Below are 144,179 nucleotides of genomic sequence, written 5' to 3' on the forward strand. Positions count from 1 at the left end.
ACTCTGCCCAGTAAAATTGTTTTACATTCATCGTATGAGATATTGACTAACAGACTAGGCCTATAGATATTTAAAGTAACCGTTTCCCTTTCCACGTAAATAAAATAGTTCTCAAAGGCTACAGTTTAATTGACTCCACCCTTTACTTGTTGATGTGGTCATTATATCCCATAATGACGAGTTAAAGCACTGTCCAAGAGAGATTATATTTTAACTGGTGATTGGGGGTGGACGGCTGTTGTTATGGTAACAGATTAAGGTCAGAGATGTACTAAACCACTGTTGGAATTACGATACTGCTGTCCAGATCAGATGCTGCTGGGACGGAAAATGACATAAACACCCAGTAAAACTTTTTCACTTAGACCTTGTTTTTTCCCCCCATTTGATGAAGGAATCGTGAAATCGCACTGAATGACCGTTCATTTTAGTTATTAAAAATTGATTATTTGGATTCTAATTGCTGGTGGCCTTTACTTTATAACTTCACATGCACTGTAAGTGCTAGACCTCCAGCAGTCACGCGCACTGCAGTTTCGGCGTGGTGTCCGAGTGGCTCCGGAAGATGCTGCAGTCCTGATGGAATATTTAAACGGCAACATTCTGCGTTTATTTTCAATCTAATAACAGATACCAGTTTGTTGACGAGGAATGAGCTACACGGATTCTATGAGGTCTTGCGTCGCAGCGGTGTGAATTGCAGATTTTGTTCAATGATGCAGCGACATTTCCTCCGCGCAGCTGCCTATGGAGAGGGTTAAACCCAGCAGTGCTGGATTTATATGGCTTTGTGATTCTTCCAAGTGTTTTTGACTTGTAAATCTCTCTGATTGTGTAATATTAATATGGAGGGTGACATTCCAGACATATTAGAGCAGTTCATGAGCAGCTCTCTTGTCACTTGGGTAAGTTGCAGTTTGTTACGTGCAGAACATAGCAAACAGTGTCATATTATCTTCATAACAGTTATTTCTGTGAGTCATAACAGTTATTTCTGTGGAAGATCAACTGTATCATTATGACAACTGACAAACGCTCATTTTAAATGTATCTAAAAAGGCTATTAGTCTATTTAATGGAAGGTTCCATTGTGACAACTTAACTACCTCATGTCGGCTAACCTACTGTAACATTTCCCTCCTCTATGGGGGCATGTTGTCATAAAAAGTTGATACTAATGGTGGGCATTTTAATGTATAGCCAAGACTTTTAGGTTTGTGTCTCTACCACTGAACTTTCCGTTATAGATCATAAACATAGGCTACTCTGAGAAATATTCACTGGAGTGAAGTGTATGACTAGCCCTGGTTTTCACTGATTATATTTTTGTAGTTTGCTTAACTGGCCTGCAGTGTGACTAATGTGTTTAAGAGCACAAATATATCATGTCATTTCTCAATTTGAGGTCTCAAAATGCCACAAATCTGCATGTATAATTATAATTGTCATTTATAGAGAATGTCCCTCTTCAGGACACTGCTGTCACTTCATGACATGTCACTTTAACACCCGTTTATTGTCTGTCACAAAGGTTAAGACATTTGGTCAACTAGGTGGCAAGGAGGGGAACATGCTCTCTCAATACACTGAATTAGTGGACGGGATATTCTTGAACAAGATCATGAATCAAATGTAAGTATGTGTATGTCATAAATCTGTACACAGATATATTATCTGAGCACTTAACTCAGTATAGTAAGCATTTCATTTGAATATAGTTGAGGTTTCAACTTCAACTCAACTTCTCTTAAAAAAAAGAAAGAAATGGGACATACCGTTCAAAAGTTGGGATCATTAAATTATTTTTTGAGAGAAATTCATACTTATATGAATTTAATTAAAAAGTGACATTAAAGTGATATTTTATTGTTACAAAACATTTCTGTTTCAAATAAATGCTGTTTCCAGCTTCCACAAATATTTAGTTTTTCAACAAATGCAGTTTCCACACAAATATGTGGCAGCTCAACTGTTTTCAAAATCTTTAATAATAATAATAATAATAATAATAATAAATGTTTCTTGAGCTGCAAATCAGCATATTAGAATGAATTTTGAAGGATCATGTGACACTGAAGTCTTGAGTAATGATGCTGAAAATTCTGCTTTGCCACTACAGAAATAATTTACAAATCTAAAATGATTTAAATAGAAAACATTTATTTTTTATCAAATTGAAAACATATTGTAAATGTTAATAATATATGATAATATTAGGGTACAACGGGACTAAAGGCACACCTTAAGAAATGTGCTTTTCACTATAATCAGATAGTGTATATTGTAGAAAATATATATATGTTTTTATTGAACATTGAAGGAGCAACAGATTTTGTGTGAAAATAAATCATAAAAGTGGTTCATTTGTTTTAAAATCTTATAAATGAGGGGGCAAGGTGGGCCTTTTAACCCAAACACACGGGGTAAAAGGCTCACCAGCTTGGGGCAAAAGGCACACATTATTTGTGCAAATACTTTAGCTAAAATAATATGTTTTTAATAATGTCTAAGTTCAAATTTGTGCAAAAACAATTTTAGCAAAGTTTGTACTACTTTTGGTTTATTTTGTTAAATAAAATATATACTGTATATATATATATATTTATAAATACACTACTGTCAATAAAATATTCATTTTAAAAATACAGAAACAAAATTTATCAAAAAAGTAAAGATTCTGAAAGCATTGAATGAATTCCCAAAATAAATTAATATAGTTTTACAGTAGTAATAAATAAATATGACATTTTATTATTTGATGTGTCATTATACATTTGATGATTATCTCTAAGGTGGACACCCAACTTGATATATGATATTTACCATCTGAATATAACCATGTTATGTCAACAAATGGAAAAGGCAAGACAAGTTTATTTATAGCACATTTCATACACTATGGCAATTCAAAGCGCTTTACATAGAAAGAAATACAAATAATCACAAAATAAAAGCAAGGATAAAACAGTTATTCAAAATGCTTTACAGAAAGGAATTAAAATAATCACACTATGGCAATTCAAAGAGCTTTGCTTAGAAAATAAACAAAATAAAAGCAAGGGAAATTAAAACAGTTATAAAAGGAATTAAAAGAGAATTAGAGTAAAATGAATTAAAGTAGTAAAAAGATGATACATAGAATAAACTTATCATCTGGCAAAACACCGGTGTATCTCATTTTGCATATAGTTTTACTCTGGCACTGGAAAAATCAGCCAGCTGTATATTATCATGTTTATTATGGTGCCTTTCGCCCCGACAGCAGGGGAGGCTTTTACTTTTAATTCCAAACTTTTACATATTCTTCCGTTATTGAAAAAGCTGTTGCTTTGATTACCTTGAACAAAACTGAAAATCATTATCAAGACCTTTGTTTCAAAATATAGTCAACAGTTTTACTGATTCTCCTTTGCTACATAAATCCACAACATTTTTGAAAACATTTAAATATTAGATCAAATTAGTACAGAATCAGCTTTGTGTTGCCGCCCACGATCAGCCAAATTTCCACGTGTGTCATTAAAAGCAGTTGTTACGAAAAGGGCTGAGCAGAATTTTTGTCATCTAGTGGTTTAAAAGAGATTCAAGTGAAATGCGCTTTTTACCCCGGTGCGCCTTTAGCCCCATTTTACCCTACTGTTTTTACTGGGTTTTTGTATTTTATTTGTGATCAAATAAATGCAGCCTTGGTGAGCATTAGAGATTTCTTTCAGAAACATAAAAAATTCTTGCTGACCCCCAAAAGTTTGACATCAAAGGAAACTTGGCACACATTCAATTAGCTATTGAGTCTAATTTATTCATCCAAAGCAATTAAACACTTAGTTAAGTGCTATGCTTAAGGGCAGACTGTTGAAAGGGTTCTCTCAGTGACTTTTCAGTTCACAGGTTGTTTGCACATATGATCAAATTCGTGCTCCAATTCCAGACGCAAAGTTTCCACCATCCTTTGGTGTTGTTTGCGTCTAATATCAGGCATTTATTGCAGACGGCATGTGTTTCAGCTTTTAAATGACTCATTCCATGCAGGAGCCCTAAACACTGTATGCTTTGTCATGGCAATGAAGGAACACTTTGTAGTCAGTCGTTCAGACTGTTCAGCTGGACAGAATTTGGATGGGTGCATATGGGTGAGTTGTTTTAGGCCCAAATTCTATTTCCATCTCTGAGACAAAAATCCATAGCTGGTTTTAAATGTTTAAAACCCATCCATGCCATTGCAGGATAATGTGTGTATATTTGAATTGGGATAGTTAATGCGGAAACCGTCTCGGTTACGTATGTAACCCTCGTTCCCTGAGTAGGGAACGGAGACGTTACGTCGGATGACGACGAATGGGGTTTCGCTTAGAACACCTATCAACTTCGAGTATTACAAAACGAGCCAATGGCAAAGAAATGCCATGGGTCTGCGGAATTTGCATGACGTAACTCCGCCCCACCTCGTGGGTATAAAAGGAGGACGCCAGCAACAGGCAGATATGTTTCTTCGCTGAGGAGCCAAGACTGAGCTCAGGCGATCCCCGCGGTACAGCGGAAAGTGGCAGGCAGACGTAACGTCTCCTAACACTCCGAGTTACGTCGGATGACGACGAATGGGGTTACCAGTCTAATCACGCCACCTTCTCAGCTGTCTTCCAGTGCCCTGCGTAAATCTGAGATCCCTGTCGTGAGACTGGCACGGACGAAGGACTCCTATTTAGCACAGGAATACCAAGGTACACTGGGGAGCATATCCCAAAGTTTAGGGGAAATATGCAATTACTGCCAACCCAGAGGGGGGGGGCTTAGAGAATACACATATGACCCGAAGGAGACATATGGAGAACACTGGGGTGTCCAGCCGCAGGTGGAATATTTCAACCCCAGGGGTGGCAAGGTGGCTTGCCAAGGGAAAGACACACGCTCAGAGAGGCTTACAGTGGAAATACACATGTGGGGGTCGCTCAGAGGAGGGACCATGCACACGGGAGGCACCTAGCCGACGCACAGGCAATAGACACTGGCGCCAACGTCAGGAGTGCTGGAGGAACTCAGGGCTTTTCGGGGAAGCTCACCTGAGGAGAATATCGCACGTATCCAGTCCGTGGAGTGGAATGGCGAGCAAGCGAAGACACCTGAGCGGGTCCAGTACTAGCTGGTTGAAGCGAGTACATGAGAGGACACTGGCTCCACTCGGAGATTGTAGAATCTGGCGAATGTGTTAGGTGTCGCCCAGCCTGCAGCTCTGCAGATGTCTGTTAGCGAGGCGCCATGCGCTAGAGCCCAAGAGGATGCCACACTCCGGGTGGAGTGGGCGGTCACACCAAGGGGGCACGGTCGACCTTGCTGCTGGTATGCCAAGGCAATGGCGTCCACTATCCAGTGAGACAACCTTTGCTTGGAGAGAGCCTTTCCCTTCAGCTTCCCACCATAACAGACAAAGAGCTGGTCTGAGGTCCTGAAACACTGCGTCCTGTCTACATAGGCGCGGAGGGCGCGTACTGGACAGAGCAGTGCCAAGGCTGGGTCTGCCTCCTCCGGGGGCAGCGCTTGCAGGTTCACCACCTGGTCCCGGAAGGGAGTGGTAGGAACCTTGGGCACATATCCAGGCCGGGGTCTCAGGAACACGTGAGAGTAAGCCGGCCCAAATTCCAGGCACGCTTCGTCAACGGAGAATGCATGCAAGTCCCCCACCCTCTTGATGGAGGCCAATGCAACCAGGAGCGCTGTCTTCATAGACAGGAACTTAAGCTCCACTGATTGCAAAGGCTCAAAGGGAGCACTCCGCAGGGCAGTTAGAACCACTGAGAGGTCCCAAGAGGGAACGAGAGGAGGACGAGGAGGATTCAGTCTCCTCACTCCTCTCAGGAACCTGATGATCAGGTTGTGCCTTCCAACAGACTTACCTTCGACTGGGTCATGGTGTGCGGCAATAGCGGCAACATAGACTTTCAGGGTGGAGGGAGACAGCCTTCGCTCCAGCCTATCTTGAAGGAAGGAAAGCACGACACTAATCGAACATCTCCGGGGGTCTTCTTGAAGAGAAGAGCACCAGTTGACGAAGAGGTTCCACTTCAACGCGTAGACGTGTCTCGTGGACGACGCTCTAGCGGAAGTGATGGTAGCCGCCACCGTAGGTGGAAGGGTACTCAAACCTGCTTCGTCCCGTCCAGGAGCCACACGTGGAGGTTCCAAGATCGGGACGAGGGTGCCATAGGGTGCCCCGTCCCTGAGAAAGGAGGTCCTTCCTCAGGGGAATCGGCCAGGGACGTGCTGTCGTGAGGAGTACTAGTTCGGAGAACCCGGTCCGGGCGGGCCAGTATGGCGCGACCACAATGACCTGCTCCTCGTCCTCCCTGACCTTGCGCAGGGTCTGCGCAAGAAGGCTCACTGGGGGAAACGCATATTTGCGGCCCCGCGGCTAGCTGTGCGCCAGTGCATCCGTGCCGAGCGTGCCCTCGGTCAGGGAATAGCCCAGGGCGCAATGGGTCGAGTCGTGAGAGGCAAACAGATCTATCTGTGCGTCCCCGAACTGGTCCCAAATCAGCTGAACCGACTGGGGATGGAGTCGCCAATCTCCCGGGAGGGGCTGAAGCCGTGAGAGCTCGTCGGCTGCACAGTTCAGGGCTCCAGGGATGTAAATGGCATGAAGCGACCTCAGATGCTTCTGACTCCATATGAGGAGGTGGCGGGCGAGTTGCGACATACGGCGGGAGCGTAGACCACCTTGATGGTTGATGTACGCTACAGTGGCGGTATTGTCTGAACGGACTAGTACGTGTTGGTTCTTGAGCACGGCCCGGAAGCGGCGCAGAGCAAGACGTACGGCCAGCAACTCGAGGCAATTGGTGTGCCAGAGGCGACGGGGTCCTGTCCAGGAGCCCGCGGCAGCACGTCCATTGCACATGGCACCCCAGCCCGTGGAGGAGGCATCTGTCGTTACAACAACATGCCGCGAAGCTCGTTCCAGGGGCACTCCGGCCCGTAGAAAACTGAGGTTCGACCACGGGGTGAAGGTCTGACGGCAGGTCGGAGTAACTGTTACTCGGAGGGTGCCGTGTTGCCATGCCCACCTCGGGACTCGGTCGCGAAGCCAAAGCTGAAGCGGTCTCATATGAAGCAATCCGAGCGGCGTTGCCGCGGCTGCAGAAGCCATATGCCCAGGAGCCTCTGAAAAAGTTTCAGTGGAACCGCACTCTTGCCCTCGAACTGTTCTATCTTTCAGGCAAGTCAGCAGTGACTGCGCGCGCGCTAGCTCGTAAGCTGCGCGGACATGGCGACCGAGTCGATATCCATACCGAGAAAAGAGATCCTCTGCACGGGGCAAAGTTTGCTCTTCTCCCAGTTGACCCGAAGGCCCAGACGAGCTAGGTGCCGAAGCACTAGGTCCCTGTGTTCGCAACCTGAACTCGAGAGTGAGCTATGATCAGCCAGTCGTCGATATAACTCAGGATGCGAACCCCGTGTTCCCGAAGGGGAACAAGGGCAGCCTCGACGACCTTCGTGAAGATGCGAGGAGACAGGGCTAGCCCGAAAGGGAAAACCGCGTACTGGATGCCTGCCCCTGAAAGAAAACCGAAGGAACGGTCTGTGTCAAGGAGAATAGAGACATGAAGTAGGCGTCCTTCAGGTCGATCGCTGCAAACCAATCCTAGGCCGTATGCATTCGAAAACGCGTTTGAGCATCTTGAACGGCATCCTGTGAAGGGAGCGGTTCAGCATGCGCAAGTCCAGGATTGGCCGTAACCCACCGGTTTTATTAGGGACAATGAAGTAGGGGCTGAGAAGCCGGCTGACCTCATCTCGGCTGGAGGGACAGTCTCGATTGCGCCCTTCGCCAGCAGGGTGGCAATCTCTGCTCTCCTGATGGGGGCATAGCCACCAACAAAAGTGGAGCGGACTCCCCAAGTGGGGAGGAGACCGTGCGAACTGAATCGCATAGCCGAGCCTGATGGTCCGCGCGACCCAGCGGGACAGACGGGGAAGCTCTAACCAGGCTCCCAGGAACTGAACCAGCGGGATCATGCGACCACAGGCGTCCCCCCGGAGGGGCAGCGAAGCGGAGTAACTGGCCCAGACGTGGACGGCATAGCGGCCCGATGTGGGGGCACAGTTAGCAACCGCGCCCTGGCAGAGGGGCCAGGGGAGGACCAGGCTGGTCGTCCCGCGGGGGCCTGCTCTGCCAGGGGTCTGGCGACAGAGGGGGACAGGGGCGAAGCGGTCCGTGGACGGCACGCCATGTCAACCACCTCTGGGACAGAGGGGGACGAGGAGAGCACGGCTTGTGGGCGGCGCTCTGTGACGTCCGAGAACTCTGTGCTCAGAGACGGGAGAATCAGCTCTTTGGAGAATAAGGATTCTTCCCCGGCCCTCCCCGGGGAAAGGAGTGGTCCTGCTACCAACTCCTGGAAAGAACTGAGTCCCATCTCTGAGGAGCCCAACTCAAGAGCGCCGCTTAACCCGGCGTGTAGCGGGGTGCGGGGCTGGAGAGGACTGTGGCGTCCGGCCGCGGCCCCCAGAGCCGGCCCGTGAACGGGCGGGGTGGGAGCCGCGGGAGGGCGCCCTCGGCGGTGGGCAGACCGAGGGATCTGAGCGGACGGCGGGGCCGTCGGGACAGAATCAACCTCAGTCTGCTCCATCGCCGAGGTGCCCGTCTCACGAGCGCCGCTTAACCCGGCGTGTAGCGGGGGGCGGGGCTGGAGAGGGCTGTGGCGTCCGCCCGCGGCCCCCAGAGCCGGCCCGTGAACGGGCGGGGTGGGAGCCGCGGGAGGGCGCCTTCGGCGGTGGGCAGACGAGGGATCTGAGCGGACGGCGGGGCCGTCGGGACAGAATCAACCTCACTCTGCTCATGGGCGGCTGAGAGCTGTTGGGCAAGCCCTCAACCGCACCGCCGAAGAGGCCGACCTGGGATATGGGAATGTCGGACAGACGGGTCCGCGCGACATCCAGCACATCAGACAGGTTCAGCCACAGACTGGTGAGCATCACCTGACCCAGGGAGCGTACGGCCACTTTCGTCGCTCAGAGAGCAAGGTCAGTGGCGGCGCGCAGCTCAGTGAAGAGCCCTGGGTCAGTCCCGCCCTCGTGCAGGTCCATGAGCATCTGGGTCAGGTGGACCAGCAGAATGACCATGGCATGCAGTGAGGCGGCTGCCAGTCCCGTGGCGCTATAGGATCTCGCCACAAGCGTAGACGAAAACCTACAGGCCACGGGCGGGTGCTTAGGATTGCGCCGAGAAGAAGCACTCTGAGGACACATAGCATCGCAACAGAGCGTTCAGCCGGGGGAACCCCAGTGTACCCAAGGGCAGCGGCCCCATCGAGGGGAGGAAAGGCGGATGAGATCAGCGAGCGGTCCTGAGAAGACAAGGGGGTCTTCTAGGACTTCGAGATCTCATCATGCACGTCCGGGAAGAGAGGTATTGGGGTTTGCCACGGACGAGGGTCGGCGGCCTTACCCAAAACCAATCGTCCCAGGAAAGCATGGCCGTCATCTCCGGATCAGACTCAGGCACAGCCGTATGCACACCGGAAGGTGGCAGCTGTGACGAGCCCTCACTTCCAGAAGACTCAAGCCCACCTAGTGATGCTGCAACAGACATGGCATCTTCCTCTGTAGCTTCAACTGAAACACGCGGGCCACCAGAGGGTAGACTCGCGGGAATCAGCAGTTCACTAGTGGGCACCGTCATTGAAGAGGGGGGCTGGGGTCACGGACACATAGTCGGCGCCTTGTTCCAGACCGTAACCCTCAGGTCACCCTGGCCACCCGCCGAGATCGGGGGGTGGATGAGGGGACTCTCACTCTTGCGAGTTCACCGAGTCTCGACCTATTTATGACGCGATGATCACGTTCCCTTGCGAGAACATGAGTCACCCACGAGCGCTGTTCAAGCATGATCAAACACACTAGACAGCGCTCGTGCCCATCAGAGTCCGATACCAGTCCGCTGCAACCAGAAATGCACGGGCGAGCCGTCTTTAAAAAGACGTGCCGCGTGCGAGCTCTTTTATGAGAGGAGAGAAAAAACTCCGCGATGTTGAAGCGCACAGGGAGACACACACACACTGGCAGATTACTGCACAGATCAGCAGGCACTGTGAGCTCGCTGCAGATCGCCGTCACACCAACACCGGAGAGAGAAGCTCGTCTCGTAGAGCGAAGTCAGAGATGACTGTGGAGTGAAGAAATGCTCTTGGCTCCGAAGCGAAAACATATCTGCCTGTTGCTGGCGTCCTCCTTTTATACCCACGAGGTGGGGCGGAGTTACGTCATGCAAATTCCGCAGACCCATGGCATTTCTTTGCCATTGGCTCGTTTTGTAATACTCGAAGTTGATAGGTGTTCTAAGCGAAACCCCATTCGTCGTCATCCGACGTAACTCGGAGTGACAACGAAAGGGAACTTGTATTCTCATGATGCTGAGGTAGTAAACAGTACAGCATAAAGCTGAAAACTGTAATCCCTCGGATTCAGGGAGGATGATGGATTAGAGTTTGACTGTTGACTTTTTTTTTTTTTTTGAGGGTGGCACGGATCACATCCCATACAGAAGTGTATCATGGGACAGCAGTGTTTCAGGTCACTGTGTCAGTACTCAAACTTAGAGCTGTTAAAGTCTCAGTCAAGACTTGACCTGAACTGAATTCTGCTGCTCTTTGGCTCTGTCTGTGTCTGCTTTAGTGCTGGCTAGTTGCTGAATGAAGTCATGTGGAAACAAAAAAACAGAATGAATGAACAGATTGTGTGTCGTGGCTATTATTGCTCCTAGTCCAGGTTAATATACTAATCAGGTCTTCAGAAACAAGATGTTTTGGATGCTTCTTGCTTGAGCTGATTTTATCTTACAGAAATACATTTTTCTTTTTTTTCTTTTTTTGTTGTTGCAGAAATCCCAAAGGGACTGTTCAAGTTTTCAACAAAGTGTACAATGATGTCGGCCAGAGAGCTCAAAACTTGTCTGTCCTCATTTACCACATCAAATCATACTACCAGGTAAGTCATGCAGAAATGCAGAAACAGAGTGTGTTTTCAGAAGTAAAAATCACATTCCTTTTCTCTATGGATAAATTAAATTGTACTGATATTGCATTAACCGCTTAAAACAGATGAATTAAATGTAAAAAATGTAAAATTAAAATGATAAAGTTTATTCTAAACAAATTTAAGAGAAAAATAAAATAAAATAAAAATTTGTTATTGCTGAATTCCCAATGAAGAACTACACTAATGTCCTTAATCCCTGAAGAGAAATCAGATAAGTTGCCATTATAATGAAAAAAGAGGTAAGGTTTGTATTTGTTTGAATATTTTGCAATAAACAACAACCGTTGTAAAAGTATACTTACAATCAATGACTTACAGCCAATAAAAGAGATAAATGCACAGTTAGATAATACACAGTTAGATAGTGTACCTTTTCCCCTGGATTTTAAGATACTTTTTTTGCTTTGACATCAAATGTTGTAATGTTGTGATTCATTTCTGAGCTGGTTTGATTGGTTCAAGGCTATATTGAATTATTGGATTCCTTTGGAGAAAATGAATAAGAGAATTACTACCAAAACCAGGACCAATAAAAAGTGGGCTGTGCAGTTGCTCTCTATGGCCCTGTTTACATTTGGTATTAAGATGCGTTGTGGTTGACCGGATCCCAAGTAGAGGAGGGAGACATTCCTGTTTACACCTGGGGCCTCATTTATAAAACTGTGCGTAGAATCCTTACTAAAAGTGTACGTGCGCCCGAAAGCCAAAAATGGCGTACGCAAACAAAAATTGAGACTTAAAAAAACATGCGTAGGGCCTACGCCAGAATCTGCGCTGAATTCACTTTATAGATCCCAATCATCGTAACATTGTGCGCACATGCGTCTCCACCCCGAAATAGCCATATATGGAGCTTACAACGCCTAGTTTTACTATGCATATCCTCATCTGCATATCATTTGCATATGATTATTCATCCACGTGATAACATGTTTAACAGTTTCAGACATTACGAAAATATGAAATACGGATGTCATTAGTAAAAATTATTTAATAGCCTATCCTTGCCTTGTTTTTCAATAAATCAAATAGTGGAAAATACATTTCAGAAAAAGTTTTTCTCAATCTTTTCCACTGGCCTAATAGTATTTTTAATTGATTTATATTTTTAATGGAAAAAGACAGTTTTGTGCAAATAATGCACAACAAGGTCTATTTTCTCAGACAATCTGCTATTATCATGATAAGCAATTAATCTCTGTAGTTAAAACATTAAAACACAGCATGCCAGAGGAAAAGTGTTCAAAAGCATTGCATCCACAACAAATATTTATATTTATTGCATATAAAAATGTTGTAACTTCTCAGTAAATATTTCATGTAGCCTAGTTTAAAGGAGAACTCCGGCGCAAAATGAACCTGGGGTGTAATAACACATTGGTACCGAGTCGACTGTTCTCTGGGATTTGTTTTCATGATAATCGAGTGTAAAGAGTTTTATCTCTAAAAACTGTTTAGCTTATAACGCTAGTATATGTGGCATATAATAAGTAAAAAGAGATCGCTAGTTAATACCACTAACAAGGCTCAAAATAGCCCCACACTAACACGGTAGCTTAATGAGGGTCTCTACATACAAACCGAAGCACTGAGAACTTTGTAAGTGACAGTTTAATAATAATATACTTTATAAAGACAGTACCATCGCGGAGTTGTACACTTACAAAGTTCTCAGTGCTTCGGTTTGTATGGGTAACATTTAACGCAACAACCAATGACACCCCGTAGTCTGGGGTGTTTTTTTGTCTGCCTGACTATGTTACGGAAGCTATCTTATCCTCCGTTTATCTTCATGAATCAGGTAATGATTATTTGTCTTGCCTCAAGCTATAATGCAAATCGATTTGTAAAATTTGCAGATTTATTTATGGTAGCTTGATATTATAATATTGACGATATATGGTTATTATCTACCACTCAAACATTACATTGAAGTATCATATAGATTCAGTAAAACGGTAACCAATAGACTAGGCTACTATATTGACACTGGCTTGTAAACATGATCATCGCGATCATTTGTCGTTAGAAAAAAAATAAAACCCATGAAATTAATTTCATTTGACATGCTGAAATATATGCCACTGTACCTGGGATGAAGACATTTCACACGCGACGCAAGCAGAAAACCTGCATGTGACCTCCTCCTACAGTGTTCAGGGCTATCATGGTTGTCAACAAATGCACGATGACAGAGTTTACGACAGTAGTAGAGGACAATACTGTTTCCCAACTGTAGGGGGACCCCGAGAGCAAAAGTTACCTGGTGTTACTTTAATCTAAATGTTTATATCAGAAGTAAAACATAGTTTAAATCATTCTTTTATTTATTTAAACTGTATTGTGAACATGCACTGTAGGCCTATTTATGATTATGACGTATAATGAATGTACGGTTTTAGAAAGGATGCATCAGTTTCACTAAACGGCCCAACACGCTCGCTGGCGCGGACATTTAAGAAGGGATGGATGTTTGCTTCATGTGATAGGCTCGGTGAGTGAAATTATGATTGTGTTATCTTTCTGTATATGTATAATTTTCTTTAGATTTTCTGTCTAAAAGTGGCCAAAAAGATATTTAAGTCCAGCTCACCATTGGTGTCGCCAAACTGCTCCATCTCCAAAAAGTTCGTACGCATGGGTCAGAGTTTTGCGTGCAGGTGTGCAAATTTTCCCGTAAAGTTTGTTTTTATAAATCACAACTTATGCGTCGGAAATGGCGTACGCATCTTTCAGGGCCTGTTTTGTGCGCACGCAACGGTTATAAATGCGTACGAATGTTTTGGAGATGGAGCAGTTTGGCGACACCGATGGTGAGCTGGAGTTAAATGCCTTTTTGGTCACTTTTAGACAGAAAATCTGATGAAAATTATACATATACAGAAAGATAATACAAACATAATTTCACTCACCAAGCCTGAAGCAAACATCCAACCCTTCTTAAATGTCCGAATGTCCTTAAATGCCAGCGAGCGTGTTGGGCCGTTTAGTGAAACTGATGCAGCCTTTCTAAAACCGTACATTCATTATACGTCCTAATCATAAATAGGCCTACAGTGCATGTTCACAATACAGTTTAAATAAATAAAAGAATGATTCTAACTATGTTTTACTTCTGATATAAACATTTAGATTAAATATGCCAATCTCATTAATGGTGTTAAACACTTAAACTACATGAAATCATTACTGAGAAGTTACAACATTTGTATATTCAATAAATATTTGTTGTGAATGCAATGCTTTTGAACACTTTTCCTCTGGCATGCTATGTTTTAATGTTTTAACTACAGAGATTAATTGATTATCATGATAATAGCAGATTGTCTGAGAAAATAATTTTGGGCAAATAATGCACAACAAGGTCTGTCTTTTTCCATTAAAAATATGAATCAATTAAAAATACTATTTGGCCAGTGGAAAAGATTGAGAAAACCTTTATCTGAAATGTATTTTACACTATTTGATTTATTTATTCAAAAACAAGGCAAGGATAGGCTATTAAATATTTTTTTATTAATGACATCCGTATTTCATATTTTCGTAATGTCTGGTACCGTTAAACATGTTATCACGTGGATGAATAATCATATGCAAATGATATGCAGATGAGGATATGCATAGTAAGTAAGGCGGTGTAAGCTCCATATATGGTTGTTTCGGGGAGGAGACGCATGTGCGCACAATCTTCCGCTAACTGGGATTTATTAAGTGAATTCTGTGCAGATTCTGGTGTACGCACGGTTTTAAAAGTCTGAATATTTTTTTGCGTACGACATTTTTGGCTTTCGGGCGCACGTACACTTTTAGTAAGGATCCTGCGCAGAGTTTTATAAATGAGGCCCCAGATGTTTTAATCCATCTCTTTTGTCCACCTTCACACTTCTGTCCTGATTTCTTCAAGGGGGAGGTCTGTGGGTGGGTAAATGTAAGGGTTTTTTCAGATGTTTTGATCTAATCATTAAATTCTAATGGATGATTTACATTTGAACTCGAAAGGAGATGACAGAAAAAACATACGCAAAGCAGCAGCTTTAGTTTCTGCTCCGACTGTGCGTTAGATATCAGGAATGTCGGGAGAACATTGTCGGCTGAAGACCCAGGTTTGGTTTGAAGTAGAAAAACGTACCAAGCACAAAGTTTAAATCCCGTCTGGCTAGCACGCTTCCCATAATGTTTACGCGTTAGGTCAGGAGGCGGAGAGAAACTGGTCTTTTGTGGCTTTTCGAACGCATTCATCCACATGAGCGTTTACACTATAAAGCAATCCAGTCGAATGTGTTTTTGATTACCTCTATTTAACGTCGTCCACTTGTGATCCGATCGACCAAAACGCATCTTAATACCAGGTGTAAACAGGGCCTATGCCCAATTTCTGCCATGTCTTCTGTAAGCGGGGAAAAAGGTTAATATATTACCTGAGTTATTATTTCACATATGTTTTTGCTGCATGCATAAGTTCATTGTGAAGTTCCTCTTTATACTGGATTCTGCTTATTCCCAAATGGAGGCCCATTTGTTGAAGGGCAGGATTTAAAATCATACCCTAAATTTCCTGCTACCCCCTTCCGCTCACAGAGAGCCCAACCTGAATCCTACACATATATCCGTGTGGAAATAGTCTCGCCACCAGACCTACAAGCTCCTCTCAAAAAGACTGGCCTAGATATCAGCATGCCAAGCCAACATCTGTGTAATCAGTAGCTAGGAAACAGCAATGGCCTGGAGCAAAGCTGGAAAATGACCCATTTTACATCCCATGAGACCTGTCTCTCATGGTGCCGGCTAAAGCGGTCAAAGTAATGAAAATGACCTTGAATACAGACGAGGCAAATGACTGAATTATTTCCTGTTGCTTAATTGTCACTGGTTTTCAATTAGTCAGTGAAATTATGGCTTTGTAAAACCATAGTCTTAAGTTGACACATTTTCAGTGCTCAAGAAATGCAAATCTAATCTATATAAATGCGCATAGTGCATTTAAAATAGTGTGACGTAGCAGAGCTGTTCATACTCAGCAGCATTCATAAAAAGCAAAGCACTCTGGAATCGTTGGGATTGACTTCATTGACTTCCCTTGAGTTTCATTAACCTGAGGGAATTCAGAGCGTTTAATCATTGATCTAGCTTATTCAGCGAAACTTAAAACGATCTTTCTGTAGAAGAATCTGCATTAACGAATTCCCATATGGAAAAGGGACTAGCAAAATAAGCCCACCCATACCTTTGTTGATTTGTGTTGTCGATTTAACTTGGAAATTGAAAAGCCCTGGACGGTCTGGGGCATCTGCTGGCCACAAAGAGACATTATTAAAGGGATAGTTCACCCAAAAATTCTGTCATTAATTACTCACCCTCACATCGTTCAAAACCCGAAAGACTTTTGTTCATCTTCGGAACACAAATAAAGATCTTTTTGATGAAATCTGAGAGATTTCTGTCCTTCCATTGAAGAGACTTGATCATCTTATACAGACTTAGATTTAATGTAGGCTTTTATTCACATTTAAAGATTGATCGGCGAACATAAACAGAAGCTCAACCGAACCTGCTTGACACACAAGAACAAACCTCATTGGTTCTTGCTGAACTCAAACGTGCTGCGCAGTGCCATACAGAGAAAGAGTTGCGACACGCTTTGATGTCGCCGCTATGGCTGTCACGTGGTTCATGTAAGCCCCAATAGGTCCAAAACATACGCTGGCTGTCATGTTCTTCTATGGGACAGACAGCAGCGATTACATTATTGAACGGTAAATATAAAATAAAACACACACCCAAGTACTTTTTCAGCTGTTACTGCATTTAGTTAATGTCAGTTTTGCATTTTGAAGAGGCAGGGTGACAACGAAATACTGTATATTACTTAGATAAGTTTTAGGGTTTTTTTGGAGGGAAAAGCTTAGTGTTCATGTTCGCATGGGTCGTAGCACTGGCTTTAGCGGCTCATCTGATGATGGAAGTCTCATGATATTTATTTTAGCACAACTGGGCTGTATTAGGCTATTGATCTGTGAACTTGCTTATAAATTCCGATTTAGCCATTAGCCTTCGTGATCACGCAAAGAGGTCTGCAGTGGCGGTCCGTTCAGAATTCCAACCAACATAAAATATAAATAATTACGCTGTGCATGTACAAATGAATGGTTTAGGAGGGAAATGGACAACGACTATAAAGCAACGACTATATTTGCAGCAATGTTCGGTAAATATTAACTTCATAAAATGAAACCGGAGAGATAGTTAATGAGTGAATTAACTATGTTCCTAAATACGTAGCTAAATAACTGTTAACGGGATTCATTTCAGTATGGCTAATGTACCCCTTCATCCTACCCTAATCATAGACTAAACCATTCATCAGAAAACACACACAAATACATGTATACGATGTACTGTGTCTATATTTCAATCACACATTACTAACCCTAACCCATTCACATAATATATTAATTGTATAGGTATATATATGAATGCATGTGTATTTATGTAGGCCTATATGTATTACACAAACACACATTTTGACAAATATGTATATATATATACACATAACCCTAACCCATTTAAATAAATAAATTGTGTGTGTGTGTATATAATATTATTAATTATATTATATATTATATACATCAGGTATATAATATAATATATAATACATAACGTAAGTTAGCTAACGTTAGTGTCAAGTAAGCTATAGCTGCAATTAACCTATTATCTTCCAATAAACATGAACTAAAACTGGCTACATAAAATATAACTGCTGACTAGATTCACGAGAGGTCGGCAAATTTGTGTAAAAGTAAAAAAATACAGTAATTTCATTAATTTACCAGCGAGCGTACTTCGGAAACACTGAAAATGAATGGGGTTCAATGCTGGAACTATCAGTGTTTGGAACTATTGGCTGCTCCACGACACGCGTTACTTCCGCATTCCAAAGTTCCTATGGCGGTCTATGGGAGTGTCGCAACTCTTTCTCTCTATGCCACTGGTGCTGCGTAACACAAGAATGAACCTCATTGGTTCTCGCACGTCAAGCGAACATGCTTGAGCTTCCGTGGCGTTTACCACAACTGATGTGTGAGTTGATGAATGTTAACGTGAATAAAAGCCTAAATTCAGTGTGTTTACACTATAAAGCGATCGTGTCTCTTCAGAAAATCTTTAACTAAACCACTCTATTCAAATGGATTAGTTTTATGATCTCTCGTAAAGATCTGAGAGAAGTAAGCTCTCAGATTTTATCAAAAAGATCTTCATTTGTGTTCTGAAGATGAACAAAAGTCTTACTTTGAACGAAATGAGGGTAATTAATGACAGAACTTGTATTTTTTCTTGAACTAGCCCTTTAAATAAAGGTGTTTCATAATTATTAATACACATTGTCATGCTGATTTAAGCTGAAGTGCTCTGTAATTAATGGTCCCCCTGGTTTTGTGGTTTTTTAAGAAGATCTAATAAGTCTTTTAGTGAGTACTGTGTAATCTAACCTCTTGAATTATCTCTGCATTGGTCCTTTAATGTGTTTTCTTAGACATGAATAATATTGCAGAGTAGAGTGACCACAACATTCAAGTTCATCTGAAGCACCACATCAAAGTTTAATAATTGTCTTGATTTAAACCATCCCCCATGTGTCTGCACACAAGTTTCCTGAACTCTTTGAGACGTCTCTGAACAATTACCCCGGTCCCCAGTCCTGCCTGTAATTTACTGCTTAAAACGGTTGAATGCAATGAAACCGATAGCAGCTGGGTCTGTTTTTGCTCTTTAATAAAACTGAAAGCTGCTTCTTTTTGAATAAGATTCTGTTTATCTCACCTCTTCCATCTCCTGTTTCTAATTTTGCATCCGATTTACTGTAGGAGACCCTGCATCAGCTGATTATGATGTCTCCTCCCAATGTGCTGCTTCTGGGCAGGAATCCGCACTGTGGTACGTCAGCTATTGAACAACAGATTCTGAGAAAGTGCTGAATAGTTCCAGAGGCTCGGATCTAATGACGCACACACGAACAATACATCAGGAACTCTTACAGAAATCATAAAGCTACTGTGTGTGATTTTAATTTTACTTTCCCCTCTCAGCACCGCCTTCATGTCCCCCTGTTCACTCTTATTGTTTCAGAAGTTGTTAATATCTTGATGATATCTTTATTCAGAATAAAAGTAATGGGAAGCATTCGTTTTGATTGATAGTATTTCCCTCATTTAAGTACACGACAATTCAAAAGTTTGGGGTCAGTACGAAATGTATAGTTTTGTCCAGGATGGATGCATTAAATTGATCAAAAGTGGAAGTAAAAACATTTAAAATGCTACAAAAGATTCCTATTTCAAATAAATGCTTTTCTTTTGAACTTACTATTCATCGAAGACACCTGGAAAAAATGTATCACTGTTTCCACAAAAATGTTAAGCAGTTTTCAACATTGATAATTATAATAAGAAATGCATCTTGAGCAGCAAATCTGCATATTATAATGATTTCTGAAGGATCATGTGACACTGAAGTCTGGAGTAATGATGCAAAACAATTCAGAAATAAATTACACCTTAAAATATATTAAAATAGAAAACAGATCAAAAATACTGTAAAAACAAATGATTACAATTTAAAATAACTAATGAATGCAGCTTTGGTGATTATAAGAGATTCTTTCCAAAACATTTGGAATGGTAGTGTACACCTTAGAGTGTACAAGATTAAGGTTCATTTGCATTCTATTTTAAAGCATTTAATTGTTTTGAATGAAACCTTTTTTCCAGAGGAAGGTCTAGAAGAGATCAGGAAGTTGCTGTTGCTGTTGCTTGGCTGTGCTGTGCAGGTAATATGTAACTGCGTACACTAAATAGATTATATTAAACCAAGCACTGGACTATGACTGGACTTTCATTGTACAAACTGGCTATCAAATTGACTTGTCATTTTAATCAAAATGAAGTACTAGTTAAGCAGTATGGAGACCTAAAACTGTCTGTTGCTGTTTTGCAGTGTGAAAGAAAAGAGGAGTATATCGAGAAGATACAATGCCTTGATTTTGACACAAAAGCAGCACTCGCAGCTCATATCCAAGAGGTACTGGTAGATACTACAAGACACACTATTACTTGGCAAATATGGCACATATGGATGATTATCTGTATAGTCGTGTAGTAATTATATTCGCTTTGACTTCTCAGGGATAACTAATTTAAATAATCTCTGCTTGAAAGAAGCCACCTACAGACAAGTGTGTCTTAATATCTTAACAAGATAATATATCAGAACACATTTTGTTTTCATATTGTGAATGAAATGCAACTTCTATTATCTATTGTGCACCTTCTTGCCAGGATGTGTTTTGAATTTAGCAGTAGATAAATGCTACAAAATATTATGAGGCTCTACAAAATGCCTGGGCCTTTTTTTTTTTTACACTCCAGGTGACTCATTGTCAGGAGAATGTGTTTGATCTGCATTGGTTGGAGATGGAGGATGTGTGTCCGGAGGAATGGGAAAATCTCTGCAGAAGTATGAACATTAATCTCAAAATGTTAGTGGACCAGCGAGACCGGCAATTTGAGGTATCTTCAAAAGTCATTTAGAAATGAGCAAATTCATTCTCCTCCCCACCTTTCTGGGAGATAATTATTCAGTTTCAAGATCGTGCTTGGCTGCAGTACGGAGGAAAATAACTTGTAACCGGTTGCTTAAAACAATAACCAGCCAATGTATGTGACCTTAAATGCCTGTTGGGTGAAGCCAGAGCAGTTTAGTTTGTTAACTAGTTCATTCTCTCATCTAACCCTTCTAATTTTTTTCTGTGTCTGCTGGTAGGTCATCGTGGAGCTGATGCAGGGGAAAGAGACGATGAAGTCTGTAGTGTTTGGTGATGACTCCTCCCTCACAGAGTCCGCTAGCGGCCAGCTCCCTTTATCCCAGCAGCATCTGGCACTAGAGCTGACGGACGCTAAAACCAAGATCAAACGCCTCAGACAGGAGCTGTGAGCATATGCACATTGCACACACACACACACACACACACACACACACACAAACTGACCTACACATGCACAGACATGATGAATGATCAAACATGATGATTGAAACAAACCCAGAGTAACTTGTATGGTTATGGGGGTATGTGATCATTCATAGCTGTGACTTCTGGTTTCAATGGGAAATAATTGAACACATAAAAGAACTACTGCACACATCAAGTCATTAGCTTGGGTCTTAATGATAGACAATATATTGGTAGCCATATCGGCATTGGTCAACATCTTTTATTATTTTTATTTATTTAGTTTTTTTTTTTCAAACCTTTGTATTTTATTTTATTTAAAATGTATTGTAACATTTTCAATTACTATTGAAAGCTTATAATATTAGTTTTCTCTGTCCACAATAATATCACTGGTATATATTATATAATTAATATGTAATTATTATGTATATGCATCATTTGCACTATCCCAAAGTTCCAATAAAAGGTCATCTTTTATTGATTCACTTATGTGATAGTAAAGGTCCCCTGATTAATTTATAGTAGCTGGTTCTGTGGTTATTGTAAGATGTCTGTAGGAAGCTTGCCTCAGATTATAAATACCCTGGCACAGTGCATGGTCCGTCCTTATTCTGCTGACCCACTTTTATCCTCTTAGTGTAATGCTACAGACAGTCAACCCCCCTCATTTCCAACCATCCGTCCTTCTATCCATCAATTTTTTCCATCCATCCACAAACTCACTGTACAATACTGCTCGTACTGCTGCATTCTTAAGCTTCTATTTTGGAGTATATCCCAGAGCAGCACTTGAGTGTTATTGTACAGCACAGCTTTCTCAGAGTTTTAAAGTGAATATGTGATGATGTTTCATTCACCATACAAAGGAAATGAACTTCATTTTAGCAAAATTGGTCAATTTCATGTGTTGATGCAACGTGTTTTGTAGTGATGCACTAAAATGAAAATTTTGGACACACTGGGTTATGGAATAATGATCTGTTTTAATTATATAATATTTCTTAGGTGATTATACTACATTTTTATTGTGACATTACAAATATTATATGATGTTTAGCTGACTCACCACTCAGTGTTTTTCAGCATCCCCCACCAGCCCAACTTCTCAAACTCAACTATTCGTATCCCAGCAGGGAATGGACTGCAGTATTGACTTCTGATACAAATTTGACAGAACGGAGTTCTGTTATAAAACTTAACCTGTATGAGTGTTGAATCTTTAAATCTCTCAAACATCTGTTTCCTGTGTCCAAACAGAGAGGAGAAAAGTGAACAGCTCTTGGACTCCAGGCAGGACCTGGACAGTGTGGAGGCGGAGATTAAAAGACTCCAGCAAGAGGTACTGAAAATAAAATGATCTCAAGACTCCTATTAAGAACTTTCGCTAACACTTTTTTTTAGGGTTCAATTTTCGCTATTAACTAGTTGCTTATTAGCATGCATATTACTAGGATATTGGCTGTTTATTAGTACTTATAAAGCACATATTAATGCTTTATTCTGCATGACCTTATTCTACATCCTTTAATCCTACCCATCACCTAAACTTAAAGACAACCTTACTATTAATAAGAGTTAATTAGCAGTTTATTGAGGCTAAAGCTATATATGTATTTATTTATTATTTATTCCTTATTACATATGATCATTGTTTTATGTCATAGACATGACAACTTCTGAATAACACAATCTTTTCCTAGTAGTAGATAGAAGTAATAGTAGTAGTAGTAGTTTATTGTCCTTCCAACACATGGTACATGACAGGAATGAAATTACGTACTCAGGTCCCAGCAAAAGCGCAACATAGCAATAAATAACAGCATTAATATTAAATAATAATAATATGTTATCAGCAATATAAAACATATATAACACTTCTAATCCATCAGAAACACAAGTAGTAGAATAAATAAATAATACCGTTCACACTTACACACCATATATTAAAATGCGCCTAAAATTATGACTAAAATTAATTCATCATTTTAACAGTGTACAAATAGCATTTATCATTAACATTATCACAAAATGGAGTGCACATATTTTAAATGCAACATTATGATGTAGAGTTCATGGTGGTTCTAGCCCTAATGCTGCTGCACAACCTCTTTCCTGAAGGGAGAGTGGCAAACAGACCATTCTCTGGGTGGGAAAGGTCCCATAATGCAAGTTGCCCTCCTTCTGCATCTGGTGATGTAAATGTCACCTACAGTTGCCATATATAATTGATAATTCTCTGGGCAGACTTAACTACCCGCTCTAGTACACCAAACTCTTTTATTTCAAAATGTAAGGAAATGTCCAATTTAGTTGTGCTATACTCGTTTAAATATTGCTACAGTCTTTATTTTAATGTCAGTTTTTTCTTCCTTGCTACCTGTATCCTGTCTACTCTTGGCGGTCTGTGGCAGAACATGCAGCTGTTAACAGATGCACGAGCAGCAAGGATGTACCGTGACGAGCTGGATGCGATGAAAGAGAGAGCCATCAGAACAGACAAACTGGAGAGTGAAGTGGCTCGCTACAGAGATAAACTTCACAACATGAACTTTTACAAAACCAAACTGGAGGTGTGTATAGAAGAATGTTTATGTGTGCGTACACTACCGTTCAGATGTTTTTAAAAGATGACTCTAATGCCCACCAAGGCTGCATTGTGCAATATTATTACAATTTAAAATAATTTAAAACATTTTATAATGTCATTTATTCCTGGCAAAGCTGAATTTTCAGCAGCCATTGCTCAAGTCCTCAGTTTCATTGATTCAGAAATCATTCTAACATGCTGAGTTGGTGTTCAAAAAACATAAATGTAATGAATTTCCAGAATTCTTTGTTGAATGTTAAGTTTAAAAGAACAGCATTTATTTAAAATCTTACTGAAAAAAAATCTGACTCCAGATTTTTGAACAGTAGTGTTATATGCATGAGAAATCTCACCTTATCTTTCTTTTTGGCATTGACAGGAGCTTAAGGAGGATAATCAGGTGTTGATTGAAAGTAAGGCCATGCTGGAGGAACAGCTAAAGAGCGTCAAAGCACGATCTGAAAAACTGCACCATCTGGAGAAACACAACCTCCTACTAGAGGCAAAACTTCATGACATTGAAGGGGTGAGGAAAAGGAAATGATACCCATTAAAAGGATCTGCTGCAATATTACTATCAACCCTTTTCTCTTTTTCCACTCCAGGTTGTTTTCTTATCTGCTTGACTTGGCTGTCCTATCTGTTTTAGGAAAGAACTGTGGACAGGAGACGAATAGAGGAGCTGCTGGAAAGGAACATCATATTGGAGCTCTCTCAGAAAAGAAGTATGGAGGAATCACAACGCTTGGGCTGGGAGCTAGAACTCGCCAAGGATCCTCAACAGAATTCAGGAACAGGTATATGTATATATTAGCACTGCAATTTAACATATTTTAGGCATATTAAAAATGTGATGCTCGTCGACCATTGTGCTATTGAATAAGTCACCATAAGTTACTTAAAACTTTGCTTTGAAATAAACATCTTGAAAGAAACATAGAAGCATATATGGTAGATTGCAAAAAAAGAAAATTCAACTACCATCTCATTGATAATTTGACAGGTAATAAATGAACTTAAACTTGAATGAACCTAAAGTGTGTATATGATTTTAGAGCTGAAGTCTTTGGGCCAGGAGGTAACTGAAAATACATCTAGCAGATTGCTGAAACTGGAGAAAGAGAACCAGAGGTTGTTGAAGTCCCTGGAAGAACTTCAAGGAACCAGTCACCCATTGAATGAGTTTATTTCTAAATCTAAACATATTGAGGAAAATTGGAGGATCAGCAATCAGTCCCTTGACACAGAAAATCTGCATGCATCCATGGAAAATAATAACAGCAATCTTCATTGTCTTGAAGTAGAGATCCATGAATTTGAGATGAAGAACCAGAGTCTTCAAGTCAATGTAAATCAAAACCAAGGTCAAGTAGATACAGAAAACAAAGGTCTAGTGCGTGAGAATGGACATTTGGAGCAAGACAGGAGTTGTCTGGAAAAGGAGAATCGGAGATTGCTGCAGCAAGTGAAGATCCAGGAGGCCTCTTTGGATAGTAGCAGTTTGAAGTTGGCGGTTCTAGAGAAGGAGAACCGTACTCTGATTAAAAAGACTACCTATCTCAGTGAGGCCTGTGTCAAGAACGAAGAACTAGAGATGGAAAACCAGGAGCTGATTCAGCAGGCTGGAGTGGACAAGAGGATGCTGGTGACATTAAGAGAGGTTATCACTGCAATGGATGCTTTGTAGATTATTAGGCTTTCTCAATGTTTTCTTATTTTTCTTAATTTGACTTTTTTTCTACTCTAAAGGAGCTGTTGGACCAGAGGCTGAAATTGCAACAGAAAGAATCTGATCTTGAGAAATTGACTTATGAGCTAGAGAGGATAAAGTTAAACCAGGAGACACTAATGGGAGATCACGAGGCTGTAGACCAGGGGTAACCAGACATTCACTTATATATTCAATCAAGCCCAAGGTAATACTTTTAAATGTCAGATTCCTTTTTAGACATGTCTAATGTCTTTTTCTCCCTCACTCTCTCTTCCACGCTCAGTCAGTGTAAGCAGTTGGAGTCAGAGCTGGAGTCTTCTCTAATGAAATCCCTGAAGATTAAAAAAGAGAGAATGGCCGCCCTGGAGGCCCGTCTGCAGGAATCGGCCAAGATAAACCAGCAACTACGGCAGGATCTCAAAACTGTGAGTCATTGCCAGGTTCAAAGTTTACTTGCTAGCCATTTTGCTAACATGCTTGATTGGGCAACCCAGCTAATAGGCAACGTTCTGGCAAGGTTCTCTCAAAGTTATGAGCAAACGTTCTTCCATTAATGTTAATAAAACATTTGTTATTTGTTAACAATGTTTTCTGGTCTTTAATAATGTTCACAAAACTTTAGCACAAAAACATTATCTATACATGGTTAATGAAACATTTTAATGGTTACTTCTTCAGGGAATATTTGACAGTAAAATCCCCATTATGTTTGCAAAATGGAATGTCCCCTTATTGTTCGCAACCAAGAAAAAAAATGTTTTAAAACATTTCAAACTGGACATTTTAGAGAACGTTTAGAGAACATTCAGAAATAATGTTTTCATAACTTAATGGGAACATTAGCAAAGCGTTCTTTGAACATATTTGTGCTTTTGTTGTTAGCTGGGAAAATCCAAAACTGTTTACTAAACTTATTTTTCACTTATTTTAAAACCAATAAAAATAAATATTTTAAAACCAGTTTGAATCTGACCAAAATTGTCTCTCAAATCAGGCAAAAAAATGTATTTTTTAAAAAGTTGGTCCAGATAATGTACATGACTAGGACATGTGCATAATAAAAAAGACTAGGACATGTTTGCGCCAATATGGTCATTGGCTCTTTTCATTTTTATGCAAAACGTTACATTGCATTCAACGAATATATTAGCATAGCAGTTAGCGATCATGCTCTGACATGCTGCAAAGTTATGATTCCAAACTTAAAACTGCTGTGTTAAGCTCATTCATTTTATATGATTGGTCTGTCTCTAAAGTTGAGGTCACATTTACCATTGTTCAGTAAATTCTTCGTGGGAGAAATACAGTAATTTCAATAGGAATCCATGTGATAAGTAACTCCATGTCAAGGTGAAAAAATTCCAGATACACATTAAATATTTCACATCTGATTCAAGTTGGTCACATGGATTGGCTGCGTTGACCAACAGAAAGCTGCTTGATTTGAAAGTGGCTTCTGTGTGTTCTTTTCATCCTACATCACTACACTATTGACAATAGGCGATGGAACTTTTATGCTCTCGAAATTTTGCCAATTTTGCTAATGTGACCGGAACTTAACAAGACTTTCTGTCTCCTTAGAATGAGAACAGTATGATTTGTGATTGATGAACTGTTGCAGGTCAAACAGAACTATGAGGCATTGCTTCAGAGGGAGGAGGAGGAAAAGGCAGGACAATGCTCTCCAACAGAGAGGCCATGGCACAGAGAGAGTCAGGAGGCCACGTGGGCATTGCTCAAGGTTAAAGATCGACTCATTGAGGTGGAGAGAAATGTGAGTCTCATGATGGAGGCAGTGTCCAGACCTACAGTCAACCTGTTTAAATACTTGAAATTATGTTTAATGCCTGCTAAGCATCTTTATAACTTTACAGCGCATTCAAGATATACACTTCTTTTAGGATGAACACACACAACATTGCTGTTGTAAGTATCAATCTATACTGGGTGAGCTACAGAAACTTGACATATCTTCCCTTGGTTTGTCTTGTACAGAATGCAACATTACAGGCTGAGAAACAGGCATTGCAAACACAACTGCAGACCTTGCAGGCACAGTCAGATGGGTTGCAGGCACAAATAATTGCATTGCAACAGCAGACGGCTTCCTTGCAGGAGAACAACACAGCACTGCAGACACACAATGCACAGCTGCAGGTAAGTCACAGTAAATTAGGAATGCTGCCTTATATGCAATATAGGTATTATAAAACTTTCTATTCATCAAATAAAGAAAAAAATGGATCACTGTTTCCACAAAAATATGAAGCAGAACAATTGTTTTCAGCATAAATATGAAATGGAATAAGTATAATGATAAGAAATGTTTCTTAAGCACCAAATCAGCATATCAGAATGATTTCTAAAGGATCCTGTGACACTGAAGACTGTAATTATGCTGAAAATACAACTTTGCATCACAGGAATAAATTACATTATAAAATATAATAAAATACAGTTATTTTAAATTATAATAATATTACTGTTTTTATTGTATTTTTGATCACATAAATGCAGCCTTAGTGAGCATAAGAGACTTCTTTCAAAAACATTTAAAAATCTGACCAACCCTAACCAGTAGTATGCTATAATAAAATATTAAAGGTTTAAGTGGAGACCATTTTACATCTAATCAGTCATTGGCCTATCTTGGTCCTCCTCAATCTCTCCTAGGTAGAGAAGTCAACTTTATCTTCCCACAATTCCTCTCTGATGGCTCATAATGAACGGCTTCAGCGGGAACGGCTGAGTTCTGAGGCTGAAAGGGAAGGTGCGGTACGAGATAGAGAAGATCTGCGCACCGTTAATGAACTTCTTCTCCGGGACCATGAGAGATTGAGCGTCCTGCACGAGAGACAGGCAGCAGAGTTGGAGGTGCTGTCCCACAGGTACTCAACAATGGAGAACAGTCACCGAACCCTGGAGATAGAGCACAGATCACTGGAGGACAGGTTAGTACACATACCATAAGATGTCTTAACAGTCCCAGGTTATAATACTTATTCAAAGTTCTGTATAACGATAACTTGAATGTGCAAGGCTTCTTTCTAGTGTGAACTGCTTCCAGGTACTTTAGACATACAAATGCAATCCATTATTCTGCTTGATATTATCGCAACCATGTCACCCTGTAGGCCAAGACTTGTTTGCCCACTGAAGCAATAGTTTTACCGTTTACTGCACTTTGTTGTTCTTCTAGTTATTTACCCGGCTAACAGGAAACATTCTCAGAACTTTGGCTAACGGTCTGGCAAGATTCTCTCAAAGTTATGAACAAACATTATTTTAGTAACGTTAATAGAACGTTCATTTAAAGTGATCTGGTCTTTAATAACATTCTCAAAAAGTTAGCACAAAAACATTGTTTATACATCGTTCATGGAATGTTTTTTTCTTTTCTGAAACGTTTTAGATGGACTTTCGTCATTTTTTTAAATGACACTATTTGTTTAAGAATGTTTTGAGAACATTTAAAAGTAACGTTCCCATAACGTTTGTAAAATAATTAAATTAAATGTTCCCTTAACTTTCGCAATAACCAAGAAAAATGTAATTTAAAACCTGACATTTTGAACGTTCAAAGAAGATTCAGGAATAACGTTTCCATAACTTAATGGGAACTTTAGCAAAACGTTCTATGAACATTTTTTTTAACTGGATACCTATAGCTGCTAATGAATCGGAAGTCTCTCCTACTTCTGTGTTACAAAATAAGGTGGATAATGAGACACAAAAGCATTAAATACATTTGTTATTGCCTCTGTAAACTTTTTTACATGACGAACCTTCTTGTGCTATATACATGTATGTATCTATGTGTGTACATGTTTAAATGAGAAAGTGCCAGTCTATGACACGTTTACATCTACAGGTATAACACGCTACTTCAACAGCGCGCTCAGCTAGAGGGGTTAGAGAGAGCTCTCAGAGAAGAACAGCAGAAGATGCAGAATGAAATATCCACGAACAGGAACACAACAGCAGAGTGCCAAAGACTTCGAGACGAGAAAGACTGGTAAGTGATGTGTTTTTGTTTCCTTGGTGTACACCAAGTTCTGAAAACAGCTGTCACATTAAATGTAAAGGGGCTTACTTGTGTCTTAATGGCAAACATTATCACTGCATCTGAAATCGAATACTTCCCTACTATATAATATTCAAAAAACAGTACGCCAACATAATGTGTGTAGTAGTATGTTTGAAAACATAGTATTCGAAAAACAGTTGGCAAAAAGTCCCCGGATGACCTACTACTTCCAGTGAGATTCTAAAGTGTGCATTCGATGGACACTTTACTATTCTATGAGGCTACAGGAGAGGATTTATGAATGGAAGTGAAGCAACGCAACTGATGCTGGAAGGTCACATGATAATGCCAATATGGCGAGTGTAGTATGTAGAATATATAGAACGTACGTAAGTTCAAATTCAAATGTACATTATGTGAATGTGATCTGTAACCAGGAACATTGTAGCACATGAGAACCAAGGGGTGCGTCTCAATCAGCTCCCTAGTTCTGCTGTTGTTCATAAATACCAGTAGTGATGTTGTACATCAAGGACGTTGTGATGTCATTGGAAATAGAGCCATCATTTCCCCCAATGTTTAGGGAGACATTGTCCTTACCAGTGCCCAAATTCATGTATGCATAGGTCGCTAGGGAGCAGATTGAGACGCACCCCAAACGGGAGCTAAACACAGGAAACAAGAACATACAAACTAAACATCCTAAGAACAGGAAGCATATGAAAACATGCCGAATACAATGGTGACATGGCTTGAAAATTTTGGAAAACTCCTCCAGTCCTGGTCGTGTAGAGATAAATAAAGATGTCTTCTATTATTATTTACACCAAACACTGTGCTTTGCCCTCTGCCCAGGATGAACCAGACCTACCAGAAGCTGATGGCTGAGAATGAGGGACTTCAGGTCGAGCACAAGAGCATGAAGAGCCAGTTGAACTCCAGCAAACTGGAGCAGACACAGCTGGAGTCAGAGCTGTCCAAACTCAAAGAGCAGAACCAGCAGCTGGAGATCGCCACTATAAAACTGACCAACCAGTGTGAGGTATATATCAGCCATTAGGAATCGCCATTCAAACAGAGCAGAATGTTTTTAGACAATTTTACTTCCATCTTTTACATGCCTGCAGAACATATTGTCCAGGCTGGTTTATGCTGGTTAGTGCTGGTAGCAACTAGACAAAGTCTTGCCATCATCCTAACTTTTTTGCTTCTTAAACAAAGCTACTGATTAAATAATTGAAGTCCTTGATGAATCACCTCCTTTTGCGCATCTGTTCAGTTGCTGACCCAACTGAAGGGGAACTTGGAGGAAGAGAACCGCCACTTGCTGGACCAGATCCAGAGCCTGATGCTGCAGAACCGGACCCTGCTAGATCAGACTATGGAGAACAAGGACCTGTTCCATGTGGAACAGAGACAATATATGTGAGAAACATTTATTTGTTAGAAGTGTTCATGAATGCAGCGCAGAAATCAGTTAAAGGCAGTTTATTCATATTCTGGCAAATCTGCAAAGGAATTATCATCAAATGACCAAGGTTATTTATGCTTAGGATAACCCCCCCAAAAACACGGTTTAATGGGAAGACAAAACAATTCCCATATCTTTTGTTGTTGACATTAAAGTCTGAGCGTAAAGGTCTGTGGCATTGTGGCAGATGTTAATGGCATGTAGGCGCTATAATAACTGCACTGTTGTTTTGACAGAGACAAACTGAATGAACTCAGAAGGCAGAAGGAAAAGCTCGAGGAGAAAATCATGGATCAGTACAAGTTCTATGACCCATCGCCTCCTCGCAGGTACCGTCTCATTATGTGATGTTAAGAGAGGCTTTTTGTGTGTGTATATACATATATATATATATATATATATATATATATATATATTTATATCAAGATTATGTTTTTATTTATCATGTTTTCTGTCTTTCCTCAAACGGTTACTCAATAAAGACGGGGCAACTGGATAACGCTGAAGATGAGGAAGCTGATGAAGACGAGGGCTCGTGATCAGGAGCACGTTTGTTCTCCAGCTCCCCAGCTCCGCTCCGAGTCATGCGAGGGTCTGGATGACCTGCGCTGCCATGACAACGGTTCCTTCGTGGGTTCCCAGGGCTCTGAGGAATCCGCTCCCAACTCCCTTAATGGTGACACCCTGTCCCCCAAGAGGAGCAGCAGTGAGTATCACCTCAGTTACACGAAACTGTCAGAGTCCAATCATTCCAGCCAGGAACATCCAGAAACAAGCCATTTAATCAAGTGCAAACCCTTCGTCCCAACATCCCAAGGTCAGGAGAGTGAGAACAGGATAGCATGGAGCAGCCAAGCAAAGGGTAGTAACTCACCCCACAAATCACTTCTGTGGTTTAGAAAACTCCCCAACTTCTAAACGCAAAAGCCTTGGCGCCACAGAACACTTCGAAAGGAGTTACTCTAATTAAACATTTATGCAGTTATTTGATGTATGGTTCCTGATTCATTTCACGTCTTTGGTCCTCCATTCTTTTCCACACTGTTCAACACAAATATTTAGTTAACACTTTACAATAAGGTCTTATATATATATATATATATATATATATATATATATACACACACACACAGTATATAGAAGTGTAACAATATATCATGTCACAATATATCGCAATCCAAAAATGCAACAAGTATGGTGGATAGTGACCAAAATTAAAATTGTGTGGAAAAGTTTACAGAGTTTTAGTGTCAGTACTACATTAAACTACTGTATATAATGTATATAATAATGCAATGGGGGAATGTTTGTGGGTCCTGATAATGACAAATATCTTATGTTACCAGTAAAAAGTGGCCTACATTATTTTAAAAATATCTAGCAGTGACAGTGCAAGCATATTCGTCTGAAATAATTCTGTATTTTCATATTCAGAAACATGAATATTTTTATTCAGGTGTCACCATTGCCCTGTGCATTGGTTTTCCAGCACCATGTGCTATTTATTGACACCCACAATGTAATAAAAAATTAACCATTTTAATCAACAGTACATTTTTTGTTAACCTTTTTTCATATGACTTGGAGTATCACAATTTTATCATGAGTTCAGTATCGTGATATGTATCGAATCGTGACATGAGGGTATTGTTACACCCCTAATATATATATATATATATATACACACACACACACATATATATATCTCAGATTTAAGATTTAACAAAATGTCTTAACATTCCAAGATAAAAAATTGTGATTTTTCATGTTCTTTCTTACAAAAGAATTTCCTTCTTTCTTATGAAAACAGTCACAAACATTTGTATTGTCATGTTTTTCCTCCCTCATTTTCTGTCTTCATGTTTTCCATTGTGATGACCAAGTCTGCACCCTGAAAAAGTTTCATGTTAAGCGTAACAAACCAAAGGATAAAGACAAAGTCAAGTCTCTCTTCCGCCGAGCTCTGTGTAAGACCTCACATCCTGTCTTTCCTGTAATGCCTGTGCCTTCCCCGCTGTCATTGCTTTTTTTTTTTTAACATGATGATTAAATGATCTTTGCATCAGCTGTAATAGCTTACCTATGAGCAAAGCCTTTTACAAGTAAATGAAAGCCTTGTATTCTTCAGAGAAAGAGAAAAGTATAATACAAGATAAATGATTTAACTCCCTTTTAAGACAAATGCTGCCTCGATGTCATCTCATGCCATCTTCATTTTCATCTCTTCTCATATTTCATCTCAGCAATGAATGACCTGCTGCAAACAGAGGGATGTTTGGATGGGGACTCCGGGCAGCAGGAAGATCAGCTAGAAGAGCAAATAATGCAGCACACCATTGCCTTTTCAAAAAAACACTCCACATCATCATCATCATTTCAACCCGACTCTTCCATAGACAATCATACAACAATCCATAATCAGGATTGTAAGTCAGAACTGTACATATCACATTGATATTTGCGGTTCATCAGGCAGTAATGGTGTTTGTGACGAGCCTCACTAATACTATTGCTCATACTTTGTGATCTAAACAAACTCAACCATACCCCTAAAAGTATTTTGGTGCATGACTAATGCCACAAGTGATCAGACTTGCGTGTGAGAGTCAAGGGACAGAAAGATCATAAGACATAAGACCACAAAGCAACATGCTAAAACCACTCAAACACTAGCAACTGCATATGAACACATTGGCAACCCAGACCACCATAGCAACTACATAGCAACATGCTAAAAAAAAAAAAACACTGCAAGCAATACTATGGCAATCACCAAAACAACCAAGGAACATTATAAAAACAACTCACCTTAGCCACCATACAGCAACATTTTGCCAACCAGTAACACCTTAGCACCATTTCACTGCGTTGGCACTTCAATCCTTTGCAAAACAAAACTCTTAAAAGTCATTATTCAACCTGGATAGTTGTGTCTTAAGAGTAACTGGAAGACTGTGCATGATTTTAGAGTATCTGAGGCCCAGTTTCCATCTGGTATTAAGATGCGTTTTGGCCAATCGGATCACAAGTAGACAAGGGAGACATTCCTGTTTACACCTGGTGTTTTAATCCGTCTCTTTTCTCCACCTTCAAACACTTCTGTCCTGATTTTTTCGAGAGGGGGATCTGTGGGTGGGTAAATGTATGTGTTTTTTTTTTAGATCTTTCGATCTAATAGATGAAATAAGCTAGTGCAGTTTACATATGAACCGAAAGGAGACAACAGGAAAACATGAGTAAAGCAGCAGCTTTCGTTTCTGCGTGTCAGAAATGCTGAGAGAACATTATGCTTGGTATAATTTTCATCTTCAAACCAATATTTGGTCTCCAGCCAAAGTTTAAATCCCGTCCGTCTAGCGCGCTTCCCATAATGTTTACGCATTAGGTCAGGAGACGGAGAGTAGACGGTGAGACATGAGCATTTATACAAAAGCAATCCGGTCGAATGTGTTTTTGACTCCCTCTGGAAGTGGTCGAAAGTGGACAAGCTCAAAACGTTTTAGACCCACCTGGACCACTTGTGATCCAATCGACTAAAACGCTTCTTAATACCTGGTGTAATCAAAGCCTTAACTGTGTGTTTACACATTTGTCTCTTCAGGTAAAGATTTTCAAGGAGACACAATTCCACCAAGTCTTGCAAATGGCACAGAAAGCCAAGATCATGGTAAGAATGTATTGGTAGACCAATAATGACTCTCGAGTTTTATGATCCTGTTGAGCTATAACTTCCTCTAATTGACATGTTCAGCAGGCCTGAATGGCAAATCGAGTCGTGCCCCGAGTGCGAGCAGTGGTGAGTTTAGCGTGAGCCTGGAGAACGAGGCCTGGTCCAGTGATAGCAGCACCCTTCCAGATGCAATCCCGCCCAACCGGCAACGATTCAGCGACTCGCCTTCACCAGCTCGGCCCAACCACGAGGAGCTCAGGCAGGGTTACTGCTCCTCTGGGAGTGCGGTACGGAGGTCCAGCAGTGGGAGATCTGCTGGAGATCGTTCAGCACAAAAGCTGGACAAAGCAAACATTGGACTGTACAAAACTCAGAGCGTGCAAAGTACAGAGTCTGATACTAAAACTGCTCTCGAGACACAAGGGAAGTCCTCCTCCGTATCAGGGTGTTTGAACTGCTTTGCCACTCCGATGCGAAGCCCCAAATCAGGCCAGGCTCTGTCCACTTTACCCCGCGCCAGCTGTGTCATCTCCACATCAGAGGGCAACAGTCGCCGTGCCAGTGTCCTTAGCACTATGTCTGTGGGATCGGTGTCAAGTAAGAACGCTGCTGATCCTCATGTGATTCAACCTGACCACAGTGATGAGGTTTTAAAAGGAAGCCTTGTCTTGGAAGAGGAAGACCTCAAACCGGAGCACCTTTTCTATTCAGAATTCACCATAGATTCAGTCTTTACAAACACAATTTTCAGTGAGTCAAGCACCAGCCCAGCTAACACAAATATGGTCTAAGAACGTTTTGCCTGAACGTTTTTGAAAACGTCATTTCTCAATGTAAAAAAAAAAAAAAAAAAACGTTTTGTTAACGTTAAGGAAACATTCCATTTTATCAATTTGAAAACATTATGGGCAGAGACAGCCTTTGCAATTCGGAGGCCTGTTTCAAAGAAACAGTCATGGCCCCCACCCCCAGATTAGCAAAAACATTGTTTGCAATGTGACCTCAATTACTGTATATCTGTTATATTTACAATGTTAACTCATATTTCTCTCTTAATAGTCTGTTTATGAAGCTATTCTGTCTCTTCACCGAAAACAAAACAGCATTCAATCTTCTTCCCTCAGTCCCTCAGCTAAAATGAAATGATTCTAAAACCTCCAGTAGGTGGCGGCAAACCATTGTCTTAACTAGTTATGCTTTGAATCATTCAGTCAAACGATTCGTTCAAAACAGCTGATTCATTCAGTAACAAAACATTACTCTTGCTTGTGCTTATAAATATTAAAAACAAGAACTTATATGGAGACTTTTTTTGCACCATATCTTTGTGTACATTTATAACACTATACTTTGTATTATATTACCTTTGCATCAAACTGCGAAAAACTTGTTAACGCTGCTGTGACGGTGTTTCTAATACAGTGGCTTTGGAAGTGATGGTAAAAATGACATCCTCTCTTCTGATCGCCGTTATCAATCTCCCTCTATTTTTTTCCTTTTTTTGAAAGTTGTGACAACATAATAGAGTTTTTCTTTTACTATTTGTGCAAATGGGAACACAAACAAATATGTGTAATGTAGTCTCTCATTCACCGCTATAGAAGTTTACCCAACTATGACGACTTCTGACCGCTTCTGAGAAGCCCGGAAATGTGACAATCCAAACAATCCTTTTCTTTGAACAATCCTTAACTACGGCTCTTAGTTTGTCTTGGTTTGGTTGACACTTAGGCCTATTTATTTTTTTCCTTCCTTATTTTGCCTCTCTTTCTTTCTTTCTTTCTTTTTAAAATGTATTTTGTATTGTTTGCATTTCATGTGTTAAATTATTCTATGTTCACTTTACAAATTGCATGAAAGTAAAATAAATAAACGTGTCCCTCTGTGCATGTATAGCATCAAAACTGCTGTGACTCATTTGTTCTGACTACTGTATATTACAGTCATTTTTCCTATCCTGCAGAATATTGTGTCTGTGTTTTGTTGTTTGTTTTTTTAGCATAAATGCACCTAGTATTTGTTAAAACCAGTAAATATCTCAAGAGTACCTGTGTATCTTGCTTTTTATCTAATTTTATCATGTTGTCCTTATAAATTATGAAAACTGCAGTTTTGTTTGCTCATATTATGGTGCTTTGTGCTCAAGTTTCCTGCATTTGTAAGTGATTTGAAACATAAATAAAAAGATTGTATGATTAAATTGTTGATTAAATAAAAAACAACTTTACTGTAAGACAACATGTGGTTTTAGGCCTGTATATTGGACACATTTTGTATCTGAAGTACAAATAGAAATCTGCTGAGCAGAAACAAACAAACAACACAATAGACAATATATGAAAATATAAAAAATATGTATTTATAAAAAGATATGTTAAAAATATACTGTGTTGGGTATTACACATGTTTTATTACAAATGAGCATTTTATGCATGTTTACAATTAATATTTCTCGCTTGACTGTGATTGGTTCATCCGGAGCAGCGCTGAGAAAAGTAACAAGTAGGCCTACTTGCTTATTCGAGATTCAAACTGATTCAAGTAACATTTTTGACATGGTTAAAGGTTTTGCATTGCCAAAACATTAAATTAGATACACATTTACACTCATTTTCAAATAATTAAAAAAGTTCAATAAAATAAAAAGTAGCCTATACAATGGTTTCTGAATCAGAATGAGATTGAAAGCTATATGCCAATACACAAGATAATTGTCTTGGTGAAGCGTCCAGTACACAGAAAAAGCTTTTATCAATAAATAAATAAATAAATATAAAACGCATTTAAATAGGCTACAAGAAAAATAAGATGTAGCCCACATATATTAACACAATAGACAAGAAATGCAAATATAAAAAACATGTATATGTAAAAAGATGTTAAAAATATACTGTGTTGGGTATTACACCTTTTTTATTACTAATGTTTCTGAGCATTTTATGCATGCTTACAGTTAAAATAATTTTACGCTTATTCTATTTCTATATGACTGTGTTTTTGGAGCTCCATGGACTCTGTAGATTTTGGCGCCACCGCGAGTTTGTGTGTGTGAACTGCAGTCTGCGCAAACATTGTGGGATACACTGTCATGGCGGCGCCCATACAGCAGAAATGACATCTGACTTGAGATATTATTTGCTTAAAATGATTTTATCTTCTCGTCTCTGCTTTCAATTCTGTTTACTGAATGAATTCAGCGGTGAGTGTATTTTCTTTTGTTTAGTAAGTTTTTTTAAGTAAGCTTCTCACATACAGGAACATAATCTGGTAATCTGCCTTGAGCTACTGTAATATAATGTCAGCATTATATATGGAAAGACACAACAAGTACCTTGGTATTACCATGTTTTCATGATGAAGATGGTGATTATGATGACATTTTTCATGTTAATACGATTTTATTTGAACATAATCATGTACCATTGTAATACATGGTGTTTTTTAACATGGCTCGAGTACCATGGAAATACAATGACAAATAAATATAGTAATCATTCAGTACTATTGCATTTATCAAACTTTCATGGTATAGCATCTATGAACCATGGTATCAAAGTAAAAGTGAGTAATCAACTTTAGTACTATATTCATTTGTTTTTATCATAACATTTGCATAACATAGTTATTTAACTAATACTGCTATTCATGATACCTCTCAACATTTTACCTCTCAGTGTTTTGTCTTCTAAGATATAGTACAATTGTTAATTGTAGTCATTGTACTGACCTTGTCCTGGATCAATGCTATATTTTCATATTCATTGTTCGAATATGAACTGCGAAGCTTTTTTTTAATTCTTATTAGAAAATCTGCAATGAAGCGGATTGCAGGCTTGATTGGCAGGACTGCGTTGTCCTGTTGGCATCATGGGAGTCCACGTCTTCCCCTTGCCGGGGTCCCTGGACCCCCGTCGTCCACCTGTCTTCAGGTCCGACACCTGGCTGCAAAACAGGTCCGCCTCAATGTTGAATGCTTATCAGAAGGGTCACAGCAGTCCCATGCAGATCACAAGATTAATTTCAGATTCCAGATTACAGCACAAAGCAGATTGTTTGGATGCCTTGTGAGCAAAACATGTTGGGTTTGTTTTACTGTAGAATAAGGGCCAATTCAAAGGTGAGAAGTTCAAATCGAAACCAGTGAAGCCAGAGAAACAACAGAAGCAGGAGGTGGAGATCAAACAGAGGATGACTGTGGCTGAACTCGCCAAGGCCATGAATAAAGACATTGGTGAGTGTTGATCTAAATCAGATGAGCTTATGATGGAGTTTCTGTCTCTTCAAGCTATATATATATACATCATGACAACATGTTTTTAAAGAAGAAGTCTCTTATGCTCACTAAGCCTGTGTTTGTTTGATTAAAAATACACAAAAAACAGTGATCTTGTGAAATATCATTACTATTCTTAAAAACTGCTTTCTTTTTTAATACTCTGGAGGTCAAAAGTTTGGAATAATCACCAAGGATGCATTTATTTAAATAATTTAAAAAAAATACAGTAATAACAGTGATATTGTGAAATATCATTACCATTTAAAATAACTGTTTTCTATTTGAATATATTTTAAAATGTAGCCTAATTTATTCCTGTGATGGCTGAATTCTCAGCATCATTACCCTTCAGTGTCACATGATTCTTCAGAAATATAATTTCTAATTCGCTGATTTCTTGCTCAAGAATTTTTTTTTATTATCAATGTTGAAATCAGTTGTGCTGCTTAATACTTTTGTTGAAAGAGTGATGCGTTTCTTCAGATGAATAGAAAGTTCAAAAGAACAGCATTTGATATAAGATAAAAAAATTGTAACATTGTAAAAATGTCTTTACTGAAACTGTTGATCAATTTAGTGCAATTTACTTTCTTTTTCTGAATGTCCCCAAATGGTGATCACGGATGTTATATCTGTATTGTTCCCCCTCTTTAGATCACGTCTATGAAGCCCTGCTCAACACAGAAGTCGATCTGGACGAGTTGGAGCCCGAAACACTGCTGGAGGAGAAATGGATAAAAGAGGCAGTAAAGAGATCGGGAATGAAACACAAATGGGCCAAACTGGTTGAAACCAAAGTCAGAGAAAACAAAGATATCCAGAAAACGTAAGGACGCTTTTAATAATACAGCTGTCTGACTTTTGCATAATCTTCTACATGTATGATTTTGAGAAATTTCTAAAAACCTGTTTGAATTGTCAGGCCTCCCCCAGATCCTGCTCAGTTAGTCCCTCGAGCTCCAGTGGTGACCATCATGGGTCATGTAGACCATGGAAAGACCACCCTCCTGGACAGCCTGAGGAAGAGTCAGATCGCTGCTCAGGAGGCGGGAGGAATCACGCAACACATCGGAGCCTTCCGGGGTACTGAACTCCTCAACATATCACTGCCATTTAGGATTTTCTGATTATTCTCAGAGACCCAGTGTTGCACAATTGCAATGTTTGTATGAAGCAATTAAATAATACCTTGTTTTCACTAAATATGGGTGGAAAATAAGTTGACACTCTGAATTTTGTCACAACAGTTTTATCTATTTACAAAGTAAGTTTTTAGTGATGGGAAAAGGCTTAAAGGGATGGTTCACCCAAAAATTCTGTCAGTAATTACTCACCTTCATGTCGTTCCAAACCTGTAAGACTTTTTTCATCTTCAGAACACAAATGAAAATCTTTTTGAAGAAATCTGAGAGATTACTGTCCCTTTATTGACAGCTACGCAACTACCACTTTGACGCTTCGAAAAACTGATAAAGAGATCGTAAAACTAATCCATATGAATTTTGGTTTTGTCCAAATTTTCTGAAGAGACTTGATCACTTTATATGATACACAGATTGAATTTAGGCTAAAAAAAAATAAGAATGGTAAATTTTGGATTCATGGTGACTAAGGATGTAAAAAAAATAATGAATCATGAATATTAATGCTTGGGTCTCTGTGGGTTAAACTTAAAGACAAAATGCAGATTTCCTTTGAAAACAAGCAATTCTTTCCCAAGATTACAGTATGTACTTTCTTTCAGACAAATTCCATGTTTGGCGTCCTCTGTACCACCAAGTAAAGGACTTTTGCTAAAATGAGTCTTTGTCCTATTCAGTTCAGCTGCCCTCGGGTGAAAAGATCACTTTTCTGGACACACCTGGTCACGCAGCGTTTTCGGCCATGCGTGCGCGTGGAGCCATGGTTACTGATATCGTCATCCTGGTGGTGGCAGCCGATGACGGTGTGATGAAACAGACAATTGAGTCCATACAGCATGCAAAAAAAGCCAAAGGTATTCGCAATTTAAAAATTATTATTAGGCCCTCTCTTTATTTTTGTATTAATTCATTTATATTTATAGTCATTCATTTATTAATTTTGGACTATCTATACATTATTTTATATATATATATAAAATACATTTTGAGATCCAGCTGGAGTTGTTTTGTTTATTGTGTGTATGAAGATTCAATGTGTGTTTTTATCTGCAGTGCCGATCGTTGTCGCTGTGAATAAATGTGATAAACCTCAGGCTGACCCCCACCGTGTGAAAGAGGAGCTTGTAGGACATGATGTAGTCTGTGAGGAGTTTGGTGGGGAAATACAGGCCATCCATGTGTCTGCATTAAAGGTACAGTGGTCCTACCTTATATTTGAACTTCTCTTATGCCACCCTTAAAGTCACCATGAATTTAAAAGTTTTTTGGCTTTTAGTATGAACATGTTAGCCTTACTGTTATCTATATGCTAGTGGGCTCCAAAACAATCACAAAATACACATTTATATAGATATAAGCATTCAAAACTTACAGTCTCTCACTTCCGCCAATATGGATCAATGATTTTGATGACATCACTCTGCACTTCAGCTTCTCATCAGATTTTCTGTCCAATCAAATGCTCTCTAGAACCTGAAGCTCCGCCCCTACATTATAAATAGATGCTAAAGCTGCGGCAGTCATTTGTTCACACATGTAATATTTTCTACATAACACATAGTGCACTAAATAGGGGATAGGGAACGATTCAGACTTTGTAAATATGATTACCATTGGAGAGAATGAAGTTTGGTTTCACGTTAGTGTCACGTGATCCGCCACAGCGCGCACACAGTCTGCTCCGGTCCAGAGACACGACAGCACAGAGAAGGAGCTATTTGATATGTCCCGCCCTCTCTTCTGTTTCAGAAATTATGTCAACACATTGAATAATGCTGGTGTGTTTCAAGGCACTTCAGTGAGCCTTTAAAAATATTTAATGTCCAGAATAAAATGTCACATGATAGCAAAATATCAAACCTAGCAGCAACTTAAGCAAATGCTGTACAAGCTTTTCTCAGAAATCATTTCACCTTTTTGAGCCATTTTTGCTTTGACGGTTAACCAACTGTCAAGGTGATTGATTGTAAATGTATGAAGTTAGTTGACAACCAGTGTCCAAACATTTGTCTTCATTTTGAACAGTATACATTTTTTATCACGTATCTTGAACGAAAATTGGGCTGTATTATATATATATATTTTTTTTTTAATAAATGCCACTTTGATATATTTTAGCGTACAATGCAATAACATTTATACTTTTTTGCCGTGGCTTAGGTGTCTAAATATTTTTGGGGTGTCCGGGGGTTTGTCAGGGTTTATTTTGCTCACTCTCCAATCCATATGTAGTTGTGTGTCGGTGGTACCTCATCACATGATATTGGAATTATTATATGTGAACATGGCAGCATTTAGAGTGTAATTTCTCTTCAGGGGGACAATTTATTAGAGCTGGCCGAAGCCACGGTGGCACTGGCAGAGGTCCTGGAGCTGAAGGGTGACCCCACAGGCCTGGTAGAAGGGACGGTGATCGAGAGCCGCACAGACAGAGGCAAAGGGTGAGTGTAAACAAAACCTGTCCTTACAGTGTACTTTTTATTATATCATATCACTGCCATCAAGGCATCAGTCACATCAGCTGTTGTGTTTCACAGGCCTGTAACCACGGCCATCATCCAGCGCGGCACTCTGAGGAAGGGCTGTACGCTGGTGGCAGGAAAGTGCTGGGCTAAAGTGCGCTTCATGTTTGATGAGCACGATCAGGATGTGTGTGAGGCCGGGCCCAGCATCGCTGTGGAGATCGTGGGTTGGAAAGATCTTCCCTCTGCTGGTGAGGAGATCCTGGAGGTGGAGTCAGAGGTATCCTTAAGCTTGTGTTTTTAAAGAGCCATATTCTACACTTTTGTAGCATTTTTTATCTTAAATGTTATATACTACCGGGCAAAAGTTTGGAATGATTACGATTTTTTTAATCATGTATCGGAAAAAAGTCTCTTATGCTTACCATGTTTACATTTACACAGTAAAAACAGTATTATTGTAAAATATTATTACAATTTAAAAGTACGGTTTTCTATTTGAATATGTTTTCGTCATTACTCGAGTCAGTGTCACATGATCCTTTAAAAATCATTCTAATATGCTGATTTGTTGCTCAAGAACAGAAATCCTATTATTATCAGTTGAAAACAGTTAATTTTGAGGATTATTTGATGAATAGAAAGTTCAAAAGAACAGCATTTATTTGAAATAGAAATCTTTGTGTATCATTATAAATGCCTTTACTGTCACTTTTAATCATTTTAATGCATTATTTCTGAATAAAAGTATTTATTTCCTTTTTTATTTTAATTACCCTAAACTTCTGAATGGTAGTGTATCATAGTTTCTACAAAAAAAGCAGCCCGACTGTTTTCAACATTGATAATATTGCTTCTTGAGCAGCAAATCAGCATATTAGAATGATTTCTGAAGGATCATGTGACACTGAAGACTGGAGTAATGATGCAAAAAAATTAAGCTTTGCCATCACAGGTATAAATTACATTTTAAAATATATTACAATAGAAAACAGTTCATTTAAATTGTAATAATATTTCATAATATTATAGTTTTACTATATTTTTTATCAAATAAATGCAGCCATGGTGACCTTAAGAGTTGACATTTAAAAAATCTTAATGATTGCAAACTTTGGCTGGTATTGCAAATGATATATGTTATGACTGGCTAACCTCCACACTGGCATAGTTCACATAGTTTGTTCTCTTAGCAAAGGGCCCGTGAGGTGGTGGAGTGGCGCAGCTACATGGAAGAGCAGGACAAGCTGAAAGAAGACCAGCAGATCATCGAAGCCAAGCAGAAGCAGCATGACGACAGCTACAAGAGAGAGCGGGAGAGCATGGCCCATCTCTCCTGGAGACAGAGGAGGGCAGCCATGTACCGGGCCAACAAACACAAACTCATCCACCGGGCCAGTGAGAAAACTGACATGGAGGAACTCATGCTGCCCGTCATCATCAAAGGTGAGATGAATGATGATCCTTCATTTCATTAGGGCTGTTGACAATAAGAGCAAGTGAAAATATCTATATCTTTTTTTAATTCTAAATAACCTTTATCGTGCACAGTTCATATATTGCCTAAATTATTTTCATGAAAAATGTAATCTATTTCTCAGTCTCTGAAATGCAACAAAGTTTAATAGGTGGGAAACAGTAATGAAAGCGGCCACAAATCTTCCATAGTGTGACGTACATCCGGGATTCAATCCATTGTTTGGATAGAGGCAGATCTGAATGTAAACTTGAGGTTGATTGTAAGAAAGTAGCAGGGTTCAAGCGGACTAAATGATTGGAGAAGACCGTCATATGTTGTTTTACTAAAAGATGACATTTTGATTAAAAATTATGCTAACACTGATTAGACATCGATTCTACAAACTATAAGTAACTTCGCAACCACATGCCAACTTATTCTACTAACCCTAACCTAACAGTCTACTAATACTCTAATGAGAGCTTACATGTAGTTGCAAAGTTACTTATAGTTAGTAGAATGTCTAATGTGGACCATTAAAATAAAGTGCTACCTTCTATTTCACTGTGACTTACCAGTAATATTATATCATGATGGACAAAATAAAGTTCCTCCCTGTATTATTTTATTCAGAATGCTGAGAGTATATTGTGACCGGCTGCACTCGTCTGATTATTTAGGTGATGTTGACGGCTCAGTGGAGGCTATTTTGAACATCCTGGAAAGTTATGATGCTGATGACCAGTGTCAGTTGGATGTGGTACATTTTGGTGTGGGCGACATCTCAGAAAAAGACATCACCTTGGCAGAGACGTTCTCAGGTAGGCAAGTTGGCGGTGTGGATTAACTCGTTAATTTTGACATCCCTATTTCATTTTTATATATATATAGCCACTCAAAATGTCTATAAATAGAGCAATATGAAAATGGGCAGCTTTTACCAGATATCTAGTGGGATCTTCAAATATTGCCTTTTGCACCGGTGGGCCTAGAAGTTTAAAAGGTTGAGAGCCACTCATTTAGAGCCCTTGAATTGACTGCTACTGTTGTCATTATTTGTTTGCCTTGTTAAAGTGTCAGACTTGGTCATTTTCCTGTATTCTCTCTTTATCTCCATCATTGGTCAGGCATCATATATGGGTTCAATGTTGATGCGAATAAATCGATTCAGCAGATGGCTGCTAAGAAGGACATTCCCTTACGATTACACAGAGTCATCTACAAACTCATAGACGAACTCAAAGACGACTTGAGCAGCAAACTGTCCCCAACCACAGAAGAAAATATCGTTGGTGAGTTTAACTTTAATAACACACATGTTGATTTTAACATTGAACTTTAGTCTATTAAAATCATGTGCTGACAATCATTTACATAATTTGATGTACCTGGTCAAATATTACCGGCCTTTTAAATTGCTTGTCAATCTCTCATTATGATGTTATTATCACCAAATACTGGATTTAATAACTTGTTTTCTTTCAATTGAGACATGTTTTGTATAAAATGATTCATATGCCTCATTGCTCTGAGCTTATGCACCTCAGTGTTTGTGTAAAAAAATCACTCAAGCTTATTCACATCAAAAAACCAAAACGGAGGCACATAAGCTCAGATCAATGAGGCCTACAATCAATCGGCTCCAAAAAGAAATCCAAAACATGTCTTTGTTAAACCATTATAAGCCATGAATCAAGCCAACCAGCCACAAGGTGAATCATATCATTACAAACTTTGATTTGAAGATGAAAATTGGACAAAAATACAAAGGTACAAGACTGTGTGCTTAATGGCTTTAGTGAGGGAAAGAACTACAATCCCATGAAGCATTACGAAGACCATAATCAAATTAATAAAACGCTGGAGAAATGTATAAAAATATTTAAGTGTTTTGAGAGCGTAGGGAAACGGACTCGTCATGTGCAGTGCTTCATGGGAGTGGGCAGAGCTAAAGGGCTCTTTTGTCACGCTTTGCTTGTCTCAACTCTTTGATTGGTGGAAATTTCTGCATCATGGTTAACGTAGTTTTTCACCAAGAATTACACTGTTTAACAGTCATTTTAAATGATGCGCGTTAACAGCTTCATCAGAAGCAAATACCATGGATTAACAACCTCGAAGCTCACGGCAGGTCTGTCTTTAAACGATTAGAGGTTATAGTTAAAAATCAATTTCCTTATTGAGAAATTAAATGGAGTTTTTTTACTTCAGGCACCCGACTGTTGATCTCTTATACCCTGTGTCAGTAAGTCAGTCAAATCAGTAAGTTTTAGTCCAATGAAATAACATCAATATCAACTAGCATTTTTGGGAAAAAGAAAATCTTATCTCGGGTCAAAATGTCCGGAACGGTTTAAGGTTCATTCTTTAGCTCATGAAATGACTAAGCCAACATTTGTGGGTGTACTTCACCAGTCATTTTTCCCTGATGCCCAGGCTCAGATATAATCTATAGATTTTCTTGCATTGATTTTGATCTGTAAAATGAGATTTAAATACCAAAAAATGTGTTAAATAAAGATGAACAAGTGCTTCAGACACATTGGTAACTGAATGCATGATCAATTAGTCAAAATACTTCTGTGATGTGAATGTCAAAGTTCTGCTGATAAGTCATCGAGTAGAACAAACTAGTGTTTTGTATATGAAAAAAGGGGTTATTTTCCCTTGAATGTTTCTTTCCCCCAGGCGAGGCCTCAGTTCTGGCCACGTTTGATGTGACGGTCGGGAAAAAGAAGATCCCAGTGGCTGGCTGTAGAGTTCAGAAGGGCTTTCTGGACAAAAAGATGAAATTTAGACTTATTCGCGGGAGAGATATTCTCTGGGAAGGTAAACCAATGCATCAGTACTGATAAATGCCATGATTATGACATGTTTGACATGTTAAATGCATGCTGTTTGAATTGATTTCTCTCTGCATTTGTTCCCTCCTTCAGGATCCCTGACAACAATGAAACATCTGAAGGATGATGTTCAGACAGTGAAGACAGGCATGGAATGTGGCCTTTCTTTAGATAATGAGGAACTACAATACAAACCCGGGGATGAAATAGTTTGTTACACCGAATCTGAGTTGAAACAGAAAATATCTTGGGATCCAGGATTTTAAGGGACTGCAATTGACACATCAGTATACTGTACTATATACATGTAGTATACATGCGTATGCAAAAACTGTAACTAAATTTGCTATAGCAATCCTACACCATCACCAACAGATAATAAAAAAACAGTGAAATTTGACTGACTTAATTTTGACTCCATATAAGGACTGAACTAAGTGTACATAATGTTTTATAATGTAAATAAAAAATAAGGAAGAGTCATGTTTTCAAAAATTGTTCTTTGGAATGATTATCATGGTGGCTTTTCTTTACAAAGTAAATATTTCAACCTTTATCCCACAATAGAGCTTTCATAATAAAAAGAAACACTTTAACCCACTTAAAGGAGCAAATCAAGATGTGTGTGTGTATATATATATATATATATATATATATATATATATATATATATATGCATACAATACTGGTCAAAGTATTTAAAGATTTTTTTTAATATTTTTGTGATGCAAAACTGATTTTTCAGTATCCTTACTCCAGTATTCCACATAAGACTAACAAATATTCAAAACATTTGACCAGTTGTGTACACAAGTCTCATTTATTGTAGGCAAGGACGAATATTAGGTCACATTTCCTATTAGGTGAATAAGTGTCTTTAACTATGTACTTTCATCAAAAAATAAGTACAATATTTATTGTGATCATATTCTATTGCAAAACACCTTTGCTGCTATTAAGGTGGGCGTCAGGTATGGTTAAGGACAGGTTTGGTGGCATGGGTAAATTTAAGGGAGGGGTCAAGTGTAATTATAAATGTGATTACAGAAATTAGTAACAGCTGTAATTACATACAGGTATTTTTTAAATATACAAGTACAAAGTAAAATCAATTACACAATACGTGCAGAGTATCAAACTTAAATTTTTGTACATAGACTCCTAATATAAAGTGGGATTGAATATTACAAATGCAAAAAGACAACCTCTAAATTATAGTTTGTTACTAAAGTAGTCTGCATGTCCTGTTACCAAGAATCAAAGTTATATTTATTCATGTCAGTGTAATAGGTTAAAAAAAATCAAGTAGTGGTATAAATCAGGAGACGAGAGATTCATTTTTAAATGTGGCAGGCCACAACTTTATTTACAAAGTACAAACTCCAGAACAGAATCTCCTGTGTAACACAGGGCATATTGTCAGGACCGTACTTCACTTGTCCTCTGGTTTGTTGAAGCAGTAAGTCAGGCAGCACTTGCCGCAGTAATGACGGTCAAAGTGGCTGGCCATGAACACCCCGGCTCCACACTCGTCCGCGGGACACTCGCGGCGCAGACGGTGGATCTTGCCGTTCTCATCAACCTGAGGGTCAAGATAGACAACTTAAGAGTTCATACTGACAACCCCCGAAGCAGAACACAATACATGCTGACAGGTCACCTACCTTGTAATATTTAAGCACAGCGAGCTTGACCTTCTTTCTCTTGTGCTTGTTCTTCTTGGGAGTGGTGTAGGACTTCTTCTTCCTCTTCTTAGCACCACCACGCAGTCTCAGCACGAGATGCAGAGTGGACTCCTGGATGAACGAGCGCAATGTTCACTTGGATGCTTTACAGTCCATTACATTATTTGAAAACCTGTGCTGTGCAGTGTGATGAAGATTAAGAACCTATAAATCTGAAAGATCGTTCAGCTTGGATCTTTATTCACTGACCTTCTGAATGTTATAGTCAGACAGGGTGCGTCCATCCTCCAGCTGTTTACCAGCAAAGATCAATCTCTGCTGATCAGGAGGGATTCCTGCATTCAAGACATTTAGCAGTCAGTCTTTGGTCTTCACTTTTAGTTTGTAGTTCACAGCATTGCACACACAACTTACCTTCCTTGTCTTGAATCTTTGCCTTGACATTTTCAATGGTATCAGAGGGCTCAACCTATAAAACATTGAGGCCAATCGAGATTACATAACAGTAAACTGCACTAATGCCTGCTGCGATTTCAGCTATCCTATTCATTACAAATCACACCGTACAACGTGGATCTAATAAACGTGGCTACAAAATGCATGTAGACTGTACGACGACACCTATTGAATCGTAGGCTACGGCACAAGTTTCTATAAAAGAAAACGTCATAAGCATGTATTACTGGTAAACAAATAGAGCAAGATGAATCGCACTTTGGCAATTGTGGTTTATGTCCGCTGAAAAAAAGGAGGTAGTAAAAGAATATAAACGTGGTAATGGCTAGGGAAAAGAGGCCAACTTGGCATGCCAATTTTGTAAACGGAGCTTGAAGTGAGTAGTTTTAGCACAGCGTAGATCAATACGCCATTTCATGTTGCATGTTTATTGGCTAGTAGTAGCAAACATACGGAGTAGCTAACACACTGAGATGATCATGCTAAATTTATGACACTGTCAGAAAATTATCACAGGATATCTTTGGTCGCAAAACCATGACTATGACCATCTTTGAACCTCTCACAAAAATCGCCACGATTGGTCATCTTTCTATGGGACAACCCAAAATCGCACAATGTGTACTGGGCATTAATGCAACAGATATTCAATTAAAATGTAAAAGGAGATCACAAACTGATTTTGTCTGACATTTTTAGTTGTTTTTTTTTCTTTGGTTGAAAGTTAACATCTTTAAATTTAAACTGATACCTATTTTACTTGACGTAAAAAATAAAAGACTAATGCATACACTGCATCTGGCACCTATCATACATTGGTAATGCTTTACAATATGGTATCATTTGTTAATATTAGTTAAATCACTAACAAACATTAACAATTTATAATATATTCTTAGGGCATGATTACGTTAGTTTAAAATCTCCATGTTCGTTCACAGTGCATTAATGTTAACAGATACAACTTTTAACCTTAATTTATTAGTAAATGGTCACACAAACATTAAAATAAATGCTGCCTTAGTGTTGCACAACCTTCCAATAAAGCGTAACCCATACTTTAATGTTAGCTATAAATTATTGGTAACTGTAAATCAGGGGCAATTGTAGTAAAAAAAAATGCTCAACTGATTTGAAATATTCCTTATATTATTATTATTTCTTTAAAACATGAAGTTGTAGACACATTTTCCATTTGTTCCGAGTCTTCTCTAATGTGCCACATGACATAGCATTAGCATTATTTAGGGCTTCCGTAAAACAATAAAAAAATGCATTTGCTTACGTTATTACATTACATATCATATACTATATTATTTAAAGTTCCTAAAATGCAAAATAATTTGGCCTCGCTTAGTCAAACGCTGAAATTAAATCAAATAATAAAGTGTCGAGCTGTCTCGTGCGGCTCATCTGCGCCTCACCTCGAGGGTGATGGTTTTCCCCGTGAGGGTTTTCACGAAAATCTGCATCTTGATGTGCAATCCACCTGTGTATAAAACATATGAATGTTTCTGGATAAAGTTAAATCATATATATAAACAAATATCATATTTATTTCGTTATTATTCGTTCGTGACAGTAACTCACCACCAGCTCTTAGATGGCGGAAACCGAAAAGGGTCCTTCAAACGGTACAATGTGCTCTTCAGCGCTGTAAGGCTGTCCGACGAACTGCCTGAAGGAAATTTTAGGTAGAAAAAAAGTGAGACAGAGACATTATAGATATTTAACCCTTCTGACGATGTTACATTTTAATGTTGTATAGACGCCGTTAATTTACCAAGTGTAAGATATAAATTTATGTGAACAATAACATTTTGAGTTTTCATTATCATAATATAAGTTTGTTTTTTCAGAACAGTTTTGTCTCATAGATTAATAAAAAAAACTCACGATTTTTTTATGAATTGTGTTTTTATTATTATTATTATTAAAAACGAAAACTTTGCTATTAACTGCTTATGTTCTGTTTTAGAATTCATATTTTGTGAATGTGTGATGGGAGAAATACATGTACACCACCAGGGGCGCTTGAACAAAAGTGTTGGCACTGCAAGTTGCTCACCAGAAATGAAAATAGATTCAGTTCATTTCAGTCATGTGATAACTTGATGCATTCGGAATTTCGGGATTTAACTTGCTCAATGCTCGGTCAGTTCTTATGTGAATATTGTGTAATCTTGGTTTTGTAACCACAGGCAACAGCCTTTGCATAACAGGGCTCTTGCTTCATCTCTCATTGCCAAAAATCGAATATTTTTCTCTGCAGAAGCAGATTAAGGAAATTAAGCTCTTTGTTTTAGTGCATCCAGATCTGGATGAGTGTGACGTGTTTTTGAACAGCATGTTCTCATATAGACGTCAGCACACCTTTTGTACCACATAAATATTCCTTTTACACACAAACATGCAATGGTTTTTAACTTAGATGTGAAACAACTGACCCAGCAGGCATGGGTGATTACTGTTGACACTTTAGGTGCTGCATGATGTTATAGAGTTGCACCATGAAGAAGGCAGCCTGTAAACTATGTGTGCCACAACACGAAGTGTTCCAAAAACAGGTCTGTCTCCATCTGTGATGAATGCTTAAGGGGAGGGAGCATACAGAACACAGTTGCAGAGCCAGATCTTGAAGACTTGACATGAGAGAGCAGAGGCCATGCATTCATGAGATCAGATATCTCTGCTTGTGGGAATATAGTCAAAAGATAATGGCAGATAAAAGTTACAATGAGCTGGGATGCATTGCATACTTTCATAAAATGTACACAAATGGCATTGAAGCTGATGATACTTATGGGGTGACAAAATAACTCTGCGAAATAATTTAATTAAATACTCATTTGAGTATTTAACCACTTTAAAGGAATTGATTAATATACATTTATTCAACCTCATGTTGTTTAGAAACCCACGTGCTGTCATTTTTCACATATAACGCAGAATTTTTTAGGAAAAACCTTCAGGGCAGTCACGACAAACCTTCAATGACACCAATTAATATTAGAAAACATTTTATTCATTTTGGGCGTTTATTTTACATGGTAACATGTTTTGTTGGCCTGAAAACGCAAACTTTTGAAAACTGGTGCAAGTTCCAAGTGCAAGTTTTTGAAAATTATTTCGTTATTGTCTGTGTAAACTACAAAAACACGAATTTGTGAGAACATTTACTTCATGAGCATGCTTATCACGTGTTCAGTGTATAGTGTTTCTTTACAAAGTTTCTTTACTAACGCCATCTACTGGCCTGCCATACAAAATAAAGCGTTTTTAGTCATTTTTGTGGATCAGTGTGAACCATAGACTGTACAAAAAAAGTATGAACAAGGATTGTTTTGACAATGTTGACGCCTGTACCTGAAACTTTTCAAAAACGCAAAGGAAAACCTTTTCCGGTTTTAGTATATCATTGTCATGTATACATGCATGTAGGTCTTGAGAAACGTCTACCACAGCTCTTAAATTATCTTTATTCTTCTCTCTGTATTCTGCAGAATACTTAAAATATAGCACATATAGTCTGATTTTAAGGCTCTTCATTATATGCTGTTGACCATGAATCATTGTCTATAAAAAGAGCAGCATGAACATTCTACATTACATTTATGTTCCCCTGAATAATTAGCATATAGGTTTGGAATGAAATTAGTGCAGTGTTATATAGTACAGACCAATGAAGTATTTATCAAGAATTTGAATTATTTTGAATATATTTTCATTTTATTTTTAGTGGATCAGTGTGAATGGGAAGGAGGACATTGATTTCATCTTTATTTCAGTTACCAATATGATTGCAATAGTTTTAGCTAGCAAAAGTACACTGCATGAGACGAATTAATAACAGAATATTCATTCCGTGCGAACATTCATTTTATTTAATCACATTTTTACTTAATCACTTTTTCCCCCTTTTAAAACTTTATTCTTTATAACTTTATAAAAGTTTATTCTCTTTATTTCTATGATATGATGGTTGAACATTTAGTACTGTCTGCAGAAACATCTCAGCAATTATAATGAGTCTGATTTCTGCCAACAAACCAGTTACTGGAGATACCCCCTAAGCCATGATTGGGTCAATGTTATGATTGGGTTGTTTGTACTGTACTCTTAATTATGTTGAAATAGCTGAAGAAGTTCAGATCAGCAGAGTGATAAGAGATTGTTTTCATTGCCAAGTGAAGCCACACCCCTGAGAGTTTAATGCGGTGAAGATCACAGCTCATTGACCTGCAAAACTCAGTAATAAATACCAGCCACATTCTTCTTCCAAATTTGGAATGGCAAACCCACAAAACACCCTGAACAGAAGAAGACTAATTTTACTCCCAAAGAAATCTGAAATATCTTGACACAGAGAGAGAGAGAGAGAGAGAGAGAGAGAGAGAGAGAGAGAGAGAGAGAGAGAGAGAGAGAGAGAGAGAGAGAGAGAGCAAATATTAAACTGATCAGATTTCTATGAGTGGGACGTCTCCTCCCTATAATATCTCTGAAATAATTTACGTTTCAGTAAGCATGACATTTAATAGATTTACATAATAAAATAGTGCTTTCTTGGAAATTTGTTTAATTCAAATTTTCATTAGTTAATCACCAATGTATCGGCTGCAAAGCCTTGTAAATTGAAACAGTATAGCATGACCTTGAGTGCATAAGTTACTTTGATTGCTTCATTAATTCATAGAACACAAATTACAAACCTTAGATGATCAAAAATCCTGTTGATGATTCAGAATGTTTAACAAAGGAAGTTCTGGGAGACTCCCTTTCCCCGCTATAGTATGACTAAGATGATAGAGCTGTGTATGCTGGGAAATAACACGTGCACTGACTAATCATTATAATGGATTTCAAGATAACTGTTATGAATCAGCAACATGAGTGAGATGATTATATTATATTTATTTTAGGGCTGGGCGGTATATCGAGTTTGTACAATATATCGATATTTTTTATCCCCACGATATGGAATGAGGCAATACCGTTTATATCGATACAATAGTTTGATACGAGCACATCTGAAAAATAGCGGAGGACGCAGTGTGAACTCCTGCAGTGAAAGTACATGGTAGCCTACAATTTGTCCTAAACATGACACAAGCTTATATTAAGCGCTTTAAAATAACTGGTAAGATATAGTTAACAAGTTTAAAGCAGCTTGCCATGTCAGATGCTCTGACAGAAACTGTTGCTGACTGACAGATAAATACTTGCGCTGTTTATGCGTTTGAGACGTGGTGGTTTCCTCAGTGCTTAACTTACATTTCACAGGTATATTCTCCATCTGTAAATGTTAGAAAATCAAACAAATATGTCCATTTCACTGTCAGGAGAGGACGAGCTTCTGCAAGTGAATCTCCGCTAAAATTCAAGCTTCCGTTAATGAGCGCCGCCGCGCGCATGCGCGCCAAACAGACAAGGACAATAGAATAGTAGCGCAATAATTCTGACTAAAATATACATAGGCTATTGCTAAAATATTTGTTGTTGGAGACAATAAATGTGCCATATGTGGAATTTTAAACCTACAAGTATATTTTTATGAAAGTGACCATTATAATGGTAGCCTAATCAAATGCAGGCTAATATAATTAGTTTGTGCTTTTGTTTTAATTTTAATTTTAGCCTTTAGTCATTTTAAAAACAAAAGAATTATATTTGTTTTTAGTTTGTAATGTTACAATGTAATGTGATTTTAACCACCTTTTTGCACATAATATATTGCAATGCCTACATTACATTCATATTTGTTTCCATATCCTTCAATATCAACATGGTTTGGATATCATTGAGCAGGATGTTAAATTTTTTTTTTAAAATAAATACAGATTTTCTTTATGCAAATAGAAAAACGTAGAAAGTACCGAGATATATATCGTATATCGCCATTTAACCAAAAAATACTGAGATATGATTTTTTGGCCAAATCGCCCTACCCTAATTTATTTAATATTTTCTTTTACAGACGTTAATATGGATTATGGCTTGTGTTTGGCAAAATCCGGTCCCACTTTATATTAAGTGGCTTTAAGTACTATGTACTTCAAAAAAATAAGTATAATGTACTTATTGTGTTGATGTTGTATTGTAAAACACTTGTGCTGCTATTGAGATGTCATACTGGTAAGGTTAGGGACAGGTGTGGTGGTATGGGTCGGTTTAAGGGTGGGTTAAGGTGTAAGGGAAGGGTCAACTGTGTAATTACAAATGCAATTACATAAATCAATTACCGCTGTAATTACATGTAGGTATTTTCAAAATAGAAGTACAATGTAAAAACATGTTTGTACACAATAAGTCCATTGTATCAAATTATTACTTTCCATGTAAGTACATAGTAAAAGCCACTTAATATAAAGTGGGACCCAAAATCCTAAGAACTCACCCATAGATGATGTATATCAAACATCTCTACGATTAATCGATCAATAGAGGAGAAGGGCCAGTATGCAGTCAGCACAGCATGACTCACTGCAGCACAAAGACCCCTCAGAACTGGTTTGGCACTTTGCTTCCCCAATGACAATGGAGACTGCAGTATCTGGAGAGGACAAACTATCCCTCAAATCTGCCTTTGTCTCCTTTTCACACCGAGGACAGACAATGACATCTGCCCAGCAGACATGCACTGACTCACCAGAATCTGCAGGAAGACTTAAAAGATCAACTTAATGTGCTTAAACAGCTGATGATCAATTTATAGCTCATAAATTGTGCTGCTTTTGCCCATAAGTAGTAGTACTTTATTGATATAGTTGGGAAATCCCTTTTGCTTAGGGTTAGTGGTTTTAAGTGCACACATTTTTCACGAAAGGAGGGACCCCGAGACTTACGGGATATCATAGAGACACGAAAGTATACATTTTGCAAGTAATTATTGTAATTTTACAAGCTGTCTCAGATCACAGTATCTGGATCCACCTGGATTACTTTGTTGATCGATCCTGTGACTGAGACAAAGTTAACATTTACATTCCAAAGTCATGCTAGTCAAGTACACAATGTTCAGACTTCTCAGAGTTTATTGATCCTTGAGAGATAGAGAGAGAGAGAGAGAGAGAGAGAGAGAGAGAGAGAGAGAGAGAGAGAGAGAGAGAGAGAGAGAGAGAGAGAGAGAGAGAGAGAATATATACAGGTGAAACTCGACAAATTTGAATATCGTGCAAAAGCCAGTTTGATGATTATGGCTTATAGCTTATGAATACCCCAAATTCAAAATCTCAGAACATTAGAATATTAGCCTACATAAAAATCAATAAAAAAAGCATTTTAAATACAGAAATGTCAGCCCTCTGAAAAATACAATCATGCAAATGTATATAGTTAGTTTCACTTTTTCATTTGAATTACTGAAAAACATGAAAGTACGTTTTTGAAAGTCTGCGTTTATTTGATCAAAAATACACAAAAAACAGTGACATTTGTGAAATATTTTTACAATTTAAAATAATGGTTTTCTTGAATATACTTTAAAATATAATTAATTTCTGAGATGCAATGCCAAATTTTCATCAGCCATTACTCCAGTCTTCAGTGTCACATGATCCTTCAAAAATCATTCTAATATGCTGATTAGTTATCAATACTATCAGAGTTGTGTTGCTTAATAATTTTTTTATAACCCGTGATACAATTTTTCAGATTTGTTGATGAATAAAAGGTAAAAAAAAAAAAGTTTTTAAAATATAAATCTTTGGTAACAATATACACTAATGTTCAAACATTTGGGGACAGTATTTTTTTTCTTTCTTTTTTGAAAGTAATGAATAGTTTTATTCAGCAAGGATGTTAAAATATTAAAAAGTGATAGTGAATATTTAAATTGAAAATATTTCTATATTGAATAATTGCTGTTCCTTTTAACTTTTTATTAATAAATGAATTCTGAAAACAGTATCACAGGTTCCAAAAGAATATTAAGCAGCAAAACTGTTTCCAACATTGATTCTAACTATCAAATCAGCATATTAGAATGATATCTGAAGGATCATGTGACACTGAAGACTGAGTAATGGCTGATGAAAATTCAGCTTTGCATAACAGAAATAAATTATATTTTAAAGTATATTAAAATAGAAAACAAAGTATTTTAAATTGTAATTCTATTTCACAATATTGCCGTTTTTTCTGTGGGCCTACTTTTGATCAAATACATTCAGGCTTGATGAGCATAAGAGACTTCTTTCAAGAACATTAAATATAGTAATGTTTCAAAACGTTTGACCTGCACTGTATCAACCTATCGTCTACATAGAAATCAAATATAACCAACCAGTGCATTTGTGAATTGTAAGCTTTTTGAAATGCATCACACGGCCATTTTCCAGTTCCACAAACTTTTCTGTTCAGGAAGAGAAAGTATGGGCGCGGCTATATCCCGCCCACTTTCACTCCTCACCCAATCAAATACCAGAAAACTGCATACACTTCCCCTAATTAAGAGCGTAGAGTAGCACATATGGAGGTGTTTGGGCGTCACCGAACCGCCCCTTTTCACCGTTCAGCCAATAAAAGAGTTAACCGAGTTTACATACACTTCCTCTAACTAAGCGTCTCTCTAGTCAAACAGAAACAGTTGAGCCGTTTTTGCGGTTTAGGCCCGCGTTACGTACTCTCGCTGGTGTGCTGAAGAAGTTTTGAAAATACATCTTCTTTAATCAAAAGGACTCGTTTTCAATCACAATAAGTTACTTTTATATAGCGGTGTAAAGTTACTGTTAACAATGGATGATCAAATAAGCTCCACGACACCTTCATATGGCTTGCAGCATGAAGAAGAACACCGAGCAGGCAAACACGCGAACTCTCTGCTGGATGAAGGGACTGATTTCTCGCTTAGAGAGGCAGCGGCGGATGTTCCTGAGGTGGATGATATTTTAGATCTGGCCGGAGGAGCGAAAGATGCGCTCGAGAGGCACAGGTCCACACTGCCACGTAACGAAGAGCCACTGCTGGACTTTTCAGAACCAGAACCACCATCCACCTCTAAACCAGGACCAGAAGCTGCCAAGCCAGCACTGATCGGTACTTTTGGAGAATCAACAACAAAACCGACAAAATCAGAAGAAAAAGAAGAGAAAACAACAGTCACATCATCTAAATCTTCGTGTTCATGTAAGTACATTATGCATTTGAAACTTATCATTCAGGTTTGATTTTCAATCGGGGATCTAAGTGTTATCACCACCACCGAATATAAAATGTTATCAAAACTTAAGCCAAGTTATCCACCCAACATGTAACACCAGTATTGCCATGACGTCAGATCCGTTTAAATAATTCACGTTACCCTGTATTAAGACTTAAGTGACGTTTTACCTATCTTGTCTATTGCAATAACACAGTTTGGTGTTTTGATCAAATTTAATTCTCCTATTTATATTGCTTGGCGTAGCATTTGAACGGATGCTTAGGGGTACGAACGGATTACAATCTGTTATAAATGCAAAAGTACCATAGAATAAGGCCTTATCTAATGTGATTCTAATTAAAAATAGCTTTTTACCCACTTTACTGCGTGCGTGTACTAAACTGCATTATGATACGATGATCATTGAGAAATTGTCAAATGTTTCAACGTCATCTTGATTGTGTCCTTATACTGCCATCGTGTGGAATATTTGTGCAAGCAATCTCGTGTCAGTCTCTATTTATATTAAAATAAAATGTATTCAAATTAATTTATAGTTCTATGTAAAAATCCGAATAAACTATGATCAAATGTTAAATGTTCACATAGCCTATACCTGTTGTAAACAACAGACTGAGCACAAGTCATTTAGTTCTGAGACCGATTTTATTTAGAAAACGCAATGAAAGTGGCTTCATAAATCATCCATTATACATCGCTGCTTCAATGAAAGCCTGTCATAAACGTTACAGTCTAAAGGGCAGACTGTGTCCGAATAACAATCTCTCACCCACATTTTGTTAGCCAATTTTTTTGGGTACAAATTAATGTCATGACTAAACAAAAACTCTTGATTTCCAATTGGGCCCAAACCAGATTATTGCACACACCAGCTTCATAATTTTATTGCATATGTCATTATTTATGAAAAGCTGCCTTTTCCAATTTCCCCCCCCCCCCCCCCCCCCCCGTCTTCCAACGTCTTTGTGTAATATTTTGTTATTTGCCTTTGTCACCTTTATTATTATTTTTACTACTATTTTTAGGATTTTGTTGTAGTTTTTATTTAACCCTACAGAGCATTTTGCTAAATATAAGCACCATATTAAATATTCATTATATTTTTGCTTAATCTGTTCTTCATTATTTAATGCAAGTTTTGAATAAATCCATCATGGAAACCAGTGTTCATGACAACCACCACTAAACATTTACTTTTTTTTTTAAATGTGTAGTAAAACATAAATGGCATTATAAATGTATAATGCTATTATTGTAATAACTCTCGTACGTGCAATTTAAATTTTTATACAAATCAGTTGTCAATTTCTCAAAGAAAAAAAATTGCTAAATTAGCGTTTACTGTACCTAATACGTACAAATGAATCTATCACATCATGATATGTGTCAATGCCCAGCCTACTCCTAAATCTAAATGTCTCTACTAAAAACACTAATTTCATCATAATAAACGAGGTACTTGGGACAGGTCGAAAATTGCATCCGAAATGCTAACTGCATCTTCATAAAAAAAAATGTGGATGTCATTTTTGTGATGTAGTACATATGTGAACCCAACTGATGGCCATTTAGTCTGATCCAGCTGATGCTGTGCTGAAACCTCATGTTACTAGTACACCGTGTTCAACACCTTTGAATGTGGTCAGCTGACCTCAGCAGTGCTGGCCTTTGCAGAACGTGATCTGCTAGGAGAGCCGTAGTGTCTCTCTACCCTTCAGTCCTGTCCTGCCCCAGCCAGAGACTCGTACCTGCTTCCTCACCCCCGACCACCTCTTCTGCAGACTCTTGACTGGAATGTATGACTGATGCACGCCAATTCAGATAACACGACTTCTATGACCGCCTCTGGGATGGAGATAAAGCACTGGAAAGAACAGGGTATAAATGCTTGTTTTGCCCTAATCGGCCTGAAAATGAACTAAAATTATGATTTTTCTGCTTGCCTTTTCCATAAATGTTATTAGATAAAGCTGTGAGTGAGTTTTGCTTGGTTTTGTGGTCTTGCTTGCAAAGGTTCTTGTGGGAGAGAATGTTCTAGTTGCCTTGAGTAAATGGTCTGGGATGTCTTGATTACAAAGCATATTGCAACGGCAAGCATTTATCCCTCTGCCAGAGAATGCTATTGGCAAACTGCCTGTTTGCTGCACAAAATGTTGAACTGACTGTATATATACTGAATTCAGTGCATTTTAAAAGAAGTTGAAAATTATACGATGCTGAGTTAAGCAAAAATTAGTTTAGTTTTATTTATAATTTTTGTGTGTTTGGCATCATTTGTCATTGCGTTCTAGATGTTCGGGAGGGCCCGCATTGCTATTTAAATTGTTTATGCAAGTTGGCACTGATTGTGCCATGAAATCAAGCTGGGAACATGTAATGAAGACTGACGTCTGATGTAAACTTCTGTGAACCATTGTGAATGTTGGCTTACGGATTTGTTTCCTGGATGGATACATTGTGTCTGACTTCAGGGCCTGTGTAATATGGTGACTGGATAAGATTTGGCCATTTTGAGTTCACATTTGTCGTTCTGTCTTGTCATTGTACATTTGGTTTCAGAAACGCTTTATAGTTTGTTTGAGTAACAATGAGAAACAAATAACTGGTTATACTTATCACTGGTTCTCAACCGTTTAGTCTTAGATATTTCTGACATTTAATGATGAACATGTAATGCACTACTGTTCAAAAGTTTTGGGTCAGTAAGATAAAAAAAACTTATTTTGCAAGAACACATTAAATTGATTAAAGGTGACCGTAAAGACATTTATAATGTTACAAAAGATTTCCATTTCAAATAAATCCTGTTCTAAACTGCCTAATCAAAGAAAAAAGTAACTGATTTCTACTAAATTATTTCACAACGTTTGATAATGTTTCTTGAGCAGCAAATCGATATATTCGAATGATTTCTGAAGAATCATATGACACTGAAGATCAGAGTAATGATGCTGAAAATTCACCACAGGAATAAATTACATTTTAAAATGTATTCAAATAGAAAAGTGTTCATTTAACTTGTTGTTATATGTCAAAATATTAGTTTTACTGTATTTTTGATTAAATAAATGCAGCCAACATTTTAAACACATTTTTTTTACCGACCCCAGACTTTTAAAATGTGGTGTATATGTAATCTATCAACATGTGCTCTCTAGCAATCCATATTAGAGTTGGACAATTCAAAGACATATTAGTAAAAAGTAAATAAGATTTTATTTTTTTAATAGTGAACTTTTATGAAGTAAACTTTGTCAAATATTTTTGTTTCTGCTTTTTATTTTAATTTTTTTTTTTTTTTTTATGGGCCAAAATTGCCTATGATTTGGATTTAAGCGGACTTTTATGTACTGGACTATTGAGGGACTTTTGTTTTAAAAATCATCCCATTCAACCGGAACCTCTATTTGTCATTGAAGTCGCGTGCTTCTCGTGTGTTCTTGGCCCAAGCTGTCTGATCGCAGATGAGAGACATGGATTCCAAACAAGGTTAGTTAGTGAGTTAGACCTTTAAACGGCCTGTAATTTCCTCCCTCCTCCACGTGCTGCTGTTGATTTATGTATTTGTATTGCAAAGTGTGTTTAGGAGCACTGTCGATATTCAGAATGAAATCATGAGGATAAAATGCAGGTTATGTTCCGGGGGTTTAGATAAGGCCGCTCGACTTGTCGTATTTTGACGGATGCAATATAATAGTACACATTAATATTTATGAGCAGATATGCATGCATTGTTGAGCTTCGAAGATGTGACATATTAATACTTTGTGAACTGTTCATTTTCGATAAGCTTATGCAACGGTCTGTAGGCAAGAGTACAAGAGGAAGGGCAGCATGTTTTCCTGAACGAACCAAAGTAACGTTACTTCTCAGTTATTGATTAAATACACTGCCTTTTGTGTGATTATGTTTGTCTTTTGGGAAAGCAGTGAGAAGATGGCGTATGCATGCTGACTTGTCATGAACTCTGATCAGATATGTTGGCACATAGTAGATTAGGTTTAATTATTGAAGGGTCATTGACTGACTGTGAGGTTTCTGTCCTATTTTTATCGTCCCTCTTGCACGAACTGTCTAGGTTTGCTGTAAAGTCCGAATTGAACATGATCACACCATGAAACATGCCATGGTGTCCTTGATGAATGTGTGCCTTATTTTTGATGTTCAGTGTGGTCACAAGTCATTTGTATATTAAAATGATTTGTTCCACATGCTCATCTGTGAAGCCATAATAACCATCCATAGCAGTTTTCCCATTTTTAAAGATCCTCTTTCCTGTTCAACTTCTTAAACACTGGCCATGTTTACAAGTACATTTTCTGATTAAGATTTGCATTCTGGTTAAGGCTTTATTCCAAAATAAAGGTATAATGTTAATTAAAAGGTCATTTTTCATATCAACGTTTTTGACTAAATGTCTTATCTGACAACTAACTGACGCAATTTGGCGTAACATCCCTTCTGAAGATCTACAAATTGTCAATAGGTATTGGATATTTCTGCTATCATTTTGTTTAAAACAAGTATTTAAAGTAATCACCTTTGCATATGGTTGTTATAGAGAAATGTTTTATTGTAAACAACCCTTAACATGAACCAAACCATAATAAAATCCGCTTCTAAAAGCATTTCTTAATCTTTGTTAGTTCATTTCAAGGTTTACCCTTTTATTTAAATCAATAGTTATATCTGTTAAAATTATTGGTAACACTTTACAATAAGGTTTCATTAGATAACTGCATTTGTTAACATGGACTAATGATGAGCAATACTTCTACAGCATTTAATTAATCTTAATGTATTAGTAAATGTTATAAACATTTATTAAAATAAAGTTTTATTTATAAAAATGAATGTGCTGTCAACTAACATGAACAAACATGAATGGTTGTAATTTTTATCAACTAATATTTACAAAGATTAATAAATACTATAACGCATATATTGCTCATGGTCAGTTAATGTTAGTTAAACATTAACCAATGGTAACAAATGAGTCCTTATTGTAAAGTGTAGCCATATAGATCAATGAACCTATTTACTAACATTATAGGTCAGTAAATATTATAATGTATGGCTCATTGTTTTTTTAATGCTTTCACTAATATATATATAAGAAGATGCCTTAATATAAACTAATTTGTTTTTTTTTTGTTCTACATAGTAATTTAACTCCTTAATTCTCATTCACTTGCTTTCGCAATCAAAAAAATTAAGGTCATGAGATGAGAATTTCTTGCTTATGAAAATTGTGTAAACATGCTTATATGGATGTGCTTTTAAAAGTGTTTATTCCTTTCTGTATTAATGAGACAGTTCAACCAAAAAATTAAGATTCTGTCATCTTACCCTCATGTTCCTCCAAACCCATAAGACTTGCGTTCATCTTCAGAATCAGAACAGAAATGAAGATATTTTTGAAGAAATCAGGTTTCTGTCTCTTCATTGACAGCTACACAACTACCACTTTGACAATCCAAAAGTTCATAAAGCCATTGTAAAACTAGTCCATATGAATTGAGCAGTTTAGTCCAAATTGTTTGAAGAGACTCGATCGCTTTATACGATGAACAGATTAAATTTAGGCTTTTGTTCACATGAAGTATCAAAGTGATAGTTGCGTAGCTGTCAATGGACGGACGAAAGCTCTCGGATTACATAAATGTCTTCACTTGTGTTCCGAAGATGAATGAAAGTCTCACGGGTTTGAAACGACATGAGGTGAGTAAATGAATGACATGATGATAATTTTTTGGTGATCTATCCCTTTAATCACAAAAGTTTCATCATGTGTCGGTCGAGGGTTGACGTAACTCTTCTTTGTGCCGGCAGTGGTGGACCTGCTGTACTGGCGAGATCTGCAGAGGACGGGGGTGGTGTTTGGAGCCAGTCTGTTCCTGCTGCTGTCCCTCAGCGTCTGCAGTATTATCAGTGTTCTCTCCTACGTGGCCCTTGCCCTGCTGTCTGTCACCATCTCCTTCAGGATATACAAAGGCATTTTACAGGCTGTTCAGAAGTCAGAGGATGGACACCCCTTCAAGTGAGGAACGCACACAGTTGTTGCATGAATATCGTGACTGCATCAGGCTCACATTTTTCCACTCCATGTTTCGTTCGCTTTGCGTCGCCTGAGTGTAAAACGTTTAGGATAATCCTGCTTCGATCAGTTTATGTAAGGAGGTAGATCTGTGGAGCTTAGCTTCTGGGCGTTGTTGGCTTTGACTCCCTGCCAACATTTTTAATCCCTCTGCTGTGCAAATCTGAGCACTTGAAGATTCTTGAAGTTGTTTTGGAAATTGATCAAAAGTAAATGAAAACCCCAATATTGCAAACTGCTAGGCTTGGCTCAAAAACCTAGTGAGCCGCTTTGAAAGTAGCTGACTATTCAGTGAACAAAAGGCAACATTATAATTGAAATGTAACCTCATAAGTGGTAGTTTGAAATGCTCTATTGGGCATCAACTCCTTGCACCACAAAAAAAGTTACATTATACATTATCCTAACCCTGTCTGTTTTACGCATTATTTTCAACAAACCGTATTTTAGATGCGTCGTCAGATTTAAAACCGAGAATGAAATTTTTTTTATATATAAAGCGTAACAAAACCCTAAAAGTGTTTTTTTTTTTTTAGTTAATGATTGGGGATTTATTAGTGCTGTTCATTGATTCTGTTTTTTAACATTAAATGTTTTGACATTTGGGTATAAAGTGTTTTAATTGTATGATATATGGTGTAAAAACGTCTAATACAATGCTAAATCATAAATCGGATGTATGTACAATAACATTACAATGCCCAGCAATCGATTTAAATAGTACATTGTGTTTAATTTGTCGTTTAATGAGATCTAATATGTTGTGAGTGCGGAGAATTTTCACGTGAATAAATGCATAGATCCGACTGTTCTACGCATGTACTATAATGGTCCAGTGGCAGAACTTTTGCCAAGCGTGTCAGGTTCTGGGTTCTCCCGCACTAAGAAGTATAGTTTATTTTTTTCCTCATACAACCACTGATAAACATAATCGGTTTTGATATCAAGCAGGGACATGTTTGTGTGCATTATTTTGTATTTTTTTGACTTCACTGGAACGAATAGTCTCTCCGTGACGGATTGAAGCGCACATCTTTGTGAAGACTGTGCGCGAGCCACAAGGGGAATCTACGTACCTACGTCGCGGCGGCTATGAGCACTTTGATCACTTCATTTCAAAAAGACATTTTAGCGCTAGATCGCCTCTTATATAACAAACAAACGCTTAATGCTCTGCTAGAGTTAACTGGAGATGTTTTATTTATTTGTATTGGTACAGCCGTGCCACGAGATGTTTCAAAAGTGATGGGGACACAATCGACCCCCCGCTCAGCCCTAGACCTCGGTTCGTCTCCGCTGGGCTCTGCCCACTTTTTCAGCATTTTTCAAATATTGCCATTGGGTGGAGTTATGCTCTGACCATGGGGTTGAGTTACACTTTAAACATTCTTTTACAGAGAACCATACGCACACGTCAACATTTGAAGTGGATCAAAAAAGTGAATCAAAGTTGTTCTATGACAAGAACGTGTTATCAAAATTCATGTATAACCTTGATGAAAGGTTTTGATCCACTTGAAATGTTGACTACTGTATATATTAGGGCTGGGTATTGTTAGGAATTTCACGATTCAATTTCGATTCGATATTGATTTATTGGCTTCGATATCGATTCAATAAGTAAATACACAAGTAATTAAGTGCCTGAGTATTATTTTAAATAATGTGTGCAGTATTACCAATGTTTACGAACAAATTGACCCCAGCATGTTTCCTGTCATGGGTTTAGCAGAACAAACTGTACAATATTGTACATGTTGAATACAAACCAAAACTGTAACAAACAGGTGCTTTATTAACACCTCTAAAGTGCATGTAACTAAGTAGTAGAAAGTATATTTCTTTCTATACATTTATAAAAGAAATGTAAACCGAAGCCCAAAATGTGCATACTCATAAAAAAAAAGGCGCTTTGTGAGGCACACGCGCGCACATTTGCACACACACGCAAGGACTCTCGCTCTCTCCCTCTCTGCTGTGCGCACGCTACGCGGTTTGGAGCTCGCGAGCTCTAGATTCCGGGAGATTTGAACTAATTTGCGGACATCAGGGAGCTGCTATCAATATGCGGGAGACTCTCGGAGACTTGTTGTTCTTATTATCATTTAGGGGGGCTTAGGAACATTTTGGGGTAGCTTCAGCCCCCCTAAAATAGGCCTAATGTTGTCCCTGGTTGGTGGTGCAGGCTTGATCGAAGTGCAGCTGCTGTCCATCATCTTGCTGTTTTGGTAAAGCGTGTCTTGTACAACAATGAACGCTCTCACTAGAGTGTTGCCCACAGCGCCGCCACTGGTCGGTGGGTTGAATCGATTCATAGGATTTGATAGCCTGGCTAACGCCAGACCCAATCTCGTTGAGAATTGGGTCTGGGAACCACATGCGCAATTTCTCGTATTTGAGGCGTGGTTTCAGAATGCCCGTCGCAGTTTATTGGGTGCTAAGAATGTCTATCAAATATGCCTTTACGTAGCTCATAGCCAATCGTTTCGATTATACCAGATGACGTATGTAGAGCGACAGAAATTAGACAAGGAAGAAGTCTACAGACATAATGACAATAAGATATTAATAAATACCACTTACCATTTATATGTTAAATGGACTTCATCTACAACGATGCCTATCAGGTTGGTTCTATAGAACTCCTTGGCTAACATGTCTTGCCACTTTGCGCTCATCCAGGCCTCGGGACTGCCGAACAGAAGTTGGTATCGACCATTTTTAAACGCATTTTCTTTATCATGACTCAGCTGAGTGGCAGAAATTCCAAGCTTAACAGCCTCCTGTACCTGGTCATCCATTAAGGCGATTAATGGCGAAACAACTATGACGACTGGGGTCTCGCGAAGCCCCATTGCCTTAGCCACTAACGGGGCTAGTTGATATATCAGACTTTTTCCAAAGCCTGTTGGTAGCAGGGCAAAAACATCATTCTTGTTTAAGAAATGGTTTAACGCCGAAAGCTGTTCTTTTTTCAAAATGAACTTGCATTCTAAACTACTTAAACATTGTTCTAAGGCTGCATCAAAGAGTAGCTTCGCGTCTTCAGCCATGTTAAATCGATATAAACAAACTGTTTCCGTGTGTCGCATAGATTTCGTCATCGTCTAGCTGCTCCCTCCCCGTTCTGTGATTGGTTCCCTAAATGAGGCGAAAAATCTGGCCATGGTATCCAGACTGCCTTTCAGCGTGAATTGAATCGCGCTGCGTAAGGCAGTATGGGGAAACCCAGGCTAAGGATTTGATGAATCGATATTGAATTGAGAAACAAATAATTGCAATGCATTGATGGATCGATATTTTTACCCAGCCCTAGGATATATTCTCCCATGATTCTGAATAGTTAACTAAAAGTTGATTAATTTTTAAAATTAAAATGTTTTATTGAGTGTTCAATGACTGACTCATAAAGACTTCACTTGTTTCATTACACCTTCTGGATAAATCAGCGTTTTTGAACGTCTCTTGAATAAATGATTCAATAACAAATGCATTTGTCACTTGTCGCCACCTACTGGTGTAATGATGTAATCTTTACTTTAAGTGTCAAGTTTCAAAAGGTGATTTACTCCATTTTGATCGTCGTAGAAATCACACATTGTTTATATCCAAACTATAAACTTTTATCCCAGTACTTCTGTGATTTAATATGAATTATTGTAGGAATTATGGTATGGTTGAAGACTATTTGAGGAGCTGTTTAATACAAATGCATGACAACTGCTCTCTCTGGGTCAGCGGCAGCGTGAACGCAGATTTGAATGTTCCTCCGTGATCATACTTTTCAAAGCCTTAATAAACTGCTGAATTGTTGACATGAAAAAAATAAGATTGCGTGGGGTGTTAAGATCAAGATGGCAAATCTTTTAACGATTAATCATGCAGCTCTACCTGTAAGAAAAGGAAGGATTGTAAAACTAGTTAAATGTCATGGTCTTCCTAACTTGATGACTAACCAAAAAGGGCACTAATCATAAATGTTAATTTGTGTTTTAGCATGAAATTTCAATGTCTTGCTTGCTCACTAGGTTCATAAAACGGAGCTTTAGTCTCTTCTGTCTGTCTTCTGTACAGGATGTATCTGGATAAGGATATCGCGATCCCTACGGAGACGGTCCATAAGTACAGCGACACAGTTCTGGTGCACATCAACACCATTGTTAAAGAGCTGCGACGACTCTTCCTGGTGGAGGATTTGGTGGACTCACTCAAGGTTTGTTCTAGAAGACCGGAGGAAATAAAATCCTGATCGTTCTTTCTCAGCTTATGCTCTTTTATTTGATTTGGCGCTCCATAACTGCTCTCTGGTAGCCTGGTTAAAACCAGACCCTTCTCAGTCTCAGTAATGGCGCTTTTCCACTGCATGGTACGGTTCGGTACGGCTCGGCTCGGTACGGCTCACTTGTGGCGCTTTTCCACTGCATGGTACTGTACGGTTCGCTTCGGCTCGCTTTAAATGGTACCACCTCTGTTGAGGTTCCAAGCGTACCGTACCGATACTAAAATGTGACGTGGAAGCACTGTAGATCACTGATTGGTCAGACAGACAAAATCGTCATTACAAGCGTCATTGTATTTGTGAGAAATCAAACCCGTTAGATTTAAATAGCCAGTAACAGCCACTGCTGTAGCACCTGTTTTAAAACTACTTGTTTGACTTGCTTGAAGAAAAAAAAACGTCCAAAAAAGAAACGGCTGAATCGTGGTCAGTGGACGAGAAGCGCAGACGTTCCTCTTGTTGGTTGCCGAGGAGCGGATAAACTATAACGATCAGTCATAATCCCACCCTCTTTGAAGCGGTACCAACTGCAGTGGAAAAGCAACCGAGCTAAAGCGAACCGAGCCGTGCCGAGCCAGGTCGTACCACGCAGTGGAAAGGCGAAGCGAGCCGAACCGTGCCGAGCCGAACCGTACTGAGCCGTATCATGCAGTGGAAAAGCGCCATAACTGAGTTAGGGTCTGGGGAAGGTTCATTCACAGCTCATTTCCAAAGGGGCGTCACCAACGGACGTAGCTCATGCCTCTATAAGCAATTACATAGACCTTAAGACCAATCAGATCGACCGTCATCTTGTTTAAGCCCGCCTCAACGTTTGTGATTGGTGCCTCGATTTGGAAAGATTGGAAATGGGCTCTTCGCCAGTAACTTGCAGAGCAAATCTAAATTTGCCGGAAGTTCGTCTGGGTTTTCCCAGGCTAGCTCTCTTGGTGAAGACTGGGAAATAAATCTTGTTGTCTTGATGTTTTTCATGAGGTGGGTGAACAATAATGCCCTTGTAAACTGTACAGTTAATGCTGAATTTGATATCAAGATTTAAGCTAGAAATTGGCCTTTAGTGTCAAGGAAAAGGTACAACTTCTGCTTGTTTCTTTTAATTGCATCATCACATTCAAATCCATTTATACTTCTATTCCTTCTATTCTACAAACTTTGTAGTTTGTACACCACCGTTCAAGTCTATTTATACTTCTATTCCGCAAGGACATATGTGACAGTGTAAACTTTTGTTACAAAGATTTCTATTTCTAATAAATGCTGTTCTTTTGAACTTTCTATGTATTAAAGAATCGTATAAAAAAAAAAAGGAAAAACATATTTTCACAAACGGTAAGCAGCACAACTGCTTTCAACATTGATAATAATGAGAAATGTTTCTTGAGCATCAAATCAATCATATTAGAATGATTTATGAAGGATCATGTGACACTGAAGACTGGAGTTATGAAGCTGAAAGATCACAATTGACATTTTTAAAATGTATTCAAATTTGTAAATGGTAATATTTCACAATATTACTGTTTTTAACTGAAATCATAAAGGGGGGAATCAAGAATAGAGTAAGAGACATGGCCTCCCATTTGTTTTTGGTAGAGCGGGTTGGTGGTCAGGTCTGGGGTGTTTGCTCATGTTTTGCAGGAGAGGGTCATGGACGGCTCCACAAAGCAGCCTTTGTTGATCAGGCTGAGGGGATTTGGACTGAGCTCTGATGGGATAGAAATGGTGCCAAAGATCTCTCTCGCTCTCTCGGGGGTGGGGGGGTTAAAGAATCAGCTGTGATCTAGCAATGAGGAATGCCAGTCTTTAGTCATGTGATGCTCTTTTAGAAGGCTGTCACATGACAAGGTTGGCTGCAGGGCTGAATGATCTTGAATGAATAGCTGAACTACACTTTTCAGCTCACTATGTTTTGCTCTGATGCCCGCGTTGCCATGTTGAGGCCATTCTAGTTCTAATGTCTGGACCATTCAAAAAGAACTGCATGTGCTACTAATGCATTTTGTGTATTTAGTTCAGCTATTGTGGCAAATGATGCACAAATGACTTAAACCAAAAATTAATTATAATACTATAGCCCTATTCGGACAGGACTAGTTTAACTTGGAGAGGTGGGGTAAAGTAGTGATTATCAGAGCTTCTCAGTGATTTTATTCCTGTCCAAATGTGCCATCTCAGGACAATGCGAGTAAAGATTATGGCGACTTTTACCTGCAGTAAAAACAAGTCTAGAAAAATTATCTCAGGTAATACTAATCCCGCTGTAAAAATGAACGTAAATATTCTGTCATTTCCTATTTTAAAAGTAGTTTTTTGTGGTTTGTCAAGTATGGAGGTGCTTGAAAAGGCAGTCCTTCCAGAAAAATGCTGAGTTTTTTTGTGACTGTTGCGGGCAAAAATCCTTGATTTTGCGGCCCGTTTTCTTAAAGTGCGATGGAATATATGGGATATTTATGCAATTTTATGCGATCAAATTGCGGGAACTTGCAAAAACTGGTTTGATGAAAAAGAGAGAAAAAATATAACCCCCCCCCCCCCCAAACACCCTGTTCTCACTAGGATACTACCTTAATGTAAAGAGTCATTTCTTATTACTTCCTATGATAAGCAAGCATACTACATCACAGAAAGTGCTGGAATATTTCAGTTCATCTTGTTCTATTTCAGACCTTAATAAAAGCATCAAACTTACAAAACATTGAGTCAAACAAGTTCTGTAGCTTTACAAAAGGAATATGCTACCACTTCTGTAAAAATTAATGAATAAAATATAAAAAAAATATATAAAAAAATAAAGTGTGCTCCTGTTTTACAGCTTTTCGATGTTCACGTCGCGTAATTACGTCACTTCATAACGTTCCCATGGCAACAGGGGGAAATGGCTGCTCTTGTGTGGAGCAAACGCAACATTTTTCAACTTTCTGCTAAGATATATGATTTTTTTTGCAACAAAAATGCTAGGATTATAAAATCATGCAAGCCCCGCATATTTTGCATGGAAATCGTCAATTTATGCGGCGAAAGTGCGGCATATATGAAAAAATGCGGCCCCGCATATATGCAGACTTTGGCTGATTATGCACTAAATCATGTGATCGCATAATCGCGTTTTTCTGGAGGGACTGAAACGGGATTCAGTTGTGTTCCAGGCGGTGGGATGTCAAGTCTCTGGCAACTCAAGTGTTTTGCGCACACCATTCAGATCAAAAAGACCTCCTTTTTGGAGGCACAAAACTACTTTTTGCGTTAGACATAAGTGACTTGCCAACATAACACAATCTGAATTAATTTTACACATCTGAACGGACTAATGTTTTTTAATTGAATAAATAAGTGATTGTAAATTATTAAAATAAAAAAATTAGTGACGCTAGTTTATTTCATAATTAACTCAGAAATAATTTGCTGGCCACAAAGCAGTTTTTATTACCTTTTTTAATAATAGAATTGTTTCTACTCAAATTATAGCCATCATTTAAATGTTTATATTTCACCAAGAAATTGAAGACAAATTTATTCAAACATTTAAAAAAAACGAAGACATTACTAACAGGTTAAGTAAAAATATATTATTTAATAGTGCATATAGTTTTAGCTAAATGCTGCTCTAGCTACCTAGAAAAATATGGACATTGAATGGCTTTCATGAGGTAAATGTTACGTTACTGGACATATTGTTTACAAGCTGTTTATTGACTTCTTTCTGTGGTTGAAACACTGCATTGTTTATGTACATAGCAAAACCAATATTACTCGTAATTACTTTGAGATATTAGTTATGTTTCACAGAACCAAGATGTGCAATTTTTGTAATATTATCTATAGTAACAGGACAGTTCGGAGCGTCATTGTTGGTTGCTTGTACAGTATTGTTCATTTTTTTGTTCAAGAGTGTACATCTTCACTTTATTTTTCGTGAAGCATTATTTTGCTTAGTTTCAATCAAAACTCAGGAGACATCCACTCTTGCTTTCAGTGTTCGTGCATTTTGGGGGCGGAGCCTTGAAGGGAGGGGTGTGTTTGTTTTGGGTTGATTTCAAATATCAAGTGTTTCTCAGAAATCACTTGCTTCACCTCTAAACGTCACTGTTTCGGTCAACCATTTTGGCGTCAAACTGAAAATTGCCTAAATTTCGGTACATCCCTAAACGAAACATTGAAAATATTAATGTTACTACTTCTGTCATCAACCATTTATAGCGCTTATGACCTTAGTCCTGAAAATTCACTGTGTCTATAAGAGCACAACTTGGACTCTGGTATACTAAATCCTGGGATAAGCGCTGCTTAATCTTCCGTCAAAATGTCTGACGTTAAGGAGTCGCCCTGTTCTAAGCAAAGTTTATGGCGTAATGGAAAAGCACCACTAACATTAATGTTAAATCAGCACCTCATGGCTTTTCTTGGCGCTGCATTGGCCCACGTCTCAAACGCAGGGGAGCCCAGTGGATGGAAGCATCCGTGTATGGAGATTTACTGCCCTGTGAAGGGGGTGCTGGTTATGGGCTATGGGTCGAGTTACAGCCAGACCCCACTGCCCTTTCAGAGCTCTGGAGGTCTTCTACAGCATTCAGTCTCTCTGTGGTCAGACGGCTATATTGAGTGACGTGTCCAGTTACGAGCAACCCTTTATGTGCCGGTGGGTTTTGAACAGGTTCTGCCATTTATTGGGTCAGCTTTCTAAAAAAGTGTCTGCATACCCTTCTTTTATTCTATTTTAGTTCAAGTGAAATGCGTTTGTTTATGATGTCAATTTATGAAAATGGTTAGTTATTAAGCATTTTTATTTATCATTTTTACCCTCTTTTTGACTCGTAAATTACCATTTTTATGTTTGGGTGAACAACTTTTCACTTTTAAAAGTCTTCTCACCAATGCTGTGTTTGTGATAAAAAAAATACAGTAAAAATAGTGAAATAATATAAAATTTTTAAACTCTTATTTAAATTTTGAAATTCAATTTATTCCTGTAATGCAAAGCTGAATTTTAAGCATCATTACTCCAGTCTTCAGTGTCACATGATTTGCTGCTTAAGAAAGTTCTTTTCAATTTGGGGATTTTATTTATTTTTTTGTGGAAACTTTTTATTTATTTTTACATTTAAAAAAAAAAATGCACCCAGTTTGAATAAGTATAACGAATGTTTAAAGGTTGAGTCCATATTCACAGAAAAAAAAAACTTGCTATGTAAATGCTGTCCTTAACATGTAAAATGAGTAATCTCATTGTGTTAAGTGTCCTGTTGGCACTAGCCTAGTTTTTATATTTTTGGCTCTGGGAAGAGGTTTGAGTTGATAAGAGTTTAAATGTACTTTGTAGACAATCTGAAACTTCATTTTTAAAAGATGAAGGAAGCTTACTTTTTTTCTAATGTGAGCATGAGTGTGTCAAATGCGTTTGTCACATGTGACTAAAAGTGTTTCCTTTGGCCTGTTGTACTCTGGTTGTATGTTGACACGTGGTTTTCTCTTCTCAGTTTGCAGTTCTCATGTGGATCTTGACCTATGTTGGTGCCTTTTTCAATGGTCTCACCCTTCTTATTTTGGGTATGTCTATTTTGGGAATGTAGTCCTATTTTTATGCATTGTAGTTTTTTGCTGTCACCTGTCAGAATATGGCATTATGTTCAAAATGTGTTCTTTCTTTAGGTCTCATAGGGGCTTTCAGTTGGCCAGTGGTCTATGAAAAGCATCAGGTACGTCTATTTGGCTTGTGAATGCAATGATAACTTCCGGCTGAGGCAGCTGTCGTGGTATATTAAGTGTTTATTGGAGTCTTCAGTGTCAAACGCATAATAAATCTGTTCACCTGAATGTGGCAATTATTCTTCCTTATTCCTAATACAGGCACAAATTGACCATTACTACGGACTGGTGAACAAGCAAATCAAAGATGTTGTGGGAAAGTAAGTCTGTTTACATGGTGAAACATGCAACTGGTGATTTCCTCAATGAATCAGACAAAATAGTGTTTTATGATGATACTATAACTATTTAGTCTACAATTGTATACATAAAAACCAAATTAAGTTATTTTTTTTGCCTATTTTTTAAATTATTTGTATTCTTATGGAAGCTTGTTTCTACCACTAAATAAATAATAATAGCGACCTTTTTATCTCACAATTCTGACTTTTTTTCTCACAATTGGGAGATATAAAGTCAGAATTGTGAGCTATAAAGTCGCAATTGCGAGTTATAAAGTCCAATTCTATGGGGGGAAAAAAAGACTGACTTTTTTCCTCTCAGAATAGTTTATATCTCGCGATTCTGAGAAATAAAGTCAGAATTGTGAGAAGTTGCAATTACCTTTTTTATTTTTCATTCTGTGGCGGAAACAAGCTTCCATATCTTATTAATATAAAAGACACTAAAAATAAACAAGCTGAAATAAAAGTTTTTCTTAACTTTTATCCTTATGTTGTAGTTTTAGCCACACTATAATAACCCTGACCATATAAATCTGTAAGCAAAATCTGAAGCAAATGCTACCGCATTGCTGTCATTTAATTTTTTTTTCATTCTAAAAACTGACACCTGTGGCTTTTTTATGGAATCTTAGTAGTACACAATATATAAAGTAAACCCCTCGAATATCTCAGTGTTTAAATTAATAAATCAAGTCATAAAAAGTCAGTTTAAACGTGTGCTCTTCATGTTCCTCATGGGCTGTAGTCATATTCTTTTGTTTATGTGCCATTAACAGGGTCCAGGCCAAGATTCCCGGAGCGAAGCCAAAGACCGAATGAAGAAAGTTGGATTGTGTTAATTCTGTGACCGAGAAGTGACGTTGGAACAAGAGAAGACGGACAGAATCGTGTTTGGTTTGGAAAAAGGCCTTAGACGATGCAATGTAAACTTTATCCCCCCTCCCCCAGTGTTTGAAATGTTAGCGTAACTGAGAATGAATCCTTTTTAAACCTCCTATGAGTTTCTCACAAGCAGAGTCGTCACCGTCTTTCAGAGTAGAGCTAGTGGTCCATGTTTAAACGCAGCTACGTAACACCATTACAGAATGTAGTCCGAGGAACTCCATGGCAGCGAAGGCAGGAGTCGATGAGGTTTTTTCATTTACCATTCGGTCAGTGAAGCGTTCACCTTGTTCGAATGCCATTTTGATTCATTTCAGTATGAAATGTTTTGGTTATGAAGTTCCTTCAAGGCTTTTAATTTTAGCTATTTTCTTTTTTTTCCTATTTTGTTTGTACTTGGCGTGATAGAACACAGTGGTGTTGTGGTGTAACTGTGTTAAAGTTGATGCAATTAAATCGTGTTGGAGGTGAAGAGGCTTCTAGTCTTCTGTAGCAGAGTTTAAGAGCAGTTTTATTTCACACTTGTCTACAAAGGGATCTGTTACGGCATATTGCACCCAACTATTCATTGTTTTTAGCCGTTAAGTGAAAAAAAAAAGTGAACTAGAACGTATGCTGTCAGCCTATCACCTTCCTGTCATGTCAAAAATCAACATGTTTGCAGAATTTGCCGTCTCCATCGTGGATCGAATACCTGAAATGGCTCACGCTCTTAAAAACTTGCAAACATCAAGCGCTGTTTCTTCATGCAGGTCATTTGTAAAAGATTTCAGTTTTGATGAAAATATGCTGAAGACTGTCTGTGAAATGCATTGTGAAAAATAAACCAATAAAGTATCAAAGCTTGTAGACAAACTATTTGCTTTTGTGCAAAAATGTAAAGGTTTGTTTGAGATTTACAATGTGGTTTGTTACGTGGACTTTGACACCATCCAGTGGTGCTGTAAGGAAGTGTGGACTTTTTTTTTCTTCTCATTTTTCTGACATTAACAAGAATGTGGATAGATTATCAATAATAAAACGACGAAAATGAGGTTTAGTGGAAACGGAAGTAGATTGTGTAGACCTAATGTGCATGAAAAATATCCTATGAACAAAATCATTTATACCCTCATAATAAAGTGCAACAGTCTGTTTCTGCAAGTAAAAATCTCATATTGATCATTTAAGTAAATGTAATGTGCTGGTTTATTTTTGAAATGTTAAATAAGATTTCTGTTTAAATGGTTTAATACTGAAATTTGTGGGGGTTTATGATACAAGTATCACACCACTAAAAATAAAAGGGTTGCGCGGTTAAATTAAGATATTACTCCGTAGCCAAGGATGAAATGTGTTTTTATGCTGCCATAAGTTGTTTTTTTTTTAAATTAGGCATGTTTACAAAGGCTACATTTATCTAATCAAAAATATAGTGACATAGTGAAATATTCAGTGTTATTTGTAAAATTTAAAATGTAAATTTTTCCTGTGATAAAGCTGAACTTCCAGTCTTCAGTGTCACATGATCCTTCAGAAATCATACTAGGTAGTTCTTCAAACAAATATGAAGCAGCACAACTTTTTTTTTAACTGATAATCAAATATTTCTTGAGCAGCAAATCCGCATATTAGATTTGCTGCTCAAGAAATATTTGATTATCAGTAAAAAAAAAAAACTTGTGCTGCTTCATATTTGTTTGAAGTATGACTAAATAAAATAAAACATGGGATTTATTTTAATACCTTACAAAATTTCAACCTATTTGTGGAAACTGCAAGATACAACCAGTTTGAGCAATGATAAACATAAAAGCCTTTTTTTTTTTGGTTTAGTTTTTAGAGTTAGAAAACAGGGATTATTTAGTCATTCAAGCTCAGTCAAACTGCTTCTAACTGATCAGTTTTCCTCTGGCCTTCACGCCTCCATCACCGCGGATGTATTGGAGAGAAAGAGAGTGATGAAGTGTTGTCGGTGTTGTGCAGCGATTCATTTGAATGAAGATTAGGTCATTCTGTTGTGCTGGAAAGATCATTAGGGACAGGTGCGCGTGCAGCCAAACAGATTACCAGACTGCCATTCTGAAATGAACTTTCTATTGATTGCTGGGGTTTTTTAGTAAGGAGGAGAAGAGGAGAGGTAAGCCTTGTTTTCCTCTCGTCTCAGCTGAGCACAGATGCTTCCGTGCTGGCAAGATAATTTGCTGCATGGAGGGCTGCTTTCCTCTCATTGGCACACGCCTCGCGCCTGCTCTTCATTCCATTCGCATCACGATTGCTATTTACTCAGGGATAAATTAGAAAGTTACATCAAATGTAAAATACCAGGGGGGCTAAAGGAGAACATTCATATGGCACTAATAAAAATGGGACATAATCTTGTATTCTGGCTTTTCTGGTGTGTTTTTTTTTTATGACCTGAGGCAAGAGTTAATGGAAATAAAGCAAAAGAAAAACAGGAAACAAAGCAATGTGCTGTCAAAGTTGATTTTGACGTGAATTGTCAAAATGATGGTGAATAATTCTTCCATAGTGCTTTTCTAAATTCCTGACCTTACCAACCCCTTGTATGTGGCCCTGTCAGAGCCGGTTAGTGTCTCTCCAAATATGATCAAACGCATACAGACAGCAGCCAACTCATCCCACATTCCCCCAAAAAACATGCAAACACACTCTCTCTGTAAAAATGGCATGGTTTACAATACACACAGAGTCCCTGAATATTTCACAGTATAGTCACGCCACTAACCGATAATTCTTCTAATAACAGTGTTTGCATAAATGTGTCCAAACCGTATTAATGTGCAGCCGTAAATTCAATGAATTTGTGTCTCAGGCTTCAGAAATTCAGGACTCCCAGATTTTAACACTTCTTTTGGTCTTGGCTCACACTTGTAAAAAGGTTCCTTCATGTAATACGCCCAGAACAGAAACATCACATCACTGCTCTCTGGATGTGTGTGCTTCAGACAAGCGCGGAGAGAGGAGTAGATTAAGGCCGTGCATTTGGAGTGGAAATTGGGTTCTTTTAATTTCCCTGCGACAATGCTGACAGATAATTGAAAATGACGCTAAGGTAATAGACTCACACACACTTTGTCATGTTGAACCTCAGCTCTCAGGAAAAAGGTATGTCATTCTTGACAGTTTAAAAAAAAATATATATATATTTTTGGAAATAGCATAGCCTAGCATACTAACTATTTCTTCAATAGGCCTAGGGTATAATATGTACACTGTGCTCAAGTATGACATTTTTCTGTATGCATGTGTCGGAAACTCAAAAGCGAAGACCAGGAGACTTGGTCGTATCTTCAGTAGGATTCTTTATTGAGAACACGAGCTGTCGGTAGCTGCAGTCATCAAGTCTAACTTAGGCAGTGTACATTGTAGTTTATATAGATTTTAGTGGGCAGTGCTTCGATATGGAGACAAAGGATCTGGGTGACGACCTTAAACAAACTATGCAAATGAAGTATCCAGGTTTAGGAACCCACCCTAGAGTGTTACCAATCCTAATCCAATCAGCATAACTACTCAACGACTGGGGCAGGGGCTCCAAGAGCCATTAAAGAGAAAGGGCGAGGGTCTCAGTAATCTGACTCATTTAATTTACAATATAGAGAACAGGACTGGCAGGAATCTCTTACTGGAAACTTTGCTTAACAGCTGATATCATCATCATGACCTGAAATGATAAATTACATTAGTTTTTCATATTATGTTATGTAAAAGATCAGCAGATCTTAAACAGATTCTTAAATTTGTAATCCCACACATGGAATGTCGAGGTGACTTAGCCTACTCAAGAAATCAAGTCTGGCTGGTTAGCATGTTCCAGTTAGATTCTGCTGTAGGTAGAAAGTATGTTTCTCCATCGATAGCTATTCAAAAGCAGCCCTTATCACATGGCACTTACAGCCCAAGAACAATTTCACCAGTTTTCGCCAACAGAGAGACAACTGTCATCAAGATAAATGCTAATCAGATAGGCTAGCTCTCTCCAGATATATTAGGGTATAGATCCCATTGAACCTACTTCATATTTGCAGTATGCAGTTCATACTTCACAGAATATTGTGAAACGTTATTTTGCTAAGTAAGACATGTTCCTGGATCAACATATTTTGTTGATCCTGGAACAACATTCCTGTCCCGAAATTTAGTCCTTACCCTATCCCTACCCCTAAATCTAACCCTACCCATAACTTTTCCCTAAAATCAGAGGGAAATAATAGGTGAATAACACTGATGTTGAAGCACCTTACCCTGGTTCTAAGCCTAAACTTGACATAAACTGTAAACTTGTCCCTCAAATCTGATTGGTTGATCTGAAAGTTGTTCCAGGATCAACAAAGATGTTGATCCAGGACCATGTGATACTTGGTTAAATCCGGGACGTCCGCCAGTGGGCGGGGCCTATACAGTGCGATAATTACTGTCAATGTCTTGCTCTGGAGGTAGGCATATGCAAATGTATTTGCCCATGTGACGTCACAAATCACTCAATATCCAGACGAGACGTTTTTGGAGCTTGATTAAATAAATGCTTCGTTTATAATGAAGAGGGCACTTTAAGCTATGGAACTTGCAGGATGTTCTTAAATGGTACAATGACCTCTATATGTCAAAAAATCAAGGTAAATTTGATTTCTCATGTCATGACCCCTTTAATACCATTTGCTTTAATAATTTTTTTTTCAAATTTTCGCAAGATATCTTTACAGTGATTGGATATTTTTTATACAACACTGGTTATAGCTTTCTGACCATATACTGTGTTGTATGTGTGCATGCAGTATATACTGTATCTGTCTTTATATCCAGGGCTGTAATCTCATTCCTGCTAACCTTTCACAGATGCTGTCTGGATGTGTGCAGACTCTTATATCCAGCTGTGAATATTACCCTCTTCACCTCTGCCCCGGGTCGTTAACAATTCTGCAATTCCAAACACCTGCACTGACAGACATCAAACCTTACCAAACCAAGCGAGATAAGTATGCAATAAATAAATAAATAATATAATAATATTAAAGATTATTAGAAGATTAATATTAAATATTATAATAAATAAAAGTTATGTTGTTACATTTATTATTTGACCACATGATCGCTTCTGATTTATTTTATTGTTTTATTTTTTCAGGATGTTTTTTTGTCTGCATTTTCCCATCCCCATGATGTTATCCCTGCAACCATGATTTTATATAGTAAACAACTGATAATTGAAAATGGGATATTGTAGAAAAAACAGCAACATTTAATTATCATTTATTATCATTTAATTAAGAAGCAGTTTATAGAACACTATTTTAGAGGCTTTAATAATGTTGAATTAAACAAAACTCAACCTGTTACCAGCAATGCTATTACCTTGCTGAAGTCATATATATATATTTCATTTATACTTCTGCGTTGTTGTCAATTACACATGCAGAGGGAGCATGTGAAACCCGAGGGAGGGGTTCTAGTAGACTAATCACAGCGCTTGCGGTCCGCGTAGAATTGACATGTTGTTACATTTTTGGAGAGGGTACGACGTAGCTACAGCGTGAGTTCGATGCAGAAGTATAAATTGGGTTTAACTCTACCCAAAGCTCATCCTTAAAATCAGAAGGTAAATTAAGTACGCAACTGTCCAGCAGGTGGCACTGTTGGCCGTCTGAATGGCTGTTGGCTTGGCTCCCTCAGGATTGGACCTCAGGTGAAAACACCTCACCACACTGGGCTAAAGAGAGCCTGTCTGCTTCATCGCTGTGGTCCACCCTGTCATTTTAGATCTGTGCAGTGGTGAGAGGACAGACAAAAGAAAAAGAGAAATACAGTCTGGTGCGCTGATGGATTAGAGTATTATTTGTAGTTATTTTACATTTTATAAGAAGGATTTATTTGAGCTCTGACTAACATACAGCCGTCCCTTACAGAGTAACCATTGTTTCCACTAAAACATTATTGCAACAGTGACAACAGTGACATTTTTTTTATTCAAAATCAAAATTCAGAATTTTAAACTGGATACCATGGTACCAGTGATGTCACAGTAATGACATTTTACTTGCTTTTATTTTATCACATATTTCACCAGCCTGTCTGATGTTTGTTTGCATCTCACTAAATAGTCAATCCCCCACAGTGTCCAAGTCATTTTCTAATTTATTAAAAATAGACATGATGTTTTTTCCCCTTCCATTCAGTCTTTTTTTATTTGTTAGCCTCTCCTTTCTTGGGAAATTAAAATGTGGATCAAAGGTTGACTCTGTAATCCAGGGGAGACTTGTAGGAAGTGTCACTTGGCAGGAGTTAATTAGGAGACCACCTCTGGGGTACAGTTACTAATACCACCCTGCAATGTATTAACATGCTGGAAATTCATCTGTACTCTCTTCCTGTCAGATTCCCAACTAGAGAGTAGTCTTTTACTGTCTTTGTGGCATCACGGGGTTTACATTTATTCTTAAATATTTCAAAACATGCGTGTAAATATCCAGAAATTACCTAGTGGAAGGTTTGTTTGATAAAAAGGATATTGAGATGGTTGATGGTCATGTCAAGATATTCTTGGCCCTGTTTAATGGTATTAAGATGCGTTTGGTCAATCGGAACTCAATTAGATGAGGGAGACACATTCCCGTTTACACCCTGGTGTTTCTTTTGTCCAATTTCAAACACTTATGTCCTGATTTCTTTGAGGGGAGGGTCTTTGGGCAGGTAAATGTATGGGCTTTTTCAGATCTTTTGATCTAATGGATGAAATAAGATCACGCAATTTACATATGAATGGACCGAAGACGACGGAAAAACACATAGAGAGCAGCAGCTTTCGTTTCTGCTCTGACAGTCGCAAGACAAGCCGAATGCTGTGAATCTCTGTTAGAAATCAGAAATGGTGAGAGAACATTGTGCTTGGTACATTTTTCATCTTCAAACCAAACTTGGTTCTTCGGCCGACAAAGTTTAAATCCTGCCTGGCTAGTGCGCAAATGGACAAGCTCAAAGCGTTTTAGACCCCGTTTACACCTGTATTTAACATTGTTCACTTGTGATCCGATCGACCAAAATGCTGAATGAGAACAGATTGATGCGAACAGAGATAGAGCAAAGTGGGTTAAAAGCATGAATGGAGACTGACTTGAATGTTATGGAGTTTTAAACTCAATTATACTGTTAAAATATACTGAATAAAATTCTAAACGCAACACTTTTGCTTTTGCCCCCATTTTTGAGCTGAACTCAAAGATCTAAGACTTTTTCTATGTACACAAAAGGCCTATTTCTCTCAAATTTTGTTCATAAATCTGTCTAAATCTGTGTTAGTGAGCACTTCTCCTTTGCCGAAATAATCCATCCACCTCACTGGTCTGGCATATCAAGATGCTGATTAGACAGCATGATTATTGCACAGGTGTACCTTAGGCTGGCCACAATAAAAGGCCACTCTAAAATATGCAGTTTTATCACACAGCACAATGCCATAGATGTCGCAAGTTTTGAGGGAGCGTGCAATTGGCATGCTGACTGCAGGAATGTCCACCAGAGCTGTTGCCCATGAATTGAATGTTAATTTCTCTACCATAAGCTGTCAAAGGCATTTCATCCAACCCGCCTCACAACCACAGACCATGTGTAACCACACCTGCCCAGGACCTCCACATCCAGCATCTTCACCTCCATGATCGTCTGAGACCAGCCACCCGGACAGCTGCTGCAACAATCGGTTTGAATAACCAAATCATTTCTGCACAAACTGTCAGAAACCATCTCAGGGAAGCTCATCTGCATGCTCGTTGTCTTCATCGGGGTCTCGACCTGACTGCAGTTCATTGTCGTAACCGACTTGAGTGGGCAAATTAATCCTGGTTTTCACTGTACAGGGCAGATGGCAGACAGCGTGTATGGCGTTTTGTGGGTGAGCGGTTTGCTGATGTTAAAGTTTTGGATCAAGTGGCCCATGGTGGCGGTGGGGTTATGCTACGGGCAGGCATATGTTATGGACAACGAACACATTTTGAATGCACAGAGATACCGTGATGAGATCCTGGGGCCCATTGTTGTGCCATTCATCCACGACCATCACCTCATGTTGCAGCATGATAATACCTGGTGCAAGGATCTGTACACAATTCCTGGAAGCTGAAAACATCCCAGTTCTTGCATGGCCAGCATTCTCACCAGAAATGTCACCCATTGAGCATGTTTGGGATGCTCTGGATCGGCGTATACAACAATGTGTTCCAGGTCCTGCCAATATACAGCAACTTAGCACAGCCATTGAAGAGGAGTGGACCAACATTTCACAGGCCACAATCAACAACCTGATCAACTCTATGCGAAGGAGATGTGTTGCACTGCGTGAGACAAATGGTGGTCACACCAGATACTGACTGTTTTTCGGACCCAACCCCCCCAATACAATAAAACTGCTCATTTTAGAGTGGCCTTTTATTGTGGCCAGCCTAAGGCACACCTGTGCAATAATCATGCTGTCTAATCAGCATCTTGATATGCCACACCTGTGAGGTGGATGTATTATCTCAGCAAAGGAGAAGTGCTCAGTAACATGTTATTTAGACAGATTTGTGAACAATATTTGAGAGAAATAGGCCCTTTGTGTCCATAGAAAAAGTCTTAGATCTTGAAAAATGGGGGCAAAAACAAAAGTGTTGCGTTTTTAATTTTGTTCAGTGTACAATGAAAGAGATTATTGATTTGTTCAAAATCGGCACTATTTACTTTCTTAATGCACATGCCTGGTTTTATTGTGAATGATTCATCGACGAGACATCAGCATTAATTTGCTCTACCTTTGAAAAGACTTTCCTTTTTGGCTGTCATAGAGCCTTCGCATTCTTCAACCCAACCACTTTTCCTCGTTGAATATGCAATAATTGAAATTGATTCTGAACATTTTATTGGGTTTCATGTTGATCTGATAGATATACAGCACAAAGACCTTGGTTCCCCATTGCAGAAGAAGAGACGTTTTTGATGGTGGTAGGAGGCTTCTACCTCAGAGACATGGTGGAAAAATGGTTTTGGCAGTATCAAATTATTAAAAACTACAAAGCAGATGGTACCTCGCGATTGCCTCAATGTGACCAAGTTTTTTATTTTTATTTTAATTTTTTAAAGAAAATAAGGGATGGCTGAGTAAAAGCAATTTTCATTTGTGTTTAACCGGTTGAACCTGGATCATTCCTTTAAAAGCTCTTCTCTTCTCTTCGAAACAGACATGTATAAGGTAAGACTATACTCTCCATTTTTAAACTTATGTGTAAGGTTGTTTATAGGTCACAGATGCAGTTAAGTCCTCTCAGGGCTGTCCATTAATGTTAGAACTGCCTGCCTGTGTGCATTAATGTGTATGTGTGTGTGTGTGTGTGACTGCGGAAATTTTTGTTGATCCCATATATGAGGTCTGAATGCATTCTGATCACAACCTCTGAGTGGGTCTCATGTACGACACATTTCTCATCTGCTCGGACGTGTCTGCTCTCCTCTACTGCAGTCCAGGGAGTGACCGGCTCTCTCTGGTATATAAGCAACTCTCGTCTGCGTGACCTTTCTGAGTCCGTCCAGTGTGGAGCAAGGAGAGCAGAGCGGATAAATGGAGAGAGACAGAGTCAAGCCAGCACTACACTGACACAGCTAAGAGGACAGGACAGAGGGGACATTGGCACAACAATGGAAAGAGAACGAGACTGAGTGCGCCAAGAACAAGCAAGAGGCAAAGGGAGGGTCTCTCCCTCCCTTGCTGTGTCTAGTCCATCTGAAATACGATACTAATTACATTTATTGCCTCCACAAACTCCATCTGAAATTACAGAGCAGGGAAAGGGGAGGGGGTGACAGAGGAAGATCATGGAAGAAGAGAGCGAAGGAGGAAGAAAGGTCAACGGGACCGGGTCTTAAATAGAAGGCAAGGCTTCCATTTAAAAAGGCATAAAACAAAATCCATACTTCTAAAACCCTGAAATTAAAACGCAGCGACTCCTGTCAAAACAAGGTCAATGCGTTCTTTCGAGAAATAGACTAACTTATTCAAGGTTGTGCCTTTCTTTCTTTCTTTTTCTCCTAAATGCTTATGAACGTTTGTTCCTCTCTTTTGGTTCAGTTTAGAGATGATTCATTTGATTTTCCCAGAAGGAGGAGAAAAGGATAGAATGAATCATGAGACAAGTAAGACATAAAGTCCAAAAAGTTTAAGTTTTTGTTTGGTCAAGCTTTTGTAACTGGATAAAGGCTGGAATGAAACTCAGGATGAATATAGTAATCTATGAGTCTTCTGGCCTTGTTCCAACCCTTTGTCTCATTTAGTCTAGTTTCTTTCAATCCTTTCTCTTCCTTATGCATGTGCTCTTTTCTTCCCCATCTCTTCTGATTTTCCCTTCTTTGCTTTCCCATACCATCTCTTTTTCTTCATCTTCTCAACTTGTCTCATCCTTTTGTCTCCTCTCTTACTTTCTCCACTTCATCTCTTGTCATCTCTTCTCTTCAACATTTTCCATTCCCTTCCTTTTGTATCATCCCTTCCATCATCTCTTCCTCTGCACCGTCTCTCCTCTCCTCTCCTCTCCTCTCCTCTCCTCTCCTCTCCTCTCCTCTCCCTCTGTCTTCTTGTCCTTTTCCTTCACCTCACTTTGTCTGTACCTTCCCCTTCTTCATCTTGTTTTGTCTAGCTCTTCTGTTCCTCATCACTTTTTCCCTCATCTCTTCTGATCCTCCTTTCATAGCATCCCTTCCATCATGTCTTCCTCCGCATCTTTTCATCCTTTCACATCATTTCTCATTTTCCTTTCTCTTCATCATCTTGTCATCCATTCTTTTTGCTTCTCTGCATCTCTTCCTTTGTGTCTTCTCATCTTGTCCCATCCCTGTCTCAGTTTGTCTAGTTTCTTTCAATCTTTTCTCTTCCTCCTCTCAGTTTGCCTTTGTTCTTCCTAAACTCTTCTTTTTCACATCTCGTCTCTTCTAATCTTCCATTCATCTTCCATTCATAGTGTCCTATCTATCCTTTAATTTTCTGCATCTTCCCTTCCTCGCATCTTCTCTTCGACATTTTTCCTCCCTTCCTTTTCTCATCTTGTCTCTTCCTCGTCTCTTTAAAACTCTTATCTCCCTTTTAAATGTGTAACTCGCCTGGAAATTATGCCTTCATTTAATGGTCTTTGAAATATGGGTTCACAGAAGATTAACCGAGCTTGATTTACACAGATACAGCGACCGTGATTATTCATATGACTTTATTTGGTGTGAGGCCTAACCTTTTGGGATCGCTTGTTGAAGGTCGCTTTTGATCAAATTACCGTGGACCCTCACTGAGAGATGTGTGTTTGTGTGTGTGTGTGTGTGTGCGCTTGTGTTAAATAAAAAACACTGTCCCTCATGTGGCCAGCATACCAAGCAGTGTGAGTGTCACGTTAAGATGCATCCTGCATCTCTCCAACCTCCCCTAATGACCTAGCTTCTCTCTCCTCCTCTCCTGTTGCACCAGAAGGATGATTAACTGAGTGTGTGCATGCACCCTCTTAGAGCAAAGTCATGAGAAGCCCTGTTTGATTGAAGGATTTTTGTATAAAATGTGCAAGATGAGGCCTTGAGCCACAGTACCTTGCCCGAAATGTCCCATATGAGCAAAAAAAAAAAAAAAAAAAAAAAAAAAAAAAAACCTTTGCAGAACTTCAAAGAAGAGATCTTGTAACTTTGGTTCGGGTACTTCCGTAAAGGATGCCTGAGGCCTTTCTTGTTGGGTTCCTGTTTGCTTTCATGTGAAGTGATGCATTTATTTAGCCTTGTGGCATTTCAGCGCTACCTATTCTGTCAAGAGAGAAAGGACCCATTAGCATAACATCTGTCTCAGACTTTGAGTTTTTAAGAGACTCTTATGCTCTAAAATTAATACAGGCTCTGCTCTGAAAAGAATAGTAGTGTATGCTTACTGCATATGGCAGAGTATTTACTGTTGTATGTACTATTGTTTACAAATAGTATGTTAAACAGAATGTAGTACGCTACTATAAACATGTTAAATTGTTGTCATTTCTTACATTTATTCGTTTTGTCATGTTATCTCTTTGCGCTGCACATCATTACGGGAATAGTTTATCCAAAAATTGGAATGCTGTCGCCATTCACTCATTTACCCTAAAAGGACATGGGGATGTGTAAAAAATGAGTGCTCGCAAAACTTTTGTTCCCCTAGAAATTTTTCATTTGATAGTATATGAGGTGGGAGCCAAAACTATATTATCCAGCCAAATTCCCCAACACTTCATCTTATGCAAACATGGTCACATTTAGAATAAAAAAGTATATAATGTAGGGAAGGCCGAATTATGAGAAACAGAAATGATTTTGTTTATCTGGGTTTTCAGGCTATGCAAACTGTTAGTTCACTTCACCTCCCGATCTGAGATGTTTGTTCTTTTGTCACGTCACTTCCCCATAGGCTGAAGCTAATGACTCAGACACGAAGACTCAGGAGGTGAACTAATCATTTCTGTTTCTGGTACAGAATCTATGGGATGTTGCGAATACGGCATGTGCGGTCAACACAAAATGAACAAATCACTCTCTGAGACAACTCATTGTTCCCGAGTAATATTAAAGATTTGTTCAAAATGACCCATCACTAGTGCACACTTGCATTGTGGGATACAGTGTGTAGTACTCACATTTTGCGCAGGTATGCATACTGTTCACAGTATACATAATACAATTTTCTTACAAAAATAGTAGGTAAGTAGGTAGTATGCATTTGCTGCATAGCTATTGTGAGTGAAACAGTTTGTCTTTGTTTGAGGGCTTCTCCCTATGACAGGTGTGTGTGTGTGTGTGTGTGTGTGTGTGTGTGTGTTTGAACATCCTGACTCATTCTTTCACAGGTACGGCTCATTACCGTCTGCGTGTGCAGAGTTTGATGCATCAGCTGAAGAAGCGTGCAAAGAGTTATGAGCTCTAACTCCATCTCGTCTCCTCCTCTTGGCTGTCTTTATCACCCATCATTACTGAAACAACCATAGAGAGTGTGTGTCTGTATTTGTGGGCGTATATGTGTTCGTCTCAAGCCACACCTGACAAGTGGGCCATCCAGTCCCCTTGGGTGTGCAGCACTCCTGTCATCGAGCCTGTATGCTTTTTCTTTATCGTCTATGACCTTCAGAAGGTCACAGCTGCCGGACGGGCGCCGTCTCACGCCAAACCCTCCCTCATGCCCTTTGAGTTCACCTGACCATGATGACCTGTCCTGTTCAGTCTTAAAATAATCAATACAAATGAACTGAACAGACCATTCATAAACATAAGCTTGAGTTACAAAACCAGACCTCATCTCTCTCTCTCTCTCTCTCTCTCTCTCTCTCTCTCTCTCTCTCTCTCTCTCTCTCTCTCTCTCTCTCTCTCTCTCTCTCTCTCTCTCTCTCTCTCTCTCTCTCTCTCTCTCTCTCTCTCTCTCTCTCTCTCTCTCTCTCTCTCTTTCTCTCTCTCTCTCAGTGACCTCTGGGATCTTGTCCTCTGGGGTCTGATTTAATCCGCAGCAATCAACAGACCACTCCGGCCTTATCTAATATTTTGTCATGGATGTCAGGTGATGAAGTTTAAAAGTCAACCCTGTTAACATTTAAAGATAACTGATAACTGAAAGGGATATGAATATTTTTCCTTGTTATATTTTGTAAAGGCATAAAGATGTCACAATGCTATTTATTAATCCTTAAAGAGATTTGTCTAAATATTTTTTCCTAATAAGAATAGTATTTGCAAGTTTTCGTCATGATTATTATTACTAAATAAAACATTTAAATATTACTAATATATAAACCAATATTTCACTGTAAAATAAAAAAAACTGACTAAGAAAAAAACATTATTATAAGTGCAACTGTAAAATTACAATACTATTTATGGCTTCATTTCTTCATTTTGGCAGGAAACCACACATAATTTGTTTAATTAAAGCACACCCTTTGCAATTTGATTTCATTGTTTTATTTTGATTTATCATCTAATAAAATATTATACATATAAATATTTATATATAAAAAAAGATAAAAAAAAAAAAAACGCCTTTTCAAAATGTGAAAAGTACTCCTTTCCAGAATAACCAGAATAAAAAATAAATAAATTTGTTTTTTAAACACTGTACGGGCAAGATTAAACTTGAAATCGTAAATACATTACAAGACTTTTTTTTTAAATACATTTTTTTAACAAAAAGACAGATTTTATTTTTCTATCTATTAATACAAATTCTGACCTTTTGCATACTCTGTTGCTGTTTGCATTCTCAGTAGTCATCAAATTTAATTTAGTTTTAGTTGTCTGATTACATTGCAGTTACTACTGCTACATTACATGTCAGTAACTACTTTTTCAGTGTGCAATAATAATAACCCTGACACCATCGACTATATTTTCCTTTCTTTGCATTCTGTTGTCGTGCATTCTGCTGTTTAATGCAATAGTATGCATGCCTGTTTTGCAAATGTCTGCTCCATTGCTTCTCAGCGTATTTCTGGCCTCTGCTAATTTACTCAGTCACTTCCTTTTTCTCTCTCGGCTTTTTTCTTTCAATCATCCTTTCTTCTTTCTCTCCAGCTGCTGAAACCACCTGTCTCATTATAACTGTGACACCCTGTCTTTTATTTTTCACTTATATTAATTTACATCCAATCCCTTGGGCACCACAGGCAGCCAGTTTCTTCAGTCTCTCTCTCTCTCTCTCTCTCTCTCTCTCTCTCTCTCTCTCTCTCTCTCTCTCTCTCTCTCCATGTGATTGCATGTTGAATGTGTGCTATCGTCATTTCGGTCTGGGATGTAATAGGCTGTGTTAAACACTCATAATCGGTCTCACTTACGAGGCGCTGGAGCGGCTCTGAAAAGGGTCGTGCTCCAGCCCAGTCAGGACACACACATATGGAGGCTGTGCCACACACACATTTTGTTGGAATTCACCGAAGTGTACTTTATACACCGTAGGCTGCAGTGGGCCTTGGGTGTTGCTTTAGCAACCTGTCAGTGCTGATTTATTGAGATGGGAACGCACAAGTCACGATTGCATGGGTGCAAAACAGAAATTAGATCAGGAGACCATACAAACCTCTTCAAGAGAGCTGTCGGATACATCATGTTTTCTTTACTTGTTCACCTGATTTGAGCATGATAAAGTCCTAAAAAACGTACAGTATAGGGACAAAATGTCCCCACAAAGATGGCGGTGTCCTAAATCATTGTCCTTGTGGGGACATTTTATGGTCCCAATGAGGAAAACAGATTATAAATCATGCTAAGTGATGTTTTTTTGAAAATGTAAAACTACAGAAAGTTTTCAGTGAAGGGTAGGTGTATGGGCAGGGTTAGTGTAAGGGATAGAATATACAGTTTATACAGTATAAAAATCATTATGTCTATGGAAAGTCTCCATAAAACATGAAAACATGTGCGTATGTTTGACTGATGGTAGATGTGGGAAGCTTATATAAAAAGTTTCTTTTTTTCTTTTTTTTGCAATTGGTGATTATGATCTATAATTCATTCTGAATATATAATTAATAATATAATTCATAATTCATAATAATCTATAATTCCATCCTGAGAAATGATCAGAAGCATTATGACTTCTGCACTTAGGATTTATCTCCAGGAAAAAAAAAATCCAGAAATTAACAAAATGCCTATATATTTCTTCTCACCAAATTCCTCCAAGACCAAATTATCTGAGCTTATACTATCCATATTAATTTCACAGTGCTGTATACATGTAAACAACTATGTCCGTTTTATTTCTTATAATGAATTTTAGGGGCAACATTTGAGATAAAGTTGAGCATCAAAACTTGCCTATAGGCATGCCTTACTCACTTCCATCAGCAGTATACCGTTCATAAACACAAGGTGACACTGTTGCTCTTTAAAACTCCCGCTCCCTGAACTCACACCACCGGACCATGAAGTCTCCTGGTATTATCACTAGTTGTCTATTATCTACTCAGTCTGGATCCCTCCTATTGTACTACTGTAAGATAAAGGCGTCGTGTGTCGGACAGCTATCATTCTCCAGCATCTCTCAGATACGCTCAGAGTTTGACAGCGTGAAGGCTGTTCGCGCGAAGTGAGAGAGTGAGAGGAAAACAGAGGAAGAGGAGGAAATATTAACAGATGGCTCCATAGTCGAGCTGTAATTGACCGGTGGCAACAAACCACCCTGGCTCTTCTTTTCTCAGCAGGTAGCCTCGATCTTGTTCACACTCCAGCCATGTTACTATGCGCTGATACGTTGATGTGGTGTAGTGCCGAGAATGCGTCAGTCTGTGATGACCCCTTCTTTCAATAGCATTTCACTTCATGACAGAGATATAGATTGAAATATGCTGTGATTATATCTATGGACAGCTTGTCAGTTACAAAGAAACATTTGCCTTTGTAGGCTATCAGGTATCTTTGTTGTGTTTCCTTTTTGTGTTTTGTTAGATAAGAGGTTGTCATAAACACTTTGGCTTCATCACAGTTTTTAAAGCAGAGGAGGCACATATCCCATGTTGTGAAAGATATTAGACATGTTAGATTCTATTCACTCATGAAACGTATCTGTACCGTTTCCCATTAAACTTGGCATGAAATGGTAGTCTTTTCTTCCCTGTTGTGACTGTATATCGGAGTGCAACGTCTTCTCAATCAAGAAAAAATGTTGACTGGGGCTTGATTTCGTCCATGGTAATTTGATTGGAGGGTTGAGGTTTGTTATTGGTGGATCTCATGTGATTGACAGGTTGTCCCGCCCTCGCGCCAGTAAAAAAGTCATTAGAGATTTCGCTGCAAGAGGGAGAAGTTATTTTGATTAAAGATTACGAGGTACATGAATTAAAACAATATGATAACTAATACATTTATAATAAATACTGCAATATTCCATTAAAAAAATGAATTATAATTTTTTTAATGGAAACTTCAAGCCAAAAGTATACTTAATTTTTGACGCAAATGTGTAGTGTATGTGTACAGCCGAACTCAGTCTTTTAAAGTAATGACTGTAACTAACATTTTAGTAACCCTTTACAAAACACTGTATCATTTGTTAAAAAAGTTAACACATGTTTTACACAAGTATTAGTGTTAACTTTATCAATTTATCACGCTGTGGCTATCACACAAATGCACGGCGAAGGAGCAACTAGGAAAACGCAAGAGATCGCACAAGTACTAATCATAAAACACAACCAAATAATCATAGACAACACCAAACAATGAACAGCAGGGACTTAACAAAAAGGAACAGGAAAAAGAATGAAAATAAAACCAAAACAGAACAAGACTATTACACCATCAAGCTTAACCATTCATACCTGTAACATTTCAATCAAATTTAATATAAGAAATAATATTTTATTTAAATTGAAACTCAATAATTACAAACTAAAATGACAAAATCACAGGGTTTCAAACTATATTTAGACATTTCCCACATTTAGGTACAGGCTTAAAAAATTGCACGTTTTAAAGGTTTTCAAGACAACATTTCCTGAAGGTTAAGCTTGTAACTGGCCATGTGTTAAAAAAAAAGTAAAGTTTTTTTCTTTCTTTGAGGATTCAGGTCCTAGTTTGTATCCTATTCATTGAAAGTGTCCATAATTCATAAAGCCAAAGCAGGGGCAGTCTATGACACACACACACACACACACACACACACACACACACACACACACACACACACACACACACACACACACACACACACACACACACACACACACACACGTTCGGTGCCAACCAGAGCGAAATCCATCAACACTAGACTTTGCCCTTCTCTTAACATTGCTTCTGGCCAAGAAAAAAGGGCAGGTAAAATATTTGTTTGTAGATTAGGACGTAAATCAATAACCTTTAGGAGTCCGAGCTTGACTGCTGTAATGGAAACTGACAGCATGGGAATTAGAATTTGATAATGACAACCTGATATTTCCTCTGTGTGTGTGTGTGTGTGTGTGTGTGTGTGTGTGTGTGTGTGTGAGTGTGACTGTGAGTGTGTGTGTGTGTGTGTGTTTTCCCATCAGCTTCCCCCAGGCATTTCTTGCTTTCTGTAAATCTCATCACATACTCAAAAAAGATTCTCCAAAAGCCTCTAGGCCGTGAGAGGTGTAAAACTCAAACCACAACAGCAAATAAAGTAAACATTCATCTGTTCATAAAGCCCTTTACATGGCTCTCTATGAAGATGTGCTAAAGACACAGACAGAGCAAGTGTGATGTATGGATCAATGGTTTGAATTGCACAGTTTAGGATCTGCATTCTGCTGCTATACGGCATGGATCTTAACCTTTTTGACTTCAAGGCAACCCAATTGTCTACGACAATACTTGAAGGCCCCCCTTCACTCACAATCTTCTACTCGATTTTTTTTATTTTAGAGCTTGGCATAACTATCAAGATGTATATTTGTTATAAAAATAACCAAATAGTAAGACATCTTGATTTTTAGTTTTAACTTAATTTCATGCTTTTGTCTTATTTTAAATAATTTTAAGTCAAACTTGGAAGTTTGTTAAGGACCCCTAGTGGGCCCTGGCCCCGAATCGAGAACCACCGATGTACAGCTTTTCATTTATTTCGATAATGTTGACGTTGTTTAAAAAGCCATAATTAAATGATTAACCAAAAAAAAGGAAATTATGCCGTTTACCCACCTTTTCATAGCTTAAAACCCATTTGAGAGTCTCTCTTGTGTAGAAGGTAAAAGATGCTAGGCAGAACATTCATGCTGCTCTTTCCCATACAGTGAAAGTGAAGGAGCACGAGGCTGCCAGGGTCCAAAAAAACACTATAAATATATCATAACAACATAATATTGTTGTGTGAGGAACATAGAAAAAGAAATCTGTCAAGTTCAACCATTACAATTGTATCTAATTTATTGTAAGGAGGACTAATATAACTTTTAATTTAAATTAAAGCTCAATCAATAAATTAAAATATACCTTACATTGCACCATATTTTATGTCACGAACAATCATGGAACCAAAGAGAGAACCAAAATATTTTGATTCCATTCACATCAAGCCTGAAATGACTTCTGTTTCCAAGACAAGATTCAGCTTATTTCAAATAAAATTTCTTGAAAAATACTATGTAAAATTATGTATGACTTTTCTCGAATTCCGTAATGTGAGGCATTTCCAGGGTGAAATATTATGTTCAAGCTTTTCCAAAGTGGTGCAAATGACATTTTTATGAAATATTACGTCGAACAGGTTTCATGCAACCTTTTTTGGACCATTAGTGTGATTTGATTTTAGTGTTTAGTAAAGATCTTGATCTCTAGATTCTGAGATTTATGACAGCATCCTTCTCGCTCCTGTCTCGAGCTGAGATGTGATCCCATCATGCCTCTGACATCACCATGGATCATTGCATTCCCAAGTCTCCATGGTTACCATGTGCTAACTAGATGGCCATCATCAAATCGCCAAACTGAGATGTCCATCCACACATTTCCACCTCAATGGAGCACACAATGCTCTCTCTCTCTCTCTCTCTCTCTCTCTCTCTCTCTCTCTCTCTCTCTCTCTCTCTCTCTCTCTCTCTCTCTCTCTCTCTCTCTCTCTCTCTCTCTCTCTCTCTCTCTCTCTCTCTCTCTCTCTCTCCCCTTCTCTTCTTTATTCCCTCTCCGTCTTTCCCCCACAGGCTTCACATGAGGCACATTCTGAAAAATTAAACTACTCCCACACCTTTCTCTGTCCGTCCTTTGTTGATGCCCCCCCTTGCTTTTATACATTTATTTTCTCATCTCTCTGAGGTGCATCTAGATTCCCCCTTGGGCCACATGATACACCAAAGGTCAAAGCTGGTGAGGGCAATAAAGTATCTGAAGATACTTCTCTAGCGACTGTTAGAATGGGCCCATCAGACAGGGGAAGGATTTATGGGCCTTCAGGCCTATGAGAGAGGACAAGCCTGGGACTCAGGTAATTACCCACCCCCGACTGCGCCTGCCAGCCTGGGGCACAGAGATTTAGAGCTATAGCTGGAGTGCAGTGGTTAGGAAAAACATATCTGTAGGGGGAAAATACAGTTTGGCAGGTGTGTGCATTTGTCCATTTTGAATAAAATGCATATGATACAGATCAATAATGTTTGTGACCATAATATATTACTTAATTCCCTGATATCTGTCTTTTTTTCTTAAAAAACAAAACAAAAACAAATATACCAATACAGTATTTGTTCTGCCTAGTTTGTAATTTTTCTAGTTAGACCAAGCTGTAAAATAAGACTAAAACGCACATACACACGCACACACGCACAAATGCAAAATTATAATAATGTAGATTTGAAAATCATGCTTTTCCCCACAATTGTTGAATCACGGAAGCTACACCAGATATTTTGCCAAGCGATTTCTAATTTATTATTTTTATACATGTATCAGACAGAGAGAAACAGGCATAGAAGAATAAGGCTACAGGTGAGGAGGTCTTCATTCCATATTTCTCTGTTCCCTCACCCCATCATACTAGCTGTAATGGTTTCTCTGGGTTTCTCCTCCCTCACCCCGTCATGCCTTTATGTTTATGTGAGTCAGTACAGTAAGGATTGAGCTTATATAGGCTACACCACTCTGGGACTTACAGCTTCCTTGTAAGGTAGAAAAACATGTTGATTATGTTTAAAATGGAACATATACCTAATGCTTACACATGGTACAATCCACTTTCCCTCTGTGAATACATTAGTGGTACATTTGCATCAGTTGAAACACTCCTTTCCTTGTAAAGAACATGCCAATTGTACACATTGGATGTATCATCATCATTGGAAAATCTCTGCTCAGTGAACGTTGCATTGCACACATACCTCTAAGCAAAATATATAACTCATCCCATATCTCTCATCAGCACACATGTACAAACTGACTCTGACTCACAAAATACATTATGAAATTATTATGAAAATGAATAAAGAAAAATAATAAAAAATAACATTAAACAGTAAATTTTTATTATTCAAATAACAACTAGATTAAAAAGTTTGTCGAGACAAACTTTAAGTTGACTTGAGAAAGCCAGACCAGAAAGTTTGTAGAAGTTTAAAGTAGTTTGAAGTTTAAAATAGTTTGAAGTTTAAAGTTTAAAGCAGTTTACTATAATTAATATAGTTAACAATAATAATAATTTGAGGAATGTTGGGGTACAAACACAATTGGACCCCAATGACACAGAATAATAAAATAAAATAAAAAAATAAAAAACAGAAGAAAGAAACTCATACAGTTTTGGAACGACATGAGTAAATGATGACTCCTGATGAGATTCAAGATGGGTTTGAACTTTTCACTCTCCTCAATAAAAATATTCAATACAATTTATTAACTAAAAATAGTTAATAAATCATTGTAAAACAATAAATTGGCCAAATTTGGTATGAAAAACAGTGCAACTGTGCAAAGGACAACAGCTATTATGTAATTTTTTACAGGCCATAGCTTTACTCAGGCTGTCAAAAAGACAAACTTTTTATAAACCTGATAAATCCCGTGATAACATTTTTTATTTTGGTTCAGATTTAATGGAAAAATATGTAACTGTATCGGAGGAATTCTGAACCCCTCTCAAGGTTGTACAGTACGACAATAAAAAATATTTTTGTCTATTTCTCCAGGAAAATTTGCATCCTCATCCTTAACTAAATTTTTCTTTCCATGCCACTACACACACAGTCTTTCCTTTTGGGCACGGTTTTCGCAGCGCTGACCCCCCTCTGTGTGTTTTGTGAGTGTGTGTCATTTCTGTGTTGTGTTTACTCCCCATCTGCCACATCGAAACCCTCCCCCCCACAGAGAGACGCCACCTCGGCCCAAAATACCAGTCGCTTCTCACTGTTCATCAAAACTCTGCCCCACTTCCTCACCACGCTGACCTGCCTCTGAACTGTACACATCTCTGCATGTCTTCTCTCTTCTCTTCTTCTTCTCTTGTGAGTCTCTTTATCCCCCTGTCTGGTCCACCTACGCAGCTCCAAATTCGCCGTGGTCATCCGTTCTCTCTTTGTGTGGTTCATTACCTAACGAATAACTGCCCTCACAACACGATGATCTTCTAAAGCATGCATTAACATTATTCGTAGCCCATAAATACAGGATCACTGCTATCAAAAGCTTTAAAGAGCACACTGTTCACTGTCTATTAAATTAACATTGATGTGGGGAGGTAAGAGGTTCAGAACATTTTGCTGTCCTTTTAAAGCATATCAATTACACAAGTAATAAACTAAAAAATATTGTATTGTAAAAAATATTATTAGCGGTATCTAACTCATAATTAGGCTTAGAAATTTGAAGAAAACTGGCAGATTATCGCAGATCGCAGAACCTGATTTCACCAAGTGCAACCTGTTCCTGGATCCTCATCTTTGTTGATCCTGGAACAAAATTACAATCAACCAATCATATTTGAGGGATAAGTTTAGAGTTTATGTTAAGTTTAGGCTTAAAACCAGGGTTAAGTGCTTTTACATCAGTGTTATTCACCTATCATTTTCCTCTGATTTTAAAGGTGCCTTGTGTAATATCCGCAAAAAAAAATCAATTCATACTCCACATTCCATACCAGATGGGGGAAGTCTACCTCCAGAAAGTGAATCGATCTACTCAAGAGTAACAAACGAGAAACGGCATAGTCTCTATGCTCCGCCCCTACCTTCACAACGACCCTAGAGCCATAGCCGAAGCCGAGCCAACTCCTAATATAGGACGTTTTGAGTCAAGAGGAACGTTGGTTGATGTCAAGTGATTTTTAAATGACATCTTCAAGCTACTCCCCTTCACCAGTGAATGTTCATATTCGTTTTGTTCATATTACATTTTTATTGTTAGTTTGAATTACATTAATTTGACAGACAGCATTCACTGCTATTGACCAAGCTAGCGCCATTCAGAGCTGCCAACTCTCACGAGTTCACCGTCACCGATTCTGTCAATGTTATTACGCAATTCAAACGAAAACATTTAACGTTACACGACAGATCCCTAGCGCACGTGAACCGATCATCTCTACTAGCTAACAGTAAAAACACACGGACACTGTTGAAAGATACAGTATGCTACAACTTACCAAAATGTATTCTTCATACATAATACCGACCAATCATTTTTTTAATCAGCGTGCAGAGGTCAATAACATAGCTGGAGAACAAATATGTCAGATTTACCTCAGGAAAAGCAATTTAGTAAACATAAAATTCCTCGCGTAGTTCTCATTACACCTTTCAATGTAGCCATCGCTAACTTTAGAACTCATATCAAACAGCCTTCGATACATTTCTATGTTATAACTTCCCAAAAAAACTAAACAAACATATAAAACAAACTTCTAGCGAAATACTAACAGCATCTTACCAATCCAAAAGAAATGTTGCAAGTTCGGAGTCAAACCTCATTTCTTTCATTTCCATTAGTTGTCTCCAACGATGGAAAGCAGTGCCAATGTTAACTCTGGTTCTGCTCCTTTTTTTATCCGATTTTATTTGTGATTCCGAGCGCGTTTTTTTCCATGCAGCGGGTGGTTGTGGTAAGGGTCTCTTGCCAAGGGCTTCAGCCATTCTTCCGCTCTCTTCCCTGAACTGAACTGGAGTAGTGGGGTGTACTTTCCACCTGATTGACATCAGGTTCAAATACGCCCAGAAGCCGTGCGACTTATTCGTGTATTGCAGTTTGGCTGGTGTTGCCCGCATACCGCCTCCCATGGCCGAAACTGGTATTATGACATATGTCGGGCCGGGGCTAGTAATTTAGCTTGCTGATTCAGGTTGATATCTCTGCAAAACTATAACTTTTCATTTTTTAATGACATCATCGCCCTTATTTCTTCTCATTCTTTTGATCCGTGTAACTCATTTTTTGTATATTTTTAACTCAATTCTGACACATGGCACCTTTAAGGATAATTTTAGGGTAGGGTTAAGTTTAGGGGTAGGGATATGAGGACAGCATTTTTGGACAGGAATGTTGTTCCAGGAACAACAAAATATGTTGACCCAGGAACGCGTCTAACTCTGCGTTCAGGGCTTCAGAACGTGCTGTTAATTTGTAATCCTTTGAAATAAGTCTCTCATTTTCACCAAGGATGCATTTATTAATTAAAAATCCAGTATTAACAGTACTATTTAGAAATATTATTATTTTCTGTTTTAAATGTAATTTATTCATGATGGCAAAGCTGAACTTTCAGCATCATTTCTCTTGTCTTCAGTGTCACATGATCCTTCAGGAATCATTTGCTGCCCAAGAAACATTTCTTATTATTATCAATGTTGAACACTGTTGTGCTTGATGTTTTTTGTGGAAACCTTTTTTTCCAGTATTACTTGATGAATAGAATGTTCAAAAGGATAGCATTTATTTGAAATAGATTGTTTTTGTATACATTGCTTTTTTTTAACAATGCAAAAGTCTTTAATGTAATTTAATTTAATTCATCCTTGGTGAATAAACATATTATAAAGTATTAAAAAATAAATCAAGAAATCTCACAGACCCCAAACTTTTGAACGGTAGTGTACAATTCTAAGTGTTTGCCAAAATGTGGAAAATAAAAAGAAAAGATTAAATTACACTTAGATTTAAGAGGCCATATCTACTGTATTTATCACAACATAATAGAGATTTGGTTCAGTCTCTAGACAGTAAATGCCCACCTAGTAACCACACCGTGGCACCCCTAGCAGCCATCATTATCTTCAATGGCTGCGTTCAACTCCACTTTTAGACATACACTTGTGGTTTTCCCTAAGCACTTCAAGGAATCCCCAACACCATTTTAAAGTGTGTTCAACTAAGTCAAGTTGAAGAGGAAAGATCATTTGGACAGACCCTCAGCCCCTCGATTTTGACAGAGGGAGTGAGTCTACTTATATGTACACTTCAAGCAGATCCATAGACCACAATGCAACATGATTTTGACATCACAACAGCAATTCGTTCCATTTAAACTCATTGCAAGGGTACCGCGAGTAGTGGGCACTTGTGCAACGTAAGCAACGACGTACATTCGAGTGAAGTTAGCGAGGGGCATACAAAAGTGGAGTAAAACACAGCCAATGTCTTATTTTCCCACACCAGCTCTGTTTTGACCCCCTCCTCAATAGGGCACTATTGATGGAGGCTCTTCGTTGATGGATTGTTTGTCTTTCGTGCTGCCCACTCTGGGATATCTCTGTTCAACCCACTCTCTGTCTCCAACACCAAGCAGATGTCTCAATAGAACTCATGGTTCCAGTCGTGCATAAACTATGCAAGTAGATGCTGAATGTTTGTAAAGAGAATGAAAAATCTTCCCATCTCTCAAATCTTCATCTGTAACTATTGTGGGTGAAGAGCACAGAGGTTCAATAAAGAGTCGCCACAAAAATGGTTCATACAACTGTTTTACAGATCGTCTGATGCATATTGCACTAAAATAACAAGAGCTTTCTCAAAACGGCAAGCTCCAATCTAATTAAGTAGCAAGTAAACACGATATCTGTGAGCACAAATGTCTATTCCGGTTTAATGTGACTTTGTTTAATTTGGTATTTTATTTAAATTGTATACTTTGCGAATATTTTAAGCTGTGTTTATGAATTTATTTGCAAGTTAAATACACTGTAAAGCCTAATAAGTTAATAATGCACAAATGATTTGAGGAAACTTATTCCACCAATGAACAAAACATAATGAAGCTGGTGACGCTGAGAACAGGGGTCTGTGTACCAGTTTTGTATGTGAAAAAAAGAAACTATACCATTAAAAAACTTTTCTATTTTATTAAAAACTTTTTTTTTAATTTTTTGTGAAATAAAATGTTTTTTTTTTCCAGGATGCTTTGATGAATAGGAATCTTTTATAATATAAATATCATTACTGTTACTTTTGATTCATTTAATGCATCTTTGCATCTTTCTATTATTAAATGTTATAATTAACCAATATTAATAAATGCTGTAAAATTATGTTGTTAGTTTATGATACCCAAAGCACTGACTAATGTTAATAAATTGATAAAAAAAGTATTACCAAATGAATGTATATATGTTTTTAATTAATAAACATATATTTTTTGCTTTTAAGCTTGTTGTGGCCCTGAATCCCTAAATAAGTATAAAAAAGTATATTCATTTATTTGATAGAATTGAAACAGTTTACACTTTAATTTGATAGTCCACTTTAGACATTCTACTAACTATATCTAACTTTGCAACTAGAACTAAGAGGACGTTTACACCAGGGGTTCTCAAACTTTTTGGGACCAGGGACCCCTTAGAGCGGAGAAAATTTTCCAAGGACCCCCTCATAACAATAACTGTCTGTGATTAATATTCTTAAAACTATTTGTACTTAAATGCCATTGGAATTAATTGCATTGCAATCTTTTTCACCCTAAAAACTTAAAGGGGAACTCCGGCGCAAAATGAACCTGGGGTGTAATAACACATTGGTACCGAGTCGACTGTTCTCTGGGATTTGTTTTCATGATAATCGAGCGTAAAGAGTTTTATCTCTAAAAACTGTTTAGCTTATAATGCTAGTATATGTGGCATATAATAAGTAAAAAGAGATCGCTAGTTAATACCACTAACAAGGCTCAAAATAGCCCCACGCTAACACGGTAGCTTAATGAGGGTCTGTACATACAAACCGAAGCACTAAGAACTTTGTAAGTGTACAGACAGTTTAATAATAATATACTTTATAAAGACAGTACCACCAAGGACCCCACTTTGAGAACCACTGGTTTACACAACACTGTTTTCAACTAAAAAACTGAAAACTTTTTATGCATTTTGGTCGTTTATTTACATGACAACGGCATTTTGTGGGCCTGAAAATACAAACTTTTCAAAACGGGATTCAAAGTGCAAGTTTCTGAAAACAATACTGTTATCGTCTCTGTGTAAACTACAAAAAAAGTGAATTTGTGAAAATGCTGACATCATACACATGCGTTATGTGTACAGTCTATATGCGCGTAGTGTTTCTTTACAGAGTGACATCGCCAACTACTGGCCTGGCAGAAGAATACAGCGTTTTTGATCGTTTTTGCGGATCCATGTGATCATTTTGACAACATTATCGTCTGTATTCAAAAATGCAAAGGAAACCCTCATTAATTTGCAATTACATGTCAAGTAACTATCATTAGAGTATTAGTAGACTGTTATGTTATGGTTAGGAGAATAAGTTGACATGTAACAAACTTATAGTCAAATTTATGAAATTATATATTATTGTCGAATCAAGTCGAACTTAAAGAAAGTCTAAAGTGCAACTTTGTAACTCTAAGTTTGTTCAACTCGCATTGTGGCTTATGACTATATGGTTTCATCCTTGAAATGGATCATTTATACTTCTATGAAGTGTTTATGTGTCCAAAGACAACCTGTAGAGCAGTCAGAAGAAAAAGATAAACATGTTACTGTAAGTACATTTCACACGTCAATCCCTGTCTACTGACTGCATCACCTCTGAGTGTTCATGCTGCCCTCTCTCTCAATGCAAACTCAAGGTCAGAGCTTTCGGTTTAGCTGATAACAAAATGTTCATACACACCATGATCACGCTCTAGATAAAGAAGTCGTGGCTGGCTGCGTCTCTTCTTTTGTCTGATATGGGTATTCGTCCTCCAAAGGTGCGGGGCCACAGTCAGCAGTCGCTGGGTGAAGGCAGATATTCACTGTGATAAAAAGGGAAGGTGAATCTGTAGTAACTGCAATGATACTGAGCAGAAGCGTGTAGAAGATAATTCAGTCACACGACCCTTGAAATGACAGGCTGATGACTGAGTGGGAAAGGGGAATTGCAGTTTGATGACACCCCCTTAAACCAAAGGAGGAGATTAGAGCAAAAAATGCGAAAAATCAGGACTGCATTCCTTTGGCTGAAGAGGAGAATGAGAACTTACAATGTTGATTATTTTGCTGAAAAAATTCTCTATTTTTTTATTAAAAGTAACCCATGTCTGCATTATAAAGGCTGAATACAATAATGCCATTAAAGGAACAGATCACCCCCCAAATAATTTGTCATCTACTTTTCACCTCTGTGTCCTTCAGAATAAGATCAAAATTATATCTTAAAGGTGCAATGCGTAAAAATTTGAGTATCTATTAACAGAAATGCAATATGACATCCATAACTATGTGTTCAGTGGTGTATAAAGAACTTACTTAATAAACCGTAATGTTTTTATTAACTTAGAATGAGGCATGTATATCTACATAGGCGCGGGAATCCCCTTCTATGAAGGTCGACATATTGTGACGTCATGTTTCTACCGTAGCCGACAGCGAACAAACAGCGTTACAGAGCGCGTTTCCTCACTACCTTGAAAGAGAAGCCGCAGAAAGCTAGAAGCTAGCCATAAACACCGGGAGTAGTGACTTTTCCCTTGTCAGTGGTGTAAAATATGTGGTTGGATTGTTTCATGTAACTTAATTCTTCTCCCTCGCTGTGTTATGGCTTTGCTATGTGGGGATAAATGTGCTGGTTACGTTCGTGAGACAGCTGATTAGTACTCTTGTCATTGACCGTAAAACAGTTACAGGAATCACCAACCCGTCGATCTTGGAAGCATTTTAAGTCGATCGAGTTTCCAAAATCAGAGAAAAAAGCCTATTGTGTGTAGTAAGTGGTGTCTAGGGGATGCGGTGGCACGCGCACTGTTACAATCACGTTATTTTTGCCGCTCGCGCCTTTGGGCTCATGTGGACGCGTCCAGTATAAACAAGGCTTAGCGCTTTAACCAGCTCAGCCACAGTAACAGCTCATATTAGCCAGCTAAACTTTTACTACCCTGTTAGAAAAAATTTATAGTTGCATAGTTTCATGTGGTTCTTCTCCCTCGCTGTATTATGGGTTTGCTATGTGGGGAGAAATGTGCTGGTTACGTTCGTGAGACAATCAACTAATTACTATTATTATATTAAGTATTAAGACCCTTGATCCTCACCTGACTATGGCTTTGTAAACTTTATCCATGATGTGGTTTATAATGGACTGTGGTACAGAAACTTGGTTTACTCTGGCTATTCTCTGCCGTCTCAGACGACAATGTTTGTACCGTTTTAGCCACCGTAGCTTCTTCGAAAGGGAGGGGTGAGCGGTGGGCTGAGCCCTTAGTGTAAACTCGCAACCGAACCGCTAGATGTCGCTAAAAGTCACACACTGCTACTAAGCTTCTGTTTTTCATACTAGGAGAACTATATTGTTGGTGATATTGTGGCATAATTTTTTTTTTTTTTGCCAAAACCCACAAAAGAACATTTTTAATGTTTTTTTAAAGAAGTCTCTTCTCACCATGGCTACATTTATTTTTTTTTTTATCAAAAATACAACTACAATATTGTCAAATATTAGAATTTAGAGCTTTCGTTGCGAGGGGTAGGGGAAAGTTAATGTTTTTCATTAAAGATTTTTTTTATAAATAATAATTAGTTTTGATTGATAAATCATTTATAGTATACACTGCAATATTCCATAAACTTATGAAATTATTTAACCCTTAAGGGGGGAGATTTGTGGCTCCCTGCTGCATTTATTTATGTATTATTCTTATTTAATATAACAGACAAGACTCATCCAGCTCATCGAGATGTACAATAAATCAGTTTACAGTCTGTTCTCAAATATGAAATTCACTGGGGGGGATCCAAAAATGTTAAACACAACACATGAATTTTGGCACCCTTTTTAAAACTACAAAAAACCTTTCTGTTCTTTTTCACCTCAGTGTTTCATTTGTCAAAAGTGTTTTCAATTAACAAGAAAGCAAACCACCACCAACAACAAAAATGTAGAATGAGTCTGTCCATCTGGCTGTAATTAGTATTTAGTTCAAAATGCCATTTTAATGAATATTAATGTTGCTAAATGGTTATAAGCTAATTAAATTTTTCGGATCCTCTCAGAAATGGAGATACAGAGTGTCTGGTGGGCACTGAGGAGCTCTGGAGAATGCCAAAACAGAGGACCACTCAAATGCTGGAATACACCTCGCCAATGCAGAGCTCACAAAGGGAAGTGCAGGAAGTTGTTCGTTTTCTATCTTGCTTTCAAGTGTCTCTCATTTCCTCTCTCTCTAACCAGCATCCAATACAGAAGTTTGTTGCCTAAGGACTGAGTTAAAATTCACGCAGTATCTGTCACAGAGGTGGAGTTGGTTAAAATCTGGACATTATTTCACATCACACACAGCATTATTACAGTTTTACAGCTAGAGCTACTCTTCCATTCGAGCACCATTAATTACTGGCTTACTGCAATTATTTATGAGTCATTAAAATCTGTGCGGAGGTTTTGATTGTTTTGCCTACACTATGAAAATGTTTTGTCAGGGAAAATATGCTCAATGTGGAAGCATCTAAATTAACTGATAAAAATAAAAATAAATAAAAAAAGTTTTTTTTTGTTTTGTTTAGTCATCTGCTGATTCAACCAGTTGGATTTAAAGTATGCTGGTTTCATATAATGGATTTAAAGTCATTATATTATTTAATTGAAGAAATGTTATATACAGATTAAATGCCTAATGTTAAGAACATGGTGAAAAATATAATCATTATACCACAGAATATGATGAAAATATATTCCCCTTAAATATGTCACCATGCCCATTTAAACAAGACTAAATAATACAAAAACACAGTCAACATGTCCTCACTCCAGAAGACATCTGGTTACTTAGCAAGGGATGGTCTGATGAACAGATTAGTAGTAAATCAGACATAAAGACGGCCAGAGAGACAATGATGGGACAGATAAGCAAAGAGAAACCGTATACAGAGAGAACGTGAATTAAATGGTGAGAGCACAGAAATGCTTTCTGTTTGACAGAGAGGCTACAATAACTGAAAGGAGAAAGGAGAAAAAAGAAAGTAAAGAGAGGTAGATTAAGAAGTGACAGAGGGTGTCTTTTTGAGGAGGACAAAGCTTGCAACTGCTTCAAACATTAATCAAGAACGTTACACACAACACAGAATGAAACTGTCAAAACGCTACTGGCTCTGTCAGAATTCCCTGCAGTGAAGAAGATATGCTGAGGATTCATTGCCAGGTTTATTGTTGCAAAGTTATAAATGCAGGCAAACCCAGATGAAACTAGTTAAAGGTGGCCTGTTATGCCCCTTTTCAAAGTCTTGATTTTGGGGTCTAATAGAATTGGTTTTCATGCTTGAATGTTAAAAAAAAACATAATTTTTTCTCATATTTGACATTATTGCAGCACCTCTCTTCCTAGTCTGTCAGTAACGCTCTGGGCTGCGTTTCCCGAAAGCATTGTAAGCCAACTATGGTCGCGAGTTCCGTATTTATCAGCATATTTCAATGAATCAGTGTTTCTCGAAACCATAGTTCCAACGAACATTCACAAGCAGCATCGACAAGTTGTGTGTTTGGAACAACAGCTCTCGACCTGTGGTTAGAAGCAGAGTTTCTTGTTTGCATGAGATGTGGACTTAATAAATCCTTATCTTAAGCAAAATAAGCAAGCTGCCATTCAGTACAATCTACATCTTTCATTTCGATTAGACACAAATGTCATGTACGTCTTTTAGTTTGTCAAGAGCGGTAACACTTTATATAACGACCCGCAAACAACTGCGTAAGTAAACCGAAATTACGGTGTACGTTTCTGTAATTAAAGTCTACGTCCGTGTAGATAAGGAAACAATATGTAAAGTTTTGGGTAATAAAGGGGTAAAACCGCATATACAAGCAAATTATTTATAATGTAAATATTTTAAAATTAACAGGTACCTATTCTGTTAATATATTCCAGGCAAAAATTGTACGTCTGTTGTATATAAAAGTTTTTATCACATTTCTGGCAAAATATGTTCTTGTGCAATGTAGTTACAGGGTAATTTTGACATCTGTGAGTTGTAAATTAAACATATATATATATATATACAGTGTATAATATATAAAAATTTAATTTATTGGCTTTTCTTACAAAATTACTTAACGTTAAGCCAAAAAAATTAGTTTCTGCTATGATTTTAATTTAGAACGTACCATGTAGTACTTAGTACTTACCTTATCACATTTTATTGCAATGAAACTTAAATGTCAGGGCAAATATACTGTGTAATTAAAACGTTTTTTTTGTTTTGTTTTCTTAATCAGAGTACCTTTCTCTGTAATTACTGTGCAAATAGTGTTGTTTCGTATTGTTACATAGTAAGTAGTGTTTGTTATCCGTTTCAACCGTGTATTTACAGGGTAAGTGTAACTCCTGCGGGCTGTAAATTAAAGTGGCGCTTGTTACCCCCTTGTTCTGTGTAGTTACAGGGTGAATACAACATTAAACCAGTATGCTGAAACAGACAAACCTAGCTTCAACATTAGCATTATCAACAAATTTCTAAATTAGTACTTGTAAAAAAACAGTAGCACAATTAAACCAAAAACATTTATTAAAACAATTTTAAAAATAAACAGTCACAATCTTGAAATGACATTAACACTGTACAAACTGTAAACAGAACAGAAATAATCTTGAAATCACACTGTACAAAGTGTATAAATAACAATAAACCTTTATTACCCAAAACTTAACATATTGTTCCCTTATACCTACACGGACGTAGACTATAATTACAGAAACGTACACCGTAATTTCGGTTTACTTACGAAGTTCTTTGCAGGTTGTATATCTGCTTGTTACCCCTTTATTACCCCAAACTTAACATATTGTTCCCTTATACCTACATGGAAGTACACTATAATTACAGAAACGTACACCGTAATTTCGGTTTACTTACGTAGTTGTTTGCGGGTCGTAATATAAAGTGTTACCTCAAGAGCTTTTAAGCAACGTTTTTGAAGAATGCGCATGTGCGTACGTGCTCTAGTATGTAAGAACGAGCCTATGATTGAGGGAAAATAACTAAAGTTAGTCCGTATTCTAAATTAGTCCTCGGAAGCCATGTTCATAATTTATAGGAAAATAATTACATTAATTTGATATCAAACGGATTCATTAAAATAAGTTATCACTCCATCACCTGCGTGACATCATTAACCAACGTGGATGAAGGCCAAATTTGTGAACAATGCGGTTTCGGGAAACAGATGTGACTAGCTAGTTGATTTCTTCAACGATGCATCGTACTACATAGTTACTAGGCTTGTTCGACCTCATGCAGACCGATTGGCAGCTGACTTGAAGCAGTGCATGCTGGTTCATCTCCTCCCGCCTGCACGCCTAACTCTGGCCGATCGGTTACATCCAGCCACAGCCAATGTCCAACTCAACTACTGTCTCTATGAAGCCCCTCCTTCTGAAAAGCACAATGTGCTCTGATTGGTCGGCTGGACAAGCGTGTTGTGATTGGTGAACCGCTTTGAGAGTGTTTGGGGAATGTCACTCCCCTGTTACGGCCTGAGCCTTATGTTTATTTGTGCGTGCTTGTATTTCTCTGGTTGATTTGGTTATCTCTCTCTTTCGCCCCTGCACACCTACAGCCTGTTCAGTGATGTTCTGGGCTGGATATATAAGGGAGGGTGCGGAGGTTGACCTACTACGATTTGTTTCTAGCAGCTGATCGCTTCGATCACTGTTCCAGGTTTCAGCTCTGTCAAGAGCTTGGCTTGCACTGAAGGAGAAGGGCTTGAGTGGAGTGTCGAGAGAGCCCTGTGTGCGTCATGATGTTTTCCCCAGCCGCTGAAATTGGTGTTTTATTGGTGCTTGTTTCAATGTTTCGTTGTTTTATGTTTGTTTATTACTGTTAACATTATCTGTTGCCTGCTGACACATGAGTTATGTAGTTCCAAGAATAAACAGTTAAAACTGTTATATTTCGCATCGCTTGTCTTTGTTGCTTACCCCCTTCTTTAACGAGCTCTTTAATAGTGGGGTTCGTAACACCCTTAACCATAGTTGCAAGTTTCACCACACTACTAACACGATTCACCCATGCCTCATCTGCTACGTCTAGCAAGGAGGAGCGAATGTAATTTGGGCCTAATGGGTGGTGTTAGAATATCCAACCACACGCTAACCCTCACTTAACATCTCTATCCCTCCACCCCATTAGATACCCAGAGAGGTAGAGCTGGAAATCATTTGACTTTTGCATTTTTTTTTGGAATTATTTAAATGTGGAATATTGTTACGTGCACGTTCCCAGGAGAAAACTCAATATTGCAATGGAGGCGTTTTTCAGGGAGTTCAGAAACAGTGCACACTGATATAGAGAATAACTCTCTTTGTAGACCTTTTTCATGCTTAAACAGCAACATTACACACTAAAATAAGTTGAAAATGTTTTTTCTGATGCACTTTAAAACAGCTGCTTCATAACTATAGTGGGAAATGCAATATTATGAATCAACATAGAATTCTATTTTCTATCTGTTATCTTAGTTCTCTGATGTTGTGAAATAAAGGCTATCATTTATCAGTGGTTTTGGAGGGAATGACTCACAGCTCATGACGACGCTGTAAAATCTTTAATAAGCTTACTGTTATGGCTGAGTGAAAGGGCCAGCCACCTCCCCACTCTTAAATGTCACCCCCACCCCGAGCCTGTAATTAATAGCTTGCATTAGCCCCAGTGACTTAAACCTTGGATATGCCATCTGACAAGTGCATAGACATCAGATTGAATGCTCGTGGATGCATGTTGATGTCTGCGTGTGTCCTTGCCTTTTGCAGGGTTTAATTGAATCTTCTGTTCTTATTGTCATGGTTGGACTTTTAAAGTGTCATTCTGTCCCTAGAAATGAGAAAACCATTATACTTTTTTCATGTTTCTTTCGTGAATAAAAAGGCCAAAAGAACAGCAGTTATATGGAATAGAAATCTCTTGTAACAGTATTAATGTCTTTACTGTAATTTATGATCAGATTAATACATTCTTGTGTCATAAAAGTAGATTTCTTTGAATATTTCTTGTAATATACAAATGTTATTTTACAAATGTTTAAAAACTAAATATAGCCTTCTAACAGTAAAAGCTAACTAGCTAGCTAAAAATAATCATGATTAAAAATACAAAGTCCATTTGAAAAAACATTAGCATACTATCTCATTTTTGTAATGTGACATATTTCCAGGTTAAAGGGGTCATGACATGGTTTTGTTTTTTGTTTTATTATGTTCCCTTAGGTGCAATTATAGTATTACTATAGTTTTTTGGACAAAAACCTTTTAAAATTGAGTGATTTATGACCTTTTCCCACCCTGTGTCCTTTCCTCTGATTCAAACAGTCTGTTTTAGGGGTGTTTCCCCTTTAAGAGTTCAGTGTTAACCCCCACTGTTATAATTGGCTAACATCAGTGCTTACACATAAATTATTAATGCCCCCTATAAAGAACATGTGCGGATTCTGCGGAACTGTTTACATTAGTAGCGGCTGCGGGCGATTGCTGCGTGCGAGGCGATGGCTCTTGCAATGATACAACCCTATATGTTTGATCCGGAATCCGATGAGGAATCAGAAGAAAATTAACCATCACCACAACAACTAAGAATGGATCAGCCCGTGTCCACATGGAAAGTGTGAAACTATTTTGAATTAATATGTCATTTGTAACCCGTTATTTTTGCGTATTCATCCTATAATTTGCTAACAGTTGAACATTATTTGTCTGAGTGGGTCGGTCAGTTTGACATCCTACATCTTTAAATACAGGGCCTGAACATGACGGACTCTGAAAACAATATGCAAGTAAACTAAGTAAAAACACTGTGATTATTCATAATGAATGAAACTGCAATTAACGTTTTAAAAGTAGTTTTAATTTAAAATACATTACTTACAGTGTGCGGCGTCGTTGTTGGGCCTAGAATAGTCGGCACGGTCTGATCTTTAAGCAAAAGTTTTCTGGCAAAGCCAGCATCACACTGCGATTTGTTCTCAAAACAGTCACCCTTAAAATGTAGAGAAGACAGCTTAAATTAACACTGCCGTGACTGGAACATCCGCAAAAAACAAACTGCAACCATTTTTCCTTGACGTCTGGATCTTTCGGCACCGTATTCAAAATTGTTGTTTGTCCACAGCCAGGAACAGAACATCTGCGTGGCATCGCGATATCCTTGTAAACAGACCCACACACTGCACGTCGACTGAACACGTGTGCGCGACAATGATGCGAAATGAGGCGTAGTCGTCTTGCTCTTGAGGCGGTCATATGCAAACGACGGGTACGTCACTTCATACCGTGACGTCACTTCGTACCATGGATTCCCAACGAGCTGTATTTAGAGCTTGATTAAATAAATTGTTTGTTTATAATGGGGAGGACGTCTTAAGCTATGAAACTTGCAGGAAGTTTTAATGGTACAAAGACCTCTTATATACCAAAAGATCAAGGCAAATTTGGTTTCTCATGAGCCCTTTAAACATAATATTCTGTTTTAGGATGGGAGGTTGGCTCAACTAATTTCATGAGTCTGGTGCGGCAATTCTGCAATTCTGCAATTCTGCAAATCCTAACTGGCAATTCTGCAATTCTGTTTGAATCTAGCGGCACAGATATTGCACAGTTCACATTTAAGACAAATAACCTTCTTTATCATGGCCTTGCTTCTTATGCTATTCAATTGCATCCTTGTACACGTCTGAGCTCATGAATCAATCTAGATTGATAGACAAAATACCTTGAAGAGCCTTTCCTCTAAAGCCTTTTCATTCACTGTATTTTTTGAATGCTTGTCAAAGGCACTCTTTAGAGGTCCACCACTGCGTTGGCATTCAATGACACAACGAAACAATAGCTGGACATTTCAGTGTTTTGAGAGCTTTTAGAGTATAGTGGATTTGTAAAAGTGTAGATGAAAAACTAGAGTTGAATTGTATAAGAGGCTCATACAGTCCCTTCTGACTCAAGCTGATGTCGATCCCACTGGTGCACAGGTGGGTGTGTGTGTCTCTGAACAACACGGATCTGTGTGTGCAAATCATATCCTTGAATCTCTCCATTCCTCTGTACTAGCCCAGTAAAAGTTCCTCCCAAATAAGTGGGCTAGAACTGTAGAGATGCTGAGTGTGATCTGCTTCATTCTCTTGCATTCAGAATAGAGAGAATTGACTGATGAAAGATTCATGTGTTTTGTTGGAGTGATGAGGCCTGGAAATACAAAAACAAACCTCTGTAGAGTCTCCAGCCCCCCCTTCTCTCTTCCTCTCTCTGCCTCTCTTAACCCTGTATATTTTTAATTGAATGCGAGCTAGCGTTGTAATAGTCACTTTGGTAGTTTACACACTGGAGCTTTGGCGCCAATCCGAGTTTGTCTGACGTCAGAGTTTTGTTTGTTTGATTAATGTGAAAGATATTTTCTGAAATGTGGATACACCAGGAACCACAGTTCTCCCGCTAAATAAGGAGACAATCTACACTGACAGAGATAGATATACCTTCAGGGGATAGAACAGCTTATCACTGGGGCAGTACCCTTAAAAGGGTTACACTTTCTACCTTATCTACACCTAAAATGTGCATATTAGTACCTTAGAGTAGTAATTTATATGCTTTAGAATACTACTATGAACCTTCTAGGCACGTATAAGGTACAAAGATGTCCCTTTGAGTGTCCTGTTCCAGTCTCAAGCTTTACCCCTAAAAGTAAAAATTTGGCACATTTTACCAACAGTGAATAGAGAGGGCTAAATTGACATTACACAGTACATGGCATGCTCTTTAAAAGTTTGATTTTTTTGGACTAAAGCAATAATTTGTCTGTTAAATTATGTAGTTTAGCTTCAAAAGACAATTAATATTTAGTAATATTGTCTTTTTATCGGCATTGACACAGATGAGAACAACATTTTAATGTAACTGAGCTGATAATGACACTATGATGACACTGCATCAAAACTTGTTGAACTGAAATTAACCAACACTGAACTGCCTTGATATGACACTAAAATTTATGTGACGTGAAGGTATGGTAACCCATTTACCATTTACCCATTGTCTTTGCATTTAACCCATCCAAGTTTGTGCACACACATTAGGAGCAGTGAGTAGTGAACACACACACACACGCACACGCACACACACACACACACACACACACACACACACACACACACACACACACACACACACACACACACACACACACACACACACACACACACACACACACACACACACACACACACACACACACACACACACACACACGATTAGGGGTTAGGTGTCTTGCTCAAGGGCACCTCAGTGGTTTCCTGCTGGTATTAAGAATCAAACCCATGACCGTCGTGTTACAAGTCTGACTCTCAAGTCCGCGACTGCCCCTACTGCCACCTGTAGAGTTGCTTATAGCCAAACTGAACTCATTTCATAATTGATGAAGTTTGCAACATTGACACAGATATTGAACGGAATTGAAACAATCTTAACTCTATTGACCTGACTCTATTAACTTGTAGAGCTGCTTTACAGCTGGAAATTAATTAGCTTCATAATTTATTAATTTTTCAACATTAACACTATCATTTTCCTGTATATTACAGCTTTTTACAATCGCTATGACAAGTTTTTTCAATACTTTTAACACATTTCCTAAACTCATAATGCACCAACACACCTACAAAACACAATTGGCAAAACGGTTAATTTCATGCTCAAAATCACACACTGTAAACTAAACTCCAACACTAATTTTCAAAAAACAATAATACACTAACACAATACACTATGTCTACCAAAACACTAACACATGATCTCTTCCAACAGGGACATTTAGTCAATCATAGCACAATGTCATAAAAACACTAACATGATATGGAATTACAGAAACTGCATTATTTTATATAGGCCTACAGTATGTCAGGTCTGCCCTTATACAATAGACTGGACAGTATATTGTATTGTTTATATATTGTTTTGCAATGCAGTTTCTGTTGAAGCCTCTCCACAATTTTGTTTTGTTTGGGTTTAGCAAATGTGTGCATTTTGTTTCCCTTGCTGTAGAAATTCAATACAAAAAAATGAATGACCCTTCTCAGAATAACAGTATAGAATGTACGGTTTATGAAAAAAAGAAGACAGACACAGAATTGGTGCAGTAAAGACTTTATTTGCAACAGGACGTTTCTGCAAGATAACAAAAATATGCAATAACTGCCATTTACAGCTGTATGTGAAAATACAAAATATACAAACAGAAAAAACCATCTTCTAATCATCCATTCTCCATATGGTCACATGTTCTCATCCACATCACACACTTAGAACTAACAATATAATAAAATACAGGGTATATACTTGTGTTTTAATTCACAATATAAACAGCTGTTTACCTTTATGTAAGGTTAGGTTTAGAACATGGTGTTATCTGTTCTGACATACAATGTTAAAGCATTGGTAAATTTGCCAATAAAAATACATTGTTTTGGTCTTGTTTGAGCTTGTGTGTAAAAAAATTTCAAGCATTTAAAATTTGTGTTAATTGTATGCATTTTGTGTTAAAGCAACAAGAAATGTGTTAATAGTATAGCTTACACAGACGGATGTAGTGCTAACTGTGTTAAGAGTTTTGGAAAATTGTTAAAAGTATTGAAAAATCTGTCATAGCAATTGTAAAAAACTGTAATGTGAAGCTGAAGAAACAAGATGTATTGTATATAGCGCTATATCAATAAATGTTACTTGACTTGAATGAAATTGTCTGGCTTTCTGAAGTTCGAAAGACCAAGATATTTTGTAGTACAGCTTCGCCCAGCATATTTGAGTGTTAGTTGGACTGTATTGGTAATTGGTATTATAATTGGTAAATTTACAGCATTGATAAATAAAATCGTTTTCATTTGATAACATGCAGGTGCTATAAAATGTACAATTCTGTTTACAGCTCACTTTCTGTTGGTGGAAATAGCAAATTGTTAATTGTACTCAACAAATAGCACCGAGCGTTGTGAATTAGGTGGAATTTATAATGAGTCTAATTAAAATAGTAATGAGTTGTGTTTGCATTCGAAATATTGTTGCATAGATAGTTTATTAATCTAAATGTGCCACGAATTGCAGTCCACCCTATGCATGTTATTTATCTTATTGTGAACGATTAATCCATGCAATGCACATGTCTGCTTAAACCTTGCCCCTTTCGTCCAATTGCCTGCCAGCATGCATCTGCCTCAACAACTGATGGATAGAATTCTTTTTCGACAGTCCTTTAGATAATTGCTATTTACATTGCATTGCAAATTAAAATCCTTCAGTGCAGCATTATTTGAGGAAAAAAATATAGTGCAGTATTATATAGTTAGCTGGTAGAACTAAATTGCATATATCTGGCTATTGAAGTGGTGCAAAAATAAAATTTTGTGCAAGATTTGTTTAGTGAATTCACGCTACTCTGTTTGACCACCTAATTATACATATTGTAGTGTATTATATGGGTTGTGATGGGACGGTGTACAATAGTTCCCATGGGGCTGACTTTTAGTCTCAGTCCTGGCCGCCAGCGGTTTGGTGGATGAAGTGTTCCACTTTGCCTTGACTCTACCAAACCTGATCCTAAGCATGCGTCTCTGCAGCGGGCAAGCCGAGAGCACAGAGCTCCTCAATGCTGCTGAGCCTGGTTTATCCCCGTCTACGGCTTCTTCCTTCTCTCCACACGATCTGTCAAGGGTTACGGGGGGCAAGGTGAGTGCATGTGCACAGGCAATTCATGTATGTTTGAAGTGGGAATTTGATCAGAGGCAGGAAATTGCTAAATATGTTGTTGTGGCCGCCACAGTGGGCAAGATAGCATTAACATCTTTTCTCATGGCCTGAGGCCCTTTAGAGATGGACAGAATTGAGGTGAAGGGGCAGCAGATGATGAGAGGGAGAAAGCTAAGGGGTTGGAAGTGTGTAGGAAATACATGTTGGAATAAAGCAAGAAGTTTAACACCTGGCTATGAACATGTGCCTGCATTTCCCCACAAAATTCCCACAGGGCTGCACTGAATATATCTTGCTAGTTATATATTTCTACCTGAAATTCTGATCAACTTGTAATTCCCAGTGCTTGACATTCAGAAACTAAAATACTCCGTATAGTATATTTCAGTATTTTTTCTAATCATGCCGCCTTTGCAATATCAATTTCGTTGCATATGCTTCCTGTCTCTCAGCGGGTGGTTGTCAACAGCGCCAGTGACTGAACTACTCGCTGAGTTAATGGCCTTGCTGACTCTAGTCATTTTAACTAATCTAAAATAATCGAACGCATGACCTTGACGAGAGAATGACCTTCTCACACTGAAGATCTTGAAACTCTTGCTCGAGTCTGATGCAAACTTTAATTTCCTAATGGTGAGTGTGACAAACCTCAATCAAAAGAGGACAGGTATTGAGCAAGAATTATGAAATAAGACATCTGCCAAAATCTAATTGTTGGCTAGTGGGACATTTTTTTTTTTTTAAATTTCCAATTGTGCAGGGATGTCCAAAATACACATGCCTGGAAGTTTCTAGACTTTAGACATTGATTAGTTGGTTCAGGTGTGTTGAATTGGGGCTAGAGCCAAACTCTACAGGACAGATGCCATCCAGGAGCAGGATTGGACACCCCTGCGAATGTGATTTATATTCGAAAGCAGCTTAATTTTGTTAAGTTGTGGTCATCTTTTCACCGTCTCTGTAAACTATAGACGCGACATAGTCCGACTATGAGCCATAGCCAAAGTCATCCATTTTCTATTTGCCTCCGGGCTCTTTGTGCAGGATTCCCCACTGTCTTTGTTCATGAACTTTTATTTTAATTTATTCAGTGTTCAGTTCCTGTGTTCAGTTCCTGCTTCCTTGCTTGTCTTAGTTATTCATTGATTAGTGTCCCACCTGTTCCTCATCATCCTGTGTATTTATAGCCTCAGTTATCTTCTGGTCTTTCTCTTGGGTTAACGTTTTGGACTGGTGTTTCTCTGTATGGTTCCTAGTGAGTTTATCATCCTTTTGTGTCATGCATCTTTGTTGTGGATTATCAAGTCAAGCCAGCGTGTGACACCCTTACAGAGGGAGTGAGTTAAAGCCCGGCTAGCAAAACAGACCACTTTCTATGGAGAGAAAGATCCTCTTTCTTTCTCATTTCTCTAAGGATCAGAGGTGAGTTTTTCTAAATTGTAAGTAGACATGAAGGGTGATCACAATCCTTTTTACCCATCATTTCATGCTGCTGTTTGCTTTGTTCATAAAAAAATTGACGTTATCTTAGAAGAATGACTTCTCATTCTTTACAAATCTGCCAGTTCTTGGTGTAGAAATTCATAATGGTGCAGCATTAAGCTATACCCTACTTTTTTTGTCTGAATCTAAACTAAAAGTAAAACCTTTTTTTGTTGAAGTAAACTGAACTGAACTAACTTCTTTAAAATATCTCCCTCAAACTTTGCAGTAATCTATCCCAGTGAAAGTGCTGATTTGAGTTTGTTATTTTGACCATTTGGAATGATTGAAATCGAACGTGTTTGGCGATGCAGAGGTAATGCTAAGTTAACTGTGTGTGGAACAAGCGTGTGTGGAAGTCAGGGGAAATTCAAAGCCAGCAACCAAACAATGTAGCCACTGCTTTGAAATGACTTATTGAATAGGACACTCTGATGTTCTGGACAGCCATTAACTAAAGCTATATAGGAACGAGAAACATGGATGATTTTCACTCTCTGTGATTCTCTGCATTCGAAAACAAGGATAATATCAAAAATCCCTGGCACACATTGGACACAAAATCGAGACATTAATTGAATGATTGTATTTAGTAAGCAAACTGTAGTTCTAATGTTGTAAAAGAGCATTTTGATAAATTTGCACTTAGCTGAGGCCTGATGAATGCATGGGAATGTGAAATGAGAGCTGCATTATGGATGCGAAGAGGTGCCATTAGATGGATTATAGATGGTTAGATGGATTATGCATGGTGAACAGGAATTCTGTTTCAGGTAATCCAGACTGTTATGGGGATTGCTGGGCATCTTAAGTGGATTTTAGGACTACAGATTCTAATTTCATGAGAAGAGACCCAGAGATCTATATGTTAGTCATGTTATGTCAAAACTTTGTAAACTTTGCCTACAAATTTTATCGAGTGGACTATGCCTATGTGGATTATGTGAAAAGATACCAGCGGTGCATTAGTAAATCCGTAAATAACTCCTGCAGGTGCTGTACTCGCTGCAAGTACTCTTCATCTCTTATTTATCAAAAACATGTGAAAAACATGCAGCTCCCTTCAGGTCTGCTAAAAGCTCAAGGTTCCACCCTGATTCCTAAGCAGAAGAGACTAAAAGTGTGTAAACTTGAAGTTTTGATATAGATACATTTTCATACATCTGGAAAGACAATGATACAATATTTACAAATTAACAGCATCTTAAATGTACATACATAAAACACTTGTATGTAGACTATATTATGAACAACTTTTGAAGAAATCATTGAGGTTTATAGATTATTGAATTCACAACATGTATTGGTTGATTTTATTGAAATGCATTAAATAAGCTTAATGCATCACATTTAACGCAACATTTACTGCATTTGACATTGTAATGCAGGGGTGTCCAATCCTGCATTACAATGTCAGTTCAGCTCAAAATTAAAAACAACTGAACCAGCTAATCAAGGTCTTTCAATGCATACTAGAAACATACTGCATACTACAAAAATGTAATTGTAATTCAATTGTTGAAATCTGGAAGCCATAGAAAGAATACATTTATTTATTAAATTCTTTATATTTTGTTTACCCTTATTCATTAAAAAGGGTTATCATTATTAGGCATACAGAGCAGTCATAAATCATTACAATCAAGTCTAATTCATTTGTTGAAACCTGGAAGCCATAGAGAAAATCCTGATATTGTTTATTTTCTTTAGACAATATACAATATCACTTAATATTACAAAACGCCTATTATTAAATACTGATACCCATTTGCTGGTGGTAATGCCGTAAATGAGTCCTACCTGTCGCGACATTCCCTTCTTTGCCTTCTCTTAAAAAATAACATTTTTTATCAAGGTAAAATCTACATATAGTTCCTATGGAAAGTATTGTTTAGAGTAAAACATGTTGAAGATTAGCGAACAGGCTTTCAATTAATTAAGCGATTTGCTCACAAAAACTGTTTATCCAGTGTAGTGAAGCCTCTCCTCCATTGATATCCTTGTCTCCTTCCCTGTGTTCTGCTACACCCCGAGCGTTAGCTTTAGCGGGTATGCTTTTTTGGCTAAAGATTGTCCACATGACAATTTACACTTTAGCAAGTTTTCATGCAAACCATGCCCAGTTTTAACTAAACTGCCAGTGTTGGACAGTGGCCCTCCAGGACCAAGTCTGGACACCCCTGTTGACACACTGCTGTGAGCAAATAAGACATGCTGCTGCTTACAATATAGCATACATGCTATACATACATACATACATTACCCGCAGCAAATCTATACTGGTGGAGCTGGGGAAGGTGGAGAGTTTCACAAAGCGTGCTGCAACTGCTACAGAAAATGGTGACCAAGTATTTTACGGTTGAGTAGTGAGCTCATTGGCTACTAATACAGCAGGAACCAATCAGTTGTGGCCTATAGAGAATGATGTGATTGCAAGCAGATTGAGTTAAAGGACAATTCAGGCCAAAAATGAAACTAGGGCTAAATAACACATGGCCCCACACTAACACTGTATCATAATCAGGGTCTCTACCTGCAAACCGAAGCATTGAGAACTTTTTAAGTGTACAGACAGTTTAATAAGAAGATACTTTATAAAGACGGTACACTTTGCGTATAGGCAGGAGCCATCTTTGGAAAACAGTCTTGACCAGTCGAACCACGAACGCCGTGCTACGTGAGCTGAACTGTGACTATCGACCAGGACGTGGTTCGACTGGTCGAGACTGTTTTCTAAAGATGGCTCCTGCTTGTATATGCGAAGTGTACTATCTTTATAAAGTATCTTCTTATTAAACTGTCTGTACACTTACAAAGTTCTTAATGCTTCGGTTTGCAGGGAGAGTCCCTAATTATGCTACAGTGTTAGTGTGGGGCTATTTTGAGCCTTGTTAGTGGTATTAACTAGCGATTTTTATTTTTACTTATTCGATGCCCCATACAGTAGCGTTATAAGCTAATCTGTGGTTAAACTAAAACTAAGTTAAAACTAGGTACATTCGATTATCATGAAAACGCATCCCAGAAAACGGTCGACTCGGTGCCCATGTGTTATTTAGCCCGAGGTTCATTTTTGGCTGGAATTGTCCTTTAAGGACCTATTAGCCTGTGCCATCTAGAGTTTCATGACAAAACTTTTTTCCACCCAAGATGTCCAAATCAAGCAGATAGCATCCTAGTAACAGCATTGCTACGGACAGGAATGAGATCACCCTGGTTATGTATAGATGTGATTTTTGTGTTATTTTTTGTAATCGGATCAATCAGGTAAAGCCTAAGAGTTTGCAATCATGACAAATGCCAGATAAGAGAGTGCAGAAACAAAACATGGACACAGAGTAGAGTAATGGCTAAAGGCAAAAAGAGACAGAGTAACAGACGAAGAATGTGCGAGACAGAGAAAGAGAGATATTGGGACGCCATATGGCTGGAGAAACATCTGGTCACCCTGGGGGCATTAGAGACTGATGGAGCCGCGTTACTGCAGAAGGAAAATGTATTATTACGATTGAATAAATAAATAAAGTTTGAAGTCATTTAAAGTCATCTGATGCACTAAAAGGTTTGGGAGGCTGGCGAGCACATCTGTCCCCACAAACGGCTGCAGATTTGGGAGAGTAGGTGGAGGGAAACTGATTGGATAATTGTGGATAATGGAGAAGGAGCATTTAGGATGTGAAATGGAAGGGGAAAAAAGCAACAAAAACACTGCGGTTCTGCAGAACAGCCCAGCCGGCTTCTAAATTAATCATTTTCTCTTCTTTTTTTCAAAAGAGAATGTTCTGAATTGACATTTAAATGATGTTATAGCCTGGTATTTATGTGATCATGTATGCAAATCAAGCTTTTACTAAACAGAAGCAACTATGAATTCCCTTATTTGTGGTTGTCTCCGCATTTGAATAATTACAAATAGTCTTTAGCCTGTTAACTTCCATTACTCAGATAATGGAAGGTAGGGTGATAAGGCAGCAACGTTACTGCCACCACGCAATGATGGTGTTATGCATCCAAAGAGGCTTTTCAATGGCATTCAGCTTACTTTGAATTCCTATGGAAATCTTTCTCTGGGTTATCAATCTAGTGTCAGTTTGAAGACCAGGCCTTGTCATTGTCACTGTGCAGGCAAGTGGTTTTAGGAATAGACCTTGTGCCATGACTTTCTTTCAATTTGATATTTTAAAGAACCGTCACACAGGTAAAGAAGAAAAGTTCAGTGCAACCACATCGATACATTTAGAAGTAGTCTATATGACCCGTGTGTTATCTTCTGAAGCTATATTATTTTTTTGTGAGGAACAGATTTAAACTCGAGAACCGCCACAAATGGAATTGGTTAGCTGATTCATGAATAAATCAGTCTGTTTTGTGAATCATTTGTGAACCAGATCAACTGGGTTCATTGGTGAGAACCAACTCAAAAGAACAATTCGTTCCCTGATTCTTACATTCATGTGACTGAAGTTAGTTCACCTTTCATACATGGTCCAGCATCATTTATTTGCAGTTGCCACTTCCTTTGATATAATTTTTGGACCCCAAAGTTCTTTTGTGTTTCACAGAGGAAAATATACATAATATACATACATATACAAGTTTGAAAACACTGCTGAATGAACTGATGAATATATAAATGCTTTTTTGGGGCCACTACATAATAATATTATGTGGGAAAAGACAATTCCGGGCTATGTTCCAATTATTGGTTAGCTGTTTAATATAGGCTTCCTTTGCTTTCTCACTTGCTTGCACATACCGAAAAGGCACGCTCCTCCACTGATTTCCATACAGCAGACCTGTAGATAGAGCCTAACCCTCCAGATCCTCAATAGTAGATTGTGAGGAGTTTTCAGAGGGGAGCATATATTATCGAGTAGCTCGGGTTAGCACAGAGTAATTTATACTCTAGTGGTTTTAGCCAGATAAACACAATGTAAGAGGACCGCGCGAGCAGTGGATTCTGCCACTCTCATACACCCGCCAAGACCCAGCTGTGCTCTGTTTCCTTATGATAAAACACACAACAAAGACACAACAAAACAACGAACAATAGAGGGGAATTCAGGGTTCAGAGATAACGGGAATAGTAGTGTTCCTATCAGAATGGGGAGACCTGTATGGTGTTTGTAGCTGACAGACGGCGACAATCACATTTGTGTGTTTATGTGGTTCACAAGATAAATTAAAGCTTTGCGCTTGCTAATAGAATGAGGAAACAATAAGATAAATGGGATGGTGTTAGCACAGGTTAGTGCTTCTTCTAACCCTAATTGATGGAGTGTGTAGCTTTTCATTTCTTAAACAATCATGTATGAACACACATCATGGCCATATTCCAGGATGACAATGTCAAGATTCATCAGGCTCAAACCGTGAAACAACGTTTGGAATGGAACATGAATAATCATTTTCACACATGATTTGATGCTCCTCTGAGTCCAGACCTTAAATTCATTGTAAGTCTTTGGGATGTGCTAGAGGAGACTTTACAGAGTGCTGGACTCGTGCAGTGTCAATGCAAGATCTTGACCAAACCTCTTGATGGAAATAAAATCTCAACATTTATTTCCATCAAGAGGTACACAAATATTTGGGGCATATGTGTTTATTTGTATTGCAAAACACTTTTGCTTCTACTGAGGTGGGTAAGGTTAGTGACAGGTTTGTTGGTATGGTTAGGTTTAAGGGTGGGTTAAAAGCCCCCTTTTCACAAATTTTACATTGTTGCAGCACCTCTCTTCCCAGGCTTTCAGTAACGCTGTGGGCTGCGTTTCCCAAAAACATTGTAAGCCAAAGCCGATCGTTGAACCATTGCCACCAATGATCTCTACAATATCTTGGCTCTGTTTAGTCCCTGTCTCTATTTGTATTTAGGATTGGGCATTTGGTATTTAGGATAGGGCATTTTGTATTTAGGATTGGGCATTTAGTCATTTAGCCATTTAGGATTTAGCATTGAGCATTTGAGGATTGAGGAGTGTATACAAATAAGGAGGCGTGGGCTAAATACTGGAGGCTGGGTTTGAAATGGCTGGTGCGCAGAGGCACCTTATGGACAGCAGAGGGAGCTCCCAGTGCTAAGGAGCACACTGTAATGAAACCAAACAGAGCGAGTAAGCAGGGCTGGAGTGAGGACTGTACTTTATAATGTGATAACTTCAACTTAATGACAGCGTTGTAACATTTATGTGGCCTCACACACAAAGTCACTAGTGAAAGGAGTGCTATCGGTCTGACGTCGAGCCTGTCTCAACAAAGATACTAGCTCTGGCTTTGCCAATGTTAATGTGGCAGCCAACGTGGATGGCAGAGCAGGACAACTTTCACTTTGAAGAGGACGCTCTGCCAGTGTGCTCCTTAGCACTGGGAACTCCCTCTGCTGTCCATAAGGTGCCTCTCCACACCAGCCATTTCAAACCCAGCCTCCAGTATTTGGCCCACGCCTCCTTATTTGCATACTCTCCTCAATCATCAGATGCCCAATCCTAAATACCAAATTCCCAATCCTAAATCCCTAAATGCCCAATCCTAAATCTTAAATGTCTAAATGACTAAATGCCCAATCCTAAATTCAAAATGCCCTATCCTAAATACCAAATGCCCAATCCTAAATACCAAATTCATTTTCGACTTAGACTTTTAGTTTTCGACTTAGACATTTAGTTTTCGACTTAGACTTTTAGCTTCAGACTTTTAGTTTTCATTCCAAGACTTTTAGTTTTAGACTTTTAGTTTTCAATCTGACCCAATAATCCCTCCATAGTATAAGTGCAACAAAACAAATGATTAATTTAATTATTAGTACATAGTAGTTCAATATACTTAATATAAAGTGGGACCCTGTCAAGCTCCAAAATTACAAACAAGCACAATACAAGTATCATCAAAACTAGACCACATGACTCATGCACTCTATTCCAAGTAATCTGAAGAGAAACAGACCCATGCCCCTGTTAACTTTGTGTGTCATGAGAAAAGAAAATCCAAGGGGTTTAACATGACGGTAAATGATCACAGAATTTTTTTTTGCGCTGAACTATTCCTTTAAGCCAGAAACGTTATGCTATTTGAGAGGGAACAGTTACGTAGAAGGAAATCTCATTCAACTCTCCAACCTCATAAATGAGCTTTGTGTCTCCTACCGAGAACATTTTGAACATCAAGCCGTACAATACGGAACAAAATGGTGAAAGGCAATGGATTATATTACAAAACATGTTTTGCTGCAAAACTTTTATTTCATACTAGCTAATTCAAGAAAATAAGTAATGAGGGTTGGATATCTTGTTAGCTGTGTTTTCATTGAGCGTGCTTCAGCATGGAGCACAGAAAGCCAATGCAGATATTTTAATTAAGCAGCAGAAAAACAGAAATCCTTTCTTGGGCCAAAACTGTGACAGCAAAACAACATTGCAAGTTATTTTTGCTAAGTTTTCAAAGATCAAGACTAGACCCCCAACCCCTCCTTCTCAAGCAGTCGCAGTTAGTGTTAGCTGAATCTTGTTCTTCTATGCATATGTATAGATTGAAGCTGTTTGAATTTTCCAATGCGTTTATTTTTAAATCTTTTTTTATCTTTAATCATGATTTTGTGTTTCTCCACAGTAGATTGTATTGATGTTCCAAATTATAATGAGATTTATGTTTCTAGGACACCATCAGAAATGAGGCTGTATTCTCTGTGGGATACTCCAAAGTATTTCCTCCCTGTTTTTTTCTTCTTCTTCTTCTTCTTCTCTCTCTCTCTACTTGTTTTAAATTCAATAACAAGGCAGTGAATGACAGACAGAAGGCAGAGAAACAAAGGAGCAGAGAGAGGCCCCATCAGTGTAGTTCCACATCCTAACGAGTGCGTCAGATGGCTCGTGCTCCAACTGCGCACAACACCAAACAAGCCCTGGTGGGCTCCACACACAACATGCCCTCCGTTGTTTAGAGAACGTGATCAGAGGAACATTAACTCTGCGCTGGGTGTTCTCCTATCTGGTATAATGCGGGGAAAAAAAACAAGACTTTGGATTAGAATATGCAATAGTTGATTTACTTACCTATTTTCCGTACGTCCGGTACGAAAAAATGCAGAATCAGTATAAAATTGGTATTCGATATATATAATGATAATTTTCAGTAGCACCATCTGCACCCTAAAAACGTAAGGGCAGAAACGAAAAACAATAATATTCCTTTTGTGAAAAAAGTAGCATACTTTTAAAAAAGCACTTATGATGGAAATAACAAAAGTGCATAATCAAGCGTGAACTGAATGTAATGTTTTGGGGACACTTAATTGCATGTTAATTAGATTAAATGCAGTTAGTTGAGTTCTTTTTTGACCCTCTTAAGTTCTTCATATGTAATTTCATAATTCTATTGACTTTGGAATGTGGCTAATGTGTTCTGCTTATTATACTGACTAGCATTTATGGTCAAATAAAACTTGTATGCTATGTATTTAAATATATTTGGAATTGTGCAATTGTAATGATGAAGTTGCAATTTATTGCATTTAAAATATATAAACTTTAAATTTGATATTGAATATCATGATACAGATAAAATTATAATCAAGTACTTGTGATTTAGTTTTTTAGTCAGTCAATGCATGTAAATAAGTGTACTTTAAAGCATGTCAGCAGATTATTAATGATTATTACATAATTATTACAAGTAACTCGACAGTAAGTACATGTAGTTACTTATTATTACTCAGTACTTGAGTAAATACAATGTAACATCACCTTAAAATAAAGTGTAACCCTTTAAATTACAAAAAATTTGACATTATTACAAAGTGTACTATTTAAAAGTGTACTTAAGTTTGTTAGGAAACAGTCATGAAAATGTACTCTTTAAATGCACTTAAATTGCCTTTTTGTTTCATTAATGTTGTATTTTTTGCAAGTACAATTTTAAAAAAATATATACTTGTAAGATTTTAAGTACACTCGAACCCATTTCTTTTTCAAAATAATTACTATTTTATTTCACAAATAAGTGCAGTTACTTAAAATATTACATATTTAATCCCATGACAAATGGTGCTTATGTAAATTTAGTCATATTAACAGCAGTAACATCTGTAAAAACAGTTTTATAGTACGCAATTAAAATGCACCTGCTCTGAGCTCACACTACATTGATAAGCAAGTAGTGTTTCTAACACGTAGCGTCCTGATGTTTCTTATAAGCAACAAAAATAGCAGAAGGAACTTAGTCACACCGGCAAGAGAAAAACGGTAGAAATTTGACCATATAGTCGCAGCCTGGAGCGACCACATATATTAAAAAATAACATCTAGGTATATAGATTTGGAATGACACAAAGGTGAGTAATTTTTAATTTTTGAATGAACTATTCCTTTAAATCTCACCACCGCCCCAACTGCACTCATCTGTCAAGCAATCATGATCCAGACCTTATTTAAACAACACTACCTAGATCTTCTCCACGGGGAGACTTTTATCCTTGGCCTGAAGGTGTACCATATAGCGGGTTAATAAAGAATGCATCTTACACTAAATTATGCAGTGGTTAAGGCTCGAAATGAATTCAGTAGGAAGAAGAGAGAGTTGAAATGGGAATTAATGCTTCGCAACATCAGAGTTTGTGAACCTCTACGTGAGGACTTTGATTAAAGCTTGATGTACGCTGAATTTCAATGTCAAACATACAAGGTCATGTGTGGACTCCTGCTATTTCTATGAAGCCGATCAGTTTCTTCTGCTTTCTTCTGACATAATTCCCTTATCTTATATGTGGAATGTCTAAAGTGGACTATCGAACTAAAGGGTTACCATACTTTTTATAAATTACATGTCAACTAGCAGTCATTAGAATATTAGTAGACTGTCTATTTAATATCTGCTAACACTCAGGGGTTAAAGTGGGCCGGAACGGTCCGCAACTGCGTTCCGGCACCTCAGATAAATTATTAAATAAATAGATTCATTAATCTCAACGAATCTCGCTGGTCCCGAGATGGACCGACTGGCATGCCCCCGAACCCCCCTAACTACCTCACATTTAAATACACATGGCTGTGGGGGGTAATGTGGGCTGATGTGGCTACAATCCCAGGGCTCAATTTTTGTCCCAGTGTTCAGCAATTTTAACATAGTATCGTCATCATATCAGTGTTGATGGACCAAAATAAAACCATTAAAATATCAAGTGAATAAGTATTGTGATATGTGGTGCCACAGTGACACTCTTGTCCCAAAAAGTATTGCTATACCACAATACTCAATATGTTGTCCCACGGTGAGTCATTTTTCCCTCTTGCACCTACACAAAATTTGAGGGTTCCCCCACCTACCAAATCCCACTTTTACCACTGCTAACACTATATTGTGATGCTCCAGACATTCTACTAACTATAAGTAACTTTGCGACTACGTCTTATTGTCTTACATCATCTTATTCTACTATCCCTAACCCGGACCCTGATCCTAAACCTAATCTAACATACTATAATTCCAATAAGAGATGGTTGACATGTCGTTGCAAACTTAGTCAGTAGAATGTCTAAAATGGGCTATTGAAATAAAATGTTACCCAAAAGGATTGTTGCACTGTATACTGGGACTAAAGCATCACCATTTATCAAAAAATATTTATCATTCAGCAATTTTCATCATCTGACCCAAAGAACAATGTTCTGCTATTCAGCACAGATCAGCATTTCAAGCTGTGTGATGTAAAGCATAAAAGGCAAGGCAACACATTTGAACACTTTTTAACACATTTAGAGACTGAGTTTCATTCTGTAATTTATCTATAATCAAATCCATATGGCATGATTAAGAAAAATCATTTGCACTTGTGTGGCAGGATTTTAATGATCATCAAAGCTCAACCATTCTGAAATAACATGCGAGCATTAATGATAGGACTGACAGATGATGTTAAAAACATCTTTGTTACATATGTAAGAAAGTATATTGTGAGGAAAGTTGTATGATTTTAAATCTGTATATATATAATAATATCATGCAGATTTGTATTGAGTTCAGTCTTTGCGTTTCCCATGCATTGAAGCAGATTGAGATATATTGAATATATGTGAGCACACTGTTGGAGAAATCGACCTATCCATTGTCTTTATTGTTTTTATATGTACATATGAACATTTATTCTGCTAAGTTTGTCAGCCATTTGGTTTTCTTCACAGATCACATCTCATATTTCATCTCTTCACTGACACAAAATTACTTAGTTGGGTCAGCTTTTTTTAAATTTTAAAATAAATATAAAAATGGTTTATGAATATTTTACATTAATACATTTTGCAGATGCTTTTATCCAAAGCAAAGCTTGCATTGCATTCCAGTTATGTATTTCATTTACAGTCACAATTCATGCATTTCCTGGCAATCAAAACCATGACCTTGGCATTGCTGGCGCCAGCATGCTGTACTGTTTGAGCTACAGGAGTACTATATTTCATTAATTGTTTATATTTTCACAGATTTTTAAAGTTTTTATTTGTTTTAAGATTTCGGTAGTACTTAATTTTATAGTCCTGTTAACTGCATACTATGTACTTTTTATAGTGATTACAATAACTGTGTAATAACCCTGAAACTACCCCTAAACCTTAACCCATGTCGTTACCTTTTATTACCCTGTAAGTACATGGTAACTACACGTAAGTGCACATACTGTAAAATAAAGTGCAACCAAGATTTCACATAAGGTTGAAAGACTGGGTCTGGAACAAACAGTAAAATCTATACATAAGTCATGCTAATATGACCATTAACCCCTTGCATATAAAAGTGTGATTACACTTTATTTTAAGGTGACAACGTTACATACTTACTCAAATAAGTACAGAATAATATTAATGAACTACATGTACTTACTATAAAGTTACGGTTAGGGTTTGGTTTAGGGTTTCTTACTTGTAATTATGCATAATTTGCTGTTATTACTATAGTAAATACATGCAGTAAGTAACGTGTTACCTTAAAATAAAGTGTTACCAAAAGTGCTAGTAGTCGAAGAAACCCCCTTTTTTTCATAATTTAACACACAAAAAAAAATCATAAACCATATCTTCTTTAGTTGCCCCAGGCTGCCATTTTTTTTTTTTTTTTTGGCCTAAAGTTTTGCTTTAGTATCGATAGCTACCAGAGGCTGGTATCATAGGGAAACTGTGATGAAACTGAAAACAAAAAAACAATTCCAACATCGAGTTCAGTGTCTTTGGTAAGTATTTAAAAAAGTACTGATATTGATGCTGTTTACATTAATGTCAATGAACAAATCTCTCTCTCAGTGAATGTGCTGTCTTAGTCCGTGCTTGATTCAATTTTTTATAGATATCTCAAATCAATAAAAGTTACTTATTACCACTTCAAATCACCCCTCCCCATAAATACTGAGTTGTTTTTCTCTGAAGAGAACATTCCTCTAATGGATGTCTGGAACAAAATGCAGCAACCTGGCTTTTACTAACAGAGTATTCTTAGGGGAAACCGACAGACTCCCTCGAGAGACCAGGACTCTGGATTGCTGAAATGCAGATACTGTATAGTGGTGACTGTACTGCGTTTGTGAAACTAGAGATGACATGCAGCAGCCGTTGTTGAGCGGAGTTTTGTTTAGCTTCTGTACAGCTGTTCATTAACAAGCATTGTTTAAACATCGCCCATCAACAAAGGATAGTTTCTGGTTCTAAGTCTTGTCATTGCTCATTTATAAGGACTTGATTAAACCCTTAAACTTGACACATAACTCGACCTTCATAGAAAGCCCTATGGACATGAATGATGTTTAAAATCATTTGGAATTGTGCTATTTATTACCACGTATTGTTATATTGGTGCATATAAAAATAAGTAGTCTTCCTTGTGTTCATTTAGTTACATTCTGTGTGGACAACATGCCTTGATTACTTTTTACTAGATTTGTATTGTTTAAGTTCTTATATTAAACATTTTGGTTGAAATGGTTTGGTTTCTTTGATTGAACAAAAAAAAAAAATCATTGCAAATACAGTGCATATATATTGAAAAGTTGAATCTCCAAAAGGCTGAAAGATATTGAGATTAGTTTTTTTAGCCACATCTCCCATCTCTACTTGATAATGTGTTGTTTTGTTTGGTGAGGATAACCTTTAAGCATTGAGAATGTCTTTTTCCCACAGATGAGGACAGACTATGAGCATGAAAGTTCAGGTCAGAGAAGAAATCATGAAGCTGAAGAGCAAGAGGGTATTTCCCATCACCGCATGCACTTAAGCAATCAAACGGAAGAATCCAGAGTGGCTACTTTATTCTGCCATTAATGACCTCTTGGCTCCGAACTAAAGTGGAGAAACGTATGGTGCTTCAGGCTTCTATTTGACATGAGGGACCAGGCTTGCATTTACCATGCTTAATTTATATTTTTAATATGTTCATCCCATTGTGGTCATTTTAAGGTTAGTTATTCGTAACTTCTGACTCTCATACAATGAATTCAATCTATTATTGTGCAATTAGGGTGCAACAAAGGAGCTGTATGTAAGAAATTTATTTCAATTAATCATAAAATGGCCCTGATATGTCACTAGACATTAAGAAAGCATGTTCATTTCAAATACTTATATCACTGACAACAATAGTCCGGCCAGGATATTGTCATTTAAAAAGTGAAGTTGCAGCCCTCAACTGATGTTGTCATGTTGTGTTTTGGTCTGATGCGCCACCCTCCACCTATCTACCAATCACGAAGTCAGTAGTGTTGCGGCATCCGGATTGCCAGCTCTGCTCTAGTTATCACAGCTGCAGCTACAAACGTGTCGGAATCGGATAAAAAAAATGTCTAACATTGCGAAACCAAAAAAACCTTGTTATAAATCCGAAATAGTTTGTGACAAAGTCCGAAATAAAACAAGGATCTGTATAGGAGATGCCTTTGAAAGATGGAGACGGCTGAAAACGGAGAAGAATTTCTGGACAGGTAAGATTCATCTATGTTTGGCTAACTTGTACTTGATATAAATGGACAGTTCAAATATTCATGACAGTTGAACAAAGTTATGTATTTTTGTGCAAAGTAACGTTACGTTACGCTCATATGGAGGAGGTGGGTCATCGAATTGAAAAGGTAAGGAATTGTTTGGGTAATAAAAACGTTGTCATTGCTAACCTTAGCAATGCATTATCAGAGCCGTTTCTCTGTTATTATGCTGAGACGCTGAGGAGAACAACATTAGCACGCCCATTATTGTTTATCATGCAAGTTATAATAATACAAAAATAATACAATGACATGTGACAATGACAATACAATGACATGCATTTCAAATCACATATTTTAGCGTTATGGACGTGTACTGCAGGTTAAGTTAAAAAATACAGCTGGTCGCTTTCACTTATAGCGTCAGCTAAATGAATAGCTGTATCTTTGATATCGGTTACACACAGCAGTGCTCGACCCGCCCCCCTTGAAGGTCAAGTAAATTTGATTTGATTTTCTTTAGAGCACCAGATTACAATTTGATATTTTATTAAACTAACTAAATAGCCCTTAAGTAATATGTTATTTATCTTATTTCCACAATGGCATGTCTTTTCTGTCTGTGTTTGCGTGTTTACAATTATCTCAATGAGTGCGCACACGCACACACTCACACACAAACAAACACTTGAGTCACATACAGATGAGCACTTGCAGACAGAGAGCGCACGGCGGGAAATATATCGCGTCAACGAGATGAAAATCAGACAAAAATATTTGCGTTTTTTAAACGCTCACAGGAAACTGAAGATGGCAACAATCACTCTACTGCGAGTAGCAGCCGGAGTAGCTCTCCTGCTCCAAGTTTAGTGCTGCGCATCCTGCCCCTGACGAGCATCAAAAGTCCAGTCATCACCAGATGACAGGTTTTGACCCAGCTTGGCTGTTAGAGGGGAAATACTCACCTTGGCTGTACAAGATATCTTGGTAAGTAACTTAGAGGTTAGATTCTCTGCATGAGCCCGAACTTGACCCGAGGGTCAGGTCGGGTCGGGACGATATTTCCCGTCACTATTCTCGGGCCGATATTTCCCGTCACTATCCTCGGGTCGGGCCCTTGATCTAGAGACGTGCACTGCCAACGCAATAGAGTGTGGTGCGGGACTAGATTTGATGGCCGAGTGCGATCGTGGGCGGTAATGCACTCACTCTGTGTGTGCGGGTTGCGGGAGAATAAAATGATTCGCGGGACTCCCGCAAACTAGAAATATCTATGAATAAAACATAAAAACTAATACATTTTTATTCATCTGTTGCAGAAAAGCAACAAGAACAACTAAAACAAAATAGAAACGATTTACAGGCTAGAGTTTCTTTTTTATAACATGTTTGCAGCGTTGAGCGATGTAGCCAATCACAGATATATGTGTTGATTTCTTGAACGCAATGGCCCATCACAAGCATTCAAGATAGACTCTCGTCACCGCTTAAAATGGACTTTATGTTCACTGCTGAATTCTGTATGCTGGCAAATCCTCTAATTATAACAAACAACGTGTATATATCATGAAAGATTTATTGTGCAGTCAGCTTCATTGATAATAACAGAGATGTGTGAGATTGCGATGAACTGATATCAGCTTTTTAGGAATTATTAAGGGAGCTCACTTTGCGCGCAGTCATGCCAAACCATGCACACACTATCTGCTTGCTTTTAAGTTAATGCTTTAATAACAAATCATTTATCAGGAGCATTATGCGGATGTGTATGGTGGCGACACGTAGGCTAAATTGATAGTATTTGGAGGTACAGAAAAAAAGTCTATTTGCGGGCAGGAGCAGAACAAAACATAAATGTTGTGGGCGGGAGAAAGTAACATAGAAAGTAGTTGAGAACGTCAATTATAACGACCCACGTATAAAAAAATGTTCTTCTAGAAGCCCAGAAAGATACACTGCAGTGACAAAAGCTGCACACTTTGTGGATAAATTACATAAAAATAAATGTTCCAATGTTTAGTTTAATGTACAAACTAAAAATATACAAGTTTAATGTACATACACCCCCCCTCCCAAAGCTGTTGTACTTGCGTTAATGACAGATACCTACCGTTACAGGTTAGACTAACAGCTACTGTTCTAACAATGTACTGTCACATACGAGCGTACTTCTTTACGATTATATTTGGCTAATCGCCATTAGTAAATTTTTGCAATATATAATTACTTTGCAAAACATCTCTCATTTGAAGCATAAATATAATTAACAGAAAAAGCTTCTTGTAGCAGCCTACGTTCCTGCTGGATCCTGCAGCTTATCTGGCAACCTCGAGTCAGGGAGGAGGGGGAGGGGATACACCGCTCTACAGTAATTTGAAAGTGATTGCAGTACCAGTTTTGGCCACAATCTTACATACGGTTTTCCGCCAAATGGCAACCCTGGGTGTCGAAATACTATTGGGCAAATTGACAGTGGTCAGAATCACATGGACCAGAACAAAAACTGACATTCCGACACAGAACACACATTTCAAAGTAGAATAACTGGAATTATATTATTTGTTGATTTAGTACAGCCAAAAAATTGACAAACAGCACCTTTAATGCTTATTTCAACATTTACTACTACATTTTTAAAATCAAAAGCTGTACTTGTATTTTTATTAATAACATTAACACAGGTTCATAAATGTTGTAAAAATGTATTGTTGGTCACCAAAATTAGTTCATGTCAACTAATACATTATCAAATGAGATCTTAATGTAAAGTGTTACTGGAAAATCACACGGAATCTCTTTAATATCTCAGTTGTTTCTGCTAGACAGCAAAGAGGTTGAATGGAGAGTAAATGGAGACTTTTCCAACTTTTCAGATTTGTCTCTTGAGAAAAACATTCCACTTATCTCCCTCTCTAGAGTTTCAGATCCTAACGATATATCAATCTGTGCTCAGAATTTCAAAGATTTAAAATGACCTAAAATATTTCCCAAATCTAATCTTTGCAGTATAGTGTATAAGTAGTATAGACCATTCGGGGGTTTGCAAACAGCGATAACATGTGTTCTACCTGGTGGCAGAAAATGATAGTTCTGTAGAAGTAGTCTATGGAAGCCATGGAATAGATGTTATGTAGCCCCGCCCCCTTTCAGCACTGCACTTGTTGTATTCTGTCTTCCGGTTTGTGAAGGTAAGATCTTACGAATTTGAATGACCTGCTCATTTTAAAATCGTCCTGGTCTACTGACATTTTGTTATGGCATCCGCTTCAAACATTAACAATAATTAATTCTACAACAAGTAAATCCACTTTACCAGCTCTTGGACAGTAATGCCATAGAAATATACAGAGCTACCGCAAAAATTGAATTTCAAACAAAAAATTCTAAAGATGGCTGCGCGTTTGTTTCTCTGGTGCATAAGGTCTATCTGAGAAGAAAAATCAAAAGATTTAAAGTCAATATTCTGCTTTTGTTTCTCGTAATTGCGAGTTTATATCCCACAACTCTTACCTTTTCCTCAGAATTGTGATATAAACAATTGACAGTTATTAAGGCCGAATTGAAAGATATGAACTCGATTGCCAAAAAAAGTCAGAATTGTGAGACAAAAATTATATAGGTTTAAATATTATTTCATGCTGTAACTGTATGGAGAATACATAATGCCCCCTAAGAAATGCATTTGTGAATATTATGTAGATCTATTATTTAGGCTACATCAAATTCATGTTTTAATAGCAGAGTAACCGTCGCAGGTTTCATCATTCCAGACTCCATTTAAAGGCTTGCAACCATAAATGTCCACGTTTAGCTTCAAAGGGCGTCTTTGACGAAAAAAATCCTTTTTGCATTCCACATCCAAAGGCACAAGATATTTTTCCCTTATTCAGTGGATTTTTCTTCTTGGTAGCACTGTTTTTCTGCCACCACAATGCACGTGCAACTGCAGTGATGTTGTCAGGGGTATCAGGTTATGTTTATTCTTAGTTTTCACCATATGAAACTCTGTTTGTGTTTTCACCTTATTTAGTTTGTCGTCGTGGTTGTTAATCAGATTAATTACTTAGTTCAGGTGTGTGACATTGTGTGCAGGTGTTTGTCTCATTATCCTCTCACTATTTAAGTTCAGTTTGTGTTCATGGTCGGGTCTTGTTAATGGTTAAGTTGATGCATACGTTCTGGTCATGTTAATGTTGTTGTGTTGGATCGCTTTCTCGTCATCTTCTTCTTCATCACCACACAACCCCGTTAAAGACATAACTGTGATGTGTGCTCCCAAATGGTCTATTGACAGTTTATATGATGCATTTATGGTGCTTTTTTAACCCTTCTCGGTATTATAAATCATCAATCATTTTGTTCTATTGAAACCAGAAGTTTGGACATTCTGCTGAGAAACAAAATGTTCATTTGAGTTCTATTTTGGTTGCACTTTATTTTACAGCACGAGTATTATTTCTTACCTAAGAAAGGTTGATAAGGTAATTTCATGGGTTAAGGTTAGGTGTAGGAGTAGGCCCAAAGGTTATTACCCAGTTATTGTAATTACTACAAAATAAAATGCTACCACAATTCTTTTAAATTTCATTCCAGCGCACAATAACCATATGATAGAAATGCAACAGTACAGAGTGTCCTTCGACCTGACGGCGGCGCAATCCAGTCACATGGTTGCAAGATGTGGAACTCGGGCAAAGAAAGAATGCTTTCAATCTCACGCTTTCTCCCAGGAGCAAATGTTTCCTCGACCTGAATGGAATTGCTAATCGAAGTTGCTCAAATATTTCATCTCACTGAGTCCGCCGCTTGCCGCATTTTCATTTCCCATTGCAGACACGGCCTGCCATTTGCAGATGGTGCGAGCAAATGTTAATTCACCCCTGCGCACATCAGCGCCGACAGGGCGCCCGAGAGGCCGTGAGTTAACAGAGGAGGGCGGGGCGTTTGACTGGGGTGTTTACTTAAGGTAATGTAATTGAGTTGTGCCACAGGATCAAGCCTGTATGCACTGACAGCCCTGAGGGGAAATGGACAGCCAGTGTAAAAGGGGGTCGGGGAAAATGCTTTGTGCTAAAGAAAAGCTCTTGCCCCACTTTTTCAGCAGGCCTTGTGCTTTAAGGAACCTGAGTTTCTAAAGTAGTTTCATCTCCACCTGGATGAGTTGACAATTCACCTGCTTGGGTGATTCTCGATTCACTTACCTTGGGAATCATGGGAACTTTTACATTTTCTCGAATTAGGACAGTCCATGCAGATACCAGAACAAGACCTCTCAATGCAGCCACAAGGGGAAAAAAGTAAAACCAGCCATGACATATTTTAACTGCATAAAAGTGGAGAGTTTTATTTTACCTGAATTCATCGACAAAATTATATTAAGGACTACGGATGTCTTTACTGAACTTAAAATGTTAAAGCTAGTTAATGCATTAACTAAGGTTTGACTTTATTTCGATGGTCCACTTTAGACATACTATACGTAACTTTGAAACTACATGTCAACTAACTCTCATTAGAGTATTAGTAGACTGTTAGTACTGTTAGATTAAGGTTAGGTGTTGGTTCAGGTTAGAAGTTGTTCACATGTAGTTGCAAAGTTACTTCTAGTCAGTAGAATGTCTTTTGGGGAGCATCAAAATAAAGTGTTAGCAGATATTAAGCAGACAGACTACTAATACTCTAATGAGAGTTAGTCAACATGTAGTTGCAAAGTTTAGTAATTAGAATGGTTGACGTAAATTAATACAAATACAACTGTTAGTTCATGTTAGCTCAGGTCAATTAAATAATATTAACATACAACTTTTGATTTAAATAATGTATTAGTAAATGCTGGAATTAACATTTAATAGGATTAATAAACGCTTTAATTGTTACTTCATGTTAAACAATGCAAAAAATGGAACCTATATATTATATATACTAGTTTCAAATTATATATGTTACTGTTTTAAATTATATATGTTTAGATTAAGTAAACTTCAGAAATCGACAACAAAAATGTAAATAAAGTGGCAAAAGGTCAAACAATGCAACCACATCAATATTTTGGCCTCTTCACAGCTGCTTTTATTGTTGGTTTCGCCATCTGAAAAAGCTGTACAGCGTTGCTGAATCAGTTCAGCATGATTACTTGATCTAAGAACCATTTTTACAGTGTATAGCCTGGAAGACGAAATTGAAGCAATATGGATGTTTGTAGAGAATTAGGCTCTGAACACACTTTGTCCTCTCATATCTTCCAGATGGATGTAATGGGTTATGTAATCCATAGCTGAATGTGTGCAAACCATGTTATAAAAGATCTCTCGTGTCCGGTATTGAAGATTAGCACTCTGAGAACATAAAAGATCCACCAGCTCAATGGGAGCAGTCCACTATCTGCACTTAATCAGAGGCCACAGCAGTGAAAGTGTCAGAGTTTTCAGTTTTGTTCTGAGAACAAACTAAGATGAACCATCCCTCTAAGCACACACATAGAGACCCTACATTCTCAAACTCTTATCATCGAAATAACCCACCGAGTCGAGTGATTTGCCTCACAGCCGGAAGTAAAATGAAAGGAAATCTGAATCTCTCTTTTTGCACATTTTGGCAATCAAGTAACAATAGGAGGTGTGAGATAAAAGGTCACGTCAGCGGGGAAAGGGCAACATGAAGTTCAGTTGCATTCGAGCAAAGCAAATTTCTGATCAGGATCAGAGAGTGAATGTGGAAACGGGTCAGATTCAAAAAACAGACAACGAGAGAAGGACCAAACTCCTGCTCTCTGACAGAGACATTTAAAGGGTTAGTTCACCCAAAAATTAAAATTCTGTCATCATTTACTCAGCCTCATGTCGTTACAAACACCTAAGACTTTCATTCATCTACAGAACACAAATGAAGATCTTTTTGATGAAATCTGAGAACTTTCTGTCCCTCCATTGACAGCTATGCATCAAAATTTCACTTTGACGAAAGTCTTACGGGTTTGAAATGACATCAGAGTGAACTATCCTTTTAACGATTGTCCTATACTGTTATTCGTTTTTGCATTCATTTCAGTATAAAAATAAATATTTTGTCAGGCGATTTAAAAAAATTTTTTATAGTAAAATATAAATATTATCTAACCAACCTTTGAAGTATTTTTAAAGGTCAGATCGGGTATAAATGATAAAAGCTTGACAAGTTTGGAACCAAAAAACTTTTCTATTTAAAACTTTATTTAAATTAAAAATAGTAAGAATAAGAGTTTGTTTAAGTTAAGGAACTGTGAACAAAATCTTAGTTAAACTACTTGTATATTGTAACTAAAAATCTTATATATATAGCTTGTGGACTTATTTTATTTTATTATTATTTTATTATTTTCCTGAAAAAAAAAATATAGATAGATAGATAGATAGATATAGATATAGATTGTATAGATTTATCCGTTAATTAAAAATATAATTTACTTATTAAAATGATTGTTTTTATTTTTATATATTATATAAAAATAAAAACATAATAATTTTAATAATAAGTAAATTATATTTTTAATTAACGGATACATCTATCTATCTATCTATCTATCTATCTATCTATCTATCTATCTATCTATCTATCTATCTATCTATCTATCTATCTATCTATCTATCTATCTATCTATCTACACTTTTACATCAGTAGTGAGTGTTCATTAATTTATAATCCATAGTTGCTTTTTACTTGCTTTTTACTTGACTGTTTTTCAGTGTTAAAACAATAAATAAGTCCTCAAAGATGTATTTACACTCTTTTAAAGCAGAAATCAGGAATTTTTCTTCCCTGATTATATTTTTGGAGCCACTTGGTGGTGCTGGTGCATTGTGGGCCGTCCTCTCGTCTCATTCTTCCTCCCTCACCCTCACTCACCCTTGTAATATAATGTGAGATGAGGGGAACTGTTATGGCAAATTAAATGAAATTAAGAGGGAAAAACAGCTTCATTCACCTCTGTCGTGTGTGATTTCAGAGCTGTCTCTCTGATGGAGCTGCCCCGATGGCCTCCGAGTCTGGTGGTCGTGACAACCGGCTGCCCCAGGGCCTGATGGGAACCCAATATCAGGGCTCCTCACTTTCATAGCAGTCTATCTCTCTGAGATTCCCTGTACTCGTCTTTCTTCCTCTCTTTCTTTCTCGGCGCAGGGCTGATGGCCTTTCAATTATCACCCGCACTCAGAGCAGACAGATCTTGGCCCACAGTTCCAAGGTGTGTGTGCATCAGTGGGGATTTCTTTAAGACTGCAAGGGAAGCTCAGCTTCCCCTATAATGTCAAAAAATGTATGGTCAAATATCTACTATTGTGTTAACATTTACAAATGCGTTAGAACACGTTCATCTCGAAGACGAGTTAGTTCAGAATCAGCTACATATAGCAAGAAGGCTGACTCGATATCCTTCTCATTCATTCCCGGAGTGTCACAGTGCATTTCCCTGTTGAAGTCGAGCATCCATTGACTTCAATGGGGCTGCTTTGAACATTTTTTTTCAGTGCTTCGAAACTAGACGGTCATTGGATGCAGTGCCGATGCTAGCCATTTTGGTGCCCTAAGCATAATTCCTTTATGATGCAAGAGAAAAAAAATTTATTTTTATTTTTGCCAGTTTGACTTTAACTTTTTAACGCGCAATCCAACGGACCACTGAGGGAGCGGCGGCATCATCGTTACTTTCTAGAGCAATTAAATACTCTTGTTCCGTCTGTTTTGTTATATATATACATCCCTAAAAAGTGCCTAATAATATTTCTATACTGAAATAATATCGGCGTTATAATTATTATGACTATGATATGATGATTGATTTTTCATCAGGCTATTTTTGGTGCCCCCTCAGCACTTGGTGCCCTACGCACAGCGCGTGATGGGAGCGGCGGCGCTGAATGGATAAATATGTGATTATGTCCTGGAGGATGGAGGAGTGGGCGGGGCTGGACTCCGGGCTTCTGCGTGATGATTGGAGGGTCTGTCCAAAGACTGCATCTCCTTTTGATTGACAGCGATTTTGTACTATAAAAAGTCGTTGACGCTAAAGCTATTCGAGCTCTGTCCCATCGCGGATTTTGCAAGTGTAGTCGAAAGACAAACTGCTGCAACCTATTTCTTGGTATTTGGTTGGCAAAATTGCTAGGCAAGTTTCATCAAACAACACCAAATCAGAAAAAGTTGGGACATTTTGTAAAATGCAATAAAATCAAGAATCTGTTATTTGTTCATTCTTTTTAACCTTTTTTTAACTGACAAAAGTACAAAGAAAGGTTTTCCAATGTTTTTACTGACCAACATAATTGTATTTTGTAAATATGAACAAATTTTGATTTCGATGGCTGCAACACCCCCCAAAAAAGTTGGGACAGAGACATGTTTACCACTATGCCACACCACCTTTCCTTTTAATTACACTTTTTAATCAATTGGGAGTTGAGGATACTAATTTGTTGGAGGTTTGCTAGTGGAATATTTGCCCAATCTTGTCTGATACAAGACAGCCGCTCAACAGTCTGTGGTCATCATTGCCTGATTCTCCTTTTCATGATGGGTCATACATTTTCCATTAGAGACATATCTGGACTGCAGTAAACAGGCAGGCACATCCCTTCTCTGGTGCAGAGTGTCTAGAAACCACTCAGTTTTAGCATGTGCAGAATGAGGCCTGACATTGTCTTGCTTCCCAGGAAAGATGTCATCTTGATGGCAGTTGATGTCTCTGTACAATCCAAATATATGCCTCCATGTCAATGGTACCTTCACAATAATGCAAGTTACCCATACCGTTAGCAATGATGCACCTCAATACCAGGACAGATGTTTGCTTTTGCACCTGTCGCTGGTGAAAGTCTGGTTGGTCCCTTTCGTCTTTGAGACTGAGAACTCGATGTCCATTTTCTCCCAAAAACAAGCTGAAACATGGACTCATCTGACCACAGCACACATGTCCACTGTCTTCTAGATCATCTGAGATGAGCTCAGGCCCAGAGAACTCGTTGGCATCTCCACATAGAACTGATGTAAAGCTTTCTCCTTGCGTAACAGAGATTCAAGTGGCATTTCCTGATGCAGAGTCAGACTGTTTTCAGTGAAAATGGTTTTCCAAATTACTCTTGAGCACATGTGGCTGTATTTGACAGAGTAGCATGATGGTATCTTGTGCAATGCCATCTGAGGGCTCAAAAGGTCACGCACATTCAACCGAGGTCTACTGCCTTGCCCTGCACAGACTGCAGAGATTTCTATGGATTCCCTGAATCTTGTGACAATATTATGTATGGAAGATGATGAAAGGCATAAATGCTTTGCAATCTTGCATTGAGAAATGTGATTTTTTAATTGTTTGACAATTCTCTCAAGATATTTGGCACAAAGTGATGAGCCATGACCCATCTTTGCTTAAAAAGACTGAGAAGCACTTTTACACCCAAACATGATACCCTCAACTATTACCAATTCACCTGCTCATTGTGGACTGTTTCAAAATAGTTGGATAATCTAATTTGGATAATCTTTTCACTTTTATTTGGTCTCAACATTTCTTTGTACTTTTGACAGCTAATAAAAGGTTATATAGAATGAACAAATCACAGATTCTTGATTTTATTGCATTTTACGAAATGTCCCAACTTTTTCTGATTTGGGGTTGTACATTTTACACAATCATACACCACATTCCTTGTTCCTTGTTTGTTCATTCATTCATAAAGTGTGTGTGTATATATATATATATATATATATATATATATATATATATGTATAAATAAATGAACAATTTTTATGATGTAGGCCGAAAATGAGCTTCCCCTCTTTGAAAGACCAGCAGTCGCCACTGGTGTGCATGGGATTCTTTTTTCATGTGCACATGGTGCATCGGGGTCCCTTCTTCTGTGCACATTGTGAGGCTTTCAATAGACAGTCTTACACACTGTCTCCTCACCAGTTGGGTATAATTTTTGAACTGGAACTAGGAATGGAAAAAAAGTCACAGTAGGATAAGGATATATGAAATGAGAAACAGAGAGCTTTGCACCCCGAGTGCCTGCAGTGCACACTGGAGTTATATCAAAGGCCTTCTTTCTTTGTGCACAGGGCTCGGGGTTTTTTCTGCCTTGGGTCCATCTGCCATTGGGAAGCAGTTGAAAGAGAAGAAAAGCTGGACCCAGCTGGAAGGACTGGCCACTTAGAAGCCCTCCACCTTAGGACAGTGCTGTGACAACTCTCCGACTGCCATATCTCATTCAGAGACACAATCCTGCATGGGCTAGAAAGCCCAAAATGGCACAATTTACAGTACAAACATATTGACCCACGCACACATCAGTAGTCCATTCGCTCGCAAGCCTCCCTCATAAATCTCTCCGTTGTTGCACCATGGAAACCTAGTAAACGAATCACAGATAGATTAGCTAATCAACAGCCTCATGACTGGCATGTTTATGAGAATAATGTCTGGGTTTAGTATTAAATGTGAAAATAAGCTTGAAAAAACCTGTGCTTGTGCTTTGAAATAAATCTCCTTTCTGCTTTCTTCCTATCACAGGACTGATCGATATTTTCCCACCCAAGCTGGCAACACTTTCTGTGCAGCTGGTACATTATATAATGCATTGTTGTGGTGGCTCCTCATAATACACAATTTTAAATAGTTTGATAATGAAATAAAATTTGCTAAGACAATAAGGAACTTTAGAGTGTGCCATTTTGAATATATCAATAGCATTGATACAGGGCTAACAAACTTTCACTCATTCACCGTGAGAATCGCGCAACTGACACTGTTCTCACGCTCTCTCTCTCACACACATCCATTTTCACACACAGTGAAAAACATTGTGGAGCAAAGAGGACACTGACAGAGCTGGTTACTTTAGAAATGAAACATCTTAGCTTTCAAATTCTGTCAAATTTATTACAAAATATCAACAATAAATACCATTTTGGCGCTCTGTATGATCACTGTAATCTATGTTCCTATTTATTACTAGTTATAGCACCAAATAAACATGAATTAACATCAGATGGTATGTTGAAAGATAAAGTACAGCTTACTGAAATGTATCATGTCTCATGTAATTGTTAAATGAGTGTTTCAACTGCGAAAAAACGTGAATAAAACAGCTTGTGAACATGTATAGCATGTTAATAAGCTAGAAAAAATGAACTCTAGAGAGGAGCATTTTGCTAAATATATGCACTATTATATTTTTACATTATATTTTCACATTATATTAATTGTAATATAAGAATGAGTTGCTAATTTTAACCTTTTATAATAATAGCTGACATGTTTCCCTGTATGTTTACAGCATTAGTTGAGAGATATTTGTTTCATTGAGAAAAATAAACATGTAGGTCCTACTGTACCTGATATTTAGCCAAATAAATATATATTGAATCAAAATCAGAATTGAATCATAAGCTTATGAATCGAATCACCCCCTCCCCCAATAAATAACTCTTACTCCAGAAAAAACTCCAAAGTTGGCAACCCTGCTGATAATATTTACAATATGGCATCATGCCTTAAATTTTGCATTATTTTGTAAAACCAATGCCTTTTTTAATAGAATAAAATAAATACAGAAAAATTCTCCATGTTAAAACTGCACATTGTGCCCTAATATTATGAATGTATCAAACAGATATATTTTCACAATATTAAATATAGAAAACTTTCATTTGTGGTGCATGTTACAGCTTGTATCTGCGGTCTATTAATTCCGTGCCACATTCAGAGGTTGGGTAATTAGATGAGATAGATTAATACTGATTCGGTTCTGTCAGAGTTTGACTGAGATATATAGGTCTGTAATTTCAAATTAGTTTGCTTCTTTTTCTAGGCTTTGAATTAATGTTTGCTTCTAGATAAGGGGTGTTCCAGGCAGGTTTTGGAGCTAAACTCTGCAGGACACTGGCCCTCCAGGACTCAGTTTTTGAACACCCTTGTTCTAGATG

The 144,179-nt window shown here is 38.1% G+C and overlaps 4 protein-coding genes across 14 annotated transcripts; 3 read left to right on the forward strand and 1 right to left on the reverse strand.

The window, feature by feature from the left end:
• The first annotated feature begins 303 nt into the window (after positions 1-303).
• On the forward strand, positions 304-36,738 carry ccdc88aa (coiled-coil domain containing 88Aa). 9 transcript variants are annotated; one of them, XM_077199716.1, is made up of 27 exons: positions 528-905; positions 1,532-1,632; positions 10,872-10,977; positions 18,891-18,960; positions 19,794-19,852; positions 20,020-20,103; positions 20,451-20,591; positions 20,845-21,011; positions 22,292-22,373; positions 23,446-23,604; positions 24,001-24,147; positions 24,271-24,418; positions 24,677-25,281; positions 25,371-25,498; positions 25,616-25,757; positions 26,954-27,106; positions 27,328-27,489; positions 28,006-28,283; positions 29,204-29,347; positions 30,215-30,401; positions 30,639-30,784; positions 31,067-31,159; positions 31,313-31,536; positions 32,714-32,797; positions 33,074-33,256; positions 34,432-34,497; positions 34,582-36,738. In XM_077199716.1, exons 1-27 carry the CDS (start codon positions 846-848, stop codon positions 35,289-35,291), a joined length of 4,629 nt encoding a protein of 1,542 aa, XP_077055831.1. In that variant the 5' UTR covers positions 528-845; the 3' UTR covers positions 35,292-36,738. The 9 variants fall into 9 exon arrangements, with proteins under 9 accessions (XP_077055836.1, XP_077055831.1, XP_077055832.1 ...); XM_077199717.1 differs by having other exon boundaries at positions 34,585-35,426; XM_077199718.1 differs by lacking the exon at positions 32,714-32,797 and having other exon boundaries at positions 34,582-36,396.
• Positions 36,739-37,548: 810 nt separating this feature from the next.
• On the forward strand, positions 37,549-47,082 carry mtif2 (mitochondrial translational initiation factor 2). Its single transcript, XM_077199726.1, has 14 exons — positions 37,549-37,699; positions 38,306-38,453; positions 38,599-38,731; positions 39,431-39,602; positions 39,699-39,859; positions 40,596-40,772; positions 40,972-41,111; positions 42,235-42,359; positions 42,456-42,660; positions 43,574-43,826; positions 44,520-44,660; positions 44,967-45,131; positions 46,528-46,668; positions 46,776-47,082. Exons 2-14 carry the CDS (start codon positions 38,316-38,318, stop codon positions 46,946-46,948), a joined length of 2,124 nt encoding a protein of 707 aa, XP_077055841.1. The 5' UTR covers positions 37,549-37,699; positions 38,306-38,315; the 3' UTR covers positions 46,949-47,082.
• A 933-nt stretch (positions 47,083-48,015) lies between these two features.
• Positions 48,016-50,488, reverse strand: rps27a (ribosomal protein S27a). The gene is made up of 6 exons (XM_077199727.1): positions 50,414-50,488; positions 50,248-50,312; positions 48,782-48,836; positions 48,617-48,702; positions 48,347-48,478; positions 48,016-48,264 (listed from the first exon to the last, which is right to left on the reverse strand). The coding sequence occupies exons 2-6, from the start codon at positions 50,293-50,295 to the stop codon at positions 48,115-48,117; spliced, it is 471 nt and encodes a 156-aa protein (XP_077055842.1). The 5' UTR covers positions 50,296-50,312; positions 50,414-50,488; the 3' UTR covers positions 48,016-48,114.
• A 6,866-nt stretch (positions 50,489-57,354) lies between these two features.
• rtn4a (reticulon 4a) lies at positions 57,355-76,023 on the forward strand. Of its 3 annotated transcripts, none has more exons than XM_077199728.1 (7): positions 57,355-57,946; positions 63,816-64,023; positions 68,155-68,293; positions 73,834-73,903; positions 74,006-74,052; positions 74,204-74,262; positions 75,063-76,023. In XM_077199728.1, exons 1-7 carry the CDS (start codon positions 57,556-57,558, stop codon positions 75,103-75,105), a joined length of 957 nt encoding a protein of 318 aa, XP_077055843.1. In that variant the 5' UTR covers positions 57,355-57,555; the 3' UTR covers positions 75,106-76,023. The 3 variants fall into 3 exon arrangements, with proteins under 3 accessions (XP_077055843.1, XP_077055845.1, XP_077055846.1); XM_077199730.1 differs by lacking the exon at positions 57,355-57,946 and adding an exon at positions 58,943-59,861; XM_077199731.1 differs by lacking the exon at positions 57,355-57,946 and adding an exon at positions 61,364-61,472.
• Positions 76,024-144,179: the final 68,156 nt, after the last annotated feature.

The sequence above is a fragment of the Siphateles boraxobius genome, unplaced genomic scaffold (assembly GCF_051911475.1).
Source record: "Siphateles boraxobius isolate OS27281-9 unplaced genomic scaffold, OSU_SipBor_1 41, whole genome shotgun sequence".
Lineage (NCBI taxonomy): Eukaryota > Metazoa > Chordata > Actinopteri > Cypriniformes > Leuciscidae > Siphateles > Siphateles boraxobius.

What these genes read in the sequence shown, in the direction of transcription:
- ccdc88aa (XM_077199716.1), top strand. Translation starts at nt 846, where the DNA reads ATGGAGGGTGACATTCCAGACATATTAGAGCAGTTCATGAGCAGCTCT. An exon ending in TCAACAGAATTCAGGAACAG is followed by an intron (nt 24,419 to 24,676) that starts GTATATGTATAT and finishes ATATGATTTTAG; the next exon opens with AGCTGAAGTCTTTGGGCCAG. An exon ending in GTGGAACAGAGACAATATAT is followed by an intron (nt 30,785 to 31,066) that starts GTGAGAAACATT and finishes TTGTTTTGACAG; the next exon opens with AGACAAACTGAATGAACTCA.
- rps27a (XM_077199727.1), bottom strand. Translation starts at nt 50,295, where the DNA reads ATGCAGATTTTCGTGAAAACCCTCACGGGGAAAACCATCACCCTCGAG. An exon ending in CTGACTATAACATTCAGAAG is followed by an intron (nt 48,479 to 48,616) that starts GTCAGTGAATAA and finishes TCGTTCATCCAG; the next exon opens with GAGTCCACTCTGCATCTCGT. An exon ending in CTGTGCTTAAATATTACAAG is followed by an intron (nt 48,265 to 48,346) that starts GTAGGTGACCTG and finishes CTTGACCCTCAG; the next exon opens with GTTGATGAGAACGGCAAGAT.
- rtn4a (XM_077199728.1), top strand. Translation starts at nt 57,556, where the DNA reads ATGGATGATCAAATAAGCTCCACGACACCTTCATATGGCTTGCAGCAT. An exon ending in TGGTCTATGAAAAGCATCAG is followed by an intron (nt 74,053 to 74,203) that starts GTACGTCTATTT and finishes TTCCTAATACAG; the next exon opens with GCACAAATTGACCATTACTA. An exon ending in ATCAAAGATGTTGTGGGAAA is followed by an intron (nt 74,263 to 75,062) that starts GTAAGTCTGTTT and finishes TGCCATTAACAG; the next exon opens with GGTCCAGGCCAAGATTCCCG.
- mtif2 (XM_077199726.1), top strand. Translation starts at nt 38,316, where the DNA reads ATGAAGCGGATTGCAGGCTTGATTGGCAGGACTGCGTTGTCCTGTTGG. An exon ending in GCATGCAAAAAAAGCCAAAG is followed by an intron (nt 40,773 to 40,971) that starts GTATTCGCAATT and finishes TTTTATCTGCAG; the next exon opens with TGCCGATCGTTGTCGCTGTG. An exon ending in TCCATGTGTCTGCATTAAAG is followed by an intron (nt 41,112 to 42,234) that starts GTACAGTGGTCC and finishes ATTTCTCTTCAG; the next exon opens with GGGGACAATTTATTAGAGCT.